This window comes from Cetorhinus maximus, chromosome 1, assembly GCF_964194155.1.
Source record: "Cetorhinus maximus chromosome 1, sCetMax3.hap1.1, whole genome shotgun sequence".
In the NCBI taxonomy this organism is placed as follows: Eukaryota; Metazoa; Chordata; class Chondrichthyes; order Lamniformes; family Cetorhinidae; genus Cetorhinus; species Cetorhinus maximus.
The window spans coordinates 38693171-38837349 of NC_135879.1; the positions used below are offsets into that span (position 1 = coordinate 38693171).

Below are 144179 nucleotides of genomic sequence, written 5' to 3' on the forward strand. Positions count from 1 at the left end.
GATCTGCTGAGTCTGAGTCAGATGAGGAGCCTCTGGACTCGGTCATACCTCAAGTTTTTGTAGTTGCAAATGCAAGCTCGGGAATATCAAGAAGGGATGTCCGCTGCACTCCTCAGATTGCAAGGCACGATGGAGGAGTCCAACTGCCTTCAGTCTGAGGTGATAGCATTGGCATGCCAACGCACTGAGGTCAACATGGTAAGATGGTGACTGCCATGGAGACCTTGGTCTAGGACATCATCCCTGTACTGCTGTGTGGGCTGAACTCCATCGCAGATGCCATAGTTGGACTCCAACAGTGTGTACGCAAGAGGGGTGTGGGGCAGCTCGATCTCACTCCAGCTTCTCCTTCTCCTGAAAGAGTCAACCGGGGCCCTCGGGCACACATAGGGAGGAGGATCAGCAGATGCATGCCACAGGTAATCCACCCAGGTGGATTCTGGAAAGGTTCCATTAGATTGGAAAATGTAAGATAGATATTGTAAATTGTTTTATCTTTCTGACCTTGTATAGTGAAGTTTATTTTTGTTTGTTTAAAACCCATGGAATCTTGTGGCTTTCTTTGCTGAGCAAGTGTCTTGAATTTCAAACTTGGTCTACTTTAAACTAAACATTAATGGCCCTAACCGGATATTACCAACCACTTGGGCTCTGGCCAAGGATCATACCACTCTTCAGTGCCGTCTCAAATAGCCTAGCAAAATGCTCAGTTCAAGGGGAATTAGGGAAGGGCAACAATGCTGGTCTTGCCAGTGATGCTCATGTCCCATCAATGATTAAAAAAAACAAAAAAAAAGCACAAACAGGGTGTGGAGAGGAGAGGGCGGAGGAGATGGCAGGAAAGAGGAGAAAAGATAGTTCAGGCAGAACAGTTGAAATGTCTGTAGCCTCTAACTTTTGTTCTTCTTTCCCAGCTAAAAGAATCTCAACATGATGAGAGAGAATTTGAATACAGGATTTAACAAAAAAAATTAATGAATGCAAATTGAACGCCTTGACCTTAAACTTAACACCCAAAAATGTGTGGGTTTGGGTTATATCAGAGGTCAAAATACAGAAGGTCTGAAGCAGAATCCCAAACTGCCTCAAATCCATCCACTTCCAGTTTGAACAGAGGTGGAACGAGGGCCATGCAATCAATCAGCCTGTGGGAAGAGAGTTGTTCATTTAAATATTATAATGAGAGTTCCTGCTTTCATTTTAACATTAATTCTATTTTGGCTGGATTTCTTACTTCTTACTAATACAAATTTCCTTCAGTTCTTCATTCTCTCTAGTTCCTTGGATCTCTAAATCTGGGAGATTTCCTGTATCTTCCTCAGTGAAGACAGACACAAAATAATCATTTAACTTCTCTGCCATTTCTCTATTCCCCATTATAAATTCTACTGATTCTACCTTGAATGGGCTTACATTTGTTTTAGGCAAATGTTTCCTTTTTATGTACCTATTGAAGCTTTTGCAGTCCGATGTTTTTTGCCAGTTTACATTCATATTCTATTCTTCCTTTCTTTATCAGTTTTTTGGTCCTCCTTTGCTGTATTCTATAATCCTCGCATCCTCAGATTTACTACTTTTTCTGGCAACTTTATAGGCCTTTTCTTTTAATTTTATACAATCCTTCATTTCCTTTGTTAGCCACAGTTGACTGACTTTTCTTTTTGGATTTTTGTGCCTTAAAGAAATGTATAATTGCTGTAAAACATGTAATAATTCTTTAAAGACTCCCCATTGCCTATATACTTTTGCATAGGGGGAGGTGATGGCGTAGTGGTATTGTCGCTGGACTAGTAATCCAGAGACCCATGGTAATCCTGTGGGGACCTGGGTTTGAATCCTGCCACAGCAGATGGTGGAATTTGAATTCAATAAAAATCTGGAAGCAAATGTCTTAACATGATTGTTGTAAAAACCTATCTAGTTCACTAATGCCCCTTTAGGGAAGGTCATCTGTCAACCTTACCTGAAATAATCCTCGCTTGGTTGTAACAAGCTGCTACAAAGCCCCAAAAAGGGAATGAAACCGGATGGATCACCCAGCATCAACAATGGCAATCTCAGCCCTGTTAACCTTGCAAAGTCCTCCTTACTAACATCTGGGGGCTAGTGCCAAAATTGGGAGAGCTGTCTTTCTTGCTAATCAAGCAACAGCCTGACATAGTGATCCTCACAGAATCATACCGTCCCTGGGCATGTACTGTCCCCCACCAGAGGTGGCACCGCTGTGGTATACAGTCGGGAGGGCGTTGCCCTGGAAGTCCTCAACATCGACGCTACACCCTATGAAGTCTCAAGGCATCTGGGCAAGGAAACCTCCTGCTGATTACCACGTACTGCCCTTCTTCAGATGATGAATCAGTGCTCCTCCATGTTGAACACCAATGGTGCAGAATGTACTTTGAGTGGGGGTCTACAATGTCCATCACCAAGAGTGGCAAGTGATAGACAGGGCTAAACAATCCCACAACCAATGGTTCCGATCTAAGCTCTGCAGTCCTGCCACATCCAGTCGTGAATGGTGGATTAAACAACTCACTGGAGGAGGAGGCTCCACAAATATCCCCATCCTCAATGATGGAGGAGGCCATCACATCAGTGCAAAAGATAAGGCTGAAGCATTTGCAACAACCTTCAGCCTAAAGTGCCAAGTGGATGATCCATCTTGGCCTCCTCCGGAGGTCCCTAGCATCACGGATGCCGGACTTCAGCTAATTTGATTCACTCCACGTGATATCAAGAAATGGCTGAAGGCATTGGATACTGCAAAGGCTACGGGCTCTGACAATATTCCGACAGTAGTACTGAAGACTTGTGCTCCAGAAATTGCCGTGCCCCTAGCCAAGCTGTTCCAGTACAGCTACAACACTGGCATTTACCTGGCTATGTGGAAAATTGCCCAGGTATGTCCTGTACACACAAAACAGGACAAATCCAACCTGGCCAATTATTGTCCCATCTGTCTACTCTTGATCATCAGTAAAGTAATGGAAGGGGTCATCAACAGTGCTATCAAGTGGCAGTTGCTTAGCAATAACCTGCTCACTGATGCCCAGTTTGGGTTCCGCCAGGGCCACACAACTCCTGACTTCATTGTAGCCTTGGTTCAAACATGAAAAAAAGAGCTGAACTCCGGAGGTGAGGTGAGAGTGATTGTCCTTGACATCAAGACAGCATTTGACCGAGTGTGGCATCAAGGAGCTCAAGCAAAACTGGAGTTAATGGGAATCAGGGGTAAAACTCTCCACTGGCTGTAGCCATACCTAGCACAAAGGAAGATGATTGTGCTTGTTGGAGGTCAGTCATCTCAGCTCCAGGACATCACTGCAGGAGTTCCTCAAGGTAGTGTCCGAGACCCAACCATCTTCAGGTGCTTCATTAATGACCTTCCTTCCATCATAAGGTCAGAAGTGGGGATGTTCGCTGATGATTGCACAATGTTCAGCACCATTCACAACTCCTCAGATACTGAAGCAGTCCATGTCCAAATGCAGCAAGACCTGGACAATATCCAGGCTTGGGCTGACAAGTTCCAAGTAATAATTGCGCTATGCAAGTGTCAGGCAATGACCATCTGCAACAAGAGTGAATCCAACCATTGCCCCTTGATGTTCAATGGCATTGCCATCCCTGAATCCCCCACTACCAAACATCCTGGGGGTTACCATTGACCAGAAACCGATCTGGATTAGCCATATAAATACTGTGGCTACAAGAGCAGGTCAGAGGCTAGGAATCCTGCGACGAGTAACTCACCTCCTGATTCCCCAAAGCCTGTCCACCATCTACAAGGCACAAGTCAGGAGTGTGATGGAATACTCTGCACTCGCTTGGATGAGTGCAGCTCCCACAACACTCAAGAAGCTTGACACCATTCAGGACAAAGCAGCTCGCTTGATTGACACCACATCCACAAACGTTCACTCCCTTCACCACCAACGTACAGTAGCAGCAGTGTGTACTGTCTACAAGATGCACTGCAGGAATTCACCAAGGTACCTTAGATAGCACCTTCCAAACCTACAACCACTACCATCTAGAAAGACAAGGGCAGGGCAGCAGGTAGATGGGAATACCACCACCTGGAAGCTCCCCTCCAAGTCACTCACCATCCTGACTTGGGAATATATCACAGTTCCTTCACTGTCGCTGGGTCAAAATCCTGGAACTTCCTTCCTAACAGCACTGTGGGAGCACCTACACCACATGGACTGCGGTGGTTCGTGAAGGCAGCTCACCACCACCTTCTCAAGAGCAACTAGGGGTGGGCAATAAATGCTGGCCCAGCCAGCAAAGCCCACATCCCTTGAATGAATTAAAAAAAATGTATCTTCCCAATTCACCTCAGCCAATTTTCCCCTCATACCTTCATAATTTCCTTTGTTCAAATTTAACTCCGTGACTTAAGAACACTCTCACTTTCAAACGTAATGTAAAATTCTATATTATGGTTACTCATCCCTAAAGGTTCTTTTCCAACAAGATTATTTAGTTCCTTTTTGTGACATAATACTAGGTCTAAAGTAGTCTGTTCTCAAGTCGGTTCCTCAACATACTGCTCTAAAAAACCTTCCCTAACATAGTCCAGAAACTCATCCTCCACAGCATTAGTACTCATTAGGTTTACCCAGTCCATAAGCAGATTGAAGTCACCCATGGTTACTGTATTACACATGCCACATGCTTCTCTTATCTCCTAATTAATACCATGTCCCACGTTACCACTACTGTCTGGTGGCCTATAAACAACTCCTACCAATATTTGCTGTGTCTTGCTGTTTCTTAGGTCCACGCAAACAGAATCCACATTTTGTTCTTCTGATCTGAGATCATCCCTTACTCATGTATCTATCCCATCCCTTATTATCAGGAAAATACCATCTCCTTTTCCTTTTTGCCTGTCCTTCCTAAATGTTGAATATCATTGAATATTCAGTTCCCAGTCTTGGTCACCCTGTAGCCATGTTTCCGGAATGGCAATTAAATCATGTCAATTTACCTCTATTTGTGCCTTTAAATCATTTACCTTGTTGTGAATGCTGTGTGCATTCAGGTGGAGTGCTCTTAACTTTGTCTTTTTGACATTATTTCACATTCTTGGTTTAGTTGATGTTCGCCTTCATTTTGCTTGCCTTCTAATTTGAAGACCAATTCCCAACCTCAAGGACACAAATCACAACCTGGGAATTTGAAGCCATGTTTTAAATAGTCCTAGAATAGTCCTAAGGAGGAATTTGCATGGTGAATGTCAAGAGTTTTTTGAGAAACTGTCAGCATTGGAAGAAAAGCTTCTTGCAGAATCCAATGGTATTTCTTAATGAAGTAAATAGTCTGCAATATTTAATTAAATGGAAGTGAAAAGTATTGTGATATGAGATACATGTACCTTTAAGAGGGCGTATCGTAAACTGCTGTCAATCACTACCATGTTGATAAGATGTGATGAATTAGTCCCATAACTTGTACTCAGTCTGCCAGCCGCAGCAGTAGGAGTAGGAGCACATACTTAGCCTTCTAGATAACATTGTTTGTATCTAGTATTATCTGCAAATAAAGAACCCATATTGTTGTTTCACCAATCCTTGTCATATGATTAGTATGTTTACATCAAAGACAGAAGAATGTAACATGATGGCAGCATGGTTTTGAAGATTTGACCAATAAATATACAAGCCTGAACCACTCACATGCAGCAGAAAGAACTGGTGTGAAGTGAAACAATTGTCAAGCCTTACCGCATGTGAGTGATTCTGCAGCTCTGTAGGAATCGTACACTCTGTACCTTTATTCTGGGACATTTTCGCACCTTGATCCAGCCAGCAGGCACCAGGTGCTGGTAAGATTGTTCGAATGTGGGAGAGCTTAAGTAGGAAAAATCTACCTGCTGTGAAGTATAAGCAAGAACAGAAAGTAAATAGCTGACTCTGGAAAATTTGACTTTAAGCAGAACTCACAGACAGGAGAGATTCTATTACTGCTGATTACTGTCCATATCTGGAGGTCTGGGGAAGTTAAATACTGCAGCTTGGGCTGGGAAGACTAGTCTATCCAGTAACAACTCTTAGCAGCCAGAAGAAGTCTGTAAAAAAAAACTGTTTAATTTTGAAGTCTGAAGTTCTTATTCGTGCCTAAATCACTGTTTAAGCGGAGCTTAGAGTTCACCAGGGAAAAAGAGCACGTGAGCAGCTGGGAGATTAAAAAGAGCGAGTGAGGAGCCAGGAGTTTCAGAAGAGCACACGGAAAGCGGACCTGAGTGAGAAGGGCAGCAGCAACGAGAGATAAAAACCAGCAGCAGACAGCCTCTTCAACCTGTTTCTACCTGTCAGAGCCAAAGTGTGGCATCACAGGAAAACAGGTAGGTGATTGGTGGGTATCTCTTCCATGTCTCTTTTGATTGCCAAGTGGTTTGAATCAGGAGACATTATTACAGCTGAAGAGTACAGTTAAGAAATTCACTTTTAAAATAGTTAACATCCAAATTAATTAGCTAAGTAGAATAGAGATGGCTGGGCAGGCGATGTATTGCATCTGTAGTATGTGGGAGCTGGTGGACGCCGGTGCAATCTATGGTGGTCACATCTGCAGTAAGTGCTGGCTGCTCAAGGGACTTCAGCTCAGAGTTGATGAGCTGGAGTCTGAGCTGCGGACACTGCGACACACCAGGGAGGGGGAGAGTTACCCGGACACTGTTTCAGGAGACAGTCACACCCCTTAGATTAATTACATCCAGTTTGGACCAAGGTCAGGGTCAGGAGGGTGTGACTGAGAGTGAGGCTGGTATGGGGATCCAGAATTTAGCTTTGGAGGAGTCTCAGCCAGTGCCTTTGTCCAATAGGTACGAGGTTCTTACTCCCGGTGTAGACAAGGGCATATACTGCAGGGAGGATGAGCGAACTGACAACAGCACTGTGGTACAAAGCGCCATTCAAGTGGGGGGAGGAAAGAGAAATATAGTAGTAATAGGGAATAGCATAGTTAGGGGAATAGATAATGTTCTCTGCAGCAAAGACAGAAAGTACCGAAGGCTGTGTTGCCTACCTGGTGTCAAGGTTAAGGACATCTCTTCTGGGCTGGAGAGGAACTTGGAGTGGGAGGGGAAGGATCCAGTTGTTGTGGTCCACGTATGTACCAACGGCATAGGTAGGACTAGGAAAGAGGTTCTGTGAGGGACTACGAACAGCTCAGGGCTAAATTAAAAAGCAGAGCCACAAAGGTAATAATCTCCGGATTATTACCAGAGCCATGTGCAGGTTGGCGTAGGCTAAATAAGATTAGAGAGGTAAATGCGTGGCTCAAAGATTGGTGTGGGAGAAATGGGTTCCGATTCATGAGGCACTGGCACCAGTACTGGGGAAGGAGAGAGCTGTTCCGTTGGGATGGGCTTCATTTGAACCACGCTGGGACCAGTGTCCTGGCGAATCGTATAACTAGGGTTGTAGATAGGACTTTAAACTAATTAGTGGGGGGAAGGGTTCAATTGAGAGGAAGTTTAAAAAATCAAAAAGAAACGAGAGAGCGGAGGTGCAGGGTAGTGAAGAGGTGAACGATAATCAAAGTGTGACAGGAAGGTTCAGAAAATATAAGCAGAGGAGTGCAGCAGAAATTAGAACCAGAATGAGTAATAATGGTAAAAAGTCAAAGCTTAAGGCTCTTTATCTGATTGCACGCAGCATTTGTAACAAGATAGATGAGTTGACAGCACAAATAGAAATAAATGAATACCACTTGATAGCGACTACAGAGACGTGGTTGCAGGGTGACCAAGACTGGGAACTCAATATTCAAGGTTTTCGACAGGCTCCAGGCAAATAGGCAAAAAGGAAAAGGAGGCGGGGGAGCTTTGTCAATAAGGGAAGGTATTAGTACAGTGGTGAGTAATGATATAGTTGCCAAGGTCATGATGTGGAATCAGTTTGAGTGGAAATAAGGAATAGCAAGGGGAAATAGTCACAGGTGGGAGTTGTCTATAGGTCCCCAAAGAGTTGCCTCACTGTAGGACAAAGTATAAATCGGGAAATAATGGAGGTGTGTAAGGAGGGTGCTACAATTGTCATGGGTGATTTTAATCTGCATATTGACTGGACAAATCAGATTGGCAGGGGTAACATGGAAAATGAATTTGTAGAGTGCATCAGGAATTGTTTCTTAGAGCAATACATTGCAGAACCTACCTGGGAACAGGCTATTTTAGATTTAGTGATGTGTAATGAGGTAGGATTAATAAGATATATCATAGTTAAGGATCCTCTAGGGGATTACGATCACAACATGGTAGAATTTTAAATTCAGCTTGAGGGCGAGCACCTCAGGTCTCATACCAGTGTCCTCAACTTAAATAAGGGCAATTACAGAGGTATGAAGAAAGAGTTGTCTAAAGTGAGCTGGGAAAATAGACTAAGGGGTAAGGTCAGTGGATGAGCAGCGGCAGACATTTAAGCAGATATTTCATAACACTCAGCAAAAATTTATCCTGGTCAAAAAGAAGGACTCGATGAGAAGGATGAATCACCCATGATTAACAAAGGTGGTCAAGGAGAGTATCCAATCACAAACTAAGGCATACAAAGCGGCGAAAACTAATGGTAGTCCAGAGGATTGCGAATTTTTTAGGAACCAGCAGCAGATGATTAAAAAGCTAATAAAGAGGGAGAAAATTGATTATGAAAGTATATTGGCAAGAAATATAAAAACAAACAGCAAGAGCTTCTACGGTTATATAAAAAGAAACAGAGTAACTAAAGTGAGCGTGGGACCCTTGGAGGATGCAACTGGAGAATTGATAATGGGGAACAGGGAAATGGCAAATAATTTGAACCAACATTTTGCATCGGTCTTCTTTGTGGAGGACACAATAAACACCCCAAAGACATCAGATAAGCGAGGAGCTAACGGGAGGAAAGATCTTGCAACAGTCTCTACCACGAGAGTCAAAGTATTTGACAAACTAATGGGACTAAAAGCAGACAAGTTGCCTGGACCTGATGGCCTACATCCAAAGGTTTTAAAGGAGGTGGTTGCAATGATAGTGGAGGCATTGGCCAAAATATTCCAGAACTCACTGGATTCCAGAAGAATCCCAGCGGATTGGAAAACCACGAATGTGATGCCCCTGTTCAAGAAGGGAGGGAGACAAAAAGTAGGAAACAGTAGGCCATCTGTTGTTGGGAAAATGCTAGAGTCCATTATTAAGGAAGAAATAGCAGGACATTTAGAAAAGCTTAACACAATCGGAGTCAACATGGTTTTGTGAAAGGGAAATCAGTTTGACAAATTTGCCGGAGTTCTTTGAGGATATAACAAGCAGAGTTGATAAAGGGGAGCTGGTAGATGTAGTGTATTTGGATTTCCAGAAGACATTTGATAAGGAGCCACATAAAAGGCTATTGCACAAGATAGGAGCCCGCAGTATTGGGGGTAATGTATTAGCATGGATTGAGGATTGGTTAACACACAGAAAACAGAGAGTCGGGATTAATGGGTCTTTTACAGGTTAGAAAGACATAAGTAGTGGAGTGCCACAAGGGTCAGTCCTAGGGCCTCAATTATTTACTATCTATATTAATGACTTGGAGGAGGGGGCAGAGTGTAATGTATTCAAATTTGCTGATGATACAAAAATAGGTGGGAGGGCATGATGTGTTGAGAACATAAGGAATCTGCAAGGGGATATAGATAGGTTGAGTGAGTGGGCAAAAACTTGGCAGATGGAGTTTAATGTAGGAAAGTGTGAGGTTATACACTTTGGTAGGAAAAGTCAAAAGGCAGACTATTATTTAAATGGAGAGAGACTCCAAAAAAGTGCAGCACAGAGGGTCTTCTTGTGCATGAAACACCAAAAGTTGGCATGCAGGTACAGCAAGTAATTAAGGCCTGAGTTTTTCAGTCAGTGTGCTGGGGTGGGCCCGACACGCTGGCGCGTAAAATGACACGCAATGACATTGGGCATGTGCCCTGACGTCATTACGATGTTTCGTTTGGCGGGCGCACAGCCGACTCTGGAGAGGCAATACTTAAACGACCTATTAAGGCCATTAAGGAAGTAATTAAGGTCATTGTTTATGCTGCCCATCCAACCTTAAGGTTGGCGGGCAGGCGAAAAGGCCAAGCGGCTTTCACATTTTTTTAGGAAACCTCATCCAAAGCTAAATGAGGTTTCCTAAAGCTTTTATGAATGAAATAAAAATTTTCTGAAATATAAAAACATGTCCCAGTCACATGAGGGGACATGTTTAATTAAATTTTCGATCCATTTCTTTATTTACTTCAAAAGTGCTTAAATCTCCCTGAGGCAGCTCTGTGCATGTGCGAAAGAGTGCTGGCCCTGACTCTCCCTCCTCCACTAGCCCGTGCAGGTAGCACTGAACGCTATGGCTCGCGTCTTACATTGGGTGGGCCTTAATTGGCCCACCCGCATAAAATGGCGGCGTGGAGCCGAATGCGGGTGGCAGTTGTCTCCGTGCCTGCCCCTGCCGAGCCCACCTGCCAAAAAATTCAGGCCTAAGAAGGCAAATGGAATTTTGGCCTATATTTCTAGGGGGTTGGAGTTTAAAAATAGGGAAGTCTTGTTACAACTGTACAGGGTGTTGGTGAGGCTGCACCTGGAGTACTGTTTTGGCCTCCGTATTTAAGAAAGGAAATACTGGCATTGGAGGCAGTTCAAAAGAGATGCACTAGGCTGATTCCTGGGATGAAGGGGTTGACTTATCAAGAACTGCTAAACAGGTTAGGCCTTTACTCATCAGAGTTTAGAAGGATGAGGGATGATCTTATTGAAATGTACAAGATTCTGAGGGGACAGGGTAGATGTTGAGAAGATGTTTCCACTAGGGAGGAATCTCAAACTAGGGGACATTGTTACAGAATAAAGGGACACTTGTTTAAAACTGAGATGCTAAGGAATTTCTTCTCTCAGAGGGTAGTGAATGTCTGGAATTCTCTACCCTAGAGTGTTGTGGAGGCTAGATCACTGAAAGTATTTAAAGAGGAGGTTGATAGATTTTTCAAATATCGGGCAGCTAAGGACTATGAGGAGCTGGCCCAAAAGAGAAGTTGAGGCCTGGGACAGATCAGCTATGATCATATTGAATCGCGGGGCGGGTTTGAGGGGCCAAATGGCCTACTCCTGCTCCTGTGATGTTCCAAATCAGAAAGAGCCCAACAGCGCCACCATGGAAGTCAAGCAATAACCTATGACCAGCTAAGGAAGTGGCCACTAAAGATACTGCAGCTCAGGGAGCCAAAAAGCCTGGACAGCTGTCCTGTTTCAGATAAAGTCATAATAATCCTACAAAAAGCTAAAAGGTGACCACAGAATTTCTAACACCCAGTTGGAAGGCAGCATGCATCCTATTTGAGTTTACTTTATTCCAACAATGTGTCAAGCTGAGTTTTCTGGACCTCAATATTACCAAACCAGATAAACGAGTCCAAAAAAATTAAAATTGCTATATGCAATAAAGACCTCCACAGACTGAACATGTCAGGTCTGTCCAATAAGCATTTTAAAAATCCAGATAAAATATGGTCCAACATTCGAAGATCAATTACAATTGATGCTCAACCTCTGAATACACAGTCTGGATTTAATTTCTGTTAGGCAGTAACTGACAGAGACCATTGACCAATTTATAAGTTGATTCAGAAAGAAAGGGCATGATTGTCACTTAATGGTGGCAAAGTTGGCTGACAGAATAATCAAGCTCATATAGCACCTACCCCAATAGAAGCATTCCAAAAAGACCTCTTGGGCCAACTCAAAGGTTATACCTTGGAAACACTACTACAAAGTGGAAGCAAGCACAAAACCATATTACTGGGTAGACAGAGTCTACAAGCTATGGATAAGTTGTTCACCACTGGCACAAGAGCCAATGCAGGCAAACCTAATAGCCAATACGGATGGTCCAGCCTCATACATGCACCCAGAAATTGCCCAACTTTTAATGTTGTATGCAAAGCATGTGGCACCAGAGGACATTGGAAGTGCCAATGCAGAAAGCAAAGGCTGGAACAAGTGGTTCGACATCACGAGAAGCCACAACCAGGGGCCAGACAGGTATAGCGTTCCAACCAACCAAGGGTGGGTACCAAACAGCCTCAAGTCAAGATACACGAAGGTCCAGCCAAGCTATGCGGTCAGGTGATGAGGATGACCAGGCCATCAATAGGCACAGTGAGCTGTGATGTTCAGCATGGTGAACATCAAAGAATGTATTGGCACAGTGGTACCAGAAGCCTTTGCCACTGTCCAAATTATATGCCCACAGATGCAGCATAACCCATATGCAAAATTGAATACCAGTGCAGATGCAAACATCCTTCCACTTCATACACTGAAATGTATTTGCCTACCAGCATGCAGGGAACTGTCCTTGGTCATCGTCAAGACAGTGGCAAAGACCACTGACCACAAGGAGCACCATCGGAAACTCTGCTACAATGGGAGGAGCCCATCTAACTCTGCAACGCAGATCATCAGCTGACAGGTTACAACTTGAACCGAATATGTGCACCCATTCTAAATGTGCACACTTCATCATACTGCGGAACCAATGCAGAATTACTATTCAGCAGGCAAGTAGGACAATGCTCCCCGGTTATCACTCATCGATACTCCCAGGAGTACGCGATGCATTAATCAAAAAACACGAGAAGGTGAAAGATACCCATGACTAGCATGCAGATAACAAATTACCCAACCTGAACATTGGACAGAAAGTTCAAGTACCACACCCAACTGATGGCCCCAGGAATCCAGCTGAAATCATCAGCAGTACAGAACCAAGGTCATATCAAGTTTAAACATCTGTAAGCGACCTCTTTTTGGAAAATTTGAAGGACATGGAATTTTGGACATTCTTCCTCCTGGGTAATTTTTTAAAGTTTGCAATATTAATTTGGGTCTGTGACCAAGCCATTCTTTAAGAAACCAGATAGATGTCCAGTGAGGGAAGAGATACTTTGTATATCTAAGTTAACAAAGGACTGCTGTTGCCAGGCTAGACTTTTCTGATTGGTTAAAAACACCTGGCCTAAGAGAAGTATTCTTTGAACATCTTAGTCTTGAAAACTTTCAGAGAGGAGTGTGTGGTGCCTCAGAAGCAAGCTGCAATAAAAAGACTCTCTTTCTCTCTATCTGCTCCACCTTTGTGTTAAACTTTTCTCTGAAATGTCTCATTGGGATAAATCATGTGATTTTTTTGGGAAAAATTTGCAAAGTTGTGATAAGTAAGAGTCATCAAGGACAGTTTCACCAACAAATCCGTCTGAAAGAATTCCCAGACCTATTGTGACCAGAATTCTGTCAGAACAACAGTGTTGAGATCTCTTCAAATTTTATCCTTTTAAGCAAAACATTCCCATTACCTAGCCTTTGCAGGGGATTGTGTTTGTTTTGTCCTGTTCTGTGTTTGTGTACGTGTATAGGGATTCGAATATCTGTTTTTTTTTAAAAAAAGGGAAAATCATTACACTTCTAAACTACAACTTGTGTGTTAGCTGGTTTACTAATTTGTTTTTAAAAAATAGTTTGTTTTATAATAAATCAATATTTTTTTGTGTATACTGAAAGAAGCCTAGTTAGAGACTTCTTACGCTGGGAATAACAGTATCAAAGATAAATAATGGGCCAGTTTTGTGGGTGAATTAAACATTTAAGCTATGTTACGACCTGTGGTGAAGTGGGGCTGGAATTGGCTGGCACTCTTCCCATCACTGTCCGTAACATATTAAATGACATGACAGTGCAATGAAACAGATACCAAATCAGGACAATGCCACAGCCAGAAACACTGGGTAACCCAATTGCGAACAGAACACATTCTAAGATGCAACACAAACAAAGCACCCAAAACATACAACAGTATCCAGCAAAGATCACTGAAACTAAGTCTGGATAGATAAGCAAACCGCCAATGCGTTTCAAAGACTTGTAAATTTATTGCTTTGTATAATGGTTCATTAAGACACAATGTTATTTGTTTTGCTGTCATGTAGTTTGATTCTTTAAGGGTAAACCTTTAGTTAAAGGGCGATGTTATGATATGCATGTACCTTTAACTGCAGTAGTTGCAGTGCTACTTGGTCTGCAACATGAGCAAGACACGCAGAAGAGGAGACAGAGAGGGGAACCTATTTGAGGACTGGGGAGAAGGAGGGCTCTCCTTAGAGAATCCTACACCGAGAGAATCCTTCAGGAGCGCCAATTCTACTTGGTATGAGCCAGGAGCAGTGCCTCAGGACGCTGAGCTTCGTAATGAGGTAAGGAGTTAGTAATGGAGTTGTCTTATCTCCTTCACAAAGATCTGGATCCTTAAACCAGGATGAGGACAGTTCTCCCACTGGCTGCGAAGATCAGTATCGTTCTTTTGTTCTATGCAACTGCTTCCTTCCAGTCAGGAGAAGGCAATAGCAGCAATATATTGCATCTTGCCATCTACAGAATCATCAGGGTGGTGATAAAGGCACTGTACAGGAGAAAAGAGGACATCATCCTCCTCTCCCTGAGGAGGAAGGACCAGAATTAAATGGCTCATGCATCCACCATGTTAGGCTTCCCAGTGGTGTAGCCATCAACTGTACACACATGAATCTGCAGCTCCACCCACCCCCCACATCAATGGGGAGAGATACTGCATTTGCAAGGGCTATCCTTAAGACAATGGGCAGTTGGTGTGCAATCACACCAAGAAATTCATTTCCATGAATTTCATTCATTGTCCTGGCAGCACCTATGGTGCTTTTGTCCTGCAACAGTCAGCAATCACCACTGTCTTTTGGCCTCCAAGACTGACAACAGGATGGCTGCTCGACAACAAGTGCTAACCCCCACCACCTGACACATGGCTCCCACTTTGTGAGGTCAGAGGGCCTTCAATGAAAGCTATGGAGCAACGCACAACACTGTAGAACAAACAATTCAGCTCCTAAAGCAGAGATTATATTGTTTAGATTGCTCAGGGGGATCTCTACAGTACACACCAAAGAGGTTATCCATGTTTGTGGTGATGTGCTGCGTCCTCCACAACCTTGAAATTAAGAGGGCCCTGCCACTACCTCCTGGGATCTGGAGACCACCTCAGGAGAAGGAGGAGAAGAGATCACAATGAATGTAATAATATAGGCCAGAATTTTCAGTCCCCCTTGGTGTCGGGCGTCATGGCAGGTGTGAGCGGACAATATGGCGAGAAGGCGAAAAATTGGTTTTACGCGCTTTGAAAGCAGTTTGCGATCATCCGCTCCACTCACTGCCGCACGTCGGAAACATTATTTTAATACATCTGCATATAATTATAAGCCCTGCTCACCGGAATCGACCCCCCAGACTAGATTATGCGGGCACGTTAGCGGGAAGACACGCGGGCCCAGAACACATCTTGACAAGTGTGACGTGCCGAAGTAGGGACTTACCATTAGGGTGCACATCATGGACATCCAAGGAGCAGAAGATGCTGGAACCCTATAGCTACTGGACCCTGGAGGAACACGTGCATCGCATGCTGGGTGGATTGTCATGAACATGGCTCCGCCACGAAGCAGTTCACGGAAGGTGGAACATCACGGTTATGTCTAGGGTCTGCTTCGGGACATCAGGAGCTTGGCCACGGGCTACTACAGATGATCATCGACGGGTTGGAGAGGAAGGTCTAGGTTTGACTTGGGGAGGAAGGTGTACCCGGGGGTGGGAAGGGAGGGGGTGAGTTTGGGAGGGGGGAACAATGGTGTTGGGGGGGGATAAGGTTGGGAGGGGGGGAATGATGGTGTTGGAGGCATGAGGTTGGGAGAGTGGGGCAGGAGTCCGGGGGGAAGATGAAGTTCGGAGGGGGGAAGGAGTCCAAGGGGAGGAAGGAGTCCAGTGGGAGGGAGGATTTTGGAGGGGGGAAGGTGTCTGGGGGGAAGGTGTCTGGGGGGGAGGAGGGAGTTTGGAGGGGGGAGAGAGTCCAGAGGGGAGGAATGTGGAGGAAGGAGTAAGGGTGGAGGAAGCAGTAAGGGAGAGTGATATTCAGGTGAATGTGCAAGGAAGGTTTCTGTGGAGTCGATGACTGCCTCCAGGGGAGTAAACTGAGGATGGCTGTGGTAGGAAGGAATGTTGAGCATATGAGCGGGCAGAGTGAACCGATAGGGTGGGAGGGTGAAGGTGTGATGGCAGCTGTACAAGGGATGGCGAGGGTGGTTGGTGGTGGCCCGGAGGCAGACATGGATCCTTTGGGTGGGAAGGAGGAAGTTGGAGAGGTCAATGTGGATGGGGATGGGATTTTCAGGAAAATAGGGAACATGCACATTCACCTGAATATCCTGGAAAGAAACGGATTCTGGTTGGTAGGTGATGGTGGAAGGTGATGCCAGGGGCAGGTCAACAGCAATGGGGGAAAGGATGGGGGAGCTGAAAACATACATTACAACCACCATGCTTCTGAAATTGAAAGGGAGCAGAGCCTCATGTTGGGCACAGGTGTTGCATAGGAGTGCGATCAGTGGGTGGACAGAGATGCTGGTCAGCTCAGGTGGACAACTGAAAGAACTCCAGCAATCAGCATTGAAAATGCTCAGGACATTGAGATGAGTGTGATGGAGGAAGACTCTGCGTACGTGGGAGAATGCTTGCACGAGGTTCCGAAAGGCCCTGCCACATACATACTTCTCCATCCAGAATCACTCCTGGTCCGGTTGCATGCAGCTGAACTGTGTGGGTGGGTGGGGGGGGGATGCAGGGGAGGACTTGCGAAACCTGTAAATGAAGCTGAAAGACACCATTACACATTACTCAATGAAAGTGAATATATTTTCAGATTATAAAGTGACAAAATGTGTTCACCTGTGCAACCACTTGTGATCAGAAATTCTTAACTTTTCTAGGCCTACCACCTCTTCTAGCTGCTGCCCTGACATCCACAGCAGGGGTGGAGACAGCCTGTGCAGTGCTTGGCCCTGTTGCCCCTGATGGCTTTGGTGTGGGTCCTCTGGAGATCCGAGGCCTTCAGGGCCCTGGCTTGCTTTGGTTGTCCTCCTGTGGGCCAGCTGCTCTCTCTGTAGTGACAGAGGGCAGGTTTGAGGGGTTCACACGCGAAGGGGACTCGGAAGGAGAGGACAGCCTCTGAGATTCCTGAATGAATGACCCAGGCATGTCCAGCTGCTGCTGTTCCTCCCTTTGGGTGCCTTAGGGCCCCGACCTGACTCCTTTAGGGAAAGGAGCACCTGGGGGACGTCGAGGTGCCCTATTTCCCTCTCACATTGCCACTGCAGGAACTCACCCATGTCTGCCACCATGGAGTGCAAGTATGTGTGCATCTCCGCATTCTGCTGGGCCAGGGTCTCCTTGGCATCCACCATCCTTCCCATGGAGATCTCCATTCATGCACATGTGGGCACCACTTCATCAGAGAGCAGGCAGATGCACTCCTCTGATTCATGTGCCACTCTGTTGAGGGCTTCCAACAGCTCTGCATGATGTTCTCCTGCCTTCTGCAAACTCTTCACGATGAGTTGGAAGGCTGAATCACTTGTCACAAGAGGCTTGTCACCTGACTCAGGCCTCACAGATGCCTCTTCCGCCGAGTGTCGAGGAGCTCGGCTGAACCTGCCTCTTTCTGCTGTGGGTACACATCCGTGCGATGACCACCAGATTGTGAACCTGAGCCTGCTCTAGATCTAGGTCCTACCAAGGTATGTGCCTCTGCGCTGGTGAAGGGTGTGGGTAAGCGCTGTGACAGATCTTCCAGGCTGCTTATTTCCAGCTCTTCAATGGAGGAGGTATCCTCTTCGCTGGGGGTGCACCTGGACGGAGCTGAGGGACTGGATGGAGCTGAGGGACTGGCTGGGTGAGGGTGTCGGTTGCTTGGCAAAACTCCCTGTGAAACAAATTAGAGATAATTGGTGCATGGCAGCCGAGTCAAAAGCAGGAGAGAGAGCACTCATGATTGCATTGAGAGAGGGATGATATGGTGCAGGATCTTCACGTGGGTGTTCACCACCGACATCACTGTCGCTGCAGGCGTCATCCATGTCCTCACTAGTAAGCATGATGGCATGCTCCTCAAAGTGAGTGAGGGGTCTAATGTGGGCCACTCCACCCCCAGTCTGGGGCCTCTCCCTGCTGTTGTCAGCCAGCTACTCCTGCATGAAAACAGATGGAGAGTGTGAGCAGGATGCATGGCACTATGTGGAATGTTTCTGTGGTGAGAGGACCAATGGACGGGATAAGGATAAGCTCCAGAGGATATGAGCCTGATGGAGATGTGAGGGTTCATGTGAGAGTTAGCAGTGCTAGGAATAGGAAGCTGCTTGGATCTGATAGCTGCCAAAGGGAGGAAACATGCTGCTCCCAGATTTAGGGACGCCTCCCTTGAGCACCTACTGGATGCCGTGGAGTCCCACCACGAGGTCCTCTACCCCCGCTCTGGGCAAAGACCAGCAAGCAAGGTCACCAATTCAGCATGGGAGGCGGTGGCAGTGGTGTGAGGTGTGAGATCCCTGTGGATGTGTGATGAGCTTGAGTGTGTGAGTTGAGAGTGATGAGAAGAGTGACTTACCCTGGTGGAACTGATCGGACCAGTCATCCCCTTCCTGCACTGGGTGGCTGTTCTCTTTTGTAAGGCGTTGGTGCTGACCACTGCTGCCACCGCCTCCCATGCTGGATTGCTGACATTGCTTCCTGGTCTTCGCCCAGAGTGGGGTTAGAGGACTTCATAGTGGGCCTCCACTGCATCCAGTAAGTGCTCAAGGGAGGCATCCCTAAATCTGGGGGCAGCATTTGGAACTGCTTGGAACTGATGGCTCCCTTTGGCAGTTCCAAGCAACTTCCTATTCCTTGAAGAGTGCTACCTCTGTGCAGGGGTGGCCTTTAAATATAGTGCCCGGTTTAATGAAGGCCTGAGGTGACAAGTGACGGTGGGGCAGGCAAATCAGAAGCCGCCACGCCAGCGTCCCGGCATGTTTCCCACAAATGCATAATTAATGGTGCAGAAATGGGACCATAAGGCGTGAAAAGCCACCATTTCGACTAGCAGGTAAAACATCTTTTTTCTCGCCTGCTACCACACTTAGTATAAATCTGGGATGATTCCACCCATGGGCTTTAAGATAATAATTGAGAAGGACATAAACATGATGAAAGCTGGGGTAATAGATGGAGAAAAGCAGATTTTGGATGAATAAAGACATAAAGAAAGAAGTGAGGGTTACTTTCATTGCAAAATCTGACCAATTATAGATTGCTTCATAGATAATCACATACATTTCTTCCACTCTACTCTTGGCATTATCAAATAAAGATTCCAAAAACATGATGTAAATTAGAAAGTATTTCTACTTAAAAATTAAGCCACTTAGTTTTCAACATTATTAATATCTCTTCTTTTTACTTTGTGTATTCTCTCCCATGTATGTTGTGTTTTCCCTGACAGAGAGCACAGAGGAGGGCTTGTTCCTGAGCCTCTGTCAGTGTCAATCTATGACTAACAAGTAGGAGGTGTGTGAGAGCCACCCAGTGTAACTGTTCCTGAGAATATCAGATGTCACTCCGCACCATTCACATCATTTGCAATTTTGCTGTTATTTAATGAGCTTGGCTCAGTTGATAGCACTCTTGCTTCTCAGTTGAAAGATCCTGGGTTCAAGCAGTATTTTAGGCTTTGAACACAATATCTGAAGAAACACTGCAATGTCAGAGATGCTGCTTTTTGAATTAGACATTAAACTGAGGCCCTGCCTACATGTTCAGTTATTGTACAAGATCCCGTACGCCACTAGAAGTAGAGCAGGGTGTTTTCCTTGTGCCGTGTTCACTCTTCATCTCTCAAGTAACACATAGAAAACATAGATTACCTGCTTAAATTTGCTGTTTGTGGAATCTTGCTGTCCACAATTGACTATAATAGTGCTTTCTTTCTTAAATGCATCATACATTAAAGCATTTTATATAAAAACCTCAATACTATCCAGCCTGCTGGATTGGCACTCCATCCACCACCTTGAATATTTTCTACCTTCACTGCCATTGCACAGTGGCAGCAGTGTGTACCATCCACAAGATGCACTGCAGAAACTCACCAAGGCTCCTTCAACAGCACCTTCCAAACCTGTGACCTCCACCACCAAGAAGGACATGGGCAGCAGATGCATGATGTTATGATAATGTGACCTGTGCATTGGTAATATTAATCTCTAATTTGATTGGCTGATCAAACATATATTGAACAATAGCTACATGGAAAGGTGTTATTCCTATCTCATCAAGATGGATAATGGGTTATTCAGGAGTTTATGGCTAGGACATTACAGAATCTAATCAGCTTGGCCATGAAACAATAGATACGGTCTGTCTAGACATGAGCTAACCCATACCTTCTGAAATCATTATGGGGACAGAGGTCATATGACTAGAATTACCATTTTTGACATCTCTTTTATTACAAAACGCAAGCTGCTAAGGAGTAGTCTGGTAGAAACCTGCCAATGGGGCTGTAAAACTCTCCCAAGCTTCAAGACCCGATCTCTGTCACAGTTTGAAACCCTACACAGAGATAGAGAATTTCCATTGAAAGGAACCTCAGGTGCAAAAATCATCAACTTCTGGAAAGACAGATTATGTTTAAAAGAAAAGACTGTCTCCAGAAATTGCAGTTTGTATGGGCTTCAACTCCTGGAATTTCAAGACCACTGTAGAGAAAAATCTGCTGCTGCCACAGATACCAACAAAGGACTCATAAACAGTGAACTCTCATTTTTTTTCCTTTTTACATTGAACTTTAATTTGGCTCAGAAAGTAACTTCTTGCTGTATAACTTGTAATCCTGCATGCTTGTGAGTGTGTGGGTGTGTGTGTTGCAAAGGTGGGTTTATCCTTTTAAATATTTTTATCTGGGTGGATTTTTAATTCAATAAAAACTAACTCCTTTTTGTTTTAGACTCAAGAAAGTGTGCCAGACTAGTTACTTTGCAATCAGCACATACATGTTTAAGCACAGACAATGAATAAACACCTTCATCCTTACAATTTCACAAAAAGTCGTGTTACTGTCAGACTTGGAGTGGTATAACAGGGGCGTCATTTTTACCTCTCCTCATGTGGCTGCAACAATGGGAATTGCCATCACCTGCAAGTTCCTGTCCACACATCATCCTGATTTGAAAATATATCACTGTTCCTTCACTGTTGTTGGGTCAAAATCCTGGAACGCCCTTCCTAACAGCACTTTGGGTGCATGTTCACCCCATGGATTGCAGCAGTTCAAGAAAGCAACTCACCATGCCTTCTCAAGGGCAATGAGAGATGGGCAATAAATGCTGGCCCAACCAGCGACACCTATATCCGGTGAAAGAATAAAAGAAAGGTGCCGCCCGGTATCCAGAGAGCTCTCACGACGTGTAAATTCTAAATGACTCCCAGGTGAAACAGTTCTCTCCTTTGCATTGTCTCCAGGCCTGGCTCGTTGAAGACAAGGAGTACCCTCAGAAGACGTGGCTAATGACCCCATTCTAGAACCCCCAAACTGATGCAGAACAGTGCTGCAATGCTACTCATGCATCAACAAGGGCTATCATTAATCAAACAATTGGTCTACTGAAGATGAAGTTCTGTTGCCTGGGCTGCTCAAGCAGCACACTCCAATACTCACCAGACCATGCTGCCAGGATTATGAGTGTTTGCTGTGCCCTTCACAAACTATCTGAGTGATGGGGCGACCAGTAACCAGAGGGGGAGATGGACGTGCCACATGTCTCCTCAAGATAAGGAGGAAGGGAAGAACGACGAAGATGATGAAGGAGGCAACAGTGATGATGCTGCCAAAGAAGCCAGGGAATAGTGAGATGCAGCAGACAAGCCCATGAGAGCCTAATAGCGGCTAGATTTGAGGCCGAATGAGTTTCCATGAATGTATGAGGACACGCAGAGCTATGAGCCCAGGATGGCTGAGAGGCATGCCAGATCTCAAGGGGATTGTTAATTTCTGTTTCACCTAGTTTATGTTCAGTGTTTTGGCTTCAATAAAAATAGGTAGTTATACAGGATGACATTGGGACAGCTCATACATAACAGATCATCATCTTTCTACCCTACACTGAGGATATTGCTTCATTTGAGCTGGAGCTCTGTGGTCATCCTTTTTGTTATTTTGAAATGGCAGCTGGCTGTGGAAAAGGCAACAACAGTTGTTTCTGCTCCTCAGAGATCCAGGCTAATGCTGCATGGGGTGCTGCCATGCTGTAGTGAAAGCTTAACACCAATAAATTAACACCAGATTATAGTGAGTAAATTCCAAGGTAATTAAAAGTATTTCTAAAGTTGGAAATGACCCCCAAAGCTACGAATTCAGGCTTTCACAAACTCCGCAAAAACCAGCCTTTGACTGAGGCTGACATCAAGCTTTGTGATTTCGCTCTTAAAATGCTTCCAACGTTGTCAGTTTCATTCCATTCATTCGTTCATGGGATGTGGGCATCACAGACAAAGGTAGCATGTATTGCCCATCCTAATGTATCTTGAGAAGGTGGTGGTGAGCAACCTTCTCTAACAACTGAGGTTCTTGTGGTGTAGGTGCACCTACAGAGCTGTTAGGGAGTTCCAGAATTTTAACCTGGACTCAATGAAGGAATGGGGTGACATTTCCAACTCAATATGGTAAAACACCAGCAACCTGACTGAACATCAAACTGCCAGTCTACCCAGCCTGCACCCTCAGCGCAGTAGTGAAACCTGGATTACATACGTTCAACAGGGGAAATGGTTAAACAGCTTCCACCTTTGCTGCTCCTGAAGTATCCTTGGCATCACTTGACAGGGCAAGGTCACCAACTCGGAGGTCCTGAAACATGCTTTTTCATCAGGATGCATTCTTTAATAAGTCAACAACATCTGGACTGGCTTGACCCATGTTCATCAGATGGATGATAGCCAAGGCCCTTATGTATCATTGGATGCGGCAGCCTGTGGTATTAGGGGAGCTATCTGAAACATGGGGCAATACGCGATTGGGTGAAACTCCATGAAATCTGTTCTGAGGAGACTTTTCTGACAAACAATGCATGTCCTACAGACATTCCTCAAGCATCATTGTATAAGGGGCATTCTACATTTGCAGAAATATTTGAGCACCTACACAATGTTTAGCAAATCCATGATTTCACACACGCAGCTAAAGGTTGCGCTTCTCTGAGGTCATATTCCTCCGAGGGGCCAGCAGAGACAGGCAGCCTCTGAGTGCACTGGGCATAGGTCTACATGATGCTTCTGGTGGAGATGCCTGCCACCCAACCTGTGTGACAACCCTATGCAATCGCAAACTTACAATGCTTCATGCTCCATGAGTGTGACTTTGCATTGAGTAGACAGTGGCACTTACCCTGGTGGCACTCAGCAGATCATTCATCCTCTTGCAGCACTACAGCCAGGTGCTCCTGTGGGCACCACAAGGCTCTGACATGCACTGCTATCTCTGTCCAGGTTGCCTTGGCGGCAGGATGGCCTCCTGCTTTGAAGCCTGGAGGGAGAACCTGCAGTGGGCCGTCACTAGAACATGGGGACACACACTGACTGGTGACAGACATCTGTCCACACAGGGGCCAACCTCCAAAGGTATTACTTGGTGATGAACGGAGCATTCTTGGATCGTAGACAATGAATACTTGTCTGGGTGCCCTTTAAATATGGCACCCAGACCTTTGAACTCATGAGGTAGTGGGAGCGGCATCGACTTTCTGCCCGCCCTGCTTCAAAAAGAACTGCCTGTCACGCGCATGTACAGGTAATGAGCTGAGAGGCCCGTAATTGCAGAAGCTCTTCCCACCCGCCGAAGAGCCTGCCTAACGCTATCTTCTGGTCCCATCTCCACACTTAAGCCAGGAATTACCACGCCCACTGGTGTCAGGCGTGTTTGGTAGCGTGAGTGGACAATATAGCGAGAAGGTCAAAAATTGGTTTCACGACATTGTGAAACCAGTTTGTGATTGTCCGCTCCGCCTGTCGATGGCAGGCCGCGTTCTCCGCCATTGGACATTGGGAACCTTATTGTAATGCATCAGCCTATCATTATAAGGCCAGCCCACTGGATTCATCACCCCCCCGCTGGATCATCCCCCTCGCGTCGGCGGCTAAACACGCCAAAGCAGAACATGTCTTGACAACTGTGACATGCAAAAGTCAGGGTTTACCACCAGAGCCTTGCTCACATCGTGGACATCCAAAGAGCAGAAGATGTTAGAGCCCGACAGCAACGGGATCTTGGAAGAATATCCATGGCATTCTGGGTGGATTCTCATGGACATGGCTCTGCTGCGAATCAGCTCACAGATGTTGGAAAGTAACTGTTGATGCTCACAATGGATGATGATCAAGGAGGTTGGAGAGGAAGGTCTAGGATCAACTGGGAGAGGAAGAGGTGTCGGGGGTTGAGGTTGGGAGGGGGGGTGAATGAAGGTGCCTGGAAACGGTGAGGTTGCGAGGTGGGTGATGAAGGTGTCGGGGTGGGGGGGTGAAATTAAGGTAATGGGGGTGGTGAGGTTGGGAGGGAGGAGAATGAAGGTGTTGGCAGTGAGGTTCAGAGGTGGAAATGAAGGTTTCAGGGGGGTGAGGTTGGGAGGAGGGAGCATGGTGGGGGAGGAGAAGGTAAAAGGGTAGAAGATGGCAATTGGAGAGGTAAGTGTACAGAGGGTGGAAGGTGTAAGGGAAGGAGTTCGAAGAGGGAAGCAGTGTGGAGAGATGAAGGAGTCCAGGGGAGGAAGGAGTGCGGAGAGGGGAAGGGAGTCCAGGGGGAGGAAGGCGCGTGGAGAGGGCAAGGCGTAAGGGTGGAAAAAGAAGGAAAGGCGGAGGAAGGAGTCGGGAGGGGGGAATGAGTAAAGCTGGAGGGAGAAGTGAGAGTATCTGAGGGAGTCAGGAAGGGGGAAGGAGTAAGGCTGGAGAAAGAAGCGAGATGGGAGGAAGCGGTAAGGCTGGAGGAAGGACTCGGGAGGGGGAAGGATTAAGAGTGGCAGAAGAAGTAAGGGTGTCTGAGGGAGTGAGGAAGGGGGAAGGGCTAAGCAGAAGGGGGCAGTCCTGGGGAGGGTTGGTGGGAGGACACAGTGGGGCGGGGAAAGGGTTTTCGGGGGTGAAGGGGTTTTGGGAGAAAGGGTCTAGAGGGGATATGTCCAGGTGAGTGTGCAAGGGAGGGGTCCAATGGGTCCATTGCCTCCTGGGGAGTGAACTGACAGTGGGCATGGTATGAGGGAAAGGTGAAAATGACCGAGGACAGAGTAAGGCGGTAGGGTGGGAGGGTGAAGGCTCGACGGTAGCGGTAGAACGGGTGGCGAGGTTGGTTGGTGGGGACTCAGAGGCAGACATAGACCCTGGGGGTGGGAAGGAGGAGGTCGGGGAGGTGAATGTGGATGGGTGTGGGATTTTCAGGAAGGAAGGGAATGTGTACGTTCACCCGGACATTCCTGAAGGAAAAAGGTTGTGGCTGATAGGGCACAGAGGGAGAGGTGGAAGGTGATGCCGGGGGTGTCAAATGTGATGCGATGGGAATGGGTGACTGGGGGAGGGGAAAATATGGGGGAGTGCACGAAAAAACGAATCCAGACCATGCTGTCCAAATCGAAAGTGAAACGACAGAAGTGGTGGGAAAGATCAGGTGCTGCATGGGAGTGTGATCATTGGGTGGGTGTGGGTGCAGGTGCAGGTCAGCTCAGATGGACAACTGAAAGCGAACCCCACCAGACAGTATTCAAAGTGCTCAGGACACTGAGGTGAGTGTCAAACGGGAAGGATCCAGATGTGTGGGAGAGTGCTTGCACGAGGCTCTGAAAGGCCCTGCCACACATATACTTTTCCCTCCAGAATCATTTGTTGGCCAGCGTCTCCCTGTGCGATGACAGAGAATGAAGTTGAGGGGCTCACAGGCAAAGGGGGCTCAGAGGGAGAGGACAGCCTCTGAGATTCCTGAATGGGTGACCTGGGGTGTCCAGCTGCTGCTCCTCCTCCCTTAGAGTGCCCGGGGGCCATAGCATGACTCCTTGAATGGAAGGAGCACCTGGTCAGGCATCGAGGTGCCCCCTTTCCCTCTCGTGTTGCTATTGCAGGAACTTACCCATGGCTCCCGTGATGATCTGCACACATCTCCGCGTTTTGCTGGACCAGGATCTCAAAGGCATCCGCCATCCTCCCCATGGTGACCTCCATACACACACAGGTGAGCACCACTTAATCAGAGAGCATGCGGACGCACTCCTTCAGCTCGCATGCCACTCTGCTGAGAGCTCCCAATAGCTCTGCTTGATGTTCCCATGCTTTCTACTGACTCTCCAGGACGAGTTGGAAGGCCAAATCTAGAGGGTCATCATCCGACTCGGACCTCACCGATGACCAGATCCCCAGCAGTCCTCCGAGTGCTGGGGAGCTCGCACAAACCTGCCTCCTGCTGCTGCGGACATGTGTCCGTGCGGTGACTACCAGATTGTGAAACCGAGCCTGCTCTAGATCTAGGTCCCACTGAGGTGTGTGTCTCTGCACTGGTGGAGGGTGTGGGTAAGTGCTGTGACGGGTCTACCAGGCTGCTTATTTCCAGCTCTTCAATGGAGGGGGTGTCCTCTTAGCTGGAGGTGAGAACATGGATGGAGCTGAGGGAATGGCTGACTGAAGGTGTTGGTCCCTTGACAGAGCTCCATGTGAACCAAAGTAGAGATAAGTAGTGCATGGCAGCAGAGTCAAAAGCAAGAGAGACAGCACTCAACATTTGCGATGAGAGAGGGATGATGTGGTGCAGGATTCTTACGAGGGTGTTCACCACCGACCTCACCGTCGCCGCAGACATGGTCACGTCCTCACCAGTCAAGCGATGGCACACCCCTCAAAGTGAGTGAGGGGCCTAATGTGGGCCACTCCACCCCTGGTCTGGGACCTCTCCCTGCTGATGTGAGCAGATTTCTGCTGAATGAAAACAGATGGAGAGAGTGTGAGCAGGACACATGGCACTGTGTGGAATGCCTGTGTGGTGAGCAGAGCCATGGGCAGGATGAGAACACGAGTTTGGGAGGATTTGAGCCTGATGGAGATGTGAGGATGTGTGTGTGAGTTAGTGGTATTCTCCCTTGGGGTGTGAGATCCCTGCGGATGTGTGTTGAGTTTGTGAGTGCGTGAGTTGAGAGTGATGAGAAGAAAGGATAAGACCATTTGTCCTGTAGCAGCACTGGGTGGCTAACCTCTTTTGCAGGGCATTGGCGTTGACCACTGTTGCCACTGCCTCCCAAGCTGGGTTATCGAGGTTGCTGCCCATCCTGCAGGCAGAGTGAGGGTAAAGGACATCACGGTGAGCCTTCACTGCGTCCAAAACACACTGGAGGGCCACATCATTTAACTTGGGGGCTGTAGTCTTTTTGCCTTTTGGGGCCATCCTGTGTTCTTTACAGCAGCCGTGGGTTGGAAGCACTGAGAGGTGTGCGCACGGCTGGACTTTAAATATGGCACCCAGCGTGATGTAGCGGCGAGGTGGTGGTATGGCTCGCGAATAAGAGCCTGCCCACCATGGAAACAGCGTGTTTCCTGGGAATGCATAATTAATGCAGCGGGTTTTGGACAATACAGTGTGAAAAGCCGCCATTGCGACCAGCAGATAAAATGTCATTTTACCCGCCCGCTACCGCACCAAGTGCAAATCTGGGACGATTCCATTTTTAGAGTTAAAACTGGAAAATTTTGCCCTCTGAGTCTTCAAAAGCAGCTATTCCTTTACTGTGTTATTGTGTCAAAGTGTGAAAATTGTTAATTATTTCAATAGGTTTCTGTTTAAGTTTCTTCCCCATGGCAATTAGATCACATGGGTCTGTCTCCAGGTGGAGGTTTTTTTAGTATGACCTCACCATCCCCCTTCTCCGAACTTTCTGTTTTAACTTAAGTTAAAGGAGATATTTTAAAACATAACCGTGTTGTAAAGTCCAGTGTTCTAATACATCACAGTGCTTTCAAGGCCTGATCCAATTCTATCAAGACCCACTCATCAAAAGTGAAACTTACTCATTTTGGTTTAAAATGTGAATTATTTGATGTATCTCCTAAAATTAAAAGCTCCACTCTTTTAAATGGATTTGTTATCTATCACACATTTTACTAATAAAACTTGCATAACATTAACAGTTCTAATTAATCTGACACAAAAACCGAAAATGCTGGAAAAACTCAGCAGGTCTAGCAGCATCTGTGGAGAGAGAAACGGAGTTAATGTTTCGAGTCCGTATGACCCTGAAGAGTCACATGGACTCGAAACGTTAACTCTGTTTCTCACTCCACAGATGCTGCTAGGCCTGCTGAGTTTTTCCAGCAATTTCTGTTTTTGTTTCAGATTTCCAGCATCTGCAGTATTTTGCTTTTATCTAATTAGGTCAGACACCTTGGGTTCAGAAAATAGTTATAAATTTCAGGAGTTTACAATATCATTTAATTCTGAACACGAAACAACTGCCTGTGATCAATCCCTGGTACGTTATTTTCTGTATTCACACCAGTATGTGTTGCAAGACAGTTTTTTTGCTTTACATGATTTTTCTTAAACTTGAAATCCTCTTACAGCAGTTATAAATAAATATTTTGCTGCCTTGTGATGTTATAAATATCTCCAAATCAATGCAGCATATTTGTTCAAATGAAATTGGATATAGTCAAAAATGTTGATACCCTTCAAGGTAACTCCTAACTAAAGTTATCCTTCATTTGCAGCTCCCCCTTCTGGCCAAAATGGTGTATTAAAAGGCAACCACTCAAAAAAGTGAAATGTACACTTCTATAATTATCATAATACATAAAACTACTAAACATAATGTCAAACCAAAATTGCACAAAACTCCATTCTTCTTAAAACTATATTTTATAGATTTACTTGTCCAAATAAGTGTGGTAAAATTGTTTTGAATTAAACTTCATTGACTTCCACACACCACATATTTACTTTACCCTTCATTAAAATTGAAACCTAATATACCAAATAAAGACCATGCCATGTATATCTCTGTGATAATTTTAAATGGACAATTTTAAAATCAATTGAGTTAGCTTGATTTAAGATAAAAGCAAAACACTGCGGATGCTGGAAATCTGAAACAAAAACAAAAATAGCTGCAAAAACTCAGCAGGTCTGACAGCATCTGCGGAGAGGAATACAGTTAACGTTTTGAGTCCGTATGACCCTTCATCAGAACTGAATATAAGCTGTTTAAGGGGGGTGGGACAGGTGGAGCTGGACAGAGGGCCAGTGATAGGTGGAGGCAAAGGAGAGATTGCCAAAGATGTCATAGACAAAAGGACAAAGGGGTGTTGATGGTGGTGATATTAGCTAAAGGATGTGCTAATGGTGACATTAAGGGTGGAAAGCAGGATGAGCACGTGACAGATGGCCCTAGTGGGGGTGGGGTGGTGGGAAGGGATCAAAATAGTCTAAAAGATAAAACAATGGATGGAAATAACTTTTAAAATAGTAACAGAAATAGGTGGGAAAATAAAAAAAAATTTAAAAATATATAATGGTTATTAGAAAAAAGGGGATCAGAAAGGGGGCAGGGATAGTGGGGATAGCTTGATTTAAGGTTTGACTTCTGGGTTTTGCATATGTCACTAAATTGTGTCTAGAACAATGTTAAGCCATTATGACATGAAATTATGCACAGGACATATAGGTGACTGACACAGAAGAGTTGCTTCCATTGTTCAACCATGCAAAATACAATTTTAGGTGCCATGTGCATGATACACATGATTCTTTTCAGAAGGACGGCCTCATGATTATTAAATTGTAAATAAAAATAGATTTCTTCATGTTTTTCATATTTATATGTAGTGAAACAAATATGAGATTGTTAAAATAAGATCACAAATATACAAACACCAAGCTAGTGCTGACTGTCACAACATAAGAGTGTCAGGACCTGAAAGCCTCTTTCTCAGGTATCTCAATACTGACCACTATTTAGCAGGCTAGACTGTGCTTTATTAGTCAGGGAAGGGGGAGTCATGACTTTGGCTTGAATGTGGTTAACCACACCAATAAATTGATTGGTTAAAGAATTAATTGTTTATTTAGCATTAAGTTTCTCCACATACAACAATCACACTTCAGGTGAGTTAGTTCAGCAAAGATAGGTACATATCTTACATACAATAGTATCATCACAAATATATCAGTTCACCAACAATCAATCTATTGCCTAATAGAAGACAACTACAGATCATCATTAGGGGAGGTATCAGCTGTGGCTCAGTTCATAGCACCCTTGCCTTTAAATCAGAAGGTTGTGGGTTCATGTCCCACTCCTGGAAACCAAGAACTGTGAATGTGCTTGAAAGAGTTACAGATCATCATTAATAGTATAAGAATCATCACTCCTAAGGTACGTTGGCCCTTAAACATTTAGTTTATTTCCCACTCTAATTCACAGCCACACCCTATTATATCCTGCAATGCAACTGCATTATTAAACTTGCCAAATCTTCTCTAAGGTGTGGTTCACTTGCTTATTGGTTTAGCTTTGTTTATCTCTTGAAAGTTTACTCCCGCTTCCATTATTCAAATCCACCAACTGATTTTGCTTCAGTGATCTAACTAGGCTAGATTTGGGATAGTCATGCCTTTGTCTATTGTGATAGCCTTTAACCCAGAATCAGTAACAATAAGGAACATTTGTAATTACTTTAAACTGTTTGGCAAATCTGCAACTGTTTTTTAGAAATATTTGAAAAAGCCTTTCAAGAGATTGTATCTCCTGTAAAAAGATTAAATATTTTTTCTATCTATTCTTTCATGGGATGTGCCTAAGTCAACATTTGTTGCCCATCTTGAACTGAGTGGCTTGCTGGGGCATTTCAGAGGGCAGTTGAGATTCAACCGCTTTGTTGTGGCTTTGGAGTCATATGTAGGCCAGACCAGGTAACAATGATAGATTTCCTTCCTTAAAGGGCATTAGTGAACCAGATGGGTCTTTAAAACAATTGATGATAGCTGTCATGCTCACCACTACTGAGACTAGCTTTATAATTCCAAATTTATTAATTGAATTTAAATTCCACCAGCTGCTATGTGTGGGATTTGAACTTATGTCCTCAGTGCATTAGGTGGGCCTCTGGATTACTAGTTATAATGACTTGACGCACCGGACAGGTTTCAACAGAAATAAACTTTATTACAGAGAACTTTTCAGATGTTACATGCTTGAACCAGGTCTTTGACAAGAAGCCCTGCCCCCCGGATTACCCGCGCTTAGAGCTCATTGGTCAGAGCCTCCAAGAACATCATGTGACCCCTGATAGACAGCAGGAGAGGCTATACCTCCAGTTACTACATTTCCTCCCCCTTTAGTTTTTTTACAGTTTCTATTTACAGAGAACATTTGAATACCCAACAACGTATACATACACACAACTTCAGGTGAATAAGATTAAGTCTCTGAGGTGCTTTCCTTATTCAGTTAGATCGGTGTAGCTCTACCACTTGAGGTTCTTGCACATGATCAGAAACTGTAGCACCAGATACATCATTAGAAAGTGGCATTTCAGGGTTTGGCAAATCTACAGAGACATTGGGCATATCTATTCTAGGTCGATCTGTCACCTTGGGTTTTAATGGTTCAATGTTAATCACAGGCAGAAGGGCTGGTTGTTGGAATGTCTCTCTATTTTGAAGATGGTCCACACGTTTCCGAACAATTCGGTCTTCCACTTCCACCTGGAAGGACAAGGGACCAGTTTCTGAGACAATTGTTCCTGGAACCCAACAAGGTCCATTTCCAAAAGTCCGCATGAAAACTGTGTCTCCTACAGTGAATCTGTGAGCTATGCTATGAATATTGTGATTCAATTTTTGATTACTCCGATTCTTCTCCACCTTCCCCTCTAAATTTGGAAACACCAGACTTAACCTTGTATGTAGGCATTTCATCAATAATTCAGATGACATTAAACCCGTAATTGAATGAGGCATCGTACAATAACTGAGAAGAAAACAGATAAGTCGAGTTTCCAGACTTTTGCACAGCTCACTCAGCTAAACCACTTGATGAGGGATGATATGATGCTGTTTTAATATGTCTGATTCCATTTAAAGTCATAAGGCTCTGAAACTATGTATTGGTAAAGGTTGTATCGTTATCAGAAATGATAACTTCCAGTAGGCCACGTATACTAAAACAATGACGCAGCTTTTCGATAGTTGCGCTCAATGTCAGTGATCTGACTTCATACATAGGCATCCATTTAGAATGTGCATCCACAATCAATAAAAACATGGCACCTAAGAATGGTCCTACATAATCAATATGTAATCTAACCCAGGGTTGACCAGGCCCACTCCCATGGATGCAGTGGAGCTGAAACAGGCAATCTCTATTGTTGCTGACAATGGAGACATTGCTTGATCATGCTTTCAGTGTTACTGTCAATGCTTGGCCACCAGACATAGCTTCAGGCAAGCATTTTCATCTTTGATATGCCTGGATGTATACAGTGAAGCTCTGTCAAGAGTGGTTCACTCCCTTGCAAAGGGACGACAACTCTTGATCTCCACCAGATTCCACCTTGACAACTTAAATCTGTTTTTCGGGCATGGGATGGTCTCATCTCTTCAGACACGGGTGAATTTGACCACCCTTGCAATACAAGGTCTCTGAATTTTGACAAAATTAGATCTCTGTTCGTCCAATTTCTAATTTACTTTGCACACACAGGTGAAGAATCCAAGAAGTTCAGTACAATCACAACTTCTTGTGGCACTGGAGCATTTACAATGCTATCTGGTAATGGGAGACAACTGAATGCATCCGCATTTGCAATATGTAAGCCTGGATGATGCATGAAGGTGTACTCATACGCAGATAATATCAAAACCCAACGTTCATTCAGCTGATGCTTCAGCTGTTCAGTCTCTTTCTTCTATCTCTTGGCTTCTTCCTGGAATATTGAACATTGTTGACTCTTCTCTGCCAACTGTTTCTTCAGTTTGTTCAGGATGGCACTAAGTTCATTTTGTTTTGCTTCATGATTTGCCACAGGAACCAACTCTGACCTGAGGGATCCTTGCAGCATGTGAAGGTCCTTCAATTCTCCTAACTCATCCCGAAATACACTGTCATATTTCCTTAGCAGTTTGAGAACTCCTCCTGTTCTCAGGTGAAATATTTCAGACCAGTCAAGCTTGATTTTTTGTAACCAGTCTCATCCCAGAAGACTCGGTCCTTCTCCTGTCATTATTGTCACTGGAAGCTGAACTGCCTGTTGCCTATAAGACACTGGTGCCATGGCGATACCTTTTACCTGTATAGATTCTCCAGTGTATGTCTTCAATTTAGCGGTTGTCCACTCCCAGATTCAGTGACTGGGTACCTTCATTTAGATATTTAAATGTGTGCTCTCCCACCACAGTGGTTGAGGCTCTGTTATCTACCTCCATTATTAGTGACTTCCCATTAACCTGGATTGTGATAGTGATAGGTTCAGTTTTTACAGTGATGGCGTTAAACAGAGAATAGATGTCAGTATCAGCAGCTTCAGGTTCTGCTGTATTTTTCAATTCAGTCAAGTTGGTTTGCTACATCACGGGCTGTTTTGACTTCACCCTGCCTCACTACGTGACCTTCCTTATGACAGTAATGGCATTCTGCTCCTTGAATCTGCAGGTGTCCGGTATGTGATCTTCCCCACATTTATAACAGATTAACCTTGGAGTCGCTGCTGAAGTGTTCCAACTAGGCCTTTTCGTTATTCTAACAGCGGACATTGTCTCTTGCTTCGCTGCTGTGTCTCTGGTTTTCGCGCCATGCCCGGCAGTAGGTTCCCACCCCATAGGAAGAACAGCACCATGTTGTACATATTGTAAAGACTGTGAGTCTCTTGCCACACTTTCCATGGCTAGTGCTATTCCCATGGCTCGCTTCAAATAGATGTCAATTTCTGCGAGTGAATGGTGCTGAACGGTGTCGTCATGGACTCCACAAACTAATCTGTCCTGCAGCATATCATTTAATGTATCTCCAGAGTTGCAGTGTTCTGTCAACTGTTTCAACTTCACTATAGAGATTGTGATGGACTCTCCTGGGGCCCTAAGTCTGAAATTAAACTAAAACCTCTGCATTATTACAGATGGCTTCGGCTGGGAATGTGTTTTCACGAGGTGCACTAATTTATTAAGGACTTAGAATTGGGCATGTTTGGAGCCGTCAGGCTGCAGATGAGATTATATATCTTGCTGCCAAGCACACTCAAAAGGATTCCTTTCTGCTTCTTCTCCACGGTAATTTCGTTCACTATGAAATAAAAACTAAAGCGCTCTACATACTGGCTCCAGTCTTCTATAGTCGCACTGTAAGGATTAATTCTGCCGAAGAATCACATGACTGGTGAGTAGTCTTTTCTTTTTTCTTAAGATTTGATGTACTCACGTTAACAAGGCGAGGTGCAGCATTGGAGATATTTTACCCCCGTCGTCAAATGTAATGACTTGATGTATTGGATAGGTTTCAACAAGAAACAGATAAACTTTATTACTGAGAGCTTTCCAGATATTACATGCTTGAACCAGGTCCTTGACAAGAAGCCCCGACCCCCAGGATTACCCACACTTAAAGCTCATTGGTCAGAGCTTCCGAGAACAATCACGTGACACCTGATAGGCAGTAGGAGAGGCTATACTTTCAGTTACTACACTAGTCTAGTGACATTATTACTACACCACCATCTTTCCATATAATACAGCTTTCGGGCAATAGGAAATACTGGTTCATGTGATCTGGCAACCCTTAATCTGAAATTCAGGTATTACCAACAGAAAAGGTGTTAAAATTCAGAAGCCATGTGGCTCACAGATGCAGACAGACAGTGAAACAGAAAAGCTGGAGAGAAGAGTTGAGAAGCTTCCAGAAAGAAGTGTGCCAAAGAGGTAAGACTGCACGGGCAAAACTATATTCTCGTGGAAGCTGCTGCCTTTGTGAGAATTGACTAAGTCTAAAGAGGAAAGAGAAGTGGACTGCCTAGTAACTCCATGAGATATCCTTTTAATTTGTGTTTAATTTACATTGATTCTGACTCACATTAAAGTAAAAGTTACAAAAAGTGAAATCTTGTCCGGTAATTTCCTCATCTGGGTTTGGTCAGTAAATGTGGTTATTTTGGTTTACGGATTCCCACAAGGATCATGACACTGTAATTTTCTTGTCAATGCAGTTTTGTCCAGAGCATAGCACCTGTCTAATTCTAAGTGGAGAGTCCCATTGTAGTCAAACATTTGTCAGTTTCAAAAAGGAAATGGCCAATTCCACCACGTAAGTGGTCCCATTTATACGTGACATGATTCCTCCTGCTTCTGTCAGCAGCCTTTAACACAGTTGACCGTGGATATTCCGCTTCAATACTTCTGTGTTTTCTAGCAGAGTGGAATTGCTTGGTTCCACATTTACCTACCCAATCACAATCAGAGAATCACATATAAAGCAATACAAACATATGAACATACGAAATAGGAGCAGAGGTAGATCATTCGGCCCCTCGAACCTGCTCCGCCATTCAATAAGATCATGGCTGATCTGTTTATGTTTTGAGTTCCACATTCCCATTTATCCCCGATAACCTTTGATTCCCTTGCCTAACAAAAATCTATCTATCTCCACCTTAAAAATATTCAGTGACCCCGCTTCCACTGCCAAAGTCACACAACGCTCTGAGAGAAAAAAATTCTCATCTCTGTCCTATAAGGGCGACCCCTAATTTTAAAACAGTGCCCACTAGTTCTGGACTCACACACAAGAGGAAGCATCATTTCCACGTTCACCTTGTTGAGCCCATTCAGGATCTTATATACTTCAATCAAGTCACCCCTCACTCTTCTAAACTCCAGTGGAAACAAGCCCAGCCTGCCCAACCTATCCTCATTAGACAACCCGTTCATTCCAGGTATCAATCTAGTATATCTCCTCTGAACCGCCTCTAATGCATTAACATCCTTCATTAAATAAGGAGACCAAAACTGCACACAATATTCGAGATGTGGTCTCACCAATGCCCTGTATAACTGAAGCATAACATCCTTACTTTTACGTTCAATTCCTCTTGTAATAAAGGATAGCATTCCATTAGCCTTCTTGACTACATGCTGTAGCAGATGCTAACTTGTTGTGATTCATGCACGGGCACACCTAGATTCCTCTGCACTTCAAAATTCTGCAGTAATTCTCCGTTTAAGTAATACTCTGCTTTTTTATTCTTCCTTCCAAAGTGAACAACTTCACATTTTCCCACATTATACTCCATCCACCAGATTTTTGCCCACTCACTATCTATATCTATCTGCAAACTCCTTATGTCTTCTTCACAACATACTTGCATACCTATCGTTGTGTCATCTGCAAATTTAGCTACCCTGCCTTTATTCCCTCATCTAAGTCATTGATGTTAATTGTAAGAAGTTGAGGCTCCAGCACAGACCCCTATGGGACTCCGCTCGTTGCATCCTGCCAATCAGACAAAGACCCATTTATGCATACTCTCTGTTTTCTGTCAGACAGCCAATCTTTTACAAAAACAGAATTACCTGGAAAAACTCAGCAGGTCTGGCAGCATCGGCGGAGAAGAAAAGAGTTGACTCGAAACGTCAACTCTTTTCTTCTCCGCCGATGCTGCCAGACCTGCTGAGTTTTTCCAGGTAATTCTGTTTTTGTTTTGGATTTCCAGCATCCGCAGTAGTTTTTTGTTTTTAGCCAATCTTTTATCCAGCCTAGTATGTTACCCCCTACCCCATGAACTTTTATTTTCAGCAATAACTTTTGATGTGGCACCTTATCAAATGCTTTCTGGAAATCCAAACACGGTACATCTACAGGCTACCCTTTATCCACAGCACATGTTACTCCTTCAAAGAACTCTAATAAATTGGTTAAACATGTTTTTCCCTTTCACAAAACTATGCTGACTCTTCTTGATTACCTTGAGATTTTCGAAGTGCCCAGCTTTCACCTCTTTAAGGACCGACTCTAACACCTTCCCCACAACAGACGTCAAGCTAACTGGCCTATAGTTTCCTGTTTTCTGCAACCCTCCCTTCATGAATGGAGGGGTTATATTTGCTACTTTCCAGTCTGATGGAACATTTGTAGAATCTAGCGAATTTTGGAAAATTAACACCAATGCATCCACTACCTCATTAGCCACCTTTTTTAAGACCCTAGGATGAAGTCCATCTGGACTGGAGACTTGTCAATCCGCAGTGCCATCAGTTTGCTCAGTCCCACTTCCCTGGTGATTGTAATTTCACCAAGTTCCTCTCTCCCCTCCACCTCCCGATTTACAGCTATTACTGGAATGTTTTTTGTATCCTCTATAGTGAAGACAGAAGCAAAATATTCATTCATTTCATCCACCATTTCCTTATTATCTACTATTAACTCACCATTATCTGAGGTCATTAATTAATCCTGTCAGATTACACAGTACCAAGTCTAATATAACCTGCTTTCTGGTTGGTTCCAGAAAGTGCTGCTCTACGAAACTATCTCAAAAGTATTCTATGAACTCCTCATCCAGGCTACTACTGACAATCAGATTTTTCCAGTTTATATGTAGATTAAAATCACCCAGGGTTATTGCCATCCCTTTATCACAAGCACCCAATATTTTTTCCTGTATACTTTGTCCTACATTATGGTTACTGTAGGGGCCTGTAGACCGCTCCCACTAGTGAGTTATTTCTCCTACTATTCCTCATCTCCACCCAAACCGATTCTACATCCTGATCTGTTGAACTAAGGTGATCTCTAATTATTGCACAAATGCCAACCTTGATTAACAGTGCTACCCCTCCACCATTACCTAGCTTCCTATTCTTCTTGAATGTCATATACCCCTCAATATTCAGGACCCAATCCTTGTCATCCTGCAGCCACGTCTCCGTAATGGCTGTCAGATCATATTTATTTACTTCAATGTGTGTTATCAATTTGTTTACTTTGTTATGAATGCTACGCACATTCAGATACAGAACCTTTAGCTTTGTCTTTTTGTTATCTTTGGAACATCTAGTCTTGATTCTTGGTGCATTCTTAGGTTTTTTCTCTCTGTCCCTTCCTGTCATTCTCCGACCCTCATTTCCCATATCACTATTTTCCTCTCTTACCAGTTTCTATTCTTTGATATAACACATCTTTCCACATTAAAGCCCTTGCCCCCACTACTTAGTTTAAAACCCTCTCTACTTCCCTAGTTATGCAGCTCACAAGAACACTGGTCCCAGCACAGTTCAGGTGTAGACCAGCCCAATGCTACAGCCTCTCTTTTCTCCAGTACTGTTGCCAGTGCCCCACAAACTGGATCCTACTTCTCCCACACCAGTCTTTCAGCACGTATTCATCTCTCTAATTTTATGTACCTTGTGCCAGTTTGCAGCTAATAATCCATAGATAATAACCTTTTAGGTTCTGCTTTTCAATTTAATGTCTAGCTCCTCATACTTTCTATGCAGAACCTCTTTCCTAGTTCTACCTATGTCATTGGCACCTACATGGACCACAACAACTGGATCTCCCCTCTCCCACTGCAAGTTTCTCTCCAGCCCTGAGCAGATGTCCCGAACCCTGGCACTGGACAGGCAATGCAGCCGCCTGGACTCTTGCTCTTTGCTGCAATAAAACAGTGTCAATCTCCCTCACTATACTGTCCACTGCATGTTCCATTTTGCTCCCCCTACTTGAATAGCTTCCTGTACCATGATGCCATGGTTAGTTTGCTCATCCACCCTGCAGCCCCGCTCTCATCCAAACAAGCCGAGAGAACCTCAAACCTACTGGGCAATTGCAGAGACTCACACTCCTGCACTCCTGACCTCTGGGTCCCCTTACCTGCCTCACTCCCTCATGTCCCTGACCACTGACCAAATCAGAAGATCCTAAGTGGTGTGACTGCCTCTTGGTACATAGCATCCAGGTAACTTTCCTCCTTCCTGATGTGTCACAGAGTCTGCAGCTCAGCCTCTAGCTCAATGACTCAGAGCTGAAGTTCCTCGAGCTGCAAACACTTACTGCTTACCCTGGATCACAATGTTATCCAGAAACTCCCACATGCTGCAGCCTTGACACATCACCTGTCCTGCCATCCTTAATGTGTTTTAAATAATTATTTAATTATATTATGCACTTATTTATGTTGTTTTTTAAATTTGTTTTATTAGCTTTACCACCAATTTGTGTACTATTTTAAACCTTATGGATAGAATAAAACGTCCACTTACCAGATACTCACCAAAAAGTGAGCTCCTTTCATCATAGTAGAGTAAGAACCAATTTCTATAGAGTGAGAAAGATAGAAAAATGAAATAAACATCTCCTTTCCCTCCTTCACCAAACACCTCACTCAGCAAACTCCAAGTCTGCACTCAGTTTCCTCAGCTGCACTCTGTTGGTGGTTCCTAACAAGTACTATTACAAGTTCCCCAAGGATCTATCCTTGGCCACCTCATATTCCTCAACTACATGCTGCTGTTCAGCAACATCATTTAGAGACAGGACATCGTGTGCCACATGTCTGCTGATGACTCCCAGGTCTATCTCACCACTATTTCTCTTGACCTCTCCACTGCCTCTGTCTTGTCAGTCCACCAATCTGGCATCCAGTCCTGGGTGAGCCATAATTTCCACCAAGCAAACTCTGGGAAGAAAATTTTCAGAGCAAGGGACAGAGAGTAAGGATAATGGGCAGGTGATCTAACAGTCAGAATGTGACTCGTGGTGTCTCGCAAGGAGCAAGGATCTGTGTTGAGCCTCAACTGTGTTCGTTGATAACTTAGATGATGCAATTGAAAGTCACAGATCCAAATTTGCTAATGACACAAAGGTAGGCAGTATTGTAAGCAGTGTAGATGAATGTATAAAATTATAAAGATATTAATAGATTGATAGATTAGAATGAGCAAAACTGCATCAAATCAATTTCCGTGTAGGCAAATGTCGGGTGATTCACTCTGAATCTAAGAAGGGTAGAACAGGGTACTTTCTAAATGGTGAAAAGCAAGAAACAGTGGAAATCCAAAAAGACTTAGGGGAACAGATACAGATAATTAAAATGTCATGAACAGTTACAGAAAATAATAAGGTTAATGGAATGCTGACCTTTTTTCTCAAGATATAGAATACAAGGGGGTAAAGGTCATGTTTCAGCTATACACAACCCTGGTTAGACCACATATGGAGTATTGCAAGCAGTTCAGAATGCTACACCTTAGGAAGGATATATAGTCCTTGGAGAGGGTGAAGTGTAGATCTACTAGAAGAATGTTAAGGCATTAAACAAAGTGCAGCGAAGATTGACAAGAATAGTTCCAGGAATGAGAAACTTCTGTTACGCAGGCAGATTGGAATAGTTGGAATTGTTCTCCTTAAAGAAGAAAAGGTTGAGAGGAGATTTGATAGAGGTATTCAAAATCATGAGGGGTAAACACTGAGATATTGTTTCTGCTGGTTGAGGAATCTAAAACATGGGGGAACAGCCTCAGGATAAGGGGCTGATCATGTAGGACTAAGATGAGGAGAAATTACTTCACTCAAAGGGTTGTGAACCTTTGGAATTCTCTACCGCAGAGGGCTGTGGATGCTCCATTGTTGAATACATTTAAGGCTGAGATAGACAGAATTTTGTTCTCTCAGGGAATCAAGGGATATGGGGAGCTGGCATGAAGGTGGAATTGAAGCCCAAGCTCAGCCATGATGGTATTGAATAGCAGAATAGGCTACATAGGCGATATGGTCCACTCCTGTTCTTATTTGTTGTGTTTGTGTTCTTGCATCTGGACAAAGTATAAAGAGAGAAACTATTTCCACTGGTGAAAGGATAGAATTGCCTTCTTCTTTGCTGTGACCATTCTATGATTTTATGATATGAATGATACCGGACTCCAGGAGTTAAGCCTTGAGGAGAGATTGAACAAACAGGGGTTATATTTCTTAGAATTGAGAAGGTTAGGAAGTGATTTGATTGATATTTTCAAAATATTAAGGGGAACATATAGGGTAGATTGCGAGAAACTATTTCTGCTAATTGGGGAGTCTATGACTAAATTAAAAAAAACAGAGCCTTTCAGGAAGGACACTTGGAAACACTCCTTCCTGCAAAAGAAGGTAGAAGTTTGGAAAATGCAGTAAGTGCTGGCTCAATTGTTAATTTTAAAACAGGTTGATAAATTTCTGTTGCCCAAAGATACTAAGGGAAATGAAGATGGGTACATTGAGTTAGATCACAGATCAGCTATGAGCTCACTAAATGATGAAACAAGTTTGAGGCGCTAAATGGCCTACTCCAGTTCCAATGCTTGCAACCTCAGTGTCCTATTTGACCTCGAGCTTCCAACTCATATCCTCTACTTCACAAACATGGCCTGCTCCTACCTATATAACTTCACCTGTCACTTTTTCTACCTCAACCTATAAAGAAGGAAAACCCTCATTCATTCCTTTGACAATCTTGCCTCACTATTTCAATATTTTCTTGGCTGGCATCACATTTTCCATAAACTTAAGTTCTTGCAAAACTCTGTTACCCAAATCTTAATCCATACCAAATCACATTCAACCCATCACCTTGTGGTCACTGACCTAAATTGGTTCCTGAACTGCCAACATCTCAAATCAAAAATTTTCATCCTCATGTTCAAATCAGTCCCTGCCCTGCTTCAATATATTTAACCTTCAGCCTTACAACCTTCAAGATCTCTGCTTTCCTCCAACTATGGCCTCTCATGCATCCCCCGCTCCTTTTGTCCTACCATTAGTGATGATGCATTCAGCTGTCCAGACATTAAGCTCTGAAATTTCCTCCCTAAACACTTTAAGGCACCTTTTAAAACCTACCTCTTTTACTAATGTTTTGATCACCCCTCCTAATACAATTTGGCTGGTGGTCCCTGTGATTTGGAGGCTCTGGCCTCATTTATATTTGTCAGGCTAGCTGTATGACACCAAACAGGCATCCTGACGCAGTTTATCAGATTTGGCAAAGGAAAACAGGCCAGAGCTATCACCTGGAATGTAATTTATAGCAGAGGGGGGCTCCAAAGTGGAAGGAGTGTTGGTCCCTGAGGTGGCAACAGCTCAGATTATTCTTGAACCCAAGAGGCAGGACAGACTCCAACCAGTTCCTACCTAAAATGGCATTTGGGATCTTAGTTATGTTATAAAACCACAATTTCCATTTTAAACAGGGTTCATGAACAGCTGGGCACATTGCCCTCCCAACTGATTTTAATTTGGCACTGGCCACACCACCTGTGTTAACAAGATAGTAAGGCTACTGTTAAGGAGAGTGAACATCCATTTCAAGATCTCCTTCTTTGGCTCAATGTCAATTTTTAGCTGATTACACATCTGGGAAGTACTTTGGAATGTTTTCCCATGTTATTTGAGGAACATTACTTATATTAGCAAAGAAGCATTTAAAGTAATTAATATTAGCAAAGAAGTACTGGAGAAATTAATGGGACTAAAAGCCAACAAATCCCCTGGACATGAAGGTCTACTTCTAGGGTTTAAAACATGTGGCTGCAGAGATAATAGATGCACTTGATGTAATCTTCCAAAATTTCCTGGATTATTGAATGGTCTCAACTTTGCTTATAATACAAAGCTAAGTGGGAACCTAAACTGTGAGGTGAGCATAAAGAGTCTGTGAGTGAGTGGACAAGAAGGTAGCAGATGGAGTATAATTTGGTGAAATATGAGGTTATTCTCTTTGGTAGATAGGAAAAATAGAAAAACATCTTTTTTTAAATTATAAAAAACTATTAAATGCTGGTGTTCAGAGGGATTTGGGTGTCCTTGCACAAAAAACACAGAAAATTAACATGTAGGAACAACCAATTAGAAAGACAAATGGCATGCTGGATTTTATTGCAAAAGGGTTGAGGGAAGTTTTGCTGCAATTATGCGGGGCGTTTTAAGACACCATTTTGGTCTCTATGCTTGGCTTGGAGGGGGTACGATGAAGTTTAAGTAGATTGATTCACGGGATGAGAGGGCTGTCCTACGAGGAGAGATTGAGTAAAATGGGCCTATATTTTCTTAAATTTAGAAGAGTGAGAGGTGATCTCATTGAAAGATATGAGATTCTGAGAGGGCTTGACAGGGTAGATGCTGAGAGTCTATTTCCCCTAGCTGGAGTCTAGAACTAGGGGGCATGGACGCAGGGTTGGCTATTTAGGACTGAGAGGAAATTTCTACACTCAAAAGGTTGCAAATCTTTGGAATTCTCTACCCCAGAAAGCTATGAATGCTCTGAACTTGAGTACATTCAATCGATAGATTTTTGGACCCTAAGGAAATCAAAATATATGGGTATCAGACAGAAAAGTGGAGTAGAGTTTGTAGATGGGCTATGATCTTGTTCGGCACAGTAGGCTTGAGGGGCTGTGTGACCTCCTACTGCTATTTTTTATGTTCTTAAAAAGTGCTATGTAAATAGAAATTGTTGTGGTAAAGAGTGTATTGTATTTGATCAGATAGATTTATAACTAGCATCGTGAACATTTTAACAACATTAGTATTGTGTGTGTTTACAAGAAAAAAGAAAATCTTCTAAGTTAGTGGCATTATTTAGTTTATTACTTCCTAATCACAGGAATCAATTACCAATTTGTTATTAAAGATCTTATCTGCAATCATCAATACAGAAGCAGAGATAAAAACTATTATGTTCTTTCTGGTGTCATCATCACCTTCCAACTATATGACAGCATGTTTGTACAACTGTGGGAAAAGTGGCCTTTCATACAGACAAAATAAATTTCTCATCCAAACCAACTGTTCCATTCAGAAGTAAGGAAGGGAGATAGTTACTTTTAAAAGAATGAAATGTTAGTTTGTCGTCATCTGTACTGATAAATAAATCTGTCAATTAAAACAAGTTTGGAAGTTTATTAAACTGGTCATTGTTTTATTTAAAACATATCAGCACCAAAATATCTTACAGGGTTCAGCTTTCTGTAGTTCTTGAAACTTCTACACAGTGGAGCAAATGCAATTCATTCAATTATGCAAGTATCTGCTTCCTTTAAGAAAACACTATCAAAGGAATATTAGGATCTTTGGCCAGAAGCTTCTGGACAAAGAAAATAATTGAAGGGTAGGACCACTTCCAGATCCTGAGCGCGTTCGAGTGAGATATGCGCCAATAGGGGAATCTTCTGGGAGATGACCAATTAAGAGGATACCTCTGTCGTCCATTTAAGGACAGCGGGTGGCCTCCCAAGGAAATGGAGTCTGGCAGCCCTCCATCATCGTGAGGCTAATTGGAGCGCTGCTGAGGGCCCATGGAACGGATGAGAAGTTCATTGCATGTGACCCATCGGAGACATCCATTTCCACAATTTTATCGTTAGGTGGCAAAGCTATGATATGGGCAGACACCAGCTTTGCCATTTGATGCTGCTGAGCTCTTCAGTAACCTTAGAAGTTATGAGGTTCTGACCTTCTGTATGAAGCTGCCACCTCTCACCTGGCAAAGAGCAGTCACAATCGGGGAGCCCATGCTCTATTTGTAAGCTCTCATTGCAATGGATAAATGTCCTTGTGATCACTCTATTTAGGTGCCACTGGAGCTTTCCTCCAGCAAAAGCATATAGAATGTGTTGGCTAGTGAACCTGACATGCAACTGTCTAAATTCCTGCATCCCTTGCCGCCAAAGGGCCGGAAAAACTCTGGCCTACATGTGCATGTACCACAGAATAATGGTTTACAGTAGTACACTATGTAAAATGAATTCCAGCTGTCAATATTTTTACCAAAGCCATTTTCTAATCAGTGTTTTATAATTAGAAGTAACAGAGGTAGTGGCAACCCTCATAACCAAACCAGTTGCAGTGGGTTCAAAGGGACCAAAACCCTCCTGCTGTGGGTTGTCCCCCTTTGGTACCTTTTTTACATTAGCACTTGCAGTCCACCATCAAGACTAGGCTAAGCTTTCTTTTTGTTTGTAGAACCGCCTACCTTCCATATTGGCTAACTGCAGATTTGCTGATCTTGTTACTCATGCTATAGGAATGTTCCTTCTCTTAAATGGTCTTCAGCAACTGTACAAGTTTTAGCTCTGGTGCCAGTGATAATTTCAGCATCTGCCCGCAGTACCAATAACACTAGATTCAAAGCTCTTCGCCAAGCTTCCAGCTTGACTGTCACATTATCATAGACTTCAAAGCAGTTTTCATTCAGACCTCTACAGGGAGACCTGCATGGTACACCAACATTCACACACTGTTCTGATAACTCTGAAATGATAGGAAATACACCAACACTTTTGTGAAGGCACTTTTGCACTTCTGACAAAGCATCCAGTGGTGTTCCATACATGCCAGTATTAATCATTGCAGTCACAAGGTAATCAGCCAAGCCATCAGCTAAGGCTTGCAAGATTTGTGATTTGTACAAAGCTGCAGTGTCAGCAAACCATGAAGAACAATGTGCACCGATGCAACTTGCTGTATCACTTCCTGGTTTGAAAGATTTTTCTAATATTAGCTGCTTTAGATGGCAGAGGCAAACAAGTTCAGTGGCTCCTGCACCAGGAAAGATTCGTCCCTCACTAAGTGCATGTTTTAGACGATATGCACAAGTCCAGAATTGGTCCGCTAATGTCTGCTGCTTGCAACTTAAGGGGCTACAAAGCACTACTGTGATCACAGCAGTTTTATAAGTATTTATCTGCACAGCAACTCTTTCTCCCAAGTTCAGTGCACCTCCATTTCCCATTTTCCAGAAACATAGATGTCCTCCAGTTCCCACACAATTCTCTTTTACTTGTGTAATGTAAGTTACAATACCACCTCCCATAACCTCTGCAAACCTTTGAAACACTGGGTCTTTCACTTCTTGTATTATTAAAATATTTTCTTGCATGCATGTATCCATTAAATGTGGAGATGTTATCCCCTTTACCAGAATTAAATTAATACGAAACTTATGAAGTATATTCATTGTTGCACATAACCACTCTTCTTCTAAATTTTTAGAAATGTCAACAGTCTGAGTGACCATTCTAATATTTGAAATTCTGTTGAACCCTGGATGATAGTACTTATTAGTAAGATCTCCATTTATAAATATAGTATGAAGTGGCAAATTGGCCAAATGCTTGACAATCATAGACTGCTCTCCTGTGATTAATGTGATAAAGCCAGGACTCACACAGGAATTGTGCTCAGGTGGTCCTGGCAGGAAATACGTAACCAAATTACCAATGTCAAATTCTGGCAGTGTTTTGCTATTACCATTTTCTGCCAAAACACTTTGAGCCTGAATTTTGTAGGCCTCTACTACTAACTTCATCATCCTCTGGTTTCCATGGCTCAGTGACAAAGCCAATGCTGTAAAGCTGGCAGAATCAGCTGGAGTGGCAAAGGAATCCTCTTTAAAAGTGTTTAACAAATCTGACAAAGCTTCTTCTTGTCTGTTTCTATTAGGATTCCTGAAGTGTCGGCTCATATTTACTTCTGGTTTTACTCGGATGCATGCGGAGCTTGGTCGACCTCGCCTAGAAGAGGCATGAGTCATATTATTTGAAAAAGACCACAATAAGGAGCCATTCTCATTGTTAACACTGTAGCTGTTTCTGCAATTCCCTTTTATTGATACATCTGACTGAAAGTGAGCGTGTTCCTTTGCAACTGATCGCATTTCATTAGTCAGATGGGTAGGAGAGCTAGTTAAAGGACATGATAATCTTTCAGGTTTAACTGTTTGCGGATTTTGTTTACATTGTGAGCTTTTCAAAATGCCATCAATGGATATCTGATGTGATATTAGTACCTCAAAGCAATGTTCTAGTCCTTCATACATCACAGATACTATGGTAGGAATGGGAATCTCTTGCTTGATACAATTTAAAACAGCTTTACTCCATGCTCCAGTAAGGAAAAGGAGAGTGGATGTTCCAGATTTGTATTGTTTGTAGTGTGCCTGTACTGCTTCATTCAACAACTGACCAACTGGACAATCCAACTGCAGATTCTCTAGAAGTCTGAATGCAGAGCAAATCACGACTGTTTCACCAGCATTGTCATCTACAATGAACTTGTAGCACTTTCTGGAGCCAAGCAATGATTTGCCTGATGCAGCCACTGCAGCGATCTGCTCCAGGCCTAGATGGGATTTCCGGTTTAGTAATTGGCACTGTATTCCAACAGACTGTAAAGGAAAGAGAAATGCAAAAATGCTATTATACTTCTGTCATAATTTTGTAAATTTAACCCTCAATCTCATTCTCTGTTTAATGAAATGGTGTCATGGGTATATTTGGTGTAGCAGTATCAATATGCTCTCTCCACAAAAAAATTAAGTCTTTTAATACTTGTAATTTGTCTTCTGAAATTGCTTCCATCCCGTAATGGTCATGTGCAGTTTATATCTCCCTGAACCTGTAGAAATCCGGTCACTGCAAAAGTGACAGCTCCCTGTTTCTGACTGTCCTCATCAGTAGCAAAGTGGATCTAAATGGCAGCCCTGGCAAACATGGTATTAGCCACCTGGGAGATGTGCTTACGGACAGCGCATTGCAAAATTCTGCAGATGTCATCAGCAGACCCATGGAAGGAACCGGAGGTGAAAAAATTCAGGCTGTGGTAACTTTAAAGGCTACTGACAATGCATGCACACCGGGAAGGGGGTCTTCTTCCAGGAGGTTGCAAACGTCAGCAATCGTCTGTCGAAAAAGTCCGAATCTCCCGTTGCTCTATCAATTTGAAAAGCTGATCCTCTGCCTATAAAGCCAGCGCTGGGGATATTGCCTCCAATAGCTCTGTGTCCATCCCTCTGTCCTGTGGAGTGGCATGTGGTTGAGGAGGAGATCATAAGAATTAGAAAAAGTAATCGATTTAAAACCTCGAGCCTGCTCTGCCATTCAATAAGATCATGGTTGATCTGATTGTGGCCTTAACTCCACTTATTTTTTGGAAGATTACAAATCAATACATCCATTATCTCTGCAGATGATTATTTTAAGACCCTAGAATTTGGGCCATCAGGTCCAGGAGACTTGTAGCTTTTAGTTCCATTAGTTTCCCCAGTACTTTTTCTCAAGTGATCGTTATTGTTTGAAGTTCCTCCCTCCCTTTCGCCTCTAGACCTTGTACTATTCTTGGGATGCTTCTTCTGCTGTAAAGGCAGATACAAAATACTTGTTCAAAGTCTTTGCCATTTCTTCGCTTTCCACTGTTAACTTCCCAGTCTCATCTTCCAAAGGACCAATGCTTCCTTTAGCTACTCTTTTCCATTTTATATGCTTGTAGAAAATTTTACTGTTTTTGTATTTCTTGCCAGTTTTCTCTTACTCTAATTTCTCTTTTTTTAAGTCATCCTTTGCTGGCTTCTAAAATTTTCTAAATCTCCTGGCCTACCACTAACCTTTGTAGCATTGTATATCTTTTCTTTCAATTTGATATCATCCTTAACTCTCTTAGTTAGCCATGTATGGAGCATCCTTCTCATAGCACCTTTCTTTCTCAATGATATATATCTTTGTTTAGAGTTATGAAACATCTCCTTAAATGTCTGCCATTGCTTTTCCACAATCTTACCATTTAACCTATTTTCCCAGTTCACTTTAGCCAACTCTGTCATCATATCCTTGCAACTGCCTTTAAGTTTAAAATCAAAATAAATGAATATGATATGATGGCCATTATAAAGATGTGGTTACAAGGTGACTAAGGCTGGGACCTGAATATTCAAGGATATTTTATATTTCGGAAAGACAGGAAGAAAGGCAAAGGAGGTAGGGTAGCTGTGTTAATAAAGCATGAGATCAGTACATAGTTTTAGACCCACATTTCTCACCCTCAAACTGAATGTGAAATTCTATCATGTAATGATCATTGTCAAGAGGATCCTTTACTATGGAGGTCACTAATCCTGTCTCATTACACATTACCAGGTCTAAAATAGTCTGCCCTCTGGTTGCACTAGCAAACCGCAAACACAATCACTGAGGTGCAACGTGTCGAGCCTGTATAGGTCCCACCTCCCAGAACCAGTCCCAATGTATCAGGAATCTAAAGCTCTCCTTCCTGCACTGTCTATCCAGCCATGCATTCATCTACTCTATCCTTCTATTATTATCCCCAAAAAAATCCCACTCACCTGCCTGCATTTCACAGCATCCAGACATTTAGTTAAGGGGGATACTCCACAATTTTTAACCTTTAGCCCTACACTCCCAATCTTTGGTCATCTAGCCAGATGCCCAGAAGCCTGGGTAAAAAGAGCCATTCATAGGTCCAGGATGAGCAAAGCCCACGGGGAGGGTTGCTCTCTCTGCCTCCCTTCCTCTCGTCAGTGCTCAGGTGACCCTGGTGAGGGAGAATGCAGTGTCTACCAGTACACTTGGCGTTTCTCTTGACCAATGAACATCGCAAGGTATAGGAAGACAAATAATATGAAATAAAAACAAAATTCTGGAAACACTCATTAGGTCTGGCAGCATCTGTGGAGAGAGAAACAGAGTTAATGGACTTGATTTTCCAATAATCTGTCGGGGTGAAGTTGGGTGCGGAAGTGTTTTGAAAACAGCGCTCATGGATAGCGTGTCAGTTTTCTGATATCTCTGAAATGTGCTGCAATTTTCAAAGTAAAAGTGGAAAGTCAGGGTTGAAGAAAGAGAGCTGGAAACCTGCTCGCCTCCAACTAATTGCCCACTTAACTCCTTGAAGAGCTTGTTAACAGGCTGAGGAGGACCAGGCAGAGAAGGTGATTTTCAAATCTCAAATGGGGATAAGAAAAGTCAGATGCATGTTAGAGCACAGCTATCATGTGCAATGCGGGGAGCCATTAAGTGATGTTTCTGCTGAAGCAAAACTTTTGGAAACAGAGGATTATTCACACGGAGTGGGTCTAGTGCCTTTTCATAGACCACTTGTCTGCGCTGTGAGGCTGCTGGTCCTCTGATCTCCTACCTCCTCTATTCTGCAAGGCAATGGCAACCTCAGTAAGTAATGGCTGCTGTCTGCCTTGAAGCATTACACAGAGTCAGTTCTTGTCTCCTGGCAGCACACAACACCACTAATTAAGCATCAAGCCTCCAGCACAATTGAGAATAATATTTTAAAATAACTTTGTATTAGCAACACAGATATGATGCGGGGTTGGGATTCAGAAATACTCTGGTTGTCAGGTGATGAACCCTGCGGAATTTATAATATGGGGCATTTCAGTTGGGGGTGGCTGCTGGAGACCAGTGGTGTGGGGGTGCTTGATATTCATCCACTCGATAAAATAATTAGTTGCCCACCTAAAATACCAGGCAACTTGCAACGTTAAAAATATACTTTATACAGTCTGTCTCCTCGACCCCAAAAGCGAACTGCTCCCTTAACGCTGCACTCCACCAGATAAACGCACTCTTCTCAACTCCCTCTGCCTACAGACTCACTCATCAATCCCTCTTCCCCCACTCACTCAGCATCCACTCTCCCCAACCCCACTCTAGGGCTGACACCGGATCCCAGGGGGAGGGGGGGGAGGATGCCCTCAGGCCTGCTGCATCCCCTCCAAGGCCTCGGCCGTTCTCCCCACCCCCAAACAAATGCTGCAGCTTTGGCAACTTAACTTTCTTTGAGACTCAGAGGTAGAGCATCAGCCAGCCAGACTTCCTCATGGAAGAGTCATGCGGACTCAAAACGTTAAACTTTGTCTATCTCTCCACAGATGCTGTCAGACCTGCTGAGTTTTTCCAGAAATTTTTTGTTTTTTGTTTCAGATTTCCAGCATCCGCAGTATTTTGCTTTTATCTCATGGCTGAGCGGGTGGTGCACGTGCAAGCACCAAGAATATAGAAGCAGTAGCTAGTAGAGACTACCTTGCAGCCTCCCAGTTGCTGCCCGAGAAATATGGAACAAATGCCGTCCTAGGAGGCCAACGTGAAGGATGTGGGACAAAACATAAAATGACAGGGCAATTCCATAAAATACTGGACGGTTGGTCACCCTGGTTTATTCCCGACCCGGATTGAAAAATCAAGACCAGCGGTTCTGGTCAATGGCCATTCATCAGAATATGACGTGCATATTAATTTGCCTTAGCAAAAACAGAATTACCTGGAAAAACTCAGCAGGTCTGGCAGCATCGGTGAAGAAAAGAGTTGACGTTTCGAGTCCAATGACCCTTCAACAGAACTGAGTGTAGTTAGGAGAGGGGTGAAATATGCCTTAGGTTTGTTAAGCTTTCCTTTTGTCACAATCTGTTTACATTATGATGTTACTGGCGCCTCCTCATAAGGAGGAGGCCACTTACACTTGAAGATTTGCTCTCCTGCTCATGACAATGCTTCACTCTCATTGGTCAATGAAAGCAGGCAGCAGAGGGGAACCCGCGCCTTTAGCCAGTACAGGCGCTGAGCTCCCGACATTACCTGTGAATAGCCGGCCGCCTGCTCCATTTGCTGTTAAACCTCTTAAACCCAGGAAGTTGTCAGGACAAGATAAATAAGCCACTTTTCACCGAAGTCTAAAGAACGGAAATGACGTATATAAGCGTTTAATTCGCCCGGTTAGTCGCTGAAGTGTAGCTAAAATTAAATCATGAAGAGCCGCCAGCAGAAAGAGAAATCTAGTTGTTCCGGGTGTTTAATTAGTAGTTGGCTGCGGCCTGTTTGAGCGGGTTGCTGCGATACCAAGCGCGCGCGCCTTGCCCGCCATCAAGCTTGACGTCATTGGTTAGTGAATGCGCGTCATCGCTGGTCCAGCGCAGACGCTGGTTTGTGAATGGTCATCTGAAGTGTCAGTCAGAGTGACATCATTGCGCCCGCCTTCGGTTGTTGACGAGTGGAGTGTGTTTGTCTGGGAAACTAAGTAAGGTGTTTGAGAGTTTGTTTACGTTGGAAAAATTAAACAGTCGCTGGAAGATCTCAACCTTGCGGTTTGTTTTATATACAGTTTAAGTGCTTACCTCGGGGCAATGGTAAGATTTTTTAAAAAATTCCTGATTGAGTTGATAATTTGTTGAGTAATTCACTGAATGACTGGTTTTCCTCCACTTGTCCGTAAGGAAGGATTTCTTGACTCTAGTAAATAGTCCCACTACTTGTTCTAGGTGTAATTGATCCTTAAGTCTGCAACTGCAAGTTTAGGTCAAGCAGATTCAAAGTCAAAATTTAGCCAATTTTAATGGGCTTTAAAAATCTGGATTTTACTTTAAAGGGAAATGAATCATACTGTCAGTTAGAGTATTTACAAATCCCAGGATATTGGATATTATTAACTTTGTCCAAACCCCAACCCAGATCAAACAGACATGTCAAATATCCGCTTCTGTCGATTGATACCTTGCTTTTTAGCGAGTGAGGCTACAGCAACCATGTGCAGTGAGCCCCAGCTCCAAAGCTCTCAAATGCTCTAATCATTTTGCATAATGTTTCTCTCTTTCAACTTCAGAAAAGCAGCTTTTGCAGACCAGAATTGATGTAAGACATTCTGCTGAATTATTCATGTAACAGATTATAATCGTTTTATTCGACTATTAATCTGGACTATGTGGTAGTTTGTGAATTTGTAATTACTTTTTAAAAACGTGGAAATAAATTGTTTATTGATTTTAAAAAGCTAACTATTTCATTAATATTGTTTTGGGAAGAAAATCTGCCCCTGCTACCTGGTCTGGCCTATATGTCTCTCCAAACTGCCCTCTGAAATATTCTATCAAGTCACTCAGTTGTTTCAAATCACTAGAAAGCAAAACAAGAATAAACTATACTCTGCATTGATTCAGAGCACCATAAAGGCATACCTAGCCCAATTGATTCTGCAAAGTTCTCCTCGCCAACATCTGGGTGCTGGTGCCAACATTGGGAGAGTTGACCCATAGATCAATCATACAAACATGTGACACAGTCATACTCACAGAACAGCCAATCTTCAACCAATTTGATTCAATCTACACTACATAGAAACAGGAGTAGGCCATTCAGTGCCTCTCAAGCCATTCCATTATTCAATTAGGACATGACCCATCTTTGTTCAGTAACCGTTAATATCTTTGCCTAACAACAATCTATCAGACTCTGTTATGAAATGTTCAATTGATCTAGACCCAACAGCTTTTTGGGGGAGAATGTTCCAGATCTCCCTTTGTGTGAAGATGTGCTTTCTGACATCATCCCTGAATGGCCGAATTCTAACTCTAATTTCAATTTCATGAAACAATTGAGTGAACCGGACACAACAAAGGCTTCGTGGCCCCAGCTACATTTCAGCTATTGTGCTGAAGACCTGTGTTCCAGGGCTAGCTGCACCACTATTTAAACTGTTCAGTACAGCTACAATACTGGAATCTACCTGACAATACAGAAAATTACCCAGATATGTCCTGTGCAAAACAAAAAAGCAGGATAAAGCCAACCTAGTTAATTGTTGCCCTATCAATCTATGTTCACTGATCAGAAAAGCAATTGAGGGAGTCATCAACAATGCTTTCAAGTAGCTTGTATTCACCAATAACCTGCTCACTTAGGCCAGAACCACTTGGCTCCAGATCTTGGACAATCATTGACTTGAGCTGAATTCCAGACATTAGGTGAGAGTGGCTGCCCTTGACATTAAGTTAGTATTTGAGTGAGTGTGCCACCAAGGAGCCCTAGTAAAACTGAAGTCAGTGGGGATTGGGGAAAATTTTCAAATGGCTGGAGTCATACCTAGTACAAAAGACGATGGTTGTGATTGTTAGAGGCCAGGATACTCCTGGAATGGTTCGTCAGGCTAATGTCCTTGCCCAACTATTTCCTGCTGTTCATGATGATCTTACCCCTATCATAAGGTCAGAAATGGGACTGATGTTACACTACTCACCACTTCATCTGATAATGAAGTAATCCATCCCTACATGCAGCAAGACATGCCCAACATCGAGCTTGCATATAATGGCCAATAACACTCATACCACGCAAGTGCAGACAATGACCATTTCCAACAAGAAAAAAGCTAAACATCTTCCCATGACATTCATAGCTCTTACCATTGCCAAGTCTGCCAGGTGGCTGGGGTGTGGGTGCAAGTGGTGGGGGGTGGGTGTGGGGAATCTCTATATCATTTGGGACAAAACAATCACTTCACCTATTAGTCTAAACATTCACCATTGACATACCATGGATGCACTTACCAAAGCTTCTTCGGCAGCATCTCACAAACCCACAAACTCCAGCACTCAGAAGGACATGAGAAGCACGTGCACAAGAACACTGTAGCCTTTTAAATTTCGGCATCCTGGCTTGGACTTACTACCTTACTTCATTGTCGCTGGATCAAAATCCTAGAACTGTCTACCTAACAGCAGTATTGTGGGAGCACCATTATTAGAAGGACTGCATTAATTCAATAAGGCCCATCATCACTTTGTCAAGGTGAACTTTGAATGGTCAATAAATGTCAGCCTTGCCAGTGGTACTTGCATCCCAAGAATGATTAACAAAAAACCCTCAAATTTTAACTGTTGCAGTACTTATAGTCTTCTGGAGGATAGAGTTCCAAATTTCCACTACCTTTATGTGAAGATGTTGAAGATTTTTAGCTCTCTTTCCTCTAGGGTAATCAGAAGTAAGATCAATCAAGACTTTAAAAGTTTCTAACAATTGATTTTATTAACGATAGGGCTGCACACAACCTTAAGTCAGTAATACAATTCAGTTCAATAGTCAAGTCCTTCTCTTCAAAAGACTAAAGGGTTAATTCTTGATTGACATCTTTTCTGGTGTCCTGCTCCTTTCAGGTTAGAATGGCTGCTGTCAAAAATAAGCTGCCTATCCATGAGCTTTTAATGTTTACTGATTTTTGCACATGGTCACCTAAATCTCTTTGCTCTCCACAGTTTCTTGTTTCTCATCATTGGAAGAAAAATTTCTGATTTGTCTTGCTTGGATCCAAAGTGGATCTACACTTCCCCATATTGATTTCCATTTGCCACAGTTTTGGCCCTTCTGCCTATGCCTCTTTGTGACTTCCTGCTTCCATTGACACAACTTATTGTTTCACCTAACCTACTGCCTTCTGCAAATTAGGATATACGACTCTTTATTCTTTTTTCCACCTTGGTGAGGCCACAGCTGGAGTACCGCGTGCAGCTCTGGTCGCCACATTATAGGAAGGATGTGATTGCGCTGGAGGGGGTACAGAAGAGATTCACCAGGATGTTGCCTGGGATGAAATATTTAAGTTATGAAGAGAGGTGGATAGATTTGGGTTGTTTTCGTTGGAGCAGAGAAGACTGAGGGGCGACCTGATCGAGGTGTACAAGATTCTGAGGGGCATGGACTGGGTGGATAGGGAGCAGCTGTTCCCCTTAGTTGAAGGGTCAGTCACGAGGGGACACAAGTTCAAGGTAAGGGGCAGGAGGTTTAGGGGGATGTGAGAAAAAACCTTTTTACCCAGAGGGTGGTGACGGTCTGGAATGCGCTGCCTGGGAGGGTGGTGGAGGCGGGTTGCCTCACATCCTTTAAAAAGTACCTGGATGAGCGCTTGGCACGTCATAACAGGCTATGGGCCAAGTGCTGGTAAATGGGATTAGGTAGGTAGGTCAGGTTTTTCTCACGTGTCGGTGCAGACTCGATGGGCCGAAAGGCCTCTTCTGCACTCTGTGATTCTGTGAAAAGCTGAAGGTCCAGTATTGATCCCAGAAGAACACCACCCATCACACTTCATCAATCAGACTATGTTCCCTTTACAGACATATGAGTTAGGAGAAGACGACCATTTGGCCTCTCAAGCCTGCTCCGCCATTTGATAAGATCATGGCTGATCTGATTGTGGCCTCAACTTTCCTCTCTACCTCCTATACCCTTAGATTCTTGGTTGACAAGGGAGTCAGTGTAACTCAGCCTTAAAATGATTCAATGACCCTGTCTCCTTTGTTCTCTGGGAAGAGAATTCCACAGACTAATTATCCCTACTCCCTGTCTCATACCTCCCAATCGATTTCCAATCCAAAAGCAAAATACTGCGTATGCTGGAAATCTGAAATTAAAAATAAATGGCTGGAAATGTTCAGCAGGTCAGGCAGCATCTGTGGAGAGAAACAGAGTTAATGTTTCAGGTTGATGTCCTTTTATCAGAACTTTCAATTTCCAATCCATGTTGCAAGTGTTTTGTGTGGAACATTATCAATTGCCTCTTTGGAAGACCATATAGATAATGTTCTTAGACACTCCTTATCCACCATGTCAGTATCCCCAACAAAATCAACTGGATTAGTCAGCCATGATTAACCTTCACAAATCATGATGACTCTCTGACCAATCCATTCTTATCCAATTATTGCTCAGTCACGCTCCTAATGACAGATTTCAGTAACGTTCTCATAACTGACTGTTGCTACCTGTTTTCTCTCTCACTCCCTTCTTAAATAACGAGTATTCCAATCTAACAGCACAATTCTTGAATCAAGAGAGCTTTGGAAAATTATGGCAATGCACCTATTTTAGTAGGCTCGGTTGGAAATCATCTGGTCTGGAAATTTGTCTAATTATTTTTCCATTTTTTTGCTTGTATTGAATCTAATTTGTTCCTCCTCTTAATTTGCTTTCCTCGTATCACTAGTATTGTATCATCTTCCTCTACTGTGAAAATTTATTTAGCAAGTCCGTTGTTTCTTTCTTGCCAATTACTGTATAACCCACTACTGTCTTTAATGGACCCACATTCCCCTTTGCCACTCTTTTTTCTCCAGTATATAGATTAAGTTATATAAACAATGATATGGATTTATTGTTTTGTTTGATATCCCTTTCAAGTCTTTTATTCTCTGAGCAAGCGTCTTGAATTTCAATCTCTGTCTGCTTTAAACAAAATGTTAGTGGTCCCTAACCGGATCTTACCAAAAACTTGGTCTAGCATCATGACAGAGTGTATAAATTCTCTTTGATAGTATTTTGAAGAAGGATAATTGAGGTTATGGGGAGCAAGTAAGAGATGTAAAGGATTCATTTTAACTCTCAACATTTTAGGGCAATTGAAGATAAGTATCAACCAAGATTACTTTTTTAACTAATGGTTTTCTTAACAATAAAATACAAGTTTAATAGATATTCATACAACTTTTAAGTCTGTAGTCTTTTTTATTCATTCATGGGATGTGGGCAATGCTGGCAAGACCAACTTGCTCATCCCTAATTGTCCTTGAGAAGGTGGTAGGCTTCTTGAACCCCTATGTCTTGAAGGTACTTCCACAGGGTTGTTAGGTAGGGAGTTCTAGGATTTTGACCCAGAGATAATGATGGAACAGCAATATATTTCCAAATCAGGGTGGTGTGCGACTTGCAGGGAAATTGTAGGTGTTGATGTTCTCATACATCCACTGTTCTTGTTCTAGATGGCAGAGGTCATGAATTTGTAAGATGCTATTGAGAAAGCTGAGTTGCTGCGGTGCATCTTGTAGATGATATACACTGCAGCCATGGTGCACCAGTGATAGAGGGAATGAATGTTTGAGGTGGTGGATGGGACTGCAAATCAGGTGGGCTGCTTTGTCCCGAATGGTGTTGAGCTTGTTGAGTGTTGGATCTGTACTCATCCAGGCAAGTGGAAAGTATTGCAAGAGTCCTGACTTGTGCTTTATAGATGTTGGAAAGTTTTTGACAGGTCAGGAGGTGAGTTTGCTCTCTGCATGCAGAATACCCAGCCTCTGACCTGCTCTCAAGAGTCATATAGGTCTACAGCACAGAAAAAGGCCCTTCGGCCCATCAAGTCTGCTCCAGTCAAACAAATACCTAACTGTTCTAATCCCATTTTCTAGCACTAGGCCCATAGCCTTGTAAGCCATGGCATCGCAAGTGCACATCCAAATACTTCTTAAATGTTATGAGGGTTTTTGCCTCTACCACCCTTTCAAGCAGTGAGTTCTAGATTACCACCACCCTCTGGGTGAACAAATTCTTCCTCACATCCCCTATAAACCTCCTGTCCCTTACTTTAAATCTATGCCCCCTGGTTATTGATCCCTCCACCAAGGGGAAAAGTTCCTTCCTGTCTACACCCCTCATTATTTTATACACCTCAATCATGTCCCCCCTCAATCTCCTCTGCTCCAGGGAAAATAACCCCGGTCTATCCAATCTCCCCTCATAACTAAAACTCTCCAGCCTAGGCAATGTCCTGGCAAATCTCCTCTGCACTCTCTCTAGTGCAATCACATGCTTCCTATAATGCAGATTCCAGAACTGCACGCAATACTCTAACTGTGGCCTAAGCAGCATTTTATACAGTTCTAGCATAACCTCCCTGGTCTTATATTCTACGCCTCAGCTAATAAAGGCAAGTATCCCATATGCCTTCTTAAGCTGTCCCGCTACCTTAAGGGACCGGTGGACATGCACACCAAGGTCCCTCTGATCCTCGGTACTTCCCAGGGTCCCATCATTCATTGTGTATTCCCGTGCCTTGTTTGTCCTGCCCAAGTGCATCATTTCACATTTATCCGGCTTAAATTCCATTTGCCACAAATCAGCCCATCTGACCAGCCCGTCTATATCCTCCTGTAATCTAAGGCTATCCTCCTCACTATTTACCACCCCACCAATTTTCATGTCATCCGCGAACTTACTGATCAACCCTCCTATATTCAAGTCTAAATCGTTTATATATACCACAAACAGCAAGGGACCCAACACCAATCCCTGTGGAACCCCACTGGACATAGGCATCCAGTCACAAAAATACTCGACCATCACCTTCTGCTTCCTGCCACTCAGCCAATCCTGGATCCAGTTTGCCAAATTGCCTTGGATCCCATGGGCTCTTACTTTCATTATCAGTCTCCCATACGGGACCTTATTAAAAGCCTTGCTGAAGTCCAAGTAGACTACGTCAAGTGCATGATGGCAAAGGGCATCTTGTAGCCATAGTATTTGTATGACTGGTGCAGTTACATTTCTGGTCAGTGGTAACCCTGCGACATTAGTCCATTAAATGTCTTGGGGATGTGCTGAGACTCTTGTTTCCTACCACTTGGGCGGTGTGAATGTTACTTGTCACAAGCCTGAATGTTGTCCAGGTCTTGCTGCATGCAGGCAAAATCTGCTTCATTATCTGTAGAGTTACAAATGGAAGTGATGGCTGTGCAATCATCAGTGAACATCTCCATTTCTGTCCTTGCAAGGGAAGGAAGGTCATTGATGAAGTAGCAGAAGATGGTTGGGCCTAGGACTCTGTCCTGAGGAGCTCCTGCAGCAATGTCCTGGGGCTGAGATGATTGGCCTCCAATAACTACAACCACCATCCCAGCGGGCCCTGCTGACATGGGAAAAAAGCCATTGGAAGTGGGAAGTGGTCCTTAATTGGCCACTTAAGTGGCTCAGTTGGGTTCCTGGCAGGTGGCACCTCTGCCAACTTTCTTGCCTATGCAAAATGGCATGACAGTGGAAGACTTTGGCACACACCACCTGGCGTGAATTTAATAGACAGAGCTCATTAATGCAGCTTCTAGGCTTTTGTCCAACAATTGGGAGTAGTACATTGACTTCATTGGAATGATGGCTGACAATGTTGTCTCTCACAACAAGACATGCTAGATCCATCCCAGCTCTCCATTCAGATCCTGGTTAGATGTTGCTTGCCCTTTGCCATCATTGCCTTGTTGGAGCTGTTCACTATTGGTTGAGCTTGCTTTCTTCTGGCCTGGTATGGTTTATTCCAATTAATTGAGCTTGTGCTCCATTATGCTGAGACCTGGTGTTTTTATCCAAGTTACACACCATTTTAGAAGATAACAAATGAACAGTACTCAAGGAAGTAAAGCACACACAGTCATCAAGAACACTCCCACACTTTTTGCCTTGCTCAAAACCTATGCTTATGCTGTGCAAATGTGCATTGAGATCATGCACCAAATGACAGTGTCTATTTATTGTTTTTTATTTCCTAATCAAAAACGTAGTTAGGCAATTTAGATTCCCAATTAACGACATGTAGCTCATAGCTAATGTATTGAACAATACAAACAGGACTCAGTTGTGCATTTTGCTTGCTTTAGTTTCAGAGTTTATTCCAAATTTGCTTTTGAAGTAAAATTGATATTTTTCATTGAAGTACAGCATTAGGATGGGGGAGCCAATATAGAATTTGAAATTGATTCAGATATATAACTTAGGGATACAATGGGCAAAACTTTCTGCTCCCATCAGCAGCGGGAATCGTTGCAGGTGGGGGCATTAAATTTGGAGCGATGGAAAAAGTCAGTTTTCCGACGACGGAAAATTAGTTTGGGATTTCGTTTTCCTGACTTTGATGGTTGTTTAAAGGCGGGTCGAGTCTCCTGCTGATCTGTCGGGAACCACATTTGCATTCATTTCCATCTCATGAACGCTTATTAAAAGGCCAACTCATTGGAATTACATTACCCCTCGAAATTAATTGCCCCGCTAGCAGATAATTAGAGCGGTCTATTTCGCGACTGTACATTAGTGGCATGCACCTGGCGAGCTTCAGTTCATCAACAGCTTCAAGATACATAGAGGCTGCTTTCGCCTACCATTAAAAGCATCGCTGGGAGATTTTGGGTGCTTGTATCACAGGCAGCTCTAAGGCTAGTCAAGGGAAGCAGGCTTACGGGGAAATGTAAGTGGGTCGTCCGGGGAAGCTGGGTGGGGTGTTCAGGTAAGGTGGGTGGGATATCTGGGAAGGGGGAAAGTCTCTTAGAGGGCGGGGTCAGTGGCATTGACAGTGGGATCCTTGGGGGAGAACTCAGCGTACAGGTGGGAGAAGGGAACAGTCACAGTCAGAGGAGGTAGTGGCATGAGGTAGGGTGGCAGGTCCAGAGTGTGAGTCTGGCCGGTGAAGATATCATCAGCTGGGCCACAGAGAGGGACAAGACAGGTGGCTTGGATAACGGAAGGGGGCAGGGTCAGGGTGGGTATGAAGACGGTAATGGGTGTCAGCTCTAAGGGGAGGAATGGCATGTGGAGGTGGATGTTTATAGGGCCCAGGGTAACGGGGGGAGATTCAAGGGTGACAGAAGGGCGATGAATGGTGATATTGGATGGGTCTATGGTGATGGATGGAAGTTGATGGGTGATGTGGTATAAGGTGTTGGAACATGTCTGCAACATTATGTGCACCATTCTATCATGGTTGCACTTGACAACACAGTTGCTCTGTACGTGTGAATCCTTGGAAATGGGAGGAGGGTCTTTTCGGGTGGGTGGAGTTCAAGGTCAACACAAGTGGCCGCTAAAGGGTCACCCTAATAACTATGAGGCAGCTGGATGTCAAAGATGCTCAGTTGTGTTCTCCTCTCTATGTTGAAGGCCACATTGCAGCAGGTTTGTTCCTGACTCGTGTCTCATAATATCGAGATCCCAGCAAAGAGTGGAGCTGCTCTTCATTCTGTGCCATTTGCCATTGGCTGCAGTCAGAGGCAGGGATGAAGTGAGGGAGGGAGGTGGATGCCTCCAAGGGACATAGCTGGTAGAGAGCAGCCAACTCATGACTCAGTTATGACCACTCACCCAGGAGGATGGAGATTTCTGACAAGGGATCATGTGGTTGGTCTTCGATGCTGCCGAGGCAAAGGTCTCTCTATAGAGTTTCAAGGATAGTGGAGACAAGTGGTAAAGTGTCCACTTGAGAATTCTTGCATATGGTTGTCATTACCCTCGTTAAAGAGCAATGTCTCTATACGCATTCATGTATGAACGGAAGGAACACCTTCTGGTCCTCCAGGATGTCTTTTACACCTGGAAGGGGTGGAGTGGGGACGCCATGTCTAGACAGAGGCCAGGTGAAGGGCTTGGCACTTGCCTGCTGGCTTGGAGATGGAGGGAAGCATGTAAAGGACATGCACATTAAATTTATCACTTCAATTTGTTCATAAGCCACTAGGGTGTCGATGATGCAGGCTGTAGGCAACCCTGCCTTGTTAATGGCTCTCATCCAGATGAGGAGATGGAGGGCTAGGAGGAGCAAGGGCCTGAGCAGCAAGAGGCAGCAGGGCCTCTATAAGGTCAAGAGACTGGCGAGCATGGACCACTGCAATGGCGAGCATTGGTCCAACCATAGGTGTATTGTTGGCTGTGCTCTTGTCTAGAGATGAGCAAAAATCAATGCCGGAGGCGCCCTTGTATGTTTCGGAATGTGGTTGCTCACATTTGCGAGCTTCTCCAGTGCAGGTTGCGGACGCAAGGACTCTGGAGGAATAACATGGAGTTCCTGCCCTGCAGTGAGTGAATGTCTGTCCGGGTGCCCTTTAAATATGGTGCAAGGACCTTCGACCCCATGAGATTAAGCCAGGGTGTGTGACTTCCTGCCTACTTTGCCACGAGATTTGCCAAGTTCCTCGCTGATGCATAATTAATAAGCTGAAAAGCGGAAGATTGCGCATGTTCACCCACCCTGCCACCCATCGGGAATCTTGCCGAATTTTCCGCCTGCCACTGGACTTAGTCTCCAGAATGGAAAATTCTGCCCATTCATAGCAAAAGAATTATGATTGAAGAGAACACCAACTAAAGAATATGGTACATGATGAGCATTGTAGAGATGGCAAACTATAGTTGTTAGCAGAGTTTTGAGATAATTGGGACTATTTCAACTGGAACAGTTAAGACTAAGAGAAAATTTAATATTTATTTTTAAAATTATGAAGAACTTAAATAGAATGAATAGTGAAGCATGATTTCCTTTGAGGAGTTCGTTACGAAGGCTCATCAATTTAAAACAATTATTGAGCAGAAGGAGAGATGTTAGAAGAAATGTTTTTACACAGCAGTTGTTGGGACATGGAATGCTTTGCGCTCAGGGAATGTTTTAAGAGTGGATACATATTTAGATTTGAGAAAATGTGAAGCTTTGGGGAGAAGCCAGGGAAAAATAATTAGTTTTGGACTGCTCTAGGAAAGAGCTGGCAGAGACCTATGGACTGAATGGCCTCCTTCTGTGCTATAAACCCCTGTGGTTCTATTGAACAGGGTGGAAGTAAGTGTTGTTTGCACCAATATTAGTAACCATTTAAATGTATATGTCAAATCACCAAGTTATTTTTAATCCTTTAGGCATCAAGCTTCAGGAAAAGTGGCATTGGATCTTCACAGCGCAAAAAACCTGGGCCAAGACCTGATCTAACAGAGGAACAAAAGCAAGAAATCCGGGAGGCTTTTGATTTGTTTGATACTGATGGTTCTGGAACTATTGATGTAAAGGAAATCAAGGTGTTTTTAAATAATACCAACATCAATGTTATACTACATTTTATCTTTTAAATTTCAATTCTTAGAGGTAGAATTAGAAGACTATTTGCAGTTCTTAGGAAAATCCATTCAAACAACAGTCCGAAACTTAAGTTTGTATAGAAAGAGAATTGCATTTATAGTGCGTCTTACTGCATCTCAAAATGATTTGCAGTAAATACATTACCAGTAGGCAAATGATGTAGCCATTTTACAACAAGATGCCACAAACAGCAATGGAATCAATGATCAGTGGTCTGTTTGTTTGGCAGTGATAATGAAGGGCCAAATCTTACCTAAACACATAAGACCATCCTGCTCCTCATGGAATAGTCCTATGGGATTTTTAAGATCCACTATTCTCTGAAGGGACAGACAGTGTTTTGATAATTCAGCCTCTCAATATTGCAGAGTCATTTGAGATTGTATGCTCAATTCCTGGAGTTAGTCTTTGACCCAAAATCTCCTTGAACCACACTGATATGTATAATTGGTGTATTTTAATATAATTTCTAATATCTGTATAGATTATAATATTTTTTAAATCAAACAATTCAGATCTTTTTTTAAGTTTTAAAATTTTATAAAAGAATTTAATCTGAATATTCACTCATGTTTTACAACCCTCATGGCTACATTAGGTCAATGCTACAAATGTGGCTAATTTCACACTGCGGCCTGTAAATTTAACACAAAACAGACTTTGGCTGTGATTACTTCTATTTTTTTTAAATAAATTAATAGATGCAGGGTGGTACTTGCAAGGTAAAGTATTCAGCTCACCTTCTCAGTAGCAGAAGCCTAAACACCTCTCCCTGCAGATACATATTTTGACTGCTGTTCTCTCACAGTGAAGATCGATTGATCATCTTTCCCTACAGTACAACAATTATTATACTTCAAAAGTACATCATTTTGTATAAAGTGCTTTGGGACACCTGAGATTGTGAAAGGTGCTATGTAAATACACGTTTATTCTACTTTTCTGCCTTTTGGTACTTCGGATGGTAAAGGAAGATGCCCAAGCTAGGGAAACTCAGTACTGGTTATTGAGCCAAGGTTGACATTACTACCTTGGGTGTCTCCTGTTCAGCATCCAAAACTGTAAAGTATGCAAATATGTAGGATGCTGATGTTTCTGTACTAAATAGAAACTAAATTGCTTCTATGTTGAAAGTGGAGGCATGAAATGCTTATATCCATATTGTCCTTCTCCTTTTAAAATCATATTTCTATCTTCCTTTATTTAAATTGCATCCATATTGTAAAGTTGAATGGAATGACATGTTAACACTTTTTTTAGGTTGCCATGCGTGCATTGGGGTTTGAACCTAAAAAGGAAGAAATAAGAAAGATGATTTCAGACATTGACAAGGAAGGATCTGGTAGCATTGATTTCAATGACTTCCTAGCTATGATGACTCAGAAAATGGTGAGATGTCATTTACATGTGCATAAAAACCAAGAATTGCCTTTGAAATATTAGTGTTAATGAAAAGATAATCAAGGATCTGATAAAACCACTTGTTTTATCCCAGAGTGAGAAAGACTCCAAGGAAGAAATTTTGAAAGCCTTTCGGTTGTTTGACGATGATGGCACCGGCAAGATATCATTCAAGAACCTTAAGAGAGTTGCTAAAGAACTGGGCGAAAATCTAACTGATGAAGAGCTACAGGTGGTTCTTTTTGTGTGTGTTTTTTCCTCTGGATAGGAAAGTTGTACTTCTAATAATTTCTTATATGCAGTATGTAAGACAGTATCAAGTCTGGAAACTCTTGGTTTTTAAAAACAACATAATTTCAGATTTTTTCTCTTTATTCTTTCATGGGATGCGGGCGTTGTTGGTGTTGTAATATGGGTTCTTTAGATGTTTCAATGATGAGATCTTGAGACTTGTATATTTAAACAGGAACCCTTTATTCTTAAACTTTGTTTACAGATCCCAGATTACCGTCATGCATGGTGCTGTTACCTTTATGCAGGCTGGTTCCAGAATGTTCTCTCTAAACTGTTCTCTCAGTTTATTACCATGTGACTCTGTGCATCATACTGTGGGCGGTGCTATCCTCCAGTCCCACGTTAACCCTTGCTCTGCCGAGCACCTATACATTATACTGGCATGCGGGCACATCATACAACATTCCCCTTTCTTCTCCAAAGAAAGCTTTCCAATGGAGTGTAACTATTAGTAATACAATCTTTACTTGCTATCCCAGTTCTCCCTGACTTTATAAATTCAGACGGTCTTGAGGCTTGACAGTCTTCCACATCTCAGTCTGTCATGTTTGGACGAATGGTAGTGCTACTCTGTTTCTGGTACTTGGTTATCTCCATTTGATTCTTTTTTACCTGTGCGTCACTCGGGGGTCTTGCAGTAAACTTCTACTCCTGGTGATTCCTCAACTTCTAAGGCTGTAGCGAAGTTTCTTCAATTCTTTCTTCAATTTTTCTTCTTAGGTGCATATCTGTCTAGTTTTGTTTTTAGGTTCTCATACCTTGGGATACAGTTCTGGGTTCATCGTTTAAAATGCCACCTTTCATATCACCACTGATGTGATATCTTTGAGGAATTCCCACCGCTGCCAACCACCTTGTAATATGGGTTCATTAGATGTCTCAATGATGAGCTCTTGAGACTAGTATATTTAAACATGAACCCTTCATTATTAACCTTTAACTATTTGCAGATCCCAGGTTACTGTCATACATGGTGCTGTTACGTCCATGTAGGCTGGTTCCAATTACCATTTGATTCTTGGGTGGTGCTATCCTCCAGTCCCATGTTAACCTTTGCTCTGCCGAGCTTTACATTACAGTGGCATGCAGGCACATCATCAAACAGTTGTAAAAACCAACATTTGTTGCCCATCCATAATTGCCACTGAACTTAACATTTCAGAGGACAATTAAGAGTCAACCACGTTTCTATAGGTCTGGAGTCATCTGTAGGCCAGACTGTGGTAAGGACGTCAGATTTCCTCCTCGAAGGACATTCATGAACCAGATGGGTCTCTACCACAATAGATGAGACTATCTTTATATTTCAGATTCATTAATTGAATTTAAGCTCCACGGCAACTAGTGGAATTTATGTCGCTAGAGCATGAGCCTTGGACTGGGCCTGGGCCTCTGGATTACTAGTTCAGTGGCATTACCACTATGCCACCATCTCCCCCAGCAATAGGGCATGCTGGCTGATGGCCACCAATTGGCTGGAGGAATTACCTATTAACTTATGAATAATGAGATATAGCACATCCATGAACCTAAATATGACATTTTTCTCTTTTTGCTCAATTTACTCATCAATTTCTTTCACTTTCTTACAAGTTCTCTTCCCTTTTCCTCTCTATTTTCAGTCTGCCTTTGCTTGTTCTTTCCTTGTGCAGTCTCTCCCTTGGTGTCTCTCTCTCTCTCTAGCATGCTTTCCACAATTTCATTCCTTCGCTCTTGTTTTCTTTTTTTTCTTTCTCACATTCTCTCTTTCCCTTTCCTCACTCTGTTTCTCTCCCATGTCTCTCTCCTGTTAATTTTCTTTCCCCCATTCTTTCCCCATTTTTCATTACCTCTCTCATTCACTCTTTTGTTGTCTCTTTTTTTTGGCTTGCCTTTTTCTTTCATCCTTCCCCTATTTATCTAACACTGTTCTTTTTCTTGCCATTGTTTTCCCAATGATCTGCTTTGCTTGCTCTAACTATGTCACTTCTCCCTTATTTTTGTCACCCCCTTTCCTTTTACCATATGTCCATCAGTTTCTGTTTTTACCCTGAACTCACTCTTTTTCTCTCTTAGTGCTTGTTTTTGCTGTTTCTCCTCTCACGCTCATTTGTCTTTGAATCACTCTTTCTTGTTATGCATATTATGTTGTAGAAGATGAGCAATGAGTGCTCTGGGGTGACTGCTTCTTGCACCACTGCAACTCCTGCAATTGCATTAGTCATTAATAGGTGGCAACATTTACTTTCTTTAATTCCCCCCACCTGTGTACCGCGCCCGCCCCCCCGCAACCACTCTGCTGCTTACCCATTCCCTAATCATTGTTTGTTTTAGTTAGCTACTGGTAAGTTAAAGTTCACTCTTCGGGGAATTGTGGTTGTAACCCACATCCTGTCGTTTTATGCACAGCGCATCAACGTACTGCACCACGATTCCACTTTAGCTTTGCATTTTGTATTCACTTTTTCAAAATCATCAATTCCATAAAATCATAGAATAGTGCAGCATAGAGAAAGGTAATTTAGCCCATCTAGTCTGTGCTGGCTGTTTCTAAGAGCAATCCAGTTGATCCCATTCCCTTGCTCTTTTCCCATATCACTACAACTTTTATTTTCCTTCAAATATTTATCCAATTCATTTTTGAAGGCTAGTATTGAATCTGTGTCCACCACCCTATCATACAGTGCATTCCAATCCTAATCCCTCTTTTAATAAATTAAATTTTTTCTCATGTAGCCTCTTTTTACTGCCAAGTACCTTAAATTTCTGACCTGATTATTGATGCTTTAGCTATCAGAAACTCTTTCATTTTATTTATTCGATGTAAATCCTTCATTATTTTAAACACCTTTAAAAAATCTCTTCTCAATCTTCTCCGCTCTAAAGAGAACAGCAGCTTCTATCCATCTAATTGCAGTCCCTCATCCTTAGAACTATTTTACTAAATCGTTTCTGTAAAGCAGCCTGGTGCCCAGGTTTGGACACAGTCCTGCAGCTGGGGCTAATCTAATATTTTCCTGGCTTTTGTACTTTTTTCCTCTATTTTTAAAGCCCAGAATTCTAGCTGCTTTGCTAGCTGCTTTGTTAACCTGCCCTGCCACCTTCAAAGATTTGGGCACAAGCACCCTTAAGTCCTGCTCCTCTTGCACCCTGGTGTTTATGTTCACTGGGAACTTCTTGTAAGTGATGCTGAAGGGTTCCTGGAATATGTATCCAGAAGGTAGGTAGTGAGCAATTGAGGAAAAGAAGTGAGTCTCTGAAATCAGAGTGGAAACTAGAGGTAATATAGAAATCTCTTAAGAATGTTGAACTGATAAGCAAGTAGGCAGTGGCGATAACTTAAAGGAAACCAACCATGAGCAATACCATGGTACCTCCGGGCAAGTGGTTACTGAGGGAGGGAGCAAATATGAAATGCAAAATCACTAGCAATTGATTCCATAGTGAGGAGCATAGACAGGTAATTATTTTACCACAGTGCAGAGTCCCTTTTTGTGTGTTGAGCTTCAAGTTGCGGTGCAAGGAATGTAATGGAGCAAGTACAAACTATTTTGGAGAGGGAAGGGAAAACAGCAAGAAGTTCATGTTCATAATGGAGCCATTTAGGAAGGAATAGATTTGTGGTCCTGGCAAGGCTAATAATCTCAGGATTACTCTCTGTTTCATGTATTAATCAGTATGGGAATAGTAAAGTAATGAATACATGCATGGCTGGAGAAATGGCTCAAATTTCTGGACATTGGTACTGGTTCTGCGACAGGAGTAATATGTACAGGACAGATATGCTTCACCTGAACAATGTTGCTAACTCTGGTGGAGGTAGTCCTAGAGATCTGATCATGTGACATCTGAAAATGTTATTATATTTATCTCCTGAAGATCAGGTCCCCTGTAGTTGAGTGTCTTTGTTCATTATTTTGCACCACTAGCTGTTATGTGTAAAGGTCCAAGAACTAGGAGACCACCCCAAAGCAGGTGAACAAAGGAAACTGAGTAGGCAGGAAGAGGATAAACTGAAGGTTGGGGGAGAGATTCCCGGAGGGGGAACCAGAAGTGGAGGAACTCTGATTCCATCAGTAACCAGCAGTAACTCACCAAAATTCACTGATAACTATTACTGATACTCAGATTCTCCTCATTGCCAATAATGATACAATAATTCACTGATACAACACTAGCATCTACCCAACAATGTGAAAATTGCCCAGATATATGCTGTGAACAAAAAGCAGGACAGATCCAACTGGATAATTACTGCTCCATCAGCCTCCCCTCAATCATCAGCAAAGTAATGGAAGGCGTCATCAACAGTGCTATCAAGCAGCACTTGCACAGCAATAACTGTTCACTGATGCTCAGTTTGGATCCCGCCAGGGCCAATCGGCTTCTGATCTCATTACAGCCTTGGTTCAAACATGGACAAAAGAGCTGAATTCCAGAACTGAGGTGAGAGTGACTGCCCTTGACACCAAGGCAGCATTTGACCGAGTATGGCATCAAGGAACCCTAGTGAAACTAAAGTCAGTGGGAATTGGGGAAAACTCTCCAAACCTAGCACAGAGATGGTTGTGATTGTTGGAGGCCAACGATTTCAGTTCCAGGAAATGACTACTGAGTTCTGCCAGCTTCAGCTGCTTCAGTAATGACCTTCCCTCCATCATAAGGTCAGAGCAGGCATGCTCTTTGATGATTGCACAATGTTTAGTACCATTCGTGTCTCCTCAGATACTGAAGCAGTTCATGTCCATATGCAACAAGACCTGGACAACAATTAGGCTTGGGCTGATAAGTGGCAAGTAACATTCACGCCACACAAGTGCCATGCGATGACCATCTCCAACAAGAGTGAATTTATTCATCTCCCCTTGACATTACCATCTCTGAATCCTCCTGAGGATTACGTTGGCCAGAAATGGAACTGGACCAGCTGTGGCTACAAGAGTAGGGTCACAGGCTGGGAATTCTGAGGTGAGTAACTCATCTCCTGACTCCCCGAGGCCTGTCCACCATCTATAAGGCACTAGACAGGGGTGTCATGGAATATTTTCTACTTGCCTGGATGTGTGTGGCTCCAACAGCACTCAAGATGCTTGACATCATCCAGGACAGAGCAGCCTGCTTGATCAGAACCCCATCCACCGACCTAAACATTCACTCCTTCCACCACCAATGCACAGTGGCAGCAGTGTGTACTGTCTACAAGATGCACTTCAGCAACTCACTAAGGCTCCTTCGACAGCACCTATTTTTTTTTTAAACTCTTGTTTTGACTTGGACTCTGAAAGTGATAACTCTGAGCTGGGAGCCTTTGAGTCAATTTGTACTTGAACTTCACACGTCAAAATCAACTGGCATGGACCGAATCTGAACTAAACCAGGAGATTGCACAAAGAGCAGTAGTTGAGTATCGCTGAAAAAAGACATGCTGTTGAAGCTTTTTGTCTTGCATTCATCAGGACAATCGCAAGAACACCAGTGTCAGGGGAAGCAACAACTTTATACTATATGAGAAGAGAGTGCTGATTGGTTGGCAAGTGGATGCTCGGTAGAGGTGTTGCCATGGAGAATGCAACAATTAATGGTGACTGACAGTTAATTGCCAAGCATTGTTTGAAATTTAAACCAGGCAGCTTGACTCTGATTGGTCAGGGTATTAACCTGAGGAATGAACCAGCGAATGGCGATCATTTATTTTGTTTAGCTGAAACAGGAGCAATGTGTGTACATGTTCTTTCTGTTTGCAGAGAGCAGGGCCTTGTATTAATATATGTAGCTTCCAGTACACACAAATGTGCCACACTGCGAGCCTGATTGACAACCTTAAATTGGTTGTCTGTAATTTTTTAGCACACTGAGGATTATTAAGCAAATATTGTCCAATCACAGAATCACATCTCATGTTGGACACTTTTGAGTTTTGCAAGCATGGGCTGGTTGGATACGGTATGTACCTTGCCTGTTGTGAACAGCGGAAGGGACATGCTGTTTGATACAATCCATCAGTTTTTGGGACATACTGCCTACATACCTAGCATCACACTGGCACTCAAATTCATACACCACATTACTCATTTGTGTGATAGGCAGAACATCTTTTTGGCTTGATGGCTACATCCTGTTAGTGATGAATACCACTCATGTTGCTACTGCATAGTAGCAGCGTGAAACAGCTAGCTTCACCTGTTGCTGAAATTTTTGAGATATCTTGCCTTTCCAGGGCAATAGGCTCGGGTGTTTGGGGAACTTCTCACAGGTCATATTACTATAAACTCAGCTCAGGACCAGCATTTCTGAACTATCCCTTGGGTTTGGACTTAGTGAAGAAGAATTTTCTTGGAATGATAGAAATTGCAGAATAAGCGGAGGCCATTTGGCCCTTGGTGTCTATGCAGATGTTGGTGCTTTCTCCTTTACTCCAATTCCCCCTAATGCCTTTATATTCTTTCTTTTAAATACTTACACATTCCCTTTTAAATGCTGTTCTAATTTCTCCCTCAATAGCACTTGTGGTGAAGCGTCTCATGGTCTAATTAATGACCCTCAGTGTAAAATCCTTCTTTCGCCTTGGTTCTTCCAGTGAGAATCCTCTGTTTTTGTTCCACATTTGTCCACCAGTAGAAACCATTTTTCAGGTTTTACCCAAGTAAAATCTCCAGGTTTTTGGGTGCTCCTCTCTGTGTCGCTCTCACTCACCATGTTGTTATTATTGCTGCTGCTGAATTATCATTCCTCAGCCTCCCTCTTTTTAACTTTACACATCCATCCCCACCACTTCAAGCTCCCCTTCACCAGCCTCCCCCCAGACATCCAGCCTCCAGAAACCTAGGGTCGGCTCTCAATGGTGGGGGTGAAAGCACGTTGTTGGTGCTTTCTCTACGGCAACAACCGGTGTCGCCAAAGAGTGGGGGGGGCACTGCTGCAATAACAACTATAAAATGCTAAAAACAGCGCATTTATGTAACTCCTTTCATGACCTTATGACATCTCAAAGTGCTTCACAGCCAATGAAGTACTATAGTCACTGTCATATGTAGGAAATGCAACACAGCAAATACTCTGTTATTTTTAGGAATTAGTAAATGGATAAATATTGATCAGAACACCAGTGGAACTACTCTGTTCTTCTTCAAATTTGTGCAATGGTATCTTTTACATCCACCCATAAGAGCCTGGTTTTAACATTTCTTCAGAGGAACAGCACCTCTAGTAGTGCAGCACTGTACTAAAGTATCAGTCTAGGTTCTATGCTCAAGTCCCTGGAGTGAGGCTGGAACACCCAACCTTCTTGCTGAGAGTTGGGAGAGCTACCACAAGGGCAGAGGATTTAAAAACCAACGGCATTGGGAGAGAGCAAATAAGATGAGGGAGTGGAAAGTAAACAGAAACTTTGAAAAATACAAAACAGGTAAATAATGAAGAATGATTTTTAAGGGGGAGGAATTAAAAAGGGTATGTTTGCCAAAAACAGAAGCAGGTGTAAGTCTTACGCATTGAAGCCTTTAAAATAAAATTAATTAGCTAATGCCACAGCTTGCTATGGGCATGGGGTATGATGTAATGACATTAAGAGGCATGACTTAGAATATGGTAGGACTGGAAACTGAACATTCCTAGTTACAAAATATTCAAGAGGAATAGAGTAAGGAAAAATGGAAGGATAGCAGTATTGATCAAAGATCCCATTACAGCACCAGAATGTAAGGATCATAAGTAATGGTGAAAATGACTGGATCTGTTTGATTAGACTTTAAGGAATAAGATGGAAACAAATACTCTATTGGTAGTTTATCATAGACTGCTGAACAGTACTGCTATTTATTTAATACTGCTGAACTCGTGAAAGACGTGGAGGAAGAAATATATGGATAAATAAGAGAAAAATGCAGAAATAAGAAAGCAGTAATAATGGATCGATAATTATCCAAAGATAGATTGGGGTAAAAGGTAATGCATTTAGGAAAAGAGATAAGACATTTCGACTATAAGGTAAACTTTGCAAGAACAGTGGTGGGACCACCTACTGCAATTTTTCAATATTCATTGGCTGTGAGTAAGGCCTCAGCAGCTATACAGACATCATAAAATTTACCCCTTTGTTTCCAGGGCTGCTTTCTAGATCAGTATGACTTAGTCTAGCAACAAAAGAGACACAGCTGAATCTAATTCTAGGATGTGAATTGGGAAAGCAAATAATTACATCGAATTTTACAGTACAAAACAGACCATTTGACCCAACAAGTCTAAGCCAGTGTTTATGCTCCATACAAGCCTCTTCCCACCTTACTTCATCTCACCCTATTAAATAATGAATGGATAGAAGAAAAATTAGGGAACAGTGACCATAGTATAATTATGATTGTTGGGAAAATTGAAAAGAGGGAACTGATGAAGATAGATGTTGTTGACTGGATAAAAGTCAATTTCAACAACATAAAAAGGGAACTAGACCAGATAAATTTAAAAGAAAATTTGCAACATAAGTCAGTGAACACACATTAGGAAATGTTCCAATGGGAAATGATTAGGTGTAAACTAGGTAATATTCCCAAAAGAAGTAAAGGAGGTTCAGCAAAAGCTGGGCCAGAATCTTCTGTTTGCGTGCGGGGGCTTGCCAATGCATAAAATGACACGTGGTGATGTCGGGCATGTGTCCTGATATCACTGCGCGCCATTCTGATCTTCAGTTCGGCGCGCGCACACCAGAGTTGGCTGCGCACCCGCCGAACTATCAAAAGCCTATTAAGGCCGTTAATAATCTAATTGAAGTAATTGTCAGGGCTGCCTCTCCAACCTTAAGGTTGGTGGACAGGCGAAGAGCCCAGGCGGCCTTCGCATTTTTCATGGAACCTCATCCATGGGTGGGATGAGGTTTCATGAAGGGTTTATTGATTCAATAAAATGTTTCAAGAAAATTCTTAACATGTCCCAGCTCATGTGACAATGTCACATGAGAGGACATGTCTGAATTATTTATTCTTTTTTAAAATTTTTGATAATGAAATTAATCTCCCTGGGGCAGCTCCGTGCCTCAGGGAGATTTCTGCGCTCTTTTGCGCGCATGCACTAAAGAGCGCAGTACCCGACTCTCCCTCCTGCCCCTTGCCCCACACAGGTAGCGCTGAGCGCTCCCAGGTGTGCGTTGCGCTGGGCGGGCCTTAATTGGCCCACCCACGTAAAAGGGCAACACGCAGCCGATCACAGGCGGTGATCGGCCCCGCTCCCAACCGGCCCACCCAACGGGGAGAAAATTCTCCCCCTGGAGTCCCTTGTATAAACTTGGAAATTTAAATGGAACTGCATAAAAGGGATATGACAAGTGTAAGGTTAATAATGTGAAAGAGTAAATCAAAACTGGTGTGTCAGATATAGAAGGGAAACAACAAAACTATTTAGAAAAAAGGAGTTTGCTGAAATATTAGAAGAAAACATAGGGCAAGATTTTTCAGATGGTGAGGTTTCCCGCCCCACCACTCGAAGAGTCAACAGGGAATACATCCCGGCCGATCATGGCAGCCTGCAGCCATTTAACGCTCCAAGGCACATTAATTGTTTGAAGACAGGGCTTCCACCCCTCACTCAGCAGAAGTCCCACCTTAGAGAGATTGGCTGGCACCTCAGTGGTCCCAGTGGCAACAGTGGCCAGGACTGGGACTATGAGAAGTTCCCAGATTCTAAGTCCTGGAGACCAGGACCAGGTAAGTGTGAGGTGGGGCTCAGGGTGGGGAGGGGAGTTGAGGCCAAGGGTGTGTTGATATTAATGGAGAGGCCTGAGGGAAGGGAGCACCTGTGGGTGGGGGAGAGGGTAGGGAATGGGAATGGAGAGGCACCCAATGTGGAAAGGGAGCCCTTGAGGGAGACATTTCCCCCGACTTCCTGCCCAAGGCCCGAGCAGGGTGACCTGCCAGGTTTCCCACCTCCCCTGAATCCCTCAAGCCAGCCTCAAAATTGAGACTGGGTGGGAAGCGGCCCTATAGTGCCACCACCACCCCCCAGTAACCCCAGTAAAAGTGCAGACAGGTAAGTGGGAAGGCCACCCAGGAAATTTTACAGGTCCCCCAATGCCTGGCAACCTGCAAGCGGGTGACAGTAAAATTCTGTCCATAAACACATATATGTAAAGAGTAATTAATGAAAGAATGGTCCTGATTAGTGATGAAAATGCATTTCTCATGTAGAAACAAGGGATAGTGGTAATATTAAATGGACCTTCCCTCAGGCCTCTCCATTAATATCAACACACCCTTGGCCTCAACTCCCCTCCCCACCCTGAGCCCCACCTCACACTTACCTGGTCCTGGTCTCCAGGACTTAGAATCTGGGAACTTCTCATAGTCCCAGTCCTGGCCACTGTTGCCACTGGGACCACTGAGGTGCCAGCCAATCTCTCTAAGGTGGGACTTCTGCTGAGTGAGGGGTGGAAGCCCTGTCTTCAAACAATTAATGTGCCTTGGAGCGTTAAATGGCTGCAGGCTGCCATGATCGGCCGGGATGTATTCCCTGTTGACTCTTCGAGTGGTGGGGCGGGAAACCTCACCATCTGAAAAATCTTGCCCTATGTTTTCTTCTAATATTTCAGCAAACTCCTTTTTTCTAATTATACATCAGAGCCATTGAAAGTTTGAATTCTTAACATATGTGTTCTCGTTTTTGTCCTATAATTTTTTTTTCATGCAGCCTCCTTGCAAAGGGGCACTGTTGCTGCCTTTCCAAAGGAGAAAGCAACATCCCCTTTGGCAACTCTTACAGTACAGTGGCATGAAAAATAAGGGAATCCCATTCCACAAACAGTGGTATCGTTATAGGTTTTAGCATGTGATTATTTGTTTTCTCCCTGAGCCTTGTTCCCTGTCTTTTTCTCTGTCCCTCCAGTATCTTTCTCTCCTATCTCTCTCTAGCTGTTGTAACATTTAAGAAGTATTTAGATATTCAGTTGCGTTGCCATAGCCTGCATGGGGGCCAAGCGCTGGAAAATGGGATTAGTGTAGTCGGAACTTTGTTGACCAGTGTGGACATGATGGACCAAATGGCCTCCTGCGCTGTAAACGTCAATGAGTTTAGAGCATTCATTCTCCTTCTCCACCACCAGACACCTGCCACCTCCCCCCTCCCCCCAACCCACTTGGTAAAATACTCTCCTCACAGTTTTCACAGAATTCAAACCTTCCTTACCCATCATTTCTGTACCTTTCATTCTTTCATCTGGTGTGTTTGCATTTGCAATCCCCTATTTCTATTTATCTCAACCCTATCGCCCCATTCCTTAGCACTCCCAGAGACCTGTATCTGATCTGCTCCCAAACTTTACCATCCGCCTTGCTTTGCCCTCAGGCATCTGACATACTACTTCCAGTCCTCCCTTTCTCCACTATCCTCTCCCACTGCCCTGGGCTTCACTCCCAGTATTGTCATTCCCACCAAACCCTTTCCTGGTGTTCCTAGTATCCACCATTGCTATTCCAGTGCTCCTACACTCAAAACCAGCCTCCTGATGTAACCATAGTGCTGTATTGCCATCCCTGCAAATACTGCTACACATCTATCTACTTGTCTACAACCTGGAACATCTTCCTGTGCTTTTTTTTAAAGTAAGACATAAAATGTTATACATATATAAACAGAATAATGAGCACTAACTTAACATATGGGAACTATTGTGCCATTTGTACCCCAAATTACTGTTATAATTAGCTATACTATAATAAAAATGTAATCACCATAATTGGTGATTGGGGCCCAACCTTGCCAATAAATTAATAGTGTGCAAATGATGTGCCACAGGCCCGATTTTAATTCTGTGTGATGAATGGGTTTTGAGTCAGTTAAAATTGAACCCAACATTGTTGATGTGCAAATAGATCAGCAAATTCAGGGGATTAAGAGATACACTGTGAATTGCGAATTTCTAGAACTTGCTGATTAATTAACACCTCTCCACCATTTGCTTTGCGCTAACAAAATCTTGCCTTTAACCTCTCTGGTTTTAAGATCTTGCTGTACTAACACAATCATTTCCTATTAAACCTGCTGCAGAAAGTTGGGGATGTAATTTAATAGCATAAGTACCTTTACAGCAATATGATAATTGATAATGCAATCCCAATCAATTTCTCTAATCCAGAAAGGGAACATTTTAAACTATTCAATATCACCCCTGCATGCAGTCAATTGCTGTTAGAGATTTCAAAAAATATACATTTTTTTTCTTTGTGCTTTTCTCTCTTAATCCAATCTTTCTTTCCCCCTTTATTTCTCTTTCTGTACCTGATTTGACTCTATTCAACCCACTGTAATTCGCCCTCCTTCTCCCTTGTTCCCATGTTTCCTTCTTAATCCTTAAATCTCATTGTTTGGGGGAAACACTTAGTCCCATCATTTACCCAGATCCCAGATGGCCTGTTGCTCTTGCATGCCTTTATGAGCTTACACTTCCAGCAAGTTACAGCACAAAATAAATTTGAGCTGAGGTAAAGTCTAATGCTGTGAGATAATATGCCATGAGATCCTCAATCCAGCAAAATCTAGCCCATCATGTTACCTCCCATAAAGCAACAAATCCTCACATTTACTGTAAGTAAAGCCACTGACAATCTGCTAGTATGTGTCTTTACTGTTCTGGAAAGAGTTTTTTAAATATACTTTTCAAATAGGTTTACAGTTTCATGATCATATAGGAAGAAGTGCCACTTCAAATAATATGTTTAAAGATTTATTTTCCATTCATAAACAGGAAATGATCGATGAAGCTGACCGTGATGGTGATGGTGAGATAAATGAACAAGAATTTTTGCGGATCATGAAAAAAACAAGCCTCTATTAATTCTATATTGTCGTACAGTCCCAAAGCAGTACTAGTTGTGACTTGTTTTTATTTAAGTAATAAAGAATGAAGAAAATCTGTTGAGTTTTGGTATATTTGAATTCAATATCAGTTATTTTTTTTTTAAAAACCAGAAAATACAAATTCAAGCAACTGGCGCACATTCCCCTTCATAACTATCAATAATTTACTCATTTTCATGAAAGCGATCTATAAATTATATTTCTGCTGAATCTTGAATTCCCTGTTGTTCCAAGTGGCATTGTGTAATTCAGTTTCTATAGTATTTTGAAGTAGCAGTTATCATTACCTTTACAGTAACATTCCCGATCATTATATTCCGCTTTCTCTTTATAAAATCTGCCTTCAAGTGCTACAGAAGCACAATTAAGATCTATTGCAGTACACAGTCAACTGGTAGTGTATTTTTTTTTAAAAGTGCAAAGCAAATGTGTTAAAACTGTGTGATACTCTTTTATGTCAAATATGAGTTTGAAATGTTTGTGAATATTTGAAGTGACCATCTTACCAATTGTACCGTTCAAATCACTCAAGCTTGTTATTTTACATCTTTATTAAACTTTGTCCATGGGTTAGTCTAATTTTTCTTTTATAAGTGGACCACAGGCCCTACATTCAGTATTTCATTTGGTGTCTGGTGGAATCACTAGGTAATGGGGAACTGTCAGTTGGAGTAAATTTAAGCTGTGGAATCATTTTTACCCACAAAGCTGTTTCTATTTTACGTTTTGAATTCTGAAAAGTAATCAACTTTAATTGGTGTTGATTTTTGGGAAAAATTATTAACCCAGCTTTAATGGCACAGATGACAAATTGTGACTTGAAAGTCTAGCAAATGCTAATAAAATTGTGTTCACTGTATCAGAAAAGGCTTCAAATGATACTATTGGTTTTGTTTAGTGAGATACAGTTTTGATAATTTTGAAGTTAAATATGTTTTATGTATCATTGAGATGAAATGAAATTCAACTTTTTTGTGTAGGGGCTCAAGTTGTGGGATGTTAGTGCTAGAAAATAGGAAAGCATTCCATTTCAGGTATCCAATATCCAGACCATGCATTCCTTGCTCAAATAAAAAAGGATTAAATAGAATAAATTCACCTCTATTTTTCCTTGCTGATGTAACTAAATTTCAGCTTCAGAACAGCAGTCCCCTACTCCAATAAAAACAGAAAATGCTAGAAATATGCAGCATCAGTAGAGAGAGAGAAAATCGAGTTAATGGACAGAATTTTCTGGCTGACGTGCGGGTGGCGGAGCCCGCACTTCAGCGCTTAAAATGTCGCGCGAGCATCCCGATGTCAGCGCGTGGCATCGCGATATTTCAGTTGGCGGGCGCGCACAGCAGCGGGATGCTCGCCCGCCATTAATTAAAGGCCTCTTTAAGGCCCTTAACTTGCCAATTGTCCATGATTTTGAGGGGCCCGTGCGAACTTCGGGTCGGCGCACGGGCCCAACGTGCAGGCGGGTAGGAGATTTTTTAATAAAAGTCATGCACTGGCGGGATATGTGGATTCAGAGGGGTTTTCATGTTTTCCACAAAGTTTTAATTGCAGAAAGTGTTTTAAAGTTGCCTGTTTGATTGTTAGCAGTTCACATCGATTTCCAAGAGCTTTCTGTGTACTTTGAAACCAACCTGCAGACAGTATTCTTTCTCGGGCCTGCAGCTTTCCGGAGGCCTCCATTAGCCTGGCGGTATGGGTTCTGACATCTCCACTAGAGGCAGCTCCGCTGAGGAGGAAGGAAGGGATAGAATAAGGAGGAGGCCAGGACTGGACAATCAGCCTCCAGGGGAGCCACCTTTGGGAGGCCAGGCGCAGGCACAAGGGGCGCAAGGCCAAGAGGTTGTCCAAGGTGCAAGGGGCCGCGGAAGACGCCACTATCCTGCTGCCAGAGTATACAGGCGGAGAAACAGCTACCTCCAATATGACTGAGGTGCAGTGCCGAAGGAGGCTCCGACTCTCAAGGGAGACAGTCACCGATATCTGTCAGATGATTGGCCCTGAGATCTATCCTAACTCTGTGGGTGGACACCCCATGCCAGCAGCTCTGAACCTCACAGTTGCCCTCCACTTCTATGCCTCTGGCTCCTTCCAGGGCTCGGTGGGTGATCTTTGCGGTGCGTCCCAATCAGCTGTCCACACTTGTGTCAGGCAGGTTACAGATGCTCTGTTTAGACGGGTATTGACCTTCATCCACTTCCGCTACGACCAGGCAAGTCAGGCACAGCGAGCCAGAGGCTTCACGGCTATTGCTGGCTTCCGCTGCATCCAGGGTGCTATAGATTGCATACATGTGGCCATCAAGGTGCCAGCAGGTGAGCCCGGTGCCTTCGTCAACAGGAAGGGCTTCCACTCCATGAACGTGCAGATAGTGTGTGATCACAGGATGCGGATTCTACAAGTCTGTGCAAGGTACCCAGGCAGCTCCCACGACACCTACATCCTCAGGCACTCCCAGGTGCCGGGGCTCTTCCGTGCTCTGGCTTGGCTCGATGGTTGGCTGCTGGGTGACAAGGGCTATCCCCTGTGAAGGTGGCTCCTGACGCCTCTCCGCCGTCCAAGAACAGAAGCTGCGCAGTGGTACAATAGGAGCCATCGCACCACAAGGGCTGTGGTGGAAAGAGCCATTGGTCTTCTCAAGATGCGCCTCCGTTGCCTGGACCGCTCAGGGGGCGCACTACAGTACCCCCCAGATCTCGTCTCTCTGATAGTGGTAGCCTGCTGCGTTCTGCACAATCTTGCGCTGGAAAGGGGGGATGCAGTTGAGGATGAAGACCTTGATTGCCTGGTTGAAGCTGCACATGATGCATCCAGCAGTGGCTCAGAGGATGAGGAAGCACACCGACCCGCTAGTGCCTGGCTGGCTGAAATGATGTGCCGCAAGTTGCACGTCTTGGGCCTGTGGTGTGGAGGGGGGATTGCGGCGTCTTTGTGCACGGCCATGTGGTGGTGATGCTGAAATTAACAACAAGGACAGTGCATCAGTTAGCGTACAGTCAGTTAAACCTTTCATCCCTTCCCCCCCAGCCTCATAAGTCGCTCACCCTTCAAGAGCCTAAGGAGACGAACATTGGTGGAGTGGAAAAGAGTCAATAGGAGGTCCAAACGCGCATATAGACAGGCTGGTCAGATGGTCTCAGGAATGCCACATGGCATGTTGCGTACCATTGGAGTGGGGAGAGTGCAGAGGTACCTGACCTGGATGCATGCTGGACTGGATAGTTGCGGTGCTGAGGAAACATTGTATACACTTGCAACATTTGCCGAGGATCACAGGGGATTGAGAGGTCACATTATTGACCTTCATACCGTTAGGAGGGGCATAGACCGGGTGGGCAGAAGGCAACATTTCCCCTTGGCGCTGGGATGAGTAATGTGGTGGCATTATTTAAGTTGAGTGCCATGAGGTTCACAGCTGAGGTGCTGAGGACCATTTGGACAGAGTAATGTGGGACGTACTGGCTGAAAGGGCGGTGGAGGTTCCAACCCCACTAAGATGCAATAAGTCTTTGGCTGTGCAGCAGCGATGCCATGGCATGTTAGGCCATGGGGATGGTGGTCACAAATGGGATAAGGTGACTTTGGAAGTTGGCGGAGACGCGAATCCTCAAGGGGACGAGTGACCTTTGTGTATGACCCACACCTCAGAGTGTCTCAGTCTGTGAATGAACAGTGTTGCAGCTTAACGATTGCAGCAGCCATCAGTGGTTTGGATGGTGGGCAGACAGAGTGAATGGGACTGTGGACCTCAAATACATGGCCACTGGACCCCAGCCTCGCCGCTACCGGCTGCCCAGGACTCCTGCCTCCTCCCCAGCTCCATGGCCTGCTCCTCAAATGTCATGAGGTGCTGGAACAGGGTGTGCCCACCTCCAGTCCTCTGGCGCTCCCGCTGATTGTGTTGACTTTTTGCCTGCAGAACATAGAAGAGCATTTATTGGGGCTGATCGCTCATGTACTCTGCATGCGCACACTGCACCCCAACCACAGTGGCCCATCTGAGGCCTCCAGCGGCTCCTGTCCAGACTACTGGTGATCAGACCCCAGAAGATAGTACGGCTGGTCTCAAACCCCTCCCCTAACGGCCACCTTGGACACATTCGGCGTCCATCACTTTGAATAGCACATGGGTTTTAGCGCCCATGGCAAGGAGGCGCAACTAGGTGTGACGCCAAGGCCAGCAGATGGCTCTTGGCCACGACACCTTGAGGCTCCCCTTCCACCATCTCATCACCATCGATAAGACATGTGTTGGAGTTCTGAGTATGTGTCTAGCTGCCTCTCCTGCAGGTTGCTCCCAGACTACTCAAATGCGACAAACACCAACATATGCTGTGGGGAGAACCCATCTTCTCAACCACTAAGGCTGATGTAAGCATGGTCAATACCCGTTTGCCCACCCAGCGTGTGCCAAATGCCCAATGCAATAACGACAGCAAAACGTTGTGTAGGGTGCTCAAAGGCGAAGGCTACCTTCTGGGTCAAATGGCCAAGGCCGACATGGTACTCACCCTTCCAGAGCGCAGCAAGTCATTGAATCTCTTGCGGCACTGGGTGCCTGTGTGCCGCACATCATCGTGGGTGCTGACAGCGTCACCAACCTCCTCCCATGCCTGGCTGGTGACATGGGGGGCCCTCCTCCTCCCATCATCTGGATACAACACATCCTGATGGCTGGAAACTTCTTGGAGGAGGACAGCAAGGCATGTTTCGGAGAGTCGAGGGGCACAGTGGCCCCCCCATTGGCCTCTCCTGCATCCTGCCCCCCCGCCCCTCCTCCTCCTGCTCATGCTCCTGTGGAACCACAGCTGCCTCCCTCTCTCCCCGAGTGGCCATGGTGCACTGCCTCAAGCAGGCTGCCTGGCCGCTCTTTATACAGACTGCTGGCTCGCCATCGGAACCGGCAGTCTGAGGCTGCCCGCCCCGCAACTATTTTCCCGTTTTCCACAGGAGTCGCTTACCCGCTGGGCGGGCCTTAATTGGCCCGCCTGTGGAAAATAGTGGCATAGCCCGTTTCATTGGCGGCAATTGGCTGCCCACCCGCCGCCGAGTCGGTCGGGCCCGCCCGCCCGTCAAAGGCAAAATTCTGGCCAATGTTTCAGGTCGGTGACCGTTCATCAGAACTGGGGTTGCTTAGCGATGTAATATCTTTTAAACAAGGCAGGGAAAAGTGGGGAGGAGATTAAAGAAAAAAAAACGGAAGGTCTGTGATAGGATGGAAGGCAGGAGAGATTAAATGGCAGCAGGGAAGATAGTGAAAGGTGAAAAGGTATGGTAATTGGACAAGAAACAAAAGATGTTTCCAGATGTTTAATGGGAAAGCAGGCTCCCAACCAAAAAAGACCAAAATTGTTGAATTTCATGTTGATTCCGAAGATTTTAAATTGCCTAGATGAAAGATGAGGTGCTGTTGACGAGCTTTCGTTGAGCTTGGAACAGCGTAGACACTGAGGACAGAAAGCTCAGAGTGGGAGTGGAGCAAAGAATTAAAATGACAGGCGACCAGAAGCTTAGGGTCACGCTTGCAGACTGAATGGAGGTATTCCACAGAGCGATCACCAAATCACTGATTGGTCTGCCTTGTGTAGAGGAGATTGGATCATGAGCAGTGAATACAGTACACCATATTGAAAGAAGTACAGGTAAATCACTGTTGAACCTGGAAGGACTTGGATGGTGAGAATGGAAGAGGTAAAAAGGATAGGCATTGCATCTCCTGCACTTGCGTGTGAAAGGAAATGGGCATTGGGAATGAGGAGGGGACCATGACGTTTGGAAGGGAACTGTTCCTTTGGAAGGCTGAAAGAGCAGAGGGGAAGATGTGTTTGGCAGTGACATCACTCTGGAAGCGGTGAGAATGGCATTCTGGTGAATGTGGAGGTTGGTGGGTTGGAAAGTGAGGACTGGAGAAACGTATCATTGTCCTGGGAAGGAGGGTGAAAGCATAAGTGCGGGAAATGGAACAAACATGGTGGAGAGCCCTGTCAACCACTTTGGGGAAATCTTTGGTTGAGGAGAAAAGGCTGACACCAGAAGCATGTGGAACATTGCATTGTTAGAACTGCTGTGACAGAGAAACTGGGAGAATGGAATGGAGCCCTTACAAGAAGCGGGGTGTGAGGAAGTTCAATTAAGGTAGTTGCCTGAGTCAGTGGGCTTATAGCGAATATTGGTCGGCAGTCTATCCCCAGAAATTGAGACAGAGAAGTTGAGGTAGGAGTTAGAGATGAGCCATGTGAAGACGAGAGAATGATGATAATTGAAAGCAAAGTTGATTAAATTTTCCATTTCAGGCTAAGAGCAGGAAATGGCACCAATACATTCATCAGTGTACCAGAAAAAGAGGTTAGGGAGGCTTCCTGAGTAACAAATACATTCCACATATCGTACTCCATTTTGTGCAGGGAGCTCATACCCAATAGGACCTCAGTTAGATACATTTTACATAGGTTTCAAAGTGAGGTCACAAGGGTGAAAATAATAACTCATGGTGCCGCCCAGTTCAGTGAATATTACCTTGAGTGATTTGTAGCCCCCTATAGTAACCATTAGCATTTTGTTTTGCTTTCTTCTTTAAATTAAAAATACACTCTTGATGGTCCAGATAATGGTTATATGATGTTGAGCCATACAGATCAGATTCAGACTCTGAGCTAGCTGAGATCAACAAATGCTAGCGGTATTAAAACTTGCCTGAGCAACCGTAGGCTAAGGAGAAAAAAATTGCCCAAGTTTCCTGCTTCTTATTGTGATCCACTGACTAATGATGGAATGTACATGTGTAGGTAGATATGAAGTTAAGATAAGACTAGATTGATTCTGTTGTTTCTCTTTCTCCAGTGGTGAAGTTCATCATTGACACTTGTTAAAACTTAGACAATAAAAAAAGTTTGCTTGGATGAAGCATGGGAAGTTGCCAAAGCACCTGGGAATCTCCCCAACGTTGAGTCAGTGTCTTCAGAGGAATGAGAGAAAAAGAATTGCCTGTGAAGCAATGACAAATCTCATTTATGGCATGGATGGAATTTTCCTTGACTTTGTAAAGGTGGAGAAAAAATTCTGTGGCCAGAATTTTCCTTCCCCCTTAGCGTCGTGGCGGGTGTGAGTAGCCAATATGGCAGGAAGGCCAAAAATCGGTTTCACAACGTCATGAAACCAGTTTGTGATTGTCCGCTCCACCCGTCAATGGCGGGCCACATTTCCCACCGCCGGACGTTGGGAACATTATTTTAATACATCTGTGTATAATTATAATCCCTGTCCACCGGAATCATCCCCCTCATGCTGGATCATCTAGGCACATCAGCATGATTGCATGCCAACATAAGCAACGTGCACCTGACAAGCTGCACTTTGCTCGGGACTTCGTGGTTTGTTTGCCTAACTTGCTTAAGGCAGCACTCGCAGTCAACAACGAGAGGCTTTGCAGGCAGCACCACGTCACTTTTAGGGGGGCTCACAGGTAGTTACCTACCAGACCAGCCGTAAGGCGGGGGTGGCTTTTCAACAACTGCAGGGCGAGGGCTTGTTGGGGAAGGGGGAAAAGAGGCCTTGGGCAAGAGAAGAGGCTGCAGGGCGAGGGCTGTACTGGGGAAGGTGGGTATCCCAAGTTGTGTGGGTGCACATGTTGACCTGTGCAAGTGGCCTCAAGATGGTGTGGGGTGAGGAGGCAGTCTCCATAGGAGATGAGGCCACATAGAGATGTGAGAGAGTGTGGTGATGTTCCTTGAGTTGGCAGTGAGTGAGATGCCATTAGAGTGATGAGATGGTTGCCTTACCCTGGCGGCACAGATGAGGTCATTCATCCTCTTTTTGCACTGGATGACCAACCTCTTCTGTGCAGCGTTGGCACTGCACTACTGCCACCGCCTCCCAAGCCAGAATGGTGAGATTGTTGGACTTCCTGCAGCCAGAGCAGTGGTGGAGGACATTACGGTGGGCCTCCAAAAGGCATTCCAGTGATGAGTCATTGAACCCTTCTTGGCTTTCAGGGCCTCGTCTTCACCAAAGCAGTCCTGGGCTGCAAGCATTGAGAACAGCGTGCGCAGTTGCAGTCTAGATATGGCACCCGGAATGAGGAAATGCTGTGGTAAGGGCATGGCAGGAGATTCAGCGGCTGCCCACCAGTGAGACATGTTTCCTGTGGCTGCATAATTAATGAGGTGGGAAGTGGATGATATGGCGTGAAAAGCCGCCATTACCGCTGATGGGTAAAACGTCCTTTTCCCTGCCAGCTTCTGCACTTAGTGCAAATCTGGAACATTTCCGCCCTGTATCTTGGGCTTTCAAATCATAGTCTCTATTGGACTGATAGCCAACAGGATGAAGCTGGTTAGCTGAATTCTAAAGTTTGGTTGTTTCAGATATGAAATCTTTATCCGCTCATTTACATGTCTTGGTTTTTCATGTCAATAATTCATAAAACTTATCCAAAAGGGAAGGCCTTAAAAAGTGATTAATATAACTCTTTAGATCATATTCAGGACTTTAAAATGGGTATGCAAAATTTTTAACCAAAATATGAACCCAAACTAATCATTTGATTATTTTTAATGCAGAAAAGGGAAGAATGGTGACATTTGCATACTGATACAATTTAAGCATTTTATTGCCTCTATGACACAAAGCAGAAAGTATCTGCCACAGGTCTGTTCACAACTTCTTAGTGAGCTTTTTGTGTGTGGGTGGTTGGGGGATTTTTTGTGGTCAGGTTTTTTTTGAGTTGAAATGCTTTATCTTATTAAGAACTGTAGATATGGAGGTTTCGCAAAAGAAGCTGCATCAGAGAAAATAACATTTGCCCAGCTGATTGCCCCAGTTCTAGGAAACCTGGGCAGAATTGCTATTAGGTTGAGAAACCCACTGCTAAAATCGCGCTTTCAATAGTGTGGCTCTGACCACCAGCCTATACTGAAGCTGAGTTTTAAATATTAATAGAGTAGTGCCTGCACCTTTTATAATGTGGGAAAATCAAGTTATAGTCTGATCAGCTGTAGAATACATTATATAAATTCGACAAGTGAGTTCTGGTTAGTGTCTGCCTCAAGCATAATGCGAATCCTCTTTCATGGCTTGTAACTTGCTTTGTCATTACTTTCTTTTTAGATTATGTTTTAATAGATTTTAAAGCATTTTTATAATAGTCTGTTATGAAGACCTAAAGCCTTTTTAAAATCTATTGACCCAGAATTTGCTGGGAAAATAATGATGAGCTCATGGCACTTTCCATTATTAGTTTTATAAGAGTTCAGTAATTTATCACGAAGAAAAGATATGCCATGACTTTTGATTCTCCACAAATTGCTGGACAATTTGCGCTGCTCCACTGTAGAACTCAACAAAACCAAAAAGTTGCAACCTCACCATGCGTCTCCCAATTGAAATAAATTACATGTCCCATGAAACTGCTGGATTATGCCATCAATGCAACTTAATCTCGCCACAGCGATTTAGTGGTGGTAATTCATGTTATATGGGCCCTGTTAATGTCATCATTTATGGTCCTGACATGACATTCAACAATTCTGCAGGTTGCTCCTAAAGGTTTAGGAAACTTTTTAATAATCTAGTTCAGTGTTTCCCAAACTATTCTCCAAAGAATCCTATTTTAATACATGAAAATTAACGTGACCACCAAAAAGAGCAATAAAGCAGTATAGTAACATTCAGCATATAATTATTATAATTCACGTATTATAGTTCAACATTTTAAAAAAATTCATTCATGGGATGTGGGCTTTGCTGGCTGGGCCAGCATTTATTGTACAACCCTAGTTGCCCTTGAGAAGCTGGCGGTGAGCTGCCTTCTTGAACTGCTGCAGTCCATGTGGTTTAGGTACACCCACAGTGCTGTTAGGAAGGGAGTTCCAGGATTTTGACTCAGTGACAGTGAAGGAATGGTGATATATTCCCAAGTCAGGATGGTGGGTGACTTGGAGGGGAACTTCCAGTTGGTGGTATTCTCATCTATCTGCTGCCCTTGTCCTTCTAGATGGTAGTGGGCATAGGTTTGGAATGTGCTGTTGAAGGAGCCTTGGTGAATTCCTGCAGTGCATCCTATAGACGTCTTCAGCACAGAAGGTGGCCATTTGGCCCATCGTGTCTGTGCCGGTCAACAAAGATCTGACTACACTAATCCCATTTTCCAGTGCTTGACCCATAGTCCTGGAAGCTATGGCAACGCAACTGAATATCTAAATACTTATTAAGTTTCTGACTCAACCACCCTTTCAGGCAGTGAATTCCAGACTCCCACCGCCCTCTGGGTGAAAATATTTCTCCTCAACTCCCCTCTTAGCCTTCTACCTCTTAACTTAAATCTATGCCCGCTGGTTATTTACCCCTACACTAATGGAAAAAGTGCTTTCCTATCCACCCTATCTATGCCCCTCATAATCTTATACACCTTTATCAGATCCCTATTCAACCTTTGTTGCTCCAAGGAAAACAACCCCAGCCTATCCAATCTTTCCTCATAGCTCAGACCCTCCAGCCCAGGTAGCATTCTGGTAAATCTCCTCTACACCCTCTCCAGTGCAATCACATCCTTCCCACGCAGTCCTCCAGTTTTGGCCTAACCAGCATTTTATAGAGTTCCAGCATAACCTCCCTGCTCTTGTATTCTACGACTCAGTTAATTCAGGCAAGTATCCAATATGCCTTCTTAACCACCTTATCTACCTGCCCTGCTACCTTCAGGGATATATGGATATGGACACCAAGGTCCCTCTGATCTTCAGTACTTTCCAGGGTCCTACCATTCATAGTGTAATCCCTTGCCTAGTTAGCCCTCCCCAAGTGCATTACCTCACACTTTTCCGTGTTGAATTCCATTTGCCAATGCTCTGCCCACCTGACCAGTCCATTGATATCCTCCTGCAGTTTACGGCTATCCTCCTCACTATTTACCACCCTACCAATTTTCATTTCATCTGCGAACTCCTTGATCATACCCCCTATATTTAAGTCCAAATCATTTATGTACACCACAAACAGCAAGGGCCCCAGCACCCAGCCCTGCGGAACCCCACTGGAAACAGACGTCCAGTCACAGAAACATCCCTCTACCATCACCCCCTGCTTCCTGCCTCTCAGCCAATTTTGGATCCAACATGCCACTTTGCCTTGGATCCCATGGGCTTTTATTTTCTTGACCAGCCTGCCATGAGGGACCTTATCAAAAGCCTTGCTAAAGTCCATGTAGACCACATCAAATGCATTACCCTCATCAACACTCCTGGTTACCTCCTCAAAAAATGTGATCAAATTTGTCAAACACGACCTTCTCTTAATAAATCCATGCTGACTATCCCTGATTAATCTGTGTCTCTCCAAGTGCAGATATATTCTGTCCCTCAGAATTCTTTCTTGTAACTTCACCGAGGCTGGACTGACTGGCCTATAATTTCCTGGTCTATCCCTTCCTTCCTTCTTTAATAATGAGACAACGTTAGCAGTCCTCCGGTCCTCTGACACCTCACCTGTGGCCAAAGTGGATTTGAAAATTACTGCGAGGGCCCCTGATATCTCTTCCCTTGCCTCCTTCAACAGCCTGGGATACACCTCATCTGGGCCTACGGATTTATTCACTTTTAAGGCCACTAAACCTGCTACAACCTCCTCCCTCTCTATGTTAATTTCCTCTAATATTTCACAGCCCTTCACCCTGATGTCCATGACTGCGTCGTCCTTTTCCATTGTGAAGACCTATGTAAAGTATTTATTGAGGACCGCACCCATGTCTTCCGGGTCCACACACAGATTACCTCTATGATCCCTAATTGGCTCTACTCTTTCCTTTTTAATTTTCTTTTTAAGTTCCCCTCTGCACTTTTTATACTCCTCTAAGGACTATGCACATATTGAGCCCTCAGTATCTACCATAAGCTTCTCTTTTTTCCCTTAATCGTAACCTTTATGCCCCTTGACATCCAGAATTCTCTGGACTTGGTCCCCTCCCTTTGTCTTTACAGGAACATATTTGCCCTGTACTCTTGCTATTTCCTTCTTGAATGTTTCCCACTGCTCTGACACAGTTTTATCTGAAAGTAGCTGCTCCCAGTCCACTTGGGCCAAATCAGCTCTCATCTTAGTAAAATTAGCCCTTCCCCAGTTTAGAACTTTTATTCCCGGCCTAACCTATTCCATAACTACCCTAAATCTAACTGAGCTATGGGGTGGGATATTGAGGCTAGCGAGTGGGGGGGGGCGGAGCCCGCTCACCGACGCGTAAAATGAAGCGGGATGACATCAGGCAGAACTCCTGACGTCATCCCGCGTCATCTCAATTTTCAGGTCGGTGGGGGCACAGCCAAATCAGCTGCGCGCCCATTGACCTGTCAATGGCCAATTGAGGCCATTTAAAAAGTAATTGAACTCGTTAAAGGATCTGTCCATCCAACCTTAAGGTTGGCTGGCAGGCCGGGAGCCCTGGTGGGCTTCAGAAAAAGCATGAAGCCTCATCCATGGACGGGATGTAGGTTTTTAAAAATTTAATAAAAGTTTAATTAAAAGTGATGGACATGTCCCAACTCTTGTGACAGTGACATGAGGGGACATGTCAGGGAAATTTTATTTTTCTATATTTAACATTTTTGAATTTGGTGCCAATCTCCCTGAGGCAGCACTTAGCCCAGCTCCCAGCTTACGGAATCCCCCCCCCCCACCCTCACCCGCACAGGTAGCGCATAGCGCTTTCTTGCAGATGTCACGCTGGGGATTGGCCCGCCCATGTAAAATGGCAGCACGCCCCCATTTGGAGGTGCACCCGCATGTGCCTGCACCTGAACTTTGCCCCTGACAGGGGGAAAATTCTGCCCATGGTCTCTATCTCCAAAATGCTCTCCTACTGAATCGCCTTCCACCTACCCGGGCTCATTTCCGAATATTAGGTCCAGAACTGCCCCCTCCCTTGTTGGACTTTACATACTGGCTAAAAAGGTTCTCCTGGATGCAACTTAAAAATTTTGCTCCCTCCCCACCTTGCACACTAAAACTATCCCACTTAATATTTGGGTAGTTAAAATCCCCTACTATTACTGCCCTATTATTATTACATTTCTCTGAAATGTGATTACATATTTGGTCCTCTATCTCTCTCTGACTGTTTGGGGGCCTAGAGTACACACCCAATAGCATGTTTGCCTCTTTCATGTTTTTTATTTCTACCCATAGGGCTTCATTTAACGATCCTTCCAAGATATCATCCCTCCTCACTGCTATGATTGATTCCTTGATCAAGATTGCAACCCCCCACCTTTCTATCCCCCTCTCTATCTTGTCTGAATACCCTATAGCCAGGAATGTTGAGCTGCGAATCCTGCCCTTTTAGCCAAGTGTCAGTCATAGCTATGATATCATACTCCCACATCCCTATCTGTGCCCTCAGCTCATCTGTCTTATTCCTCAAGCTCCTTGCATTAAAATATATTCCATTTAGCCTTGCTAAACTCACTACTTTCTTATCTAGCCTATGTTTCCTCTGCCTTCCAGACTCACTAGCATTTAACTTCTAATTCCATCTCAGCTTCTCTCCCCTCTGAACTACTTTTCAGGATCCTATCCCCCTCTTGTAGATGGTACACACTGCTACTACTGTGCTTCGGTGGTGGAGGGAGTGAATGTTTGTGGATGTGGTGCCAATCAAGCGGGCGGCTTTGTCCTGGATGGTGTCCAGCTTATTCAGTGTTGTGGGAGCTGCACTCATCCAAGCAAGTGGGGAGTATTCCATCATACTCCTAACTTGTGCATTGTAGATGCTGGACAGGCTTTGGGGAGTCATGAGCTGAGTTACTCGTCACACAATTCCTAGAATCTGATCTGCTCCTGTAGCCACAGTATTATATGGCTAGTGCAGTTCAGTTTCTGGTCAATTGTAACCCCCGGGATGTTGATAGTGGGTGTTCCAGTGATGGTAATGCCATTGAACATCAGGGGGCAATGATTGGGTTCTCTTGCTGGAGATGGTCATTGCCTGACACTTGCGAATGTTACTTGCCACTTGTCAGCCTAAGCCTGGATATTGTCCAGGTCTTGTTCATTTGGATATGGACTGCTTCAGTATCTTAGGAGTCGCGAATGGTGCTGAATATTGTGCGATGATCAGCCGCACTTCTGACCTTATGATGGAAGGGAGGACATTGATGAAGCAGCTGAAGATGGTTGGGATGAGGACAGTACCCTGAGGAACTCCTGCAGTGATGTCCTGGAGCTGAGATGACTGACCTCCAACAAGCACAACCATCTTCCTTTGTGCTAGATATGACTCCAACCAGCGCAGTTTCCCACTGATTCCCATTGACTCCAATTTTGCTAGGGCTCCTTGATGCCAGACTTGGTCAAATGCGGCCTTGATGTCAAAGGCAGTCACTCTCACCTCGGGGGTTCAGCTCTTTTGTCCATATTTGAACCGAGGCTGTAATGAGATCAGGAGCTGAGTGGCCCTGGCGGAACCCAAACTGGGCATCAGTGAGCAGGTTATTGCTAAGCAAGTGCCGCTTGATAGCACTGTTGACCCATTCCATTACCTTACTGATGATCAAGAGTAGACTGTTGGAAGGTAATTGGCCGGGTTGGATTTGTCCTGCTTTTTGTACAGGACATATGTGGGCAATTTCCCACATAGCTGGGTAGATGCCACTGGAACAGCTTGGTTCGGGCCGTGGCATGTTCTGGAGCACAAGTCTTCAGTACTATTGCCGGAATATTGTCAGGACCTATAGCCTTTGCAATATTCAGTGCCTTCAGCCGTCTCTTGTTTTAACCTGGAGTGAATCAAATTAGCTGAAGACTGGCATCTGTGATGCTGGGGACTTTTGGAGGAGGCCAAGATGGATCATCCACTCGGCACTTCTGGCTGAAGGTTGTAGCAAATGCTTCAGCCTTATCTTTTGCACTCAAGTTCTGGGCTTCTCTGTCATTAAGGATGGGGATATTTGTGGAGCCACCTCCTCCAGTGAGTTGTTCAATTGTCCACCACCATTCATGACTGGTTGTGGCAGGACTGCAGAGCTTAGATCCAATCCATTGGTTGTGGGATAGCTTAGCTCTGACTATCACTTGCTGCTTATGCTGTTTGGCATGCAAGTAGTCCTGTGTTGTAGCTTCACCACATTGACACCTCATTTTTAGGTATGCCTGGTGCTGCTGCTGGCATGCCCTCCTGCAATCTTCTTTGAACCAGGGTTGATCCCCTGGCTTGATGGTAATGGTAGAGTGGGGGAAACGCCGGGCCATGGGGTTACAGATTGTGTTTGAATACAATTCTGCTAATGCTGCTGGCCCACGGTGCCTCTTGGATGCCCAGTCTCGAGTTGCTAGATCTGTTCAAAATCTATCCCATTTAGCACAGTGGTAGTGCCACACAACACAATGGATGTGAAGGTGGGACTTGGTCTCCACAACGACTGTGCGGTGGTCACTCCTACTGACAGGCAGGTGGGTGAAGGTGAAGTCAAGTATGTTTTTCCCTCTTGTTGGTTCCCTCACCACCTGCCGTAGACTTAGTCTAGCAGATATGTCATTTAGGACTCGGCCAGCTCAGGAGGAAACGACTCTCGTTCCTCTGGCCTGGGTATTCTGCTGCAGGGAGGCAACTTCACCATCTCCGAGGTTAAGGAGGTGGTGGACGGGCGCCTCCTCATAGCAGTCGTTATGTACAAGAATGCTCCACTCCGGTTAATTAATGAGTACGCCCCGGCACAAAAGGGTGAGCAGCTGGCAGTCTTTCAGCAGCTCCCACTGCTGCTGCGACCTCCAGGCCGGTCATTCTGGACGGTGACTTCAACTGCATCATCGATGCGGCTGGACGATCCGGCAGGGCCTACAGCAGATAGGACGCTACGTCCAGATCCCTGATGGAAACAGTTAAGGATGCCAAGCTGCATGACGTCTTCAGCAACCCTGCAGACGGAGTGCAGTGTAGATACACCTGGTCGCGGCCAGACAGGTCCATCCGTTCCAGGATAGACTTCCTGTTTGTGTCCCGTGCATTCGCAGTCAGATCCACCAACGTCAAGCCGGTGTTCTTCTCTGACCACTGCCTCCTACTGGCTGACTGTCACTTAGAAGAAGAGCAGAGAGTGGGCAGGGGGGCATGGAAGCTAAATGTGCAACTGCTGACCCCAGAGAACATTGGAGCTCGAGGGATTACAAAGGTTGGAGAACTGTGAAACCCCTCTTTGAGTCCCTGACACACTGGTGGGAAGCGATCAAGGGAAACATCAAGAGGTTTTTCATCCTCAAAGGCGCCCAGAAAGCTAGAAAGGAACAGAGGAAAATGTCCCGACTCCAGAAAAACATGCAGAACCTGCTGCGGCTGCAGTTGATGGGGGTCGATATCAAGGAGGAACTCCAAGAGGTGAAGAGCCAGCAAGCCTTGCTCTTTGCCTCGGAGGCCTCCAAGATCATCTTCCAGTCCAGAGTCCGCTCCGAGGAGCAGGATGAGATGTGCTCACATTTCTTCTTCCAAAAGGTACACAGAGAGCTGTGATCAGCAGCCTGAAGGAAGAAGACGGCTCAGTAAAGTCATCGCAGTCCGACATTTTGAAGATCAGCAAATCCTTTTATGCCGGATTGTATGACGTGAAGCCCACAGACAGCACAGCCTCCCAGTCCTTCCTGTCCGCTATCACGGAGGTCTTAGACGACAGTACACGGGAGAGCCTGGACAAACTGCTAACCCCTGACGAGCTGACTAAGGCCCTTGAGTCCTTCGAGAAGAGTAAAACTCCCAGAAGCGATGGCTTGCCGGCAGAGTTCTATTCGGCTCTGTGGGACTGGATCGGCCCAGACCTGCTGGAAGTGTACGAGAGTATGCTTCTGGCCGGCAGCATGTCAGAATCCATGAGGAAAGGCATCATCACCCTCATCTACAAGCACAAGGGGGAAAGGGAGGAAATTAGAAATTGGCGACCCATTTCACTGTTGAATGTGGACTATAAGATTCTGTCCAAAGTCATCGCCAATCGGGTCAAGTCCGCTCTGGAATTGGTCATCCACCCTGACCAGACCTGCACTGTGCCGGGCAGGAAGATCTCTGACAGCCTCGCGCTGCTCAGGGATATGATTGCCTATGTGCAGGACAGGGGTGTGGACACCTGCCTCATCAGCCTGGATCAGGAGAAGGCATTTGACAGAATACCGCACACCTACATGGTGGATGTGCTCTCCAAAATGGGGTTTGGGGAGGGAATTCGCAATTGGATCCAACTGCTCTACACTAACATCAGTAGTGCAGTCTCAATCAATGGGTGGGAATCAGATAGCTTTCCTATTAAATCTGGAGTCAGGCAGGGCTGCCCTCTCTCCCCTGTCCTGTTTGTGTGTTGCATAGAACCCTTTGCTGAGTCCATCAGGAAGGATCCAGGCATAAGAGGAGTGACGATCCCAGGCAGTGGAGGCACTCAGGTCAAAGCCTCCCTGTACATGGACAATGTCGCCGTCTTCTGCTCGGATCCGCTGTCGGTGCGCAGACTGATCCACATCTGTGACCAGTTCGAACTGGCCTCGGGAGCCAAGCTAAATCTTGGGAAGAGCGAGGCCATGTTCTTTGGGAACTGGGCTGACCGATCCTTTGTCCCCTTCACTGTCAGGGCTGATGGCCTGAATGTGCTGGGGATATGGTTCGTAGGGACCGGGGCATGCGTTAGAAACTGGAAGGAGCGAGTGTCTATGGTGAAAAGAAAATTGGGCATGTGGGAGTGATGCTCCCTCTCCATTGCGGGTAAGAACCTGGTCATCAGGTGTGAGGCACTCTCACTGTTGCAGTAGAACTGGCCCATTCCAGACTCCTGCGCGATGGCGATCACCTGAGCCACCTTTCACTTTATCTGGAGGTCGAAAATGGATCGTGTCCGCAGGGACTCGATGTACAAGCCTCTTGATAAAGGGGGAAAAAACGAAAAATCATACTGATGGCCACCTTTGTGTGCGGCTGCATCAAGCTGTGCGTAGACCCTCAGTACGCAAACACCAAGTGTCACTACATGCTGAGGTTCTACCTGTCCCCGGTGTTGCGAAGGATGGGTCTGGCCACGCTGCTGCGGAACGCTCCAAGTAGTTGGACCGTACCGTACCACCTGTCCCTCGTGGAAAAATTTATGCAGAGAAACACCTTTGACCACAAGTCTATCAGGCAGTGGTCGGCACGTAACGTCTTAGAGGCCCTGCGGGAAAAGGAGAGGGTGGATCCTGTGGGATGGTTCCCCGAGCAGATTGTCAAAGTCATTTGGCAGAATGCCTCATCGCCAAAACTTTCCAACAAGCACCAAGATGTAGCTTGGCTGGTGGTGAGAAAGGCCCTCCCCGTCAGATCCTTCCAACAGGCCAGGAGCCTCACCCCCTCCGCATGTTGCCCTCGAGATGGCTGTGGTGGGGACGAGACCTTTGTTCACCTCCTTGTGGATTGTGCCTTTGCAAAGAAGGACTGGAGAGAGATGCAGTGGTTTCTGCCGAGGTTCATCCCGACCAGTTCTGTGACACAGGACTCTGTGCTCTACGGGCTGTTCCCAGGGACACACACCGAGACAAACATCAACTGCAGCTGGAGGATCATCAACTCGGTGAAAGACGCTCTTTGGTCTGCCCAAAACTTGTTGGCCTTCCAGCGCAAAGAGTTGTCCCCGACCGAGTGTTGCAGACTGGCACATTCCAAGGTCCAGGACTACGTGCTGAGGGACGCTTGGGGCAGCCGCCTCAAAGGCGCAATGGGGAAAGGTCGCTGTCTAAGACCTTTCTGCCACAGTGCACCGAGGGGCTGGGAACTGTTGAGAGCCCCTCGGGCTGTACAGCTCAAAACGAATGGATGCAGTGAATACTAATTGTATTATAATTGTATTGAAGCACCTCAGAGTGCAACATGATGTATGTTGATAACATTGTTTGATTGTCTGCATTGACCATATTGAAATGATTGTAATATTCATTGATTTAATTGATGCACCTTGTGATCCATGTGTAAAAGTTGAATCTGATTGTGCTTTTGTGACGGTGATTTTGAAATGTTTTGGAATGTTCTTCCAGATATTTTATGAATAAAGTATATTTTTCAAAAAAAAAAAGTCCTTTCGGACTCAGCCAGATTGATGAGTAGTGGTGCTACCGAGACACTCTTGGACATTAAAGACCCCCACCCAGAATACATTTTACACCCTCAGTGCTTCCTCCAAGCAGTGTTCAACATGGAGGAGCATTGATTCATCAGCTGAGGGAGGGCAGTATGTAGTAATCAGCAGGAGCTTTCTTTGCCCATGCTTGACTTTGTAGCAGTTTGTTACAACTGAATGGCTTGCTAAGCCATTTCAGAGGGCATTTAAGAGTCAACATGTCTGGGGTCATGTGTAGGCCAGACCAGGTAAGGTCTTCCCTAAAGGGCATTAGTGAACCAGATGGGTTTTTACAACAATCATTTTGTGGCCATCATTAGACTTTTAATTCCAGATTTTTATTGAATTCAAATCCTGCTGCCATGGGATTCGAACCCAGGTCCCCAGAGCATTACCCTGGGTTTCTGGATTACTAGTCTAGCAACAATACCACTACACCATCGCTTCCCCATATATTGCATCATATAAATATGAAAATCTGTTTTTAAAGCACTTTGTAAAAATGTTATTATTTTATGTACTCACAGTCCATTACTTCATCTGTGCTACTCCAGCTCATGGACCTTGGACAGGAAGCTGTGGAAGCGCAGGTTGACGGTCTTGAAGGGGCTAATGTTGGAGCCTGGGTCATTCCACAGTGCCAGAGTGACAGGGCTGGTATTAGACAGGCTGCAGCTCAGCAATGGAGGCATTATTGCCGAATTCATGGTTGGGGCTGGGCCTCGGGGCTCAGTGAAGTGGCCAATGGCCCGGAGAGAGATAACGAGAGACAAGCAAGGCAGGGACAGGGTCAGACATTGCCTGCGCCTTGCTGCAGGTGCAGGGTGCAGTTTCTGAAGAGGAGGAGCTCACAATGTGATTTTCTGGTCCCGCCAGCAGCAGGCATCATGGTGGGCAGGACTGGAAAATTTGGACTGCGGCCAAAAGTCAGTTTCCTCTGGCGTAAAAATAGTTTGAAATTTTCCACTCCTAAGTTCCATGGTGGGTTGGGCTCCCCAATATGCCATGTTGGGAACTGTACTTGCATGCATTTGAATCTCATGAATACTCATTAAAAACCCAGCAAAGGAGAAGGCTGAAGCAATTGCTACAAACTTCAGCCAGAAGTGCCATGTGGACGTTCATCTCTGGAGGTCCCCAGCATCACAGATGCCAGTCTTCAGCCAATTCGATTCACTCCACGTGATATCAAGAAATGGCAGAAGGCACGAGATAGTGCAAAGGCAATGGACCCTGACATTATTCCGGCAATAGTGCCGAAGACTTGTGGCTCCAGAATGCTGCACCCCTAGCCAAGCTGTTCTAATACAGCAACAACACTAGCATCTACCAGGCTATGTGGAAAACTGCCCGGGTATGTCCTGTACACAAAATGAAGGGCAAATCCAATCCAGCCAGTTACCACCCCATCAGTCTTCTCCCATCAGTAAAGTGATGGAAGGGATCATCAACAGTGCTATCAAGCAGCACTTGCTTAGCAATAACCTGCTCACTGACGTCCAGTTTGGGTTCCGCCAGGGTCACTCAGCTCCTGACCTCATTACAGGCTTGGTGCAAACATGGACAAAAGAGCTGAACTCCTGAGGTGAGGTGAGAGTGACTGCCCTTGACATCAAGGCCGCATTTGACCAAGTGTGGCATCAAGGAGCCCTAGCAGAACTGGAGTCAATGGGAATCAGTGGGAAAACTCTCCACTGGTCGGATTCATACCTAATACAAAGGAAGATGGTTGTGCTTGTTGGAGGTCAGTCATCTCAGCTCCACGACATCACTGCAGGAGTTCCTCAGGGTAGTGTCCTCAGCCCAACCATCATCAGGTGCTTCATCAATTACCTTCCTTCCATCATAAGATCAGAAGTGGGGATGTTCATTGATCATAGCATTTGCGACTCCTCAGATACTGAAGCAGTCCATGTCTATGGACAATATCCAGGCTTGGGCTAACAAGTGGCAAGTAACATTCGCGCCACACAAAATGGCAATGACCATCTCCAACAAGATAGAATCTAACCATCGTCCACTGATGGTCTGTGGCATTATCGTCACAGAATCCCCCACTGTCAACATCCTGGGGGTTACCATTGACCAGAAACTGAACTGGACTAACCATATAAATACTGTGACTACAAGAGCAGGTCAGAGGCTAGCAACCCGGCAAAGAGTAACTCACCTCCTGACTCCCCAAAGCCTGTCCCCCATCTACAAGGCACAAGTCAGGAGTGTGATGAAATACTCCCCACTTGCCTGGGTGAGTGCAGCTCCCACAACACTCAAGAAGCTTGACACTGTCCAGGACAAAGCAGTCCGCTTGATTTGCACCACATCCACAAACATCCCTTGTGCTGGTAGTGTGTGAGATCTTTGTGGACTGAAACCCTGTAAATGCCTGATGGGCTTGTGAGAGTGTGAGTTGAGAGTGAGGTGGACTTACCCTTGCGGAGCCAATGAAATCATTCATCCTCTTCCTGTACTGGATGGCAATTCTCCTCTGAGGCACGTTAGCACTGACCGCACTGGTGATCTGCTCCCAAGCCAGTGTGGTGATGTTTGTGGACCTCCGGCTCCCATTACAGAGGAAAAGTATGTCCTGCTGGTCCTCCACTGCCTGGAGGTGTGCCCCCAGTGCAATGTCACTAAACTTCGAAGCAGCGCGCTTTGTTCTCTTGGAGCCATTCTACTGGTCGGCATGACAAGTCTTGAGCTGCAGAGAGTGATATATGCTTGGGTGCGGTTTAAAAATGGTGCCCGAAAATATGATCTAATGAGGTAAAGGTGGGGTGGACGAATCCCAGCTCACCCCGCCACAAGATACGACGTGCATCATGTTCATGCATATATAATGAGCAGAAAAGCGGACAGCCTGGCGCGGAAACCTGCTGCGACAGCCAGTGGGTTCCCCACCGCCTTTCCTTCCCACCACCACACTTAGGCCAGACTTTTGCCCTTGACAGGCGGGTGGGCCCGACCGACTCGGTGGCGGGTGGGCAGCCGATTGCCGCTGCTGAAACGGGCCGCGTCGCTATTTTCCGCAGGCGGGCCAATTAAGGCCCGTCCAGTGGGTTAGCGACTCCCGTGGAGAACGGGAAAATAGTCACGGGGGCGGGCATGCTCAGACCGCCGGTTCCAATGGGGAACCCGCAGTCTGTATAAAGAGCGGCCAGGCAGCCTGCTTGAGGCAGTGCACCATGGCCACTTGGGGAGAGAGAATGGCAGCTGTCACAGGACAGGAGCATGAGCAGGAGGAGGGGGGCAGGCTGCAGGAGAGGCCAGTGTGCCCCTCGCTTCTCCGATGCATGCCTTGCTGTCCTCCTTCAAGAGGTGCCCAGCCGTCGGGATATATTGTATCCGGATGAGGGGAGGAGGAGGGCCCCCCACGTCACCAGCCAGGCATGGGAGGAGGTTGGTGACGCTGTAAGCGCCCATGATGATGTGCGGCGCACAGGCACCCAGTGCCGCAAGAGATTCAATGATTTGCTGCGCTCTGGAAGGGTGAGTACCATGTCGACCTTGGCCATTTGACCCAGAAGGTAGCCTGAGCCTTTGAGCACCCCCCTCACATCTTGCTGTTGTTACTGCATTGGAGCTGCCTCCAGTGGAGAACCACTGTCAGAACCCATACCCCCAGGCTAAATGGAGGCCTCCGGAAAGCTGCAGGCCTGGGAAAGATTACTGTCAGCAGACTGGTTTCAAAGTACACAAAAAGCTCTTGGAAATCGATGTGAACTGCTAACAATCAAACAGGCGACTTTAAAACACTTTCTGCAATTAAAACTTCGTGGAAAACAAGAACAACCCCTCTGAGTCCACATATCCCGTCAGTGCATGACTTTTATTAAAAAAATCTCCAACCCGCCTGCCCGTTGGGCCCGTGCACCGACCCGAAGTCACACAGGCCCCTCAAAATCCTGGACAATTGGCAACGAGGCCTTTAATTAATGGGGGGCGCCCGTCCCGCTACTGTGCGCGCCCACCGACTGAAATATCGTGACGCCGTGTGCTGACATCGGGATGCTTGGCTCCACCACCCGCACGTCAGCCAGAAAATTCTGCCCTTAGTCTCTGGAGCGGAAAATTCCGCCTACTGATTCTGTGACCCCAATTTGGGTCGTGACCACAGTTTGGGAACCGCTGATCTAAATAGTATTTTTGGGCCAGAACTTTCCATCCACACTCCTGTTAGTGCAGGAATGCATTAATTTTCAAGATTCAAAGCCATTCTGATGCTCAAAAAATGCAAGTTAGATGGATTTCTTTCAGAAAATAACATTGTGGATGCAGCACATGTATCATTTTGGACATGATGTGGTAAGCGAAGGATATCTGGAAGGAGAAAAGTACATAAGAAATGGGAACAGGAATTGCCACACCCCCTCAGGCCAGCTCCACCATTCAGTACGATTATGGCTCATCCTCGGCCTCAAGTCCACTTTCCTGCCTGCTCCCCATATTCCTTGTATTCCTGAGAGATCAAAAATCTATCTATCTCATCCTTAAATACGAACATATGATCATACATATGAACATACAAATTAGGAGCAGGAGTAGGCCACTTGGCTCTTCGAGCCAGCTCCACTATTTGATAAAATCATGGCTGACCTGACCTCCCACTTAGCCCCGATAACCCTTCACCCCCTTGTTTATCAAGAATCTATCTACCTCTGCCTTGAAAATATTCAAAGACTCTGCTTCCACTGCTTTTTGAGGAAGGAGTTCCAAAGACTCACTATCCTCAGAGAAAAATTTCTCCTCATCTCTGTCTTAAATGGGCGACCCCTTATTTTTAAACAGTGACCCCTAGTTCTAAATTCTCTCACAAGAAACATCCTCTCCACATCCAACTTGTCAAGACCCCTCAGGATCATATATGTTTCAATAAGTCACCTCTTGCTCTTCTAACCTCTAGCAGATACAAGCCTAGCCTATCCAATCTTTCCTCATAAGACAATCCACTCATTCCTGGTATATTAGTAAATCCTCTCTGAACTGCTTCTAATGCATTTCCATCCTTCCTTAAATAAGGAGACCAATACTGTACACAATATTCCAGATATGGTCTATATGCTAATGTACTCAACAATGAAGCAAGCACAACCTTCTGGGATAGACAATTCCAAAGATTCACGACCCTCTGAGTGAAGAATTTCTTTCCTCATCTCAGTACTAAATGATCATGCCTTTATCCTGAAACTGTGCTCCCATGTTCTAGATTCCCCATCCAGAGAAAACAAACTCTGTATTTTCCTTGTTTAACCTTTTCAGAACCTACTGTATTTCCAGAATTTTCAGTTTCCCTTCAGAATCTCATATGTTTTGGTTAGATCATCTCTCATTCTTCTAAACCCCAGAGAATGTAGGCCCAATTTTCTCAGCATTGCACGACTGTTTAACCCAGGAACCAGCCTGGTGGCCCTTCAATTCAGTATTTCACTTCCAATGTAAGTCCTTAGATTTGGAGACCAAGGGCCAGATTTTCATTTCCCAATGGAGGTGTGAATCGAGTCGTAAAATGCTGAAATTAGTCTTTTTTTGGCTGGAAATACAATTTTCCTCTGTCCGACCAACCCCACGCCATTTTGTTGGCCTTTTCCCAGGATGGGTAGGCCTTGGGTGCAAAATGCACAGGCATCACTTCTGAGCTTGGGGTCCCCATTGTGAGGACCACAGGAAAATTTTATTTCCTCTTGCACACCATTTTTGTGTGCTGGTAGGGAATTTTAGAACCTTTAAAAAACACATCTCCTCCTTTGAGGTGTGACCACTTCTGCCAGGCCATGAAAAGTGCAACATTGGAGTGGAGGAGCTTTCTTCCACATTTTTCTCAACTTTTAAAACTGCAAAACTTGCCTGCCAGCTAAGGGATTCTCTGCCAGGGAGGAGCGAGTGCACAGAGTCTCCACAAGCCACAACAACTGTAGACCTGCCATAAACGAATCTCCATTGCAGCCTCAGATCCTTCAACAGTGAGGTACCCCCTTTACAAATCTTCATTTCGACATGGGTGCATCACCAGGTGCTACAGTACATTGAGGCACAAGTACAACAGACTGTAATGCCTTGTTTGTGTCCTGACCACGGATCCTATCCCTGAATTACTTATGGACATATTGAACTTTAAAGTAAGACGTGTGTTTTTTCCAAGAAAGGAAATGCAAGCAAAAGCTGGCTGAGACTGTAAGGTAACAACTTGCTGGAAAATTCCTTTGTGGATTACTTGATCAACTAGTTCAGATAGAAAGGAATGTTGCATCCAAAATGTGCGACACGGCCTACAGACAGAGACACTTTAAAGGAAAAGATACAATGCAAACTGAACTGTAATCACCTGTGGTTTCAGAAATAATGGAAAATGATTATCACCTCAGCTGAACCACCTCCTGTTGAGTTATAACCCAGATTGTGAACTGAGTTCAAAAAAAAAACAAATCTGGGTGAAAGACATGTTGGAATAAGATGGAATAAGTACGATAGCAAGAAAGGATCTTGGATATGAAGATGTAGAATCCATATAGGTGGAGGTAAGAAATAACAAGGGGAAGAAGACACTGGTGGGAGTAGTCTGTAGGTCTCCTGACAGTAGCTATACTGTAGGACAGAGAATAAATCAGGAGATAATGAAGGCATGTAAAAAGGACAGTACATTAATCATGGGTGACTTAAATCTTCATGTAGATTAGGAAAATCAAATTGGCAGAGGTAGACACAAGCAAGAATTCAGAGTGTATTGGAGACAGTTTCTTAAAACAATATGTTGTGAATTCAACCAGGGATCAGGCTATTTTGGATCTGGTAATGTGTAATGAGGCAGGTTTAATAAATAATCTCAGAGTAAAGGATCTCCTAGGAAACAGTGACCATAATATGGTAGAATTTAGCATTCAGTTTGAGAGTGAGAAACTTGGGTCGGAAACAACTGTGCTAAACTTAAATAAGGGTAATTACAATGGAGTGAGGGCAGAGTTGGCTGTAGTGGATTTGGAAAGCAGTTTAGCAGAAAATACAGTTGATGAACAGGCATTTAAGAAAATAGTTCATGACCCTCAACAAAGATATATCCCAGTGAGGAAGTAGGATTCAAGGAAGGGGATAAACCAACCATGGTTAACCAAGGAAGCTAAGGACAGTGTCAAATTGAATTGGAAAAACATACAATGTGGCAAAGATTAGTAGTAAGCTAGAGGATTGGGAAAGTTTTAAAAACCAACAAAAGGTGACCGAAAAAATAATAAAGATGGAGAAATTAAGCTTTGAGGGTAAACTAGCAAATAATATAGAAATGGACAGTAAGAGCTTCTTTGAATATATAAAAAGGAAGAGAGAGGCCAAAGTGAATATAGGCCCCTTAGAGAATGAGGCTGGGGAAATAATAATGGGGAACCAGGAAATAACAGAGGAGTTGAATAAATGCTTTGCTTCGGTTTTCATGGTAGAAGATACTAATGGCATTCCAAAAATACTAAATAATCAAGGAGCAAAAGAGGAGGAGGAAATAAATACAATAACTATCATTAGAGAAAAAGTACTAGGGAAACTAATGGGGCTAAAGGTCGATAAGTCCCCTGGACCTGATGGGTTGCATCCTAGGATATTAAAGGAAGTAGCCATAGAGATAGTGGATGCACTGGTAGTAATCTTCCAAAAATCCTTAGATTCTGTAAAAGTCTCAGAGGATTGGAGAACGGCCAATATAACACCCTTGTCCAAAAAGTGAGGGAGACAAAAAAAATAAGGTAACTATAGGCCAGTTAGCTTAAAATCTGTCATTGAGAAAATGTTGGATGTAATAGCAGAGCATTTAGAGATACATAACCTAATCAAGCAGAGTCAGCACGGCTTCATGAAGGGGAAATCATGCCTAACAAATTTATTAGAATTCTTTGAGGAGGTAACAAGCAGGATAGATAAAAGGGAACCAGTAGATGTAATATATTTGGATTTCCAAAAGGCTTTTCATAAGCTACCGTGCATAAGACTACTTAATAAGATAAGAGCCCATGGTGTTGGGGGTAGTATATTAGCATGGATAGAGGATTGGATAACTAATAGTAGACAGAGAGTTGGGATAAGTGGGGCATTTTCAGGATGGCAAACTGTAACTAGTGGAATGCCACAGGAATCAGTGCTGGGGCCTCAATTATTTACTATATTCATGACTTAGATGAGGGAAGTGAATGTACTATTGCCAAGTTTGCAGATGACACAAAGATAGGTGGGAAGGCAAGTGGTGAGGATGACACAAGGAGTCTACAGAGGGATATAGACAGGTTAAATGAGTGGACAAAAACTTGGCAGATGGAATATAATGTGGGAAAATGTGAGGTTATGCACTTTGGCAGGAAGAATAGAGGAGCTGAATATTGTTTAAATGGAGAAAGTACCCAAATGGTATGGTCAGGAGGCTCCAATATTACACAGGAAATCCAGAAGTAAGTTCCTGTCTAATAAGCAACAATGGATATAATGTGGAGCCACCTGATCACAACTGCAATATTTAAAGGGACAATCCAAAGGTGAAAGTTGGAATTGGCAGGAAGGAAAGGGAAAATCTCAAGATGTTCAAAGCCCCGATTTACAGATGCCTCCCTTGATGTGCTGCTGGAGGTTATCAGCGTGGGAAAGAGATACTCTTCTCTAGCAATGGGAGGCAAAAGCCTGCATGAGAGTACAAGAGCAGGGAGATTATGCTGAGCTTATATAAGACAATAGTTAGACCTCAGCTGGAGTATTGTGTACAGTTCTGGGCACCACACTATAGGAAGGATGCGAACACATTGGAGAGAGTGCAGAAGAGGTTTACAAGAATGGTTCCAGGGATGAAAAACTTCAGTTATGAAGATAGAGTGGAAAGGCTGGGACTGTTCTCCTTGAAGAGAAGAAGGCTAAGAGGAGATTTGATAAAGGTATTCAAAATGATCAGTGGGGCTGGATAGAGTAGATAGGGAGAAACTATTCCCGCTCATAAAAGGATCGAGAACAAGAGGGCACAGATATAAAGTGATTTGCAAAAGAAGAAAATGTGATGTGAGAAAGAACTTTTTCACACAGCGAGTGGTTCAAGTCTGGAATGCACTGCCTGGAAGTGTGGTGTGGGCAGGTTCAATCGAGGCATTCAAGAGGGCATTAGATGATTATTTGAATAGAAACAATATGCAAGGGTACAGAGAAAAAGCAGAAGAATGGCACTAAGTCATAATGCTCATTCAGAGAGCCGGTGCAGACATGATGGGCCAAATGGCCTCCTTCTGCGCCGTAACATTCTGTGATTCTGTGAAACCAAGAAGGTGTGGTTGGAGGTGGTAGAGGAGGTCAGCAGCAGGAGCATAGTGCCATGCTCCTGGATCTGGTATAGGAAACAGTTTAATAATCCAAGTAGGTCAGTGAGTGAAATATGTTCATCTTCATCATGATAACTTACATAATATTTTTACCAGGACTAATTCATGACTTTTATCTCCGATTGAGTATTCATAAGTGCAAGAGAAGTTGGTGGAGGTGGCCAAAGACAAATTCTCAGAGCAGCCGTTTCCTTTTGTGGGTGCACAGTCACAGGACTCATGCGAGACTGTGCACTGGCTCAGTTACTTGCACTCTGGTGGGACCAGTAAAGCAGATAGTTGCATTTTCACCTGGTGACTCACGTTTCAGAAAGTGATCAAGAGCAGATGGTATGATAGAGACAACAACAGAAAGTCCATGACAGAGGGGGTAGTCTTTTCCAAGCTCTGCTCAACTGGACATACATGCTGTACCCTAGGGACTATCAATAAACAGAGCCATTGAATAGCAGCAGATAATGTGTGATACAGTGACAGGCCTTCCAAGTCAACTTATCTTGATTGCAGAGAGAAGGAGGAATCCATCTCAACAAGAGCTATTTGGTATCTCAAGCCAATGAGATTATCTTTTTCCAAGGGTAGAGTGGCCAGCATCATGGAATACCAGATGCTCTAATCAAATGAATTTTTACCAATGTCAGGCAGTCTCAGGAAGCTAATATGTCTGCCTTAAATAGGTTGACTATTGACTATAGTGGCACCGATATTTTCCAAATCAGCAGTGACAGTGAAGTACAGCTGGGCTACATGAGGGAGGATAGCAAAAAGGGGTATGGAAGTGGGGACTCGACTCAAAGTGCTTCTGCTTCAGACCTATTTTCCTGTCTTAGTCTATAGCCTACACAGGAAACTCCCAGGAGGACAGCGGAAATACTTTAGGGATGTCCTCAAAGCATCCCTGAAGGGGCAAAACATCCCCGCCAGGTTCCTGGAACACAATGAAAGACTTTGTTGGGATCATGCAAAGGCAAAGTCCAATCATTGTGGGAGCACACAAACCTCCAAATACCTCATCTGCTCGACCTTTCAAGGACCACGTGGCAGCGTCTGAAGATCGGCCATTGGACTTATCAGCATCTCAGAACCTATCGAACCAGAGTGGAAGCAAGTCGTCCTCGATTCCAAGGGACTGCCTAAAAAGAAGAAAGATAGCCCACATGCTGATTCATATCCCAATTGCCTAATCTGCTCCTACACAGGTGGAGGAATCTTCAATAGGGCCTTCGCAAGCTCCAAAATTCAGAGGACATCAACCGGGAGGATTGCAGCAGTCATACCAGGGCATGCAAATGGGACTCTTGAAAATGGTGTCTTCATAATTTTCTGTTGTTTATTTGGCTCACATAAATGCTATTCTTTTTCACCACTTTCTGTCTTGTCCATTCTTGGGTGCTGAGTGGTTAGTGGTCTTTTAACTTGTTTGATAAATGGGAAGACATGAATTATTGGGGAGCAATAGGGGGATGCTTAAGTGATAGTTAGTTGTCGCAGGATTGCTTTGTGTCAGTAACATGGAGGTTGCAGGAAAAGTAGCTATTACATTTCCTTCTGGCATGGGTCCACTGGTGCAACCTAAGTGAATCTCGCATGAATAAAGGAATCCCAGGCAGCTGTATAAGCAGCTGGTGGTGCATCACCCTCTTCCTTCTCCCCTTCTTGTGCCTCTCCCTCCAAATTATCTGAGGAAGATCTGAGCTCTTCATCTTGTTCCTCTGCGGATGCAAGCCTTGTTGTTGCAATGTTATGCAGAGCACAGCACAGTGCTCAGCTATCTGGACATCCTTGTTGGTCCCTATTGAAGGGGGCCAGCAGGTCTGTCCAAGCACTTGAACCACATCTTCAACATGTCAGTAACCTGTTCACCATTAGATACGGTGATATGGCATTCATTGTATTTTTGGGCTCCTTTGATCGGGTTCCTGACAGGTGTCATGAGCCATGTCTGAAGTGGGTATCCCTTGTTGCCTAGCAACAACCCCTTGACTCTGTTTACTGGTCCGAAGACATCAGAGAGCTTGGACATCATGTCAGCTGTGCGGGGATCCTGCGCACTTGCATAAAGATCTTTTTATGGTTGCTGTTGTGGTGTCTTTGATAAACGGACCACAGGAGTCTCAGGTACAGGTTTTGATCGTTTATTCGAGCAATTGCAACGAGAGCACCATCTCAATGCAGCTTGAGACAGTACTCTGCTAAACTACAAGTGTTCATCATATTTATACATTATTGGTCACGTACAAGAACAGTTTCCAGATTCCAATCTTGTCAACATATAGGTTTACATTAAACAGACAAGTCTGGTAACAAGTACATGCACCGTATGTCCCTATTTGTTTCTCACCCAGGCAGAGACCTTCCCTCCTACCTAAATTAGGACCATCTGTTCTTTCCCTATCTGCTGTAAATCTCAAGGCTTAATCTAAGGCTCAATCTTAGTTGTTTTTCAACCTAAGGCTCCGGTCTGACTCCCAAAACACCCAATCTATCATATTTGCATTCTCCTTCGTCCAGTATGGCCTTGCTGATACTCACAAGCTCTGAGAATGTGCAATGTTCAGATTTCTTTCTGTCCAGCCTGGCCTTTAACTGTGCAAACAGGTTTTGCATGCTTGGATATTTTAAGTATCCATTCCCTTCAATAAGTTCTTACTGTATCCCTATATTTCCCCCTAATAATTACTGTATCCCTTTATTTCTCCCTAACAGTTGGACACTAGCTGCACATTAGCAGAGTGGAGCCCCTGTGGCTGTCAAACACTCCTGGGTGATCTGCCATATGTGTGCAATCAATGACACACTCTACCTGTGCAAAGCCAGCCAAAGCCACAAATCTGAGTGCCTGCTCATTCTAATTAGTATCATCTCAGGTCAGTTGACATAATTGCTGGCCCTGATAAGCAAGCTGTCAGTCACCTGCACATGTAGAACGCTGTCTGGAAGATTTTAGACACATCTGTGGCGAAGCCCTGGCAGAATCAGAGGGGAAAAAGTTGAGGATAGTAGTGACGTTTAACAGCCACTGGCAATGCATGATTACCAGGTCCAACAGTGAGAAATTCTTCTTTCAGGAGGCTGCAGATATCTGCAACCTGAGACCACAAATCTGAGCCTCCTGACTCCTGAGATACTGCTTTAACACCCTGTTTCACAAAAGTGCCTCCTGTGAGCTGCTCAGCTGGTTACCTCTCTGGTAACTGTCTGTGGAGGCAGCTAGAGATGTGTAGCCAGCAGGCTGCTGGTCATGTTGTTCCTCATCTGAGGTCCAGACTAAGTCAGCATAAGTAGCACTTCTGATGTGATAGAATAAACCTCCAAAGTGTAGAACAAACATCCAAAATGTTGAATAAACTTCCAAAGTGTAGAAAGTCAACTCGGCAAAGGGGCTGTGAGCTGATAAGTGGCAAGTAGCATTCCTGCCATATAAGGGCCATGCATTATACCTAACAAGAGAGAGTCGAAACACTCCCAGCCATCAATGACATCACTATAATCGAATCCCCCCACAATCAATATCCTGGGGGTCACCATTGACCAGAAACTTAACTGGATCAGGCACATAAATACTGTGGTTATAAAAGCAAGTCAAATGTTGGGTGTCCTGTAGGAGTGATACACATCCTGACTCCCAAAGCCTTTCCACCATCTGCAAGACACTAGACAGTTGTGTGATGGAATACTCTCCACTTACCTGAAACAATTTGCTCCAAAAACACTCAAGAAGCTTGACAAATCCAGGATAAAGCAGCCCACTCATTGGCAGGCATCCCATCCACCAGTTTAAGCCTTCACTCCTTAAGAGGCTGGCCAGATGACATGCTTTCAAGCATCTACTAAAATGTCTTTTTAAACCAATTTAGGCTAGGCTAGAACAGCCCTGATGACTTGTGCTCTTGTTTTCTCCATTTTTTTTGTGAGCTGAAAGCCAAAATAACATTAGATTGAATTTATTTTTATCATTCTCATTGCAGATGGGAAGACGGACCAAACAATCTGCCTCCACAAACTACAACATTTAATTCTGTAAATAGCTACATTCATCTATGAATTACATTTATCTACTGACCACAGTTTTTCTGGTTCAGAATAGAGGAAACTAATCTTTCTAGGGTGGAGAGGCTTGTATAGGCAAATCCAGATGCGATTAGCACCTGTACTCAATTTTTAATAACATTTTTCAGGTTACAGAAAATGTCAAATGATGGAAGAATTTACTAGTCTGAATTGCTATTTGTATCCTTGTTTCTTCTTCAGTAACTCCAGCTAACTGATTTTTTTCTTCATCTGAGAGAATAGGCTGGTCCAGACTTATCAATATTTAGAGTAATTGCTTCTTTCATTGCCAGGCTACTCCTGTGGTCTGAAAATACTTTAAAAACGTTAGATATGGATACTAGCATCATTTCCTTTTCCCTGGTACAAACCAAACCTTTCCAATGTTTTGTGATCAATTTCCTCCACTCGGAACCAAAAAAAATTGCAGTATGATTGATGAAAATGTATTTGGAAGCTATCCATTCTTCTCTGTGGCATTGACAGCAAATAAAATTTTAAAGAAAAATACCTTTTCCTAAAAATGCCTTTTATTTACATGATTCACACATATGGCTTAAGCTTACTGCCAATGCCTTCACCTAATGGCAATTTCTTGTATATTTGACAAGTCAGTCAATAGTAGTGGATAAGACTGATGTAATTCAGTTAGAGGCCAATTTGTGATTTATGCAACTTGGATGATTTCTTTGCCATGGAGGGGGAAGCTTGGCCTCTAGATTTCTAAAAAAAAACTGCAGATGTTTTATCAATTTGTTCATCTTATCTCACTTTGTAAATGTAGCAGAGATATCATTCAAGGTGTGACTACAATAGAAGCGTTGTAGTATTTAGGTTTTCAAATGAAATAATAAGGAAAAAGATGCATAAACTGCTATGTTGCACAACAGCACTAGAGGTCTCTATTATTGTGTTAGGGATGGACAGATCATTCATAAGTACATTTCTTTTGCAGATGGTATTGGAATCAAATTCTATTCAAGGAAAGCTTCACACACAATCATTAAAATGGCTGTAGATGGAGAAGTCTGGGCATTAGAGGAATCATTTTTAACCACTTTCAAATTAACCTGCAATTATGCAAGGCATTAATGATCATTCTTTGTAAATTTCTTTATTCTCAAATGATTTTACTATTTTATCATTTTTGAGTGTTTATTAAAAACATTGACAGGTGCACTTTTATAACTTTAGAGTTACTTAAAAAAAACAATGAAACACCTACAATTATCTGCCACAGATCAGCAGACTATTTTCTAGTTATTAATATGGCCATAGGTTTCTGTGGGTGAAAGTAGGTCTCCCAGCTCCACTCATACCTGTACACAGCTGAATAAAGCTGGATCAACCAGTAAAACCTTCCTCTTGACATTTAATAAAAATGGCAGTAGCTCTGCTACTTTTGTATTTATCTGTCTACTGTAGTTCTTTCTGCATGCCTGTATGAATCATAGAATTTTACAGCACAGAAAGGAGTGATTCATTGCGGTTTTGCCCTCTCAGAAAGAGATGCCCATTTTGATGCATGCCCCTTCCTTCTTTTTTTCTTGTATCCTTTCATTTTTATCTCTTTCAAAATATTTAAACTTTTTAAAAAGCTATAATGGATTCTGCATGCTCGATCATTTTGGTAGGGCATTACATGTCTTGCTGGTCCACTGCATAAAGAGAAATTAACCTGGTATTTTAAACATTTGTGCATCTGAACCCCTAGGTCTCTGCTGCACTACTCATTTTAAAGTTTTCTTCTGTTTCTTCCCATAAATATATTGCCCCTCATTTCTCGTAATATTTTGCATATCATATTTGTCTGCCCAATTTCTAATTTGCTCATTTCCTATATTTTGAGAAGAGCAATGCTTCAGATACTAAGCTTTAAAACAATAATAAAAACAGAAAATGCTGATAACGTTCAGTAGATCAGGCAGCATCTGTGGAGGGAGAAGCAGAGTTAATGCGCAGAATTTTGCGTTTGTCGGGCGGGCGGGCCCAACCAAATCGGTGGCAGGCGGGCAGCTGATCCCCGCCGCCAAAATGGGCTGCGCTGCCATTTTGCGCGGCGGGCCATTTAAGGCCCGTCCAGCGCATTTCAGACTCCCATGTTCATTGGGAAAATTAAATCGGCGGTGGGCATGTTCAGACCACCAGATCCAATGGGGAACTGGCAGTCTGCATAAAGAACGGCCAGGCAGCCTCCTTTAGGCTGTTCACCATGGCCAGTCACCGGGCAGCACAAGAGGTGAGGGCAGAGGAGGAGGAGGGGTCAGGCTGCAGGGTAGGCCAGCGGGGAGGCCACTGTGCCCCTCGGATCTCTGATACCTGCCTTGCTGTCCTCCTGGAAGAGGTGTCCAACCATCGGGAGGTCTTGTTTCCGGAGGATGGGAGGAGGAGGGCCCCCCATGTAACCAGGCAGGCGTGGCAGGAGGTTGTTAGCTCCCATGATGCTGTGCGGCACACTGGAAGGGTGAGTACCTTGTCAGCCTTGGCCATTTTACCCAGCAGGTAGCCTTAGCCTTTGAGGCCACCCCTCCACCCCCGCCCCACGTCTTAGTGTCGTTACTGCATTGGGCATTTGTCGCACGCTGGGTGGGCAAACAGATAGTGACCATGCTTAAATCAGCCTTAGTGGTTGAGGAGAAGATGGGTTCTCCCCGCAGCATATGATAGTGTTTGTCGCATTTGAGTAGTCTGGGAGCAACCTGCAGGGGAGGCAGCTAGACACATACTCAGAACTCCAACACATGTCTTATTGATGGTGATGAGATGGTGGAAGGGGAGCCTCAAGGTGTTGTGGCCAAGATCCATCTGCTGGCCTCGGCGCTGCACCTAGTTGCGCCTCCTTGCCATGGGCACTAAGACCTGTGTATTATTCAAAGTGATGGACGCCGAATGTGTCCAAGGTGGCCGTTGGGGGAGGAGATTGGGAGCAGCTGTACAATCTTCTGGGGACTGATCACCAGAAGTGTGGACAGGAGCCGCTGGAGATCTCAGATGGGCCACTGTGGTTGGGGTGCGGCGTGCACGTGCAGAGTACATGAGCGATCAGCCCCAATAAATGCTCTATGTTCTGCAGGAAAAAACTGAGAGCAATATCCGGGAGTGTCAGCGGACTGGTGGTGGGCACACCGTGCTGCACCACCTCACCACATATGAGGAGCAGGCCATGGAGCTGGGGAGGAGGCAGGCGGCCAGGTTGGCAGGTGTCGGCGAGGCTGGGGTGCAGCGGCCAGGTATTTGAGGGCCGCAGTCCCATCCACTCTGTCTCCCCACCATCCAAAGCACTGATTATTGCTGCAATTGTTAATGCAGCAACACTGCTCATTCACAGACTGATACAGTCAGACGTGTGGGTCATACGCAAAGGTCCCTTGGCCCCTTGAGGATGCGCATCTCTAGCACCTTCCAAAGTCACCTTATCCCATTGGTGACCACTATCCCCATGGCCTAACATGCCATGGCATCGCTGCTGCACATCCAAAGACTTATTGCATCTTAGGAGGGTTTGTACCTCCACCGCCCTTTTAGCCAGTGCGTCCCACATTACTCTGTCCAAAAGGTCCTCAGCACCTCACCTGTCAACCCCATGGCACTCAACTTAAATAAATGCCACCACGTTAGTCATCCCTGCGCCAAGGGGAAATGTTGCCTTCTGTCCACCCGTTCTATGCCCCTCATAATGGTATGAAGGTCAATAATGTGACCTGTCAATCTCCTGTGCTCCATGGCAAATGTCGCAAGTGTATACAATGTTTCCTCATCACTGCAACTCTCCAGGCCAGCATGCATCCAGGTCAGGAACCTCTGCACTCTCCCCACTCCAATGCCATCCCTCCCTTGAAGCGCAGGTCACAACTGGACGCAGAAGTGTAGATGTGGCCTCAACAGCGTTTTCTGCACTTGCAACATGACCTCCCTTTTCCTACATTCTATTCCTCGGCTAATAAAGGCAAGTCTGGCCATTACCTTGTTAAACGCCTTATGTTCCTGTTCTGCTACCTTAATGGGTCTGCCCAGCAAGGTCCCTGTAATCGTCGTGACTACCCACAGTCCTACCATTACTCATATATTCCTGTACCTTGCTTGTCTTGCCCAAGTGCTTAACCGAACACTTATCCACATAACATTTCATGTGGCATACCTTAGGCCATCTGACCAGCCTGTCTGTATGCGCGTGTAATGTTTGGGCCTCCTCTTGACTATTTACCACTCCTTAGGTTCTTGAAGGGTGAGCGACTTATGAGGCTGGGGGGGAAAGGGATGAAAGGTGTTACTGACTGAGCGCTAACTGATGTACTGTCCTTGTTAATTTCAGCATCACCACCGCCTGGCCGCCACCAACAAGTCCAGAGCACCCCCTTCACACCTGAGGGCCAACACTTGCAACTTGCATCACATCCTTTCAGCCAGCCAGGCACCAGCGCAGCAACAAACACTTCGGTGGGGATCATGACGTCGGCTAGTGTCCCGGGGCACAGTGGAGAGGGCACTTCACAATCGCTGGAGGAGATGGCATGGACAGAGAGTGCCAATGGCGCCAGCAGTCGGAGAACTGGAGGGGACCAGGCACATGCTGGGTCCGGCAGTGATGATGTGGACCAAAAACAAGGCTGCTACAGGCCACATGATTTGCAAGTTGGGTACAGTTCTGGAGACTTCCAAAAGTAATTACAGGACAAAGTTCAACCCTCATCGTTGTGGATTCTCACACTGTGCAGACCTATTACAGTCAATGAAACAAGGAAGCAGCACACGGTCTGTCTCCCCAGTCTGGACTTAAAACAAAGAGAGAGCCAGCGAAACTCATTATACCTGCGGAGGTGCTAATAACCACCATCTAACTCCTAAGGTGAACAATAGATTTTGACCAGAAGCATAGAAACTGATTGTAACCCTGAAACGAATTCATTAATGGACAACCCCACATGATCTAAGCTCCTTTAGCTTTTGGAAAGTTTTAATGTTACACTCCTGGACTCCCAGGTCACTCTGCTGTTAAACATTCAGTCTGTCACACTAAAGCCAGACTCCAAGCTGACAACAAAGCCTGGCCTTATGCCTAAACTTCCTCAAAGCCTGGTTCTCAGGAAGATTACTGCCATCACCCGTAGAGTGGACCAAGTCTCTGTATACCAATCTCATCTTGCTGCGTCATCACCAACATTAAATGAATTCTGTAACTCCTGGGGCATAATTTTTAGGTCGGTGTGCGGGTGCACGCCTGGCCTGATTGGATGCAAAATCACGCGAGATAATGTTGGGCAAGTGTCACAACATCATCCCGCGCTCATGTGATATTTTGGTCCGCGGGCGTAGGCGAGTGTCGGAAGCGTACCCGCCAACAATTAAAGAGACAACTAAAGTGTCTAAAATTCCAATATTCCCCAACTTTCCGTGGTCCATTCAACTTACGGTTAACGGACGGGCGAATCTGCCAGGCAGACTTTGCATTTTTGATTAAACCTCATCTAAGGGTGGGATGAGGTTTCCGTTATTAAATGAAAATCCACGGACAGAATTTTTAACATGTACATGTTCAGGTAACTGATTGTGATGCTTGGACATTTTGTTTGTGATTTTAAAATCTTTATTTAATTGTTTTGAAGTCTTCAACTCCCTGAGGCAGCTCTCTGCCTTCTGGGAACTTTCATTCAGTGCCCACCTACACCCATGCTTATGTCAGCGCCCGCCCTACTCCTGTCCCCACCCCGGCAGCATTGAGTATTTTAGTGCGCGCTTCACTCTGGCTGGCCGTCAATTGGCCAGCCAGCGTGAAATCGCGGTCGGGGGCTGATCGCAGGTGGTGGTCTGTTCCCCGGGGCCCGCTGATCGCACCTGCGTGCCGACCTAAAAATTCTGTGCCTGCTTTTAGCTAGCTAAACCCACCTGAACCTTAACTCCTACATGAAGGAACCCTCAATGCACCCTGACATTCACGTGAATTAATATCCATATCTTTGTTTCTGTTTTTTAAGTTATTCTTAGTTGTAAAACTCTTTTCTTTCCTATTTCATTCTTGTGTGTTTGTGTGTGTATGTATTTGCGACAACCATCCCGAGGTTTGAATGTATGAATAAACAATGCTTCTGATTTAGCCCTAAAGAGAATTTGCTGCGAGTCCTTACAGGTAGAGGATTTGGGGAAACGCCACAGCCTATTAAAAAAATTAAAATACCTCTGCTTACAAACAGATGGCAAGGAAAATAAAGGCGTTCAGCTGGCCTCTCTTCCTTGTGTGTAACGTTTGAATACTTCCTAAATGGTGAAAACCTAAAAATATGGAGGCCCAAAAAGACTCGGGCATCCAGGTACATAGATCATTAAGATGGACAAGACCAAGTGCAGAAAATAATCAAAGGTCTAACGGAATTTGGCCTTCATATCTATACGGGAATACCAGGGAGTAGAAGACTTGCTTCTGTTGCACAAAACTCTGGTTAGACCACAGCTGGAGTATTGTAAGCAGTTCTGGGCACCACATCCTAAGAAGGAGGGAGTGCAGCCTAGATTTGCTAGAATCTTACCTGGACACCAAGGGTTAAATTATGAAGTGAGATTACACAAACTAAGGGCTGCATTTTACTGGGGGGATGGACTGCTTGCAACCCCCTCCCCAGGAGGAAAGTCGACCGGAAGCTAACACACCCAAAAGAAGCCTGCCCCATAACCATAACACGCTGCAGGCAGGCTGAAGTGGTTTGGAGTGCAAATCTCATTGGCTAGCAGTCCCAAAAGCACCAGAGCTCAATAGTGGGACTGCAAGAAAGAGCACAAAGAAGACAGGTGGCTGTCCCAGAAAGGTAAGTTCTCCGGTTTTAGGACAGGGAGGGATCTGAGAGCCTAGGGAGGGGTGAGAGGGGAGTGGAGGTGCTGGATTTTGGAGGGCAGGCTGTGCAGAAGGAAGGGTGAGGTGACATCTTGGGGGGTTGCCCCCAATGCACAGTGGTCACCCTCCCATATGAGGAGCCCCCTTCCTTCCTGCCTTTTTTCGCTCCCATCCGCCTGCCCATGCCACCCATGGCATGGCATGGGTAATGTATTATCCAGGTCAATAGGCTTGCTAACAAGTATGATAGACCTTTACAAAAACAGAATTACCTGGAAAAACTCAGCAGGTCTGGCAGCATCGGTGGAGAAGAAAACAGTTGACGTTTCGAGTCCTCATGACCCTTCGGCAGAACTGAAGTATAGTTAGGAGAGAGGTGAAATATATTTCACCTCTCTCCTAACTATACTTCAGTTCTGCCGAAGGGTCATGAGGACTCGAAACGTCAACTGTTTTCTTCTCCACCGATGCTGCCAGACCTGCTGAGTTTTTCCAGGTAATTCTGTTTTTGTTTTGGATTTCCAGCATCCGCAGCAGCTTTTAGCTTTTTGTTTTTATCTCTATGATAGACCTTTATTTGCATATGGCAGGCAGGCTGTTGATTTTGGTGCCCGCCAAATACTGAGCGTATTATTGGGTCAGCTCAAATGTGGGCGGGAAGGCGGTGGGCAAGCCACCCAACCTATTTTATGTGCTGGCCCACTACCAAACCATGCCCTGTGGGGCATGTAAAGTCCAGCCCTAGGGTTGTATTGCCTAGAATTTAAAGCGTTAAGGGTGATTTTATCAACATTTTCAAGATATTAAGGGGAACAGATAGGGTAAATTGGGAGAAATTATTTCTGCTGGTTGGGGAGCTGGTTAGGATTATAGTCTAAAAATTAGAGGGAGTGAAATTAGGAAACGCTTCTACACGCAAAGTGCTGGTGGAAATTTGGAACACTTTTGCAAATGGCAATTGTTGTTAATTCAACTGTTAAATTTAAAACTGATACTGATAGTTTATTGTTCACCAAAGATATGAAGAGATATGAGACAAACAGAGGTAAATGGAGCTAGGTCACAGATCAGCCACCATCTCATTAAATGGCGGAACAAGCTGGAAGGGCTAAATGACCTACTTCTGTTCCTACACCCCTATTGCTGTATAAATTATATGACTAGAATGGTAGTGTTCTATGTCTATGTGTGTGAACTCATGTGAAGTTGGGAATGGTAAGATCATCCAATTCAACACAATTTAAATTAACACAGGAATGGCTGCCAGTTCAATAAAAATGTATCTTATGGATAGATGTTTTCCATAAGATATCAAATGTCACCTAGGTTTTTAAAAAGATATGAAAATCTTTATTTTAAAAAAAATTAACATTAATGATTCATGGAAACAGTCACAACAAAGTGCCAGGTATTGTTCATATGTGACTTTTCATTTTTATTCCGATTTCAATTGTTGCCAAATTATTTTACATCAGACCAACACCAAAGTATGGCATACATCAGTAATTGGGAGTCAGATCTTAATCTGGAGTGAATTTCATTGAGACTCCACTGGCAGTTTTCTTCCAATTCATTTGAGTCAGATTAGCCTCATCTATAGGTTTTCGGGGCAGTTTAATGGCGATGTAAAGCAAAGCTGATGCACACCGATGTTTAAATATAGTATAAATGCAGTAGTACAGCAATATCAGCATGGTGACATTTCTTAAATATGAGTTGATCTCTTGTAGTTGTGCACAGGGTAAGACAGAATGTATGATTATGCTCGTACCTGCCTTGAAATCTTTGTATTGTTTTCTTGTTGTTTATCTTCTTCAACTGTCTCTCTCGTTCATCTCTTCTGCTCCTCACTCTGCTTAAAGCCCAGAATTTCCTGCAGAAATCCCCCAGCAAAGTGGCACATCTATGGAATTGGGTCTGTTTTCCTGCGTGAAAGTTCCAGGAAATTATGGTGCAAGTGAGTTATCCCATTATTTATGCTGTGGCATAATTTCTTGTAAATTTTACTATACCCCACCAATAACCTCAACCGTATCGTGAAAAGTTGATTTTCATAATTCCTCCCCATTCAAGCCAAAGGTGATCGTGAACTATTTGGATTTATGTTAACTTTCTTGCAGCTACTTATACAGAAAGATAATGGGTGGAATTTTCTATACATGCTGGCACCAGGTGTCATGGCGGGCTTGAGTGGACATTATGGTGGGAAGGCCAAAAATCGGTTTCACACCATTATGAAATCAGTTTGCAATCATCCGCTCCACCATCAATGGCGGGCCGCGTTCCCTGCCACCGCAAATTGGAAACTTCATTGTAATACATCTGTATATCATAATAAGCCCAGCTCGCCAGAATCATCCCCCCACATCAAATTTACCACCCATGTCGGCAGGAAAACACGCCGGTGCAGAACACATCTTGACAAGTGTAACATGCAGAAGTCGGGACTTACCGTCAGGGCCTTGCTCACATCGCGAACATCTGAGGAGCAGAAGATGCCGGAGCCCGACAGCAATGGGAACCTGGAGGAACGTGCATCACATACTGGGTAGATTCACATGGATGTAGCTCCACCACAAAGCAGCTCACGGCAAGTGAAAGGTCACAGTTGAGGGTCTGCTCCGGAACTTCAGTGTCTTGGCCATGGTCTACAACAGATGTTTGTCAAACGGGTAGAGAGGAAGGTGTATGACTGGGAGAGGAAGGTGTACCGGGAGGAGCAGGGGGTGTCGCTAGGGGAGGAAGATCTAGGTTTGATGGGAGAGAAGGGTGTGTCGGTGGGGTGAGGTTCAGAGGAGGGGAACAAAGGTGCCAAGGGTGGGTGAGGTTGGACAGGAGGAAGTATGAGGAGGAGGGTATAATGGGAGGAGTTCAGAGTGGAAGGAAGTTGGGGGGAAGGAGTTCGAAGACGGAAGAAGTTCAGAGGGGGGAAGGACTTCAGGTGGAGGAAGGAGTTTGGAGGGTGGCAGGACTTCGAGGAGAGGAAGGAGTCAGAGGGAGGAAGGAGTGAGGGTGGAGGAAGGAGTAAGGGTGGAGGAAGGAGTAAGGAAGGGGGAAGGAGTAAGGGTGGGGGAAGGAGTAAGGGTGCGGGAAGAAGTCTGGAGGGCGGAAGGAGCCTGGAGGTTGGACGGAGTGTAGTGGGGGGGAGGAGCCTGGGGGAGGAAGGAGTCTGGAGTGGGGGAAGGAGTCGGGGGTAGGAAGGAGTCTGATGGGGGGAAGCAGGTCAGAGGGGGAAGGAGCCTGCGATTAGGAAAGGGTCTGGAGTGGGGAAGGCATCAGGGGGGAGGAAGGAGTCCAGAGTGGGGAAGGGGTCCAGGGGAAGGAAGGATTCGGGGGGAGGAAGGAGTAAAGGGGGGGATGTCAGGTGAACATGAAGGGAGGGGTCTGTAGAGTCATTGATGGTGATTGGCAGGGACTTGGAGGCAGACACGGACCTGAGGATGGGAAGGAGGAGGTTGGGGAGGTGAATGTGGATGGGATTTTCAGGAAGGAAGGGAATGTGCACATTCACCTGGGCATCCCCAAATGAAAAGGGTTCTGGCTGCCAGGTGACAGTGGGGAGGTGGAATGTGATGCCGGGGGGAATGGAGGCGAAGGGGGGGGTGGTGAGGTAGGGAGGGGGGGAAGGGAGTATGGGACAGGAGGATGTAACGGTGAGAATATGGCAACTGGGGAGGTAGATGTAAGGGGGGAGGATGGTGTGTAAGGGAAGGAGTTCATGGGGGGAAGGACTTCGGGTGGAGGAAGCAGTTCGAAGAGGGATGGAGTTCAGGGGGAGGAAAGAGTCCAGGGGAAGGAAGGAGTCTGGAGGGGGGAAGGAGTAAGGAGAAGGGAAGGAGTAAGGGTGGAGGAAGGAGTAAGGAGGGGGATGGAGTAAGGGCGGAGGAAGGAATAAAGGTGGAGGAAGGAGTAAGGGTGGAGGAAAGAGTCCGGGGGGGGAAGCAGTCCAAATGAGGGAACGAATCTGGGGGGAGGAATGAGTCTGGAGGGGGGAAGGAATCTGGGGGGAGGAAGGAGTCCAGGGGGAGGAAGAAGTACAGGGGGAAGGAGTACGGGGGGAGGAAGGAATCCAGGAGGAAGGAGTCCAGAGGGAGGAAGGAGTATGCGGGCAAGAACGAGTAAGGGGGGGGGATGTCCAGATGAAAGTGCAAGGGAGGGATCCGTGGAGTTGATGACTGCCTCCTGGGGTGAGAAATAAGGGTGGACATGGTAGGAGAGAATGGTGAGAGTGTAGCGTGAACCGGTGCGGTGGGAGGGTGAAGGTGCGATGGTAGTGGTAGAAGGGTCGGTGAGGGTGGTTGGTGGGGACTCGGTGCCCTGTGTCCCTCTTGTGTTACCACTGCAGGAAATCACCCATAGCTACCGCGATGGCGTGCAGGTCTGTGTGTATCTCCATGTTCTGCTGGACCTGGGCCTCCATGGCGTCTGCCATCCTTCCAATGGAGGCCTGCATGCACACACATGTGGGCACCACTTCATCAGAGAGTAGATGGACGCACTTCTCCGACTTGCGTGCTGCTCTTTTGAGGGCCTCCAACAGCTCTGCGTGATGTTCCCTTGCTTTCTGCTGACTTTTCACGATGAGTTGGAAGGCCGAATCCAGAGGCTCAGCATCTGACTCGAACCTCACAGATGCCTCTTCCCCAGCAGTCCTCCAAGAGCTGGCGAGCTCAGCTGAACCTGCCTCCTCCTGCTGCGGACACGTGTACTTGCAGTGACAACGAGATTGTGAACCCGAGCCTTCTCTAGATCTAGGAGGGTGTGGGTAAGTGCAGTGATAGAGCTTGCAGGCTGCTTATTTCCAGCTCTTCAATGGAGGAGGTGCCCTCTTGGCTGGAGTTGAGGACCTGGATGGAGCTGAGGGACTGGCTGACTGAGGGAGTTGGACGTTTGGCAGAGCTCCCTGCGAGCTAAAGTAGAGATAATTTGTGCATGAAAGCAGAGTCAAAAGCAGGAAAGAGAGCAGTCACATTTGCATTGAGAGGCGAATTATGTGGTACAGGATCCTTACTTGGGTGTTCGCCCCCGACCTCGCCGTTGCCAGAGGCACAGTCCACGTCCTCACTGGTCCGCACTGTGGCATGTTCCTCAAAGCGAGTGCTGGGACTAATGTGGGGTATTCCATGCCCCCCCCCCCCACTCCCCCTGCTATGGGACCTCTCCCTGTTGTTGTCATCCAGCTATTCCTGCATGAATACAGATGAAGGGAGTATGTAGAGGACACATGGCACTGCATGGAATGTTTTTATGGTGAGCAGAGACATAGACGGGATGAGGATGTGAGCTTGAGACGCTATGAGCCTGTTGGAGATATGAGGGTGCGTGTGAAATTTAGTGGTGCTGTTCCTTGAGGCATGAGATCTCCTGTGAATGTATAATGGGTTTGTGAGTGTGTGAGTTGAGAATGATGAGAAGAGTGACTTACCCTGGAGGAACAGAGGAGACCATTCATCCTCTTCCTGCACTGGATGGCTGTGCTCTTTTGCAGGGCATTGGCGCTGACCGCCGCCTCCCATGCTGGATTTTTCACCTTGCTTGCTAGCCTTCGCCCAAAGCGGGAGGCAGAGGACATCATTGCGAGCCTCCACGGTGTCCAAAAGGCGATGCATCACCGGATCGGGGCTATAGGCTTCTTTGGGGCCATGTCCTCTGTGTAGCAGTCCTGGGCTGGGAGCACTAAGAGGTGTGCACATAGCTACACTTAAATATGGCGCCCGGCATGAGGAAGCGCCGAGATGACAGTGTGGCAGGAGAATCAGAGGCTGCCCACCAGTGAAATGGCATTTTTCCTGGGAATGCATGATTAATGAGGCAGGATTGGGATGATATGGTGTGAAAAGCTGCCATTGCAGCTGGCAGGTAAAACGTTCTTTTCCCGCCCACTACCGCGCTTAGTGCAAATCTGGGATGATTTCCCCCAATGGCACAGGTGGTGTCAGTGTGATTTAAGCTGCCACATGATTCTCAGCTTGAACAGACAACAAAATCTTTGGACCTTCATTGTTGCGGTTTGGAATCATGTGAATGGACTTTTATATAATATAATAGAAATAGGCATTGACTTTTCACTACAAAAATTCTATCGTGCTCATTCTGAAGCAGATCTCCCAAGGTAAGTGCAAAATTATTAAATCAATTTAACTGATCTGACTATATTTACATAATATGTTCATTTAATTGATTAAAGTAAAATAAAATCTCTGCTACTTTGGTGTATTTAATGCTGAGATAAAGCCCATTAAATCACTTTTTGTCATTGTGTGTAGAGTATATTGTGGTGGTCCCGCCTTCAGTTGCCTAGGCCCTAAGCTCTGGAATTCTCTACCTAAAACTCTCTGATTCAGTACCTCTCCCTCCTTTAAGACATTTCTTTCACCAAGCTTTTGTCCACCTGTCGTATTAGCTCCTATGTGTCTCAGTGTCAAGTTTTATTTGTTAACGCTCCTCAAAGCACCTTGGAACATTTTACTGCTTTAAAGGTACTATATAAGTACAAATTTTTGTGTGCAGCATGTAGTGCAATGAAGTGTTGCCACATCCAACTAATGAAAGTGAGGGTTTGTTTAATCTCAGCTTTTTTTAGGTAGCTTAAATTACTAATGTCATCTTCCAAATAAGTAGGCTTTTCCTGCAACTAGAATGTTTCTAAATACTAAAAGCTGAATGTATCGGCATGTGATTCAGAAAATTTCAGTATAATATTGCACTGGAGAGGCTGATGCTCAAAATGGTATAATTTATAGGCCTAAATTTTGCACTTGTCAGCAGTGCGCAATCGGTGGGCCCGGGAGCGGATGGGAAACAATCCCCTGACCGTAATCGGCCCCCCACCGCGATTTCATGCCGGCTGGCCAATTAATGGTTAGCCAGCGTGAAATGCACCCTGAGAAAGGCTCAGCACTGCTGGTGGGGGCAGGAAGAGGGCGGGAGCCGACGTCACCACGGGTGCTGCTGAGCGCTTCCACTGAGCTCCCTGAAGACAGACAGATGCCTTAGGGAGCTGCAGACCCCCAAATAATAAAAGAAAACACAAAAATGCTGCAAAAAATGTCCATGCAGCACAATCAAACACTTGAAAGCATACCTCATAAAAAAAACAATCCTCAGATATTTTGTTTTATTTTAAATCCTAACGGAGATTTCATCCCATCCTTGAATGAGATTTCATCAAAAATGTGAGGCCCGCCCGGCCGATTGGCCTGTCTGCCAACCATAAGGTTGGATGGGCCATGAAAATCACTTAACAATTGGCCTGTTAATCAGCTTAATTGTTAGCGGATGCTCTTCCAGCTTTTCCGCGCGCCCCCCAAGCAAAATATCACACAAATGCGCAATGATGTTGGGACACTCACCCATGTCATCTCACGTGATTTTACGCCTGTTCGGGTGAGGCGCATGCCCACCCACAGGACGTAAAATTCTGGCCATAGTGTATAACACCAATTGTGCCTTTCAGGCGATTCTGGGCTTTTGTTCCATTCCTTTCAGGTGGGCGGTGTTTGACATATTATAATGAGGAAAGGAACCATCAATCAATGGAGGCTGAATTTTGGGGGTAGATATTTGAGAAAATACCTCATGTCCATCTATTCTTCCCCATTTGCATTCACCCAAAAGGTGGTGGCAAGAGGCCACTGGTTTACAACCCTTAATAAGCCTTCCTGTTCTGTTCCACTTCTTATTGTTTCCCCCAAACAAGCTTTGTTTTAAAACAAAACAAAATCAAATTATAATGAGGAGAAAAACACATGCCTGCCTTTCTGTGTATTTATGGGAGAGAAATTAGCCTGACTCGCGCTCATTTCTAGGCAATATAATAATAGCTGGGGGCACTGATTTTTGAGCATTATTTCCAGCACCCTATCTCTTTCAGGATGAGCAACCTACAGACACTGGAGCACATGCAGTTAATTCCTAGACAACTTTAATGGAACAAAACACACTTCAGACAGTGTGCTGAAAATGATTCCCTCAGTTTTCCAGTACCACAGTGGCCTATGGCCTAGCCAGCGGTCTTAAAGGGACCACAGAACTTAATTGATTTTCAGCTTTTGCTAGGTAATTGTATTGAGATCTACAAAAACAGGATGGTGTTGATATATCGAGCAGCCATGATCTAGTTGAATGGTGGAATTATCTGAGGGACTATATGACGTTTTCCAGTTCCTATCAATTATTCAGCAAGCCCATCAATATCCAGGTAGAGGAAAAAAAGGTTCATGTTTTGGGTGGAAAGCTTAGCAGAGCCTTGCCAAAGCGGGAACTGATTTTCAGGTCTTTCTAATTTGTATTGCTCCACATTGCGAAAGGCAGTCTATTTAGCTACTGAACTATTAAAAAACCTAATTAATATTTATGTTGAACAATTCTTCTATTTTAATGGTTAATGGCCCAAGGAGTAGCATGGGATGGAATTTTCTGCTTGGGAATCGTGGCGGGTGGGGACACTAAATTTGGCATGATGGAAAAAGTCAGTTTCCTGCTGGCAGAAAATTGGTTTGGAATTTTGTTCTCCCGACTTTGATGGCGGGTTAAAGGCGAGTTGACTTTCCCACTGATCTATGTCAGAAATGAATTTGCATTCATTTGTATATCATGAATGCTCACTAAAAGGACAACTCACCAGAATTACATTCCCTTCCAAATTAAGTGTCCTGCCAGCAGATAATTATAACAGTCTGTTTCCCAACTGCATATAAGTGGCATGCACCTGGTGAGCTTCACTTCACCAATGACTTCGAGGTACATGGATGCCGCTTTTGCCTATCTTTAAGAGTTTTGCTGCGAGATTTCGGGTGCTTGTATCAGAACCCGGGCACAGGCGGCAATACCAGTCACGAGGGGGAAAGTGAAGGCAGGACTGAGGTAGTGAGGGGGCTGGTGGACCACAGGAGGGAAGGGGGAAGACAGAGGCAGGTGAGGGTGGGGGGCACGGAATGGAGTACTGAAAGAATATCCTGGGCCAAGAGTTATAAGACTGTCCAAGGAGGGGTCAGAGACTGTCCTGGGGCTGAGGCCATGCCGTCAGGGAATATTGAAGAGACTGTCCTGGGACTGAGGCTATGCTGTTAGGGGTATATTGAAGAGACTGGGGCTGTGCATGGCATGCATGTCTTGGTCCTGGTCTTTGTTAGGGGAAGGCCTCTCTGGACAGTGATGATTGTGCATAGCATGGTGTGCAGGGTGTGGTTGGTCACCTAAGGAATTTAGTCCTAGGGGTTAGTGGGATGGTGAGAAGATGGCACAGTCACCGTCAGCAGAGGCATCTGCATCCTGTAAGTTGGTAGCTGCAAAGTCTTGGGGGGGCTGCCAGAAAGTCACAGTGCATGTGGCCTCTTGAAGGGGAGGGTCCAATTTGACAAAGGGCATGGGGGCATCAACATTAAAGGGTTCAGCGGGGAGAGCAGGAAATCAATATGGATATGATGGGTTCAAAGATAACAGGGGGAAGCTGGATATTGATTGGAGGAAGGGAAATTAGGAAGTGGTGAGGATGGGGAAGGATGGGAGGGACTTGGTGGGTGATAGGTGGAGGTTGAAGCTGGTCTCCCACATGAAGGTTAACAACACCATTTTTGAGTTCACCTTGCAATGACGCAGTTCGAAAATCAAGCCAGAAAACAATTGGCTGGGGAGGGCTCTCAGGGCATGAGGGAGGAGTTCAGCACAACAAATCTCAGCCGACTAAAGGGGCACCCGATAACTGTATACCTCAAGCTGTGTAGATCATGGCTCAGCTAAGTGCTGGACCAGCCATCATTTTCGTTTAAGAAGTGCCTTTGTTTATGTCGTTGACGTGGAACTAAAGGAGATTCACTGTGATGACATTGAATGAGACGAAATGGAACGAAGGGACAAGATGGGAAATAATTGGCGGTGGGTCATTTTGCACCCTTGAATGAACGTGGGACCTTGCATCATATCAATTAGCCATTCAATACCTTAGACTTCGAGAGGGATAAATGCAAAATATATTTACAATGGTGAAGGTTATGTACAGTGAATGAACACCCGTGCTACCATTGTGCATTCACAATGCTTTAATTTTCCTAACTCTACTGCTACATCTATATGGAGCCCCAACATCCACAGCAGAGGTGGAGGCAGCCTGCTGACTGCTATGCCCTATTATCTGAGATGATTTTGGCGGGCATCCTCTGGAGGCCCGAAGCCTGGGAGATCCCAGGCCTGCTAAGGGTCTCCTGATCCAGGTTGGATGCACCATCCTCAGCTTGACCAGCTGGAGTTGATGGGGCCACAGACAGAGGGGATTTGGAGCAGCAGGACACCCTTGGAGACTCTTGGGTAGATGCCTCTGCAGTGTCTGGCTGGTGCTCTTCCTTCCTTTGGGTGCCCAAGGGCCCCTCCCTGACTCCTTGAGGAGAAGGGGCACCTGAAGGCAGGCCAAGGTGCCCTGTCCCCCTCTCGCCTGGCCACTGCTGGAATGTACCCATGGCTAGAGCAGTGTTGTACAAGCCCAAGTGCAAATCCAGCAGGAACTGTGCATTTCCCATGGAGACTTCAATGCGCTCACATTGTTAGAGCCACAACAACAGACAGAACATGGACGGAAACCTCCATCCTTTGTTCCAGCCTGGTGACAGCCTCTGACAACTTTGCCTAATGTTTCCCTGCCCGTCTCTCCATCTCCAAAATTTCTTTCAGAGCTGATTCCAGAGGCTTGTCACTGGACTATGAAGAGGCTGGCCTCCAGCAGTCGTCCAAGAGGACATTAGAGGCCTTGGCTGTCACTGCCTCCATTTTCTGTGGACACATACCCATGAGGTGATCACCAGACAGTGACCCCGAGCCTACTGTAGAACTAGGACCCACCAAGATGCATGTATCTGTGCTGGTGGAGGGTACAGGTGAACGCAGTGATGGGTCTTCATCGGATTGTTCCTCAGCATCCTCATTGAAGGTGAGGTGAGATGACTTTTCTTGACATCAAGGCAGCATTTGACTGAGTGTGGCATCAAGGAGCCCTGGCAAAACTGGAGTCAATGGGAATCAGGGGGAAAACTCTCTGCCGGTTGGAATCATACCCAGCACAGAGGAAGATGGTCCTGGCTGTTGAAGGTCAACCGTCTCAGCTCCAGGACATCACTGCAGGAGTTACTCAGGGTAGTGTCCTAGGCAAAACCATCTTCAGCTGCTTCATCAATGACCTTCCTTCCATCATAAGGTCAGAAGTGCGGATGTTCGCTTGATTGGCACCACATCCACAAACATTCACTCCCTTCACCACCGACGCACAGTAGCAGCAGTGTGTACCATCTACAAGATGCACTGCAGGAATTCACCAAGGCTCCTTAGATAGCATCTTTCAAACACACGACCACTACCACCTAGAAGGACAAGGGCAGCAGATAGATGGGAACACCATCACCTGGAAGTTCCTCTCCAAATCACTCACCATCCTGACTTGGAAATATATCGCCATTCCTTCACTGTCGTTGGGTCAAAATCCTAGAATTCCCTTCCTAACTGCACTGTGGGTGTACCTACACCACATGGGCTGCAGAGGTTCAAGAAGGCAGCTCACCACCACCTTCTCAAGGCCAACTAGGGATGGGCAATAAATGCTGGCCCAGCGAGCGAAACCCACATCCCGTGAATGAATTAATAAAACGGTGATCTGGGAGTTGGGGCTAAGGTGCTTGATAGAGCTCTTCTATTGTCTTTTCTTGCTGGTGGCTGGAATAGAAAAGAGTTATAATTTGTGATTGACCTACTATGATATAGGTCACTCACAGTCATTGTCAGCATGTGGTCAATGTATACTGCATGGAGCCTCACAGGCCTGTTGGGGGAGGCCAATCTTGCCTTCCATGCAGGAACCATCTCTGTCCTCACCAGCCAGTTCGGCAGCCTGCTCCTAATGGGAGGAGAGTATCCTCAGCTCTGGGGTACTGCCTCCGACCTTCGCATTCTCTCCGACTGATTATGGGTGAACTTGTCCTGCATAAAGGCAGATCAATTGACTGAGAGCACCATGGATGAAAGAGCAGTTCAGAAGAATGCATGCCTGTTGTCTGAGCTGACCCCTCCCCAGTAAGGTATTAAGATGCTGAGGATCTTACATGAGATGGGAATCTTAAAGTAGCTGGCAGACATTCAATGCTGATGTGCCATTTGCTAGCAGTGTGTGACATCCCTATGGACTCTAATGCTTAGACTACTTGATGTCCTTATGTGAGTGTGAGGTTGGAGTGAGGAGAAGGTTCACTCACCCTGCCGGAGCACATGAGGTCATTTATTCACTTCCTGCATTGCAGGGTTGCGGGGGGTGGTGCTGCGAGGACTGACCTCCCTAGTGACCTCCTCCCAGACTGGCATTGTCAGGTGGGTGGACCTCCTGCTCCCATCGCTCAGAAAGAAGACCTCCTGCATTTCCTGGATGGCCAGGAGGAGAGTCTCCAGGGAGGTCTTGCTGAACTGTGGAGTGGAAGGTTTGGTTCTTTTGGGTGCCATTGAGAACCAAAATGAAACAACACACCTGTCCTGCCACGAGTAACTGGCTGTGCAGGTGCTGTTTAAATATGGTTCTAGGACCTTTGACCCCATGAGGCAACAACGGGGCAGACGGATTCCTGCCACGAAATTTGAAGAGCTCCTCGCTCTGCATAATTAATGTGCTGGAAAGTGGAAAATCAGGCATGAAAATCTGCCCCACCACCCATGGGAATCACACCGACTTTCCTACCCGTGACAACACTTAATCTCCAGAATGGAAAATTCCACCCGTTGTCTTATAGCAAATAATTGGTTTGATGTACAAATGTGGTCTTCAAACTCAGCATTTGAGTAAACTTGATTGTATCAGTTCTGATTTACAAACTAAAGCTTAATTTCAAGTTGAAAAAATGACCTGATGGATGAATGAATTTGATTATTAATCATATAATAGAAATGGGAAGAGATAACTCAAATATGTGCATGCCTCAAATGTCAAGGTTTTGCTTCAGGACATGTCACTGCAGATACAGCTTGACATGCAGATTTTATTTAATGTTTTTCCATTGTAAATGTGATACAATGGCAAAAATTTTGAAAAATCGAAATGGAATGAGAACATAGGAAACTTAATGTAGATCATCAGTTAATGACAAAGCCGTTTGACTAAGATTCATTTGTCACATTATCAGCAGCAGTGCTGATGCTTTGGAAAGGTCTATTTTTCCATCATGAACATCCAGGGCTGAATTTTCACCACAGAGGTGGGAAGCGGGAGCTGGGTTTGTTATCGGGTCAGAAATCCACTTGAGGTGGTAAACTGATTAAAGTTAAGATTTTTGTATGGGTAAGCCCTTAATTGATATGGAGACATGTTTCTTGTGCATTCAGAGCCCGTGGAGGCAGGGACGGAGGTTGGTCATTTGAAGTGTGGAACTCATTTGGACTCACCATAGCAGCTATCACTGAGGCTATTGGTTGTCCAGGAAAGATCCCTTAATTGTTCCAAAGCTTTCCGCTTCATCAGAAGGAAGCAAAAGATGTCACAGGGAGGCTTGGTGCCTGTGGCATGACAGACCCTCGCTTCATTGATGCCAACCTGGATCTAATGCTGGAGGCCATGAGGGTGAGGAGGGAGGTCCTCTTCTGGAGAGTTGTAGGAGGACACCACTTCATTTTGCAGCAGGGCTATCTCTATGTTCAGCAATATCTGCCTCCGCCTTCTCTTTCTCCTCCTTTCTCACCTCCTGCTTCTGTTCCTCCCCAAATGAGCTGTCTACTTTCAGGGCCTCGCCATCTTCAAATTCAAGGCTACAGTGACTTTGATGGCTACTGGCAGAGCATGCCAACTAGTATTGCAAGGCGTGAAGTCTTTGGTGACAAGGGCACAGATCTTATGATCATTGCCTGGAGAGTCATAGTCTCTTGTGGCACTGGGCCATGGTCATCTCCAGGTAGCTCCATCTTCAGCAGTAGGTTCTATGTTAAGGGTATTGCCTTCCTTCCCCTCTTTCCTCTCCTCTGTCCTTTTGCTGCTCAGGGATCCACCTTTCCTGCAGAGGTTCTTGCTCTTCACTGCCCAAATCTGACAGTCATGCCCCCATTGCCACCTGCAACCTTCCTTCAGGGCATATATCCACCCAGATATGATTGGTAGCCTTGCCCCCTGTTCTTTTGCCTCTACGATGTCAAGAGGTGTCAATGCCATTCAGTGCCTGGGTACTGAGTGCCCACTCTCCCTGCCACATGTGCAGTGCCAAGGGAACCTCCTTACCAAGTCTCCAGTCCCCCTTTGCTCAGCTGACCCTCTTATGGACCAGGATAATGCCCTGGGGCATTCTTGACAGGCTCCCCACTCTGTACCCAGCTCTCTTCAGATGATCAGAAACTGACAGCTCCTGAAACCTGTGTGTCCCTTTAAATATTCTACCTTCCCCCTCCAAGCTCTTAACAGGCATTTTAAACCCTTTAATTGGCCTTAACAAGGCGGGTGTGGAGGGGGGAGGAACAGCAATCCTTTTCCAACCTCCCCCACAACCCCACCCCGTGAACACAGCTAGAACCAGGAACAGCATCCAGCAACTGGCGACCCTCCCCTGCCGCCTACATTCCTGACTTCAGGGGAGCCCAACAATTCATCCCCCAGTATTAGCTTCAAGCACTCCTAGGTCAGATAGAGAGTCTGGATATAGAGTCAAGCTCCCTATGCACCAGCAAGGAGTGGAGAATTTCTTCTTTGTGCTCTTGGTAGTGAAATTATGAACACAAATATAACTCATCATACTGCACCATTATACATTTTCTTGTGCTTACAGTCTATCAGTCATCCTTGTGGTCTCTTTGAGTATATTACTAATTCCGAGCTGAATTTAATGTAGACTTGTATCATGAGTAATGCTCACTTGGAAATATATTGAAAATGCTTGAAATTATCTTGCATAGGGACATTGAAGCCAGAAAGCAAAACAGAATTCCATCATATCAATCTGGGAAAAATGCAAATCCAGGGACATGAGCTTTAGGTACATTAAGCTAACCCAGGGAGTTTAAATTGGCAGATGCCAAGTCTTAGAGACCCCCAAAATTGCAACGCACACTGCCTCCTCCATTGAGAGAGTGGCGACTCTCATGAAGAGGCAGCTCCAGGAATAGAATCGGGGTTCCTGGGCTTGCGCTCAGACCTGCAAACCCTCACACAGGCAATGACCTCAGGTGGTCAGTGCCAGTGTGGGAGATGGATGAGGCACCCAGAGTGAGCTCACGTTGGCACATGAGCTGCTTGTTTTCTCTGTGGGCTCCTCTCATGGTACTATGGATGACAGCAGCAGCTCCTCCACCCCTCTGCCAGTGACCGTGGCATCTGATGAGGCTGCGATAACTGGAGAGATGCCAGGCATGGCACTAGCTGCTTCCTCCCAGGCGGGGCCAGCACAAGCTCCACTGGCCAGAGGACAACCGCCAAGGACGTCAAGGCCAACAAGACACCAGAGTCAGCAGGCTGCCTCCAATGCCACTGCTAGCAAGGTGGGGGAGGGGGGCACCAAGATGCAGCACTCGCAAACGTAAATTTGAGGCACTATGAGCACAAGATGGACAGGTCACAGGTGATCTTTTGTTGTGTAATGTTTTGTTTATGTTTTCTAGCCTGGGAATTAAGACCAGAGAAGGTGATATTAATTTTTTTGGATTGTCAAAATGAGGTAAGTTTTGTTTTTGTCCTAATGGCCCGAGTATGCTTCACCTTTGTATTTTTTTGGTGCAGGGTATGCCAGTATGTAATGCTGGACGTGAGTGACTCTAAACTTGATTGCACAGGCACTGAGTGGACTTTGGATGCAAATGAAAGGGTCAATTCAGACATTCAGGATGGAAGCAGACATCCAGGATGGAGGCAGACATCCTAACATGAGGTGGAAGCAGATCTTTAGCAGCTTAGTTGAAGGAGCATTGAATCAAGGCATGCCTGGTGTCCTTGCCTCCCTGAAGGATACAAAGGTCTGCCTCTTCAGCATTCTTCTCACCGTGCTCCTCTTCTGACTCACTACTGGCTTCATCCTCTGTGGCCCGTGGAGCCGCGTCAAGATCCTCTCCCTCCAGTGGGTCCCCCCATGCAAGTACCAGATTGTGGAAAGTGCAGCATGCAACTGCTCTCAGTGACACCCACTCTGGGGGTATTGTAGTGCTCCCCCTGAATGGTCCAGACATCAGAAGCGCATCTTCAGAAGACCTATTGTCCTCTCTATCACCGCTGTTGTGGAAGCATGATTCCTATTATAACGCTGCCCAGCCTCTGTTCTTGGGTGGCAGATAGGCATCATAAACCACCTTTTTCAATGGATAGCCCTTGTCACCCAGCAACCATCCATCCAGTCAGGCTAGAGCACTGAATAGCCTTGGCACCTGGGAGTTTCTAAGGATATATGCGTCATCGGAGCTACCAGGGTACTGTGCAAAGACTTGCAGAGTCTGTGTCCTGTGGTCACACACTATCTGGGTGTTCGTCGAGTGGAATCCTTTCCTGTTGATGAAGGCACCCGGCTGACCCGCTGGTGACTTGATGAGCACATGTGTGCAGTCAATTGCACCCTGGATGCAGGGGAATCTAGCAATCGCTGCAAAGCCTCTGGCTTGCTCAGCCTGGCTGGCCTCGTCCGTACGGTAAAGACTTAAGGTCAGTACCTGCCTGAACAGAGCTTTTGCCACCTGCTCCATGCAACTGTGGACAACTGATTGGGAGACTCCACACAGATTCCCCACTGACCCCTGGAAAGAGCCGGAGGCATAGAAGTTGAGGGCCACTGTGATCTCCAGAGCCACTGGCATGGGGTGTCCACCCACACAGTTGGAGCTGATCTCAGGCCCAATCATCTGACAAATGGAGATCATGCTCTCCCTTGAGAGGTGGAACCTCCTTCGGCATTGCACCTTGGACATATTGAGGTAGCTGCATTGCTGCCTGTAAAACCTGGCAGCAGGATAGTGGCGTCTTCTACAGCCCCTTTTGCTTTGGACTTCCTGCGGACCCTGCGCCCCTTGTGCCTGCGCCTCTCCTCCCTCAGGTCCCTTCCCCGGGAGCTGCATTGGGACACCCGGTCTCCTCTCCCTTCTGCCCCTCTCTTCCTCCTCAGAGGAGGTGCCACCAGTGGAGCTCACAATCCCTATTACCAGGGTCAGAGAAGGCCATCTAGTACCTGGAAGGGTCCACATGGTAAAAATCCTCCGGGGGCCTTGGAGACACCAATGAGTCCTGAAATGAAGCCTACAAGTGCAAATAATGTAGCTCAGAATCTGTCAAGTTCAAATAAGCAACCAGCAGCAAACTATCTCCTAAACTTCTCACTACTCACAATGGCAATGCTGCTGAACCTTTCTATCCTGCCCTTGGATGAGGTTTTGCAAAATGTGGGCTGCCTGCCTGCCTATTTTGCCTGTGTGATGAGTGCAAAATCGCACGTGCAATGTAAAATCAGCTTCAATTGGGTTTTTAATGGCCTTAAGTGGCCTCTTAATTGATGGTGGGTGCAGCTCCGACTCCTGTGTGCATCCACAGACCTGAAGATTGTGCGTGTGCGGGATGACGTTGGGATGCTCGCTTGACGTCTTCTCGCGCTATTTTACGCCCGATCGGTTCGAGCACGTGCCCACCCCTGAGGTGTAAAATTCTGCCCATTGTTGAGTACGGAAGGCTGTAAAATGCCTAACTGAAAGATGAGATGCTGTTCCTCGAGCTTATGTTGATTTACATTGGAACAGTGTAGGAGGCCAGGGAAGAGAGGTCAGAGTAGGAGTGGAGTTGACATTTAAAATGACAGGCAAATGGAAACTTGGTGGCACACCTGCAAACTGAATGGAGGTGTTCTACAGAGTGGTCACTCAACCTATGTTTGTCTCCCCACTGTAGAGGAGACCACATCGTGCGCAGCGAATATAGCATACTAAATTGAAAGAAGTAGAAGTAAATCACTGTTTCAGCTTGAAGGAATTTTTGGAGTCTTGGATGGTGAGAAGGGAGGAATTAAAAAGGGCAGGTGTAACATCCCCGATGCTTGCATGGGAAGGTGCTGTGGGAAGGGGAGCAGGTGCTGAGGGTGATTGAGGAAATGGCCCAGGCATCACAGAAGGAATGGCCAATTCAGAATGCTGAAAGGAGAGGGGAGGAGAAGACATGTTTGGTGATGGCAACATGCTGGAAGTGGCAGAAATCACAAGGATGATGCGTTGAATGTAGAGGATGGTGTGGTGAATGATGAGAAGAGAAACTGTACTGTTGTTCTGAGGTGCTGGGGGGGAGGTGTGGGGATGCATGTCAACAGGTTTGATAATGCTGACAATGTTAGGGTTTCCTTTAGGGAAAGAAATCTGCCAGCCTTCCTGGTCTAGCTGATATGTGAATCCAGACCCACAGCAGTATGGCTGATTTCTAATTGTCCTCTGAAATGGCCTAGCAAGCCACTCAGTTGAGGGCAATTAGGGATGGGGAATAAATACAGGCCTTGCCCCTGATGCCCAAATCCTGTGATTGAATAGAAAAAAGATGGAATTGTTTTCAGAATTCGCTGAGGCTGCTCCTAATGTAATGCTCAGAATTTTACGGCTAGGTCAGGCTAAGGAATTTAAAGTTAGAGGTGGCTTACCACCTTACCACCTGACTTTCACCATTTCCCTTTATCCTGCCCGATTTAGAGTGGATAGTTGAGGAAAATCCAAAACAGTGTAGCTGAGACAAATTTTACAAAGCATTAAGAAAAGACACTGTCACCAGTGACTGGAAAACACAGAAGAAAAGGCCATTTTTTCAGAGCATTTTGACCACATCCATTCCATGCAACCAGTAAAAACATCTCATGTGGTGAAGAACCTTCACAATTCACACAAACAAAATCACTTGCATTGAATTCCAACAACACACACACAAATAAGTTCTCCACATACTCACTCTGCCCAACACTTAGCTTGTCGGTTGGGAGTGGAACAAGTTGAAAGTAAGTAGGTCATCATCTTTAATTTAATGTTGAGTAACTTTAATAAAGGTATGGAGTACCTTACCGATGACTGACTTATTGGCTAATTTCACTGCCTAAGACTTAGCACAGCAACAAACTTTTTAAATCTGAGAGGTTCACCTTTCATTCACTTCAGTAGTTACTTTGATCTTAAACACTTTCCAGTTATTAGTGTCTTTATCATTTGTAGTCATACAATCTCAGTTTCCAAGATACACAGAGAAGAAAATGGTGCATTTTAAAGAATCTATAAATGTACAATTTATTTTCCTCATTAATCTAGTAAAAGATATTAGATCATTGGGTACTTTTTGGTAGGAGAGAGAATTGATTAAGGGTGAATACCATAGCAGGTATATTGGACATCTAAACATGCTAATATGTGTTTTTCAGGTAGACAGCATTCCTTTTTTATGCTTTCATGGGATGTAAGCATCTCTGGCATGGCCAGCATTTGTTGCCCATCCAAAATTGCCCTTGAGAAGCTGGTGGTGAGCCACCTTCTTGAACTGCCACAATCCATGTGGTCTGGTATACCCACAGTGCTGTTAGGAAAGGTGTTCCAAGATTTTGAGCCAGCGACAATGAAAGAACAGTGATATAGTTCCAAGTAAGAATGGTACGTGGTTTAGGGGAGGGAAACTGGCTGGTGGTTCCCATCCATCTGCTGTCCTTGTCCTTCTAGGTGGTAGAGATTATGAGTTTGGAAGATGCTGTTGAAGAGGCCTTGGTGAGTTGCTGCAATGCAATGTTGGTGATGGATGAAGTAACTATTTAAGGTGTTGGATAGGGTGCCGATCAGGTGGGCTGCTTTGTCCTGGATGGTGTTGATCTTCTTGGATGTTGTTGTAACTCTTTTAAGTTACAAAGAATGATAATGCAATGTTCGGTATCCTTAGTGCTGACTGACATTGTGACTGTATGACTGAGTGTTGAGAAATGGGCTTTGTTCCCATTTCACATAATATGATATGGTCTGGTGGGGAAACACCTGTGATGCAGAAGAATTGTGCACAAGGCATGCATTCAGTTCTTTAAGGTTCCAAATGATAAATAACAAAGTCCTTGTTTCTTGGCCTCTGCAGTGCTGGAGCTCCATCCTAATGTACATTGGAAAGTGGATAATTGGCCATATTAGTTTTTTTTCCTCAAAATTGCAATATCAAAGATTCTGCTCCTCTATTAACCATCAGTAAATTGACACTTAAAACATGGTTTCTTTACTTCTTAAGTGGCTCTCTATAACCACACAGACCTCTGGCTAACCTTCCATTTCTGCTGACTTCTGATTAGCAGGTCAGCTGAACACAAATATATGCCTGTCATCAGATGCTCCTGTTAACAGAGATGTCCATCAAAGGAACTAGAAAAAAATCATAGTCCTCCCATCTCTTGTCCATCATATATGTGACCTCTAACATCAGGTGAGGCTGGCCCACGGAGAGTGAATTCCCACACTTGGAATTTCCTCGGACCTGACTACCCTACTGCCAAGCAACTTGGGTTGACAGCTCACGGTATGCTGAGCAGTACAATTGCATAGGCCCCACCTGCAGTTTCAAACCTGGGTTCTGGCCTGGACTCCTAAAACTCCTGATCTGCTCTATCATTTCTTGCACCCCTCTTATAAAGAAAGCTGATTAAGTTGAAACAAATAAAAGTTTTAACCTGTGACATTGGCTTCCAAGCGATAATTGGGTAGCACCACTTTTCCCACCATCCCACCTTTTGACAGGTGTCCAGCATGCCTACCCAACATACGTTAACACTTTGGCAGGGTCAGGAGCAGAGCTGGTCACCTGCTTCCCACATTCCACTGGTACTTTGATGAGGAGCATTTTGACCCCCTGTGTAAGCAGAATTTTTAACAGCTAAGCCTGACCCTGCCCTTACCTCAAATCATCCCAGGGCCTTGTCCCACCTGATCTCTGCAACCCCCTCCAATCCTACGCCCTCAGTGAAATTTTCAATCCTCCAACTGAGGCCTCTTGTGCATCCTCAACATCCATTCTTCCATCATTGGTGGCTGTGCCTTCAGCTTATAGACCCTAAGCTCTGGAATTCCCTAAACCGCTCTGCCTCTCTACCTTTCTATCCTTCTCTCCTTAGAACCTCTTTGAATTCTTTGACCAGTCACTTGTCCTAATGTCACCTTCTTTGACCCAGTATCGTTTTTTTTTGCTTAATTAGGCTCTTGTGAAGCACCTGGGGTTGTTTTAATACTTTAAATGAAATATATAAATGCAAGTTGACACTTGTCTGTTATCCACCTCCACACCCTCACAATGTCCTCACTGTTGAAGTTTTCTGACAATTTCCTTACTAAAACAGAAATATACATTCCTTTGCCATCACCACCTCCAAAAATTCCAAGTGAACAAAGAAATAAACTGAGAACTCTATCTGGTCAAGCCATATTTACTTTACAGAACAAAATTCATCCAAAGATGCCCAAAAATCAATTCACCTTGTTTAAAAAGAAAGAAAGACTTGTATTTCTACAACACTTTTCATGACCACCAGATGCCTCAAAGTGCCTTACAGATTGATGTGTAGTCATTACTTTAATGTAGGAATCTTCAATACTTCTTAACACCTAAGCTGTTCCACAGGATCACTTAGATGACTGCGGTGACGCCAGTTTCAGAGAAGAAGTTGTACCAGCTGCTTTTCTCTTTCATCGTGTTGTCCATGTCTGAAGTTTTCTCATGTACAGACCTTGAAGGAGGTCTTAAGGAAACAGGCTCATTGTAATTCTCCAGAGAGATATCTGTAACTGTCCCTTGCAGCCCGCTGGTGCGGGACACTGGCTAAAAGGTACTACTGGTCAGTGTCATTACAGAACAAATAAAACTAATCCAGTCTCGAAAGCCCTATAAAAGTGCCTTGTTCAAGGGAACTAATGAAGCAGTGACAGCTGCCGCTCTAAAGGCCATCGCTGTACTTAGTGTCATCTCCTGATACCATGTTGCTATAACTCTCCTGGATTGTCACTCTCTCCCTGGTGTTCTGCAGGTTGTGGGAGACCTTCTGCAATGTGTCAGAGATGCAGAGGGTGGATTCCTCCCAGTTTTTCATCAGTTCAACCATGTTCATGGAAACTCTCCAAAGTGTCCACATGAGACCAATATTCGCTAATTATGGTTCTTTCGAAAGCTACTTCCCTGAGATTTGGGTCCACAGGCTTCCCAGCTAAATGTGAACTTTTCTCCATCTTCCATGAAGAAATGGCACTCTTCCTCTCTTCCAATCACAAGTCTTCATTCTCATTAATGCTCAGTTCTTCAACTGGTGAAAACCCTTCTGACTCGCTCAATAATTCCTGAACAGTGGGTGGTTATGTGCCGATAGCTGCACAGGCCGATGTCCGCACACCCAATCATTAGGAAGACTTATTTCAGGACCATATGGGAATATGCATCCTATGCTGATAAGAGGTACATTGGGCTAAAAATTCATGTGACCCAGTTTTTGGGAGTAGGTGTATCATAATTCAAGCAATCTACCTGTACGAGTTCCAATTCAAAGTGGGCAGTACATAAATTTATTGCACCCACCTCAACTGCATATTTGTAATTGCTTGACTAGGCAGTCTTGAAGAATCCTGCTTCAGACATCATGAAGTAGGCTTTGTAGTCTACAGTATGTTAAGAGCAAGTCTTTATTAACAACTTATAACTATGTACATATTTACAGTAGAGGGTACAGGTATGGAGCTGACTCCAGTCTAGGTCTGCACCCAACTGTGTCCGTTTCAAGGCTGACCCTGGTTCTGGGCCACTGCTAGCTGCCTCTGTGCTGCAAATCCAGAGGCACAGTCACTGCTGTTCATTGCAGCCTAGGTGTGGACAGGTCACCCAGCCTCTGCCATCCCTGTGTGGATGTAACAACATTCTCTAATAAAACCAGGAAGTCACCATGACTCACCAAAAAACTCTCCAGAACACTTCAGACAGCTTGCAATAGTGAAAGTTTTTAAAAATTACCTTACTTGCAATTTGGATGCCTGGACCTTTATGAAATACTAATGCAGTGCTCATCTTCTAGCTTCATGCTTGTTGTTTGCTGATTGACAAATTAACTGCCTGGCCTTGTGTGGTCTTAGCATCGCATCAGCTGGTTGGGCTGCATGACATCAGGATAGCATGCATTCATAGCCTTCTGATACTCATGTGAGCTCTTTTCTGGACAGAATACACACAGGATGTACAGGAAGCAATTGGCAATGTATCACACTCTATAAAAGCGGCACTAGGCCTTTTTAGCACTTATTCCAGTGACACTAAAGCAATTAATTTTTCACCCTGTCTCTTTCAATTGTCCTTGAAGTCTAAAGAAGCCCTTGTGGGAGGCTGTGTGTGTTGGCAAGAGTTCAGCTGATGCATGAGTGTTTCCAAAGGTTTCCTTTGCCTATTCCTTGCATGAGTGAGTTTCTATGAAAAAGAAAGGGTGTAAATCAGAGAGTGAAATGACTATCCATGGTACTGACTGTGGATTGGCCTCAATGACAGTCTTGATTTACCTTAAACACACATATGAGGTCATTGAGTCTCTCCCTCTACCGTGAGGCAGTTATTGAGTTATTGCTTCTCCAGCTCCCTCCATACAGCCTGAACAACCATTTTTTTAATGGGGCTGCCTATCTTCAGTGTCCAACAAACTCCTCACCCTTTCAATGACATCCCCATGGATGCACCTTTGAATCTCTAGCCTTTCCTGTTGTTGCTCCTTCAACTATTCTAGCAGCTGTGCTTCTTGCTAATGTCCTCCTGTAACTGGCTGCAGCATTTTACTGACTGCACCATTACTCTGTTTCCATTCTTTCCAGCAGCAGTAGCCCAGCCATGAGCAGTATTACTGCTCCTAACCTTCCTTGCATGAATAATGACCGTCCTATGCTGGGTCCTCAACTATTTACAAACTATATCAATAGCTTTATGAAGGGACCAAATGTACGGTAGCTAAATTTGCTAATGACGCCATGATAGGTAGGAAAGTAAGTTGCCAAGAGGAGGTAAATAATCTACAAAGTGATATAGATAGGTTAAGTGAGGGGGAAAAGTTTGGCAGATGGAGTATAAAGTGGGAAAATGTGAACTTGTCCACTTTGGCAGGAAGAATAGAAAAGTAGTATGTTATTTAAATGGAGAGAGATTGCAGAATTCACTGGTACAGAGCTATCTGGGTGTCCTGGTACATGAATCACAAAAAGTTAGAATGCAAGTACAGCAAATGATTAGAAACTGGACTTGAGTCTGCTTTGGGTGCATTAGAGTGCTTAAGTTGGAGTTTGGTGAGTGTGGGAGTTTGGTGAAGAGGGAAGGAGGTGATCCTTTCATTTTCTACCTTTCTTCAGCCTCCAGCAGCTGGCTGTTACTTTGCTGTAGTGAAAGCCCATAAAGCAGCATGGATTTGGAGAGTGGGAGCCCATAAAACAGAGGAGACATGGAGAGCTGGGTGTTTGCAGATTAAATCTAAAAGTGACATCACGAGTCCCGTAAGTTGATTGGTTGGTATGTATAGGCCTTTCCGAACTTAGCATAGAGGAGACGATTGGTGAGTAGCAGGTGAGTTATTATATTATATTATACCATTTTGTAGTAAACACTTTATAGAAAGTTTAAAGCATGTTAGCGCAGGTCGGCCATGTGGACTGTGCATCCTGCGGGATGTGGGAAGCTGGGCAGGCACAAAGTATCCTCGATGTGTACATCTGCAGGAAGTTTCACCAGCTGCAGAAACTTGAGATCTGGGTTGTAGAACTTGAGCAGCGGCTGGAGCCGATCTGGTACATCCGCAAGGCTGAGGATTACGTGGATAGCAAGTTTAGAGAGGTAGCCACACTGCAGCTAAGAAGCACACAGACAGAGAGGGAATGGGTGACTGCCAGAGTATCTAAGAGAAACAGGCAGGTAGTGCAGGAATCCCCTGAGGCTATCTCACTCTCTAACCGCTTTTCCGGTTTGGATACTGGTGAGCGAGATGGTTCCTTAGAGGACTGTAACAAGAGCCAAGTTCCTGGCACCATGGTTGGCTCAGCTGAACAGAAGGGGAGGAGGAAGAGTGGAAGTGCTATAGTGGTAGGGGATTCCATAGTTAGGGGAGCAGACAGGCATTTCTGCAGCTGTAGACGTGACACCAGATGGTATGTTGCCTCCCTGGTGCCAGGGTCAAGGATGTCACAGAGTGGCTGCAGGACATTCTTTTGGGGGAGGATGAACAGCCAGAGGTAGTGGTCCACTTTGGGACCAATGACATAGGCAGAAAGCAGATTTTAGGGAGTTAGGAAGGGAATTAAAAAGCATGACCTCAACAGCAGTAATCTCAGGATTACTCCCAGTGCCACATGCTAGTGAGCATAAGAATAGGAAGATTAAGCAGTTCAACACGTGGCTGGAGAAATGGAGTAAGATAGAGGGTTTTAGATTTCTGAGGCATTGGGACCGATTCTGGGGCAGGTGGGACCTGTACAAGAAGGATGGATTACACCTTAACAGGACTGGAACTAATGTCATTTCGGGTAAGTTTTCTAGTGCAGTGGGGAGGGTTTAAACTAGATTGGCAGGGGGATGGGAACCTGATGAGAAATTCAGAATGCAGAGGAGAAAAACTGGCAGTGGGAAGTAGAGAAATACAAACTGATAAGGAGGATATATCAGAGAGTAGTATCAAGGTTAATAGAACACCTGGAGAGTTTGATAGGATTAGAAAAGGCAATAATAAATCATTAGATGGGGTCAGAGTAAGGGGAGAAAGTAAAAAAAAAACCTAAATCAGACTTAATGTGTATGTATGTGAATGCACGGAGTGTGGTTAATAAGATTGGTGAAGTGCAGGCACAGGTTGACAAATGGAATTATGATATTATTGCTATAACAGAGACCTGGCTTAAAGAAGAGCAGGACTGGGCGTTAAATATTTCTGGTTTCAAGGTGTTTAGGAAAGACAGGAAAGGAAGAAAAGTGGGTGGTGGGGTGGTGAGGGAGAGTGGCAGTATTGATTAAGGATGGTATTACAGTACTGGAGAGAGATGATATTCCAGAGGGGTCAACGACAGAATCTCTCTGGCTAGAGGTAAGGAATGAAAAAGATGCAATAATGTTAATTGGTGTAATACACAGACCACCAATCAGTGGAAGGGATGTAGAGAAACAAATTTGCAAAAAACTACAGGGAGGTGCGGGAGTTATAGAGTAATTATAATGGGGGACCTCAATTATCCAAATATAAACTGGGATAGGAATAGTGCAAAGGGACTTGAGGGGTGCGAGTTCCTGGAATGTGTTCAAGATAAGTTTCTGCAGCAGTATGTTTCCAGTCCAACGAGAAGGCAGGCACTGGTGAACCTGGTTCTAGGGAATGAGTTGGCCCAAGTGGATCAAATATAAGTGGGAGAGCATTTAGGGGATAGCGACCATTGTATCATAAGGTTTAGGTTGGCCATGGAAAAGGACAGGGAACATTCCAGAGCAGGGATTATTAATTGGGGCAAAGCCAACTTTGGTCGGATGAGAATGCATCTGAGTCGAGTGAGTTGGAATCAAATGTTGGCAGGAAAGACAGTGGTTAACAATGGGCCACTTTCAAAGAAAAAGTATTGCAGGCAATGTCAAGGTATATTATCTTGAAGGAGAAAGGTAGGAAAAATAAATCCAGATTACCCTGGATGATGAGAGAGATAGAGGTGAAGATGAAAATGAAGAAGTGCGTCTATGACAGATGGCAGGTAGAAAATAGAATGGAGAATCAGGCTGAATATAGAAGGACCAGGCGGGAAGTGAAAAAACTAATCAGAAAAGCAAGGAGAGAGCATGAAAAGAGACTGGCAGCGAACAGAAAAGAGAATCCCATGGTCTTCTATAAGCATAAGAATAATAAAAGGGTGGTAAAAGAAAGAAAAGGGCCGATTAGAGATAAAAAGGGGACTTGCATATAGAGACAGGAAGAATAGCAGAGGTATTAAACAAGTACTTTGCATCTGTCATTACAAAGGAAGAAAATGTTACCCTAGCCAAGGTGAGAGACAAGTTGACTGGTACGCTTGAATAATTTACAATTGAGAAGGAGGAGGTGTTAGGAAGGCTACCTTTACTTGAAATAGATAAGGTACCAGGACGGGATATAATGCATCCAAGTCACTGAGGGAAGTGAGAATGGAAATTGCAGAGGCACTAGTGATAATTTTCCAGTCTTTTTTAGACACAGG

General features: G+C 44.8%; 2 protein-coding genes across 2 annotated transcripts; one reads left to right on the forward strand and one right to left on the reverse strand.

Moving 5' to 3' along the window:
• Nucleotides 1-43876: 43876 nt before the first annotated feature.
• On the reverse strand, nt 43877-51499 carry bbs12 (Bardet-Biedl syndrome 12). The gene is made up of 2 exons (XM_078539877.1): nt 51360-51499; nt 43877-47143 (listed from the first exon to the last, which is right to left on the reverse strand). The coding sequence occupies exons 1-2, from the start codon at nt 51384-51386 to the stop codon at nt 44996-44998; spliced, it is 2175 nt and encodes a 724-aa protein (XP_078396003.1). The 5' UTR covers nt 51387-51499; the 3' UTR covers nt 43877-44995.
• Nucleotides 51500-51597: 98 nt separating this feature from the next.
• On the forward strand, nt 51598-77803 carry cetn4 (centrin 4). Its single transcript, XM_078539890.1, has 5 exons — nt 51598-51907; nt 62976-63131; nt 64453-64581; nt 64688-64825; nt 77594-77803. The coding sequence occupies exons 1-5, from the start codon at nt 51905-51907 to the stop codon at nt 77681-77683; spliced, it is 516 nt and encodes a 171-aa protein (XP_078396016.1). The 5' UTR covers nt 51598-51904; the 3' UTR covers nt 77684-77803.
• Nucleotides 77804-144179: the final 66376 nt, after the last annotated feature.

What these genes read in the sequence shown, in the direction of transcription:
- cetn4 (XM_078539890.1), top strand. An exon ending in TTGATGTAAAGGAAATCAAG is followed by an intron (nt 63,132 to 64,452) that starts GTGTTTTTAAAT and finishes CACTTTTTTTAG; the next exon opens with GTTGCCATGCGTGCATTGGG. An exon ending in TAACTGATGAAGAGCTACAG is followed by an intron (nt 64,826 to 77,593) that starts GTGGTTCTTTTT and finishes ATTCATAAACAG; the next exon opens with GAAATGATCGATGAAGCTGA.
- bbs12 (XM_078539877.1), bottom strand. Translation starts at nt 51,386, where the DNA reads ATGGAGCAGGCGGCCGGCTATTCACAG. An exon ending in AGGCGGCCGGCTATTCACAG is followed by an intron (nt 47,144 to 51,359) that starts GTAATGTCGGGA and finishes TTTCCTTTACAG; the next exon opens with TCTGTTGGAATACAGTGCCA.